Raw genomic sequence first — 121,662 nt, 5'->3', positions numbered from 1 at the left:
ATTATTAGCTCATTACATCCTCACAGCAAATTAAAATCACTTCTATTAGTACCCCCCTTTCACAGATGAAGCGCTGTGACACAGTGAAGTTAAATGGCTTGCCCAAGGTCACACAACTAATGCATACTGAGCCAAGACATACCTTAGATTTCTCTGGGCAATGTCCACATAATTAACCACTGTGCTATACTATATTCATCTAGTAGTGACCTAATCAGATATCAGGCCTACATAGGTCATTAAGACAAATGTGACTAGGGCAGAAGAATTCCCTGGATAGTTTTTCTATCCTTCGTGCCTTTTCTCAAGCCATTTCCTCTATTCAAAATATCTCCCTGCCCTTTAGAGGTCAGAGACACAAGGGACCTTAAAGGTCAGACTTTTCTCTCTGAGGAGTCCCAAGTGAGCAGACTCCACCAAAAAAATTTGGTTAAGGCTATGAATGGAGTACATAAAGGAAAAGATAAATGACCTTGAGATGAGGTGGAGCTCTCCAATTTGCTAGAGTCCCCACACATTCTATTGTACTCCTCAATTCATTTATACTATCTGCTTGGCTCCTGTGGGCTTTTCAGTATGTGCCGTTTCATAGGCCACTGGAGGTGTATTTGTTACTGTTGATGGCCTTGTGGAGTATTTGGAGGAGGGTTGTTTGGTTGTTTATTGGACAGTGTTGGAATTTGTAGTCTCTAGTTGTGTTTCAGGAGAGGTAATTTCTTTGCATACCATCCCAACTGGATAGAAAAGTGCACTCTGATATTTAAACCCCAGGAAGACTCATATGCACCTATGGGACATGTAGACAAACCAGGGCAAGCTCATAGTCTAGCGTCAACTATTTTTCATAGGAGAGCAAAGAAAGATCAAAGTGGTTGGGACACAAGCTTTGACTGTGGCTCCACCCTGTTAACTTCTAGAAGGATGTTTAATTCCCGTGCTGGTATCCCTGAGTAGGACTTTGCTAGGCAGACAAGGGTAAGTAGGACATTTCAGGTAGAGAGAAAGTATGTGCAATAGCACAATGGTCAGAGAACACAGCTTGCTAAAGGACTGCAAGTACTAGTCAGGTATGGCTAAGTTGAGATAGGGTAACAGGTGTGAAATGGGAAAAGGTAGCAAGAGATACAGTTATGGAAGATACAAAGAGGTGCTAGAATAGCATGCTGAGGATCATTTAAGATTTTTGTTTGCTTGTTAAATCTTTATTGTTGAAAGTATTATATATGTTCCCCCCTTCCCCCCCAAGAGTTTTGTTTTTTAAGGCAAGCAGCCTTTCAGTGGTGATCATTTTGTAGTATATACAGATGTTGAATTAAAACGATGCACACCTAAAACTTCTATACCAATTTTACCTCAATTTAAAAAGGCAAGCAGCATGGTCAGATTTTTATTTTATTATTTTAAATATTATTCTAAAGAACAATTATTGAGTTCCTACTACATGCTAGGTCTGTGCTAGACTCCAGGAACACAGAGAAGACTCAGAAATGGCAACAACTTGGGGTGAAACAATCAATTAACATATACAATAAGTGGAATGGAGGATGAATTGGAGGGGAGACAGTCTGAAAGCTTGGCCACCTGGTAGGTAGCAGTTACAGTACTCATGTAAAGAGGGCCTGAAGCAGGAAAGTTGGTAGTAAGGGTGAAACGGTGCCCCCGACCTGAGTGGATCTTCCTCATATTATCCTTCCTTTTTATTGTTTCTTCCTAAACTTACTACATGCTGAGTTGTTAAAGGAGAAATAAGCTATGAACAGCTTTTTTGTCCTTTGAGGGTGGCAGAGGTGATGTAGGTAATTCCCAGTGCTGTTTCACAACCTTATTCATTGGCTCCCTGACCATGTTTACTACTTCAAATTGTTTTTACTCTTCTCAAACACCCAACTTGCGCCCACCTACCTCAGCCAATAAGCTCCCTTCTTGCTTTACTGAGAAGGTGGAAGCTACCTCTGCAAAATTCTTCTCTGCCTCAGAATTCCTTCCACTTTTCTTCCCCTTTCCCCAACAAAGTAAAGTCTTTTTTTTTCTTCCTCACTAAGGTCAATACCTCTACTCATGATCTCACACCATTCTCTTTCTATCTCCTATGAGACCTTCATAAATTTTCCCTCTCTTCCTTTCCTCTTCAATCTTTTCCTTGCTTCTGACATTTTCTTGCTGACTAAAAACATGTAAGGAGCAGAAATGTTGCTGACTCCTGTGAGCTTGGAAGTGGAAAAAATGTTTACCCACTAGAGAAAGCCCCCTCCCACAACCCACCACACACACACAACCAAGTAAAAAATGTGTTACTGACAATTTGGAGAAAGTCTGGAGTAAACTAACATCATCATGGCAAAGAATTCCCAGGTTTTAGGTAAGGCTGGGAAGTAAAAAACATCATTAAGAAAATGCAGAAGATAAGAATCATAAACCTTTGTCAGTTATTTGAAGAGTATTTTTAACACATTATTTTGTATATGTAGCAAAGAGTGCTTCCAATGAATGGGCATTTAATGCAGCAAAACTGAAAAGGTTAAGTGGAGGGACAGACAGAGGTGAAATGTTTCAGGAGAAGTTGGGATGTGAGAATGAGTCAGACAGTATGAGGGAAGGAGTTTCACCAAGTGTGCATGACATAAACAAGGGAGCAGGAAATTGGGAGGTATGTTGGAGGAACATGTTAGGAATGTGGGGGCACAATGCTGAAAAGGCTAGATTTTGTCATTGGAATTGATAAGGAATAATACAAAGCCATGACAGCTTAAAGGTTGAAGATTCAGTGTTGGCGCAGTCCATGTTCTGAGCACCCTCTGCTGTTTTTGTTGAACATCTCAAAAATGTGGAATTTGTCTTACACACTTGGTTACCTCCCACCCTCTTCTGCTGTTCCTCAAGCTTCTGTTAAACCAGACCCAGCAGCTGGGATGTTATGTAACCAAATATTATGTTCTATTTATGTTTTCAGATATATTCCATTTAGACCACAACCATTCAAATTCCAGTTAAAGTGGTACAGTGGACAGAACACTGAATTGGGAATCCTAATTTTGCTACTTAATTGCTATTAACTTTTCTTGAGTCTTGGGTGTTGTTTTTTCTCCACCAGAAAGAGGATAATATCTGCACTGTCACCTGATTAGGTTGAGAATCAAAAAGGATAATGGATGTGGATATATAGTGAATATACTGAAATTATAAAGTACTATTCAAATGTAAGAGATTATTTTTTCTATTGCTTCAAGGTCCTGGTGGTTTTCTATCTGCAGAAGACACCAAGACCAGGAGTAGATTATAACAGTTAAGGAAGCACTTCCAGGAATGTAACAAGCTCCCTGTTTCCATGATAGGTCAGATATTATATGCTCTGAGTAGATATACCAACAAAGCAGTCAGACTCTTATTCACCATCCTTCACATTATCAACCTTCCCATCCTCCTGCCAGCCCAGAATGCTAGACATACACATATGCACTAACAACCTTCACATATGAGATTCCAGGATAGGATACATGACATAGTAAGAACCACTGGTTTTCTAGGCTAAAGAGAACTGTTACTGATTTGTACTTTTATTATGCTCGGGTTGGTGGGAAAAGGTTGGCATTTCTTGCTTGTAACTTGCATTGAGAGAAGGGAACTAACATTTTTTGAGCTCAGACTCTGTGCCAAACACCATGTAAGGCATTTGACATCTGCTACCTCCTGTAATGCTCACAACTTGATGAGGTAAGGATTACTGTTCCCAATTCTACAAACAAGGAAACTGCAGCTCAGAGATGTTAAGTAACTTGTTCAAGTTCATTAAGCTAATAAGAAATGCAAGTTAGGATTTCATCCCAAATTCATATGACTCTAATGCTGATGCTCTTCCCACTTCTCTTCTTCTAGGCAAGGCCTCAATATTAAAAGTAGGGCACCTCCTAGAAATTACCACTTCTTGGTACACTTGAAAGTACATACTGGCATAACATCTGGCTAGTACCTTGGCCACCAACAGGTAGAGGCCCCTTTCAGGGATACCTTTAAATCCTGGCTTTGTTTTTTAATCTAAAGTAAGCCTAGGCCTAAAAGACTTCTAGCAGTGAGCTCTACACAGCTCACAAAAGAAATGCAAGGTATTTGTCTGATAGAGGTAAAGTGATAATTTCAAGGTGAGAATCTTTCAGTAATAAAAGGATGCCTCACACAGTGTTGTCTGGCCAATAACCAAACAAATAGCTACTCCACTGGCCCCTCCTTAGATTCCCTCTTAAATTCATTGTATAAGGGTGGGTACCGTTAGCAGGTACCCACCTGATATGATGTGAGGAGGACTAAAATACTATCTCTAATGGAAATTACTTTCACCACTGGCTCTACCATGAGGCCTGCAATTCCCTATTAATGATTTTTTTCAGGTTAAGGCATCTGTCAAAATATAAGTGCTATCTTTAATCACTATACATTTGTTTAGCACTTTCATTCTAATACCAGACAGCTATGGGACATGGGGCAAATGATTTTGAAGGGGAAGGCCAAGGGAAAGATTCACTGTGATATATGATGGGCAGCTAGAGTACAGTGGGGCCAGATTGAGACATTTAGAAACCACAATCACTGAAGAGATAACGTTATAAGCCCTACATGCCCATATGTAATTCAAGATAAAGGTAATACTAACATGTAAAATAAGCATAAGATGGGCCCTGGCTGGGTGGTTCAGTTGGTTGGAGTGTCATCCCTTACACCAAGGGTTGCATGTTCAATTCCTGGTCAGGGCATGATACATACCTAGGTTGAGGGTTTGATCCCTGGTCTCCCTATCTTCCTTCCCCTTCCCTCCCACCCTCCCTCCTTGCCTTCTTCCTTCCCTTCCTCTCTCTCTAAAATCAATAAACATCTCCTCAGGTGAAAATAAAAAAATAAGCATAAGATGGTTCAACAAAATCTGATCTTTCCCATAATTACTATAGTAATTCTTTTTTATTGCCATACAATTCACTCTTTAAAAGTGTATAATTCAATGGCTTTTAGTATATTCAGAGCTGTACAACTACCTCCAACACAATCAATTTTACATTTTCATCACCCTCCCACCCAAAAAAACCCATTATCAGTCACTCCCAATTTCCCCCACCCCCTTCCCAGTTCTAGGAAACCACTAATCTACTTTCTGTTTCTGTAGATTTTCCTATTCTAGACATCTATAATAATAAAAGTGTAATATGCTAATTAGACTGGACGTCCTTCTGGACAAAGCCAGGGCTGCGAGGGAAGCCAGGGTCCCGGGTGCCAGAGGGAAGCCAGTACCAGCAGCTGGGGAAGGAAGGCCTACTCTTGCACGAATTTTGTGCATTGGGCCTCTAGTTTTACATAAATGATATCATATAATATGTGGTATTCTATGTCTGGCTTCTTTTACTTAGTGTAATGTTATAAAGGTTCTTCTGTATTGTAACATGTATCAATGCTTCATTCCTTTTCATGGATGCATAATATCCCACTGTATGAATATACCACCTTTTATTATTTCTTTCATTATTTTTTATCCTCACCCAAGGATATATTTTGATTGATTTTAGAGAGAAAGGAAAGGGGAGAGAGACAGAGTGACAGAGAGATAGAGAGAAAAAAACACTGATATGAGAGAGAAACATCAATCGTATGTTCCCTGACTAGGGATCAAACTGCCACCCAGGTATGGGCCCCGACCAGGAATGGAACCCGCAGCCTTTTGGGGAATGGGATGACACTCCAACCAACTGAAACACCCGGCCAAGGTGGATATACCATGTTTTATTTATCCATTCATCATTTGATAGACATTTGGGTTATTCCCCTTTGTGGCTATTATAAGAATTGCTGCTGTGAACACTAGTGTACAAATTTTTGTATGAACGTATGTCCTCAGTTCCTTTAAGTATATACCTATGAGTGGAATTACTGGGTTATATGGTCACTCTATGCTTAACTTTTTGAGGAAATATCAGACTGTTTATCAAAGTGGCCGTACCACTTTATATTCCCACCATACCAATACTTATTATTGTCTGACTTTTTTATTATAGCCATCCTAGAGGATATGAAGTGGTATCGCATTGTGTCAATTCTTTTTTGAAATATCAAATATACAATTTTTAAAAAAAATCTTTACTGCCTCTACTTAGCTGGTTTCCTAAGCATATGTTTGATCTACCTATTATTAGGTCATCCAGGACTAGGATCAGCTTGAATGGATCTGGTTCCTGGGGTTGAAGGGCATGTTAGGAAGGGCCTACTGTGTAAAACATTTCCAACACCAAATCAAGATACAAAGATGACTAAGCCACACTGCCTGTCAAATGGGGAGGCAGAGACCTACTCAAACAACTACAAAACAAAGTAGAATGAGAGAAGTGCTATAATAAGGCAATGGAAGTACAAAGGGGTGTTAGAGCAAACTAGATGCAGTTTTCCTAAAGAACAATGCTAATCAGCTTCAAAAGTCATCAAAGCAGCCCAGCCCACCAGCCACAGCATGAAGCCAGAGTCTTCTTAGAAACAGCTATAAGAGCAGGGAACAAAGCTCTTATAGATATACTGTTCTGGGCCTGAGAGGTATATTTGTCATATTTTCCATTTCAATTACTATTCATGCTTACGACCCACTGGCTGACTCTTTCAGACTTGGCCTCATTACTTTTAGTCATGTCAATGTGAAGGACTACACTGAAGAATGGCTGTGAAGTGCTTTGTAATTCTAAAGTGCATTATAAATAACTAGAGGCCCGGTGCATGAAAATTTGTGCACTGGGAGGGGGAGTCCCTCAGCCCGGCCTGTCCCCTCTCACAGTCCAGGAGCCCTCAGGGGATGTCATACTGATGGCTTAAGCTGCAGTCTGGCCTCCTTCTGCAGGAGGCGAACCAGCGATCAGGGGAAGGCGACGCCCCCATCATGCCTCTGCTGCTGGCACTGCTGGCTGTGAGGCTGCCTGAGCCTCGGCCCTTGCAGCCACTGCAGCTTGCCTGAGCCTCAGCCTAGCCCTTGTTGCCTGAGCCTTGGGCCCTCACAGTGGCAGCCACCTTCTGCAGCTTGCCTGAGCATCGGGCTGACCCTGGTCAGTGGCCACTGCCACCAGAGGCTTGTCTGAGCCTCAGGCTGGCCCTGGGTAGCAGCAGCCACCATCCACTCCCCCAATGCACCTCCTGGTCAAGTTCCCACCAGGGACACAGCGTAAAGTCCCCACTCACCTGGGCGCGCCTCGCAGCCCACACAGCCCCACCCACCCACACGTGCCCACTGTGCACACAGCCTTCTGGTGATCGCTTGTTGTGGTGTGAGGGCATCACGGCGTGGGGGCATGATGACCACATAGGCTTTTATTAGTATAGATCAGTGGTCGGCAAACCGCAGCTCGTGAGCCACATGCGGCTCGTGAGCCGCAGTTTGCCCCTCTGTTGACTAATGAGTTTGCCGACCACTAGTATAGATAATCTCCATTGCAACTTTCTTACCATCAACAAGCAAACCCTACTCCAGCAGTTCCTCATTGCCCTCTGTCCAATCTCCTATTTTACCTGAATTGTTCCCAGTATACCTCTTTGTATCTGTACACCCTAACTTCTGGAGATAATGCTTACCATCAGCTAAGCCTTCAGAGTCTTTGCAGTCTTAGAAGCACTTTGATTCAGTATTTTGCTTTGGAAATAGAAAGTCTGAGAGATTGCTCCCATTTCATACTGGAGATGCTGAGATTAAGTGACCCAATGATTTAAAAGAAATCATGTTATCAGACTGAAATTCTGGGTGTCTTCCCTGTCTTACCTCATCTACCATGAGGAAACTGCAGCCCTTATTAAGGTTGTGGGTTTGGTGTACCTACTCCCCAGGTCCCAAGCCTTTCTCCTGAAAATAGCTAAGAGTAATCAGGCTGCCTGAGCACAGCTAACTCCTATTCAACAGACTGAGAAGGTAATTTCACTTTTGAACTGCTCTCTACTTTTCTGAAGTGGGACTCAATTGTGCTTGAAAATGTCAAGCACAACCTAATTGCCCTCAACCATCTATCTAAACCCTGTTCAGAGCAATTGGCCAGGGCGTTAAAAAAACACACACATGACTCTGCCTGAGGGAGGCCTTGAGGGAAGCCCTTTGGAAATTCAAGCTTCCTAATCATTTATTTATTCAAATATTTATTAAGAACTTACTAATTTTAACATGTCAGAGTAGTAATAGCATAATGGTTACCAGCTCAGGTTCTGAAGAGCAGTGGCCTGGGCTCAAATCCTGATTCTAATGCTTGCTTAGTGACTTGAGTTTCCCCTCTTGGTAAAATCCATACTAATAAAAGGGTAATATGCTAATTAGGGCAGATGTCTTCTGGATGACCATCTGGACGTCCTTCCGGACAAAGCCGCAGTGGCTGCCTGAGGCTCAGGCAAGCCGCAGATGGCAGCTGCTGCTGGGAGGGCCAGCCCAAGGCTCAGACAAGCCCCGAATGGCAGCTGCCACTGCCCAGGGCCAGCCCGAGGCTCAGGCAGCCACACGGGGCTGTGAGTTCCAAGGCTCAGGCAGCCATGGTAGCCACCAGTGGCAGGAGCAGCGGGGTGATGGGGGCGGCGCCTTCCACTGATCGGCCAGGTCACCTCTGGCAGAGGGAGGCCACACTGCAGCTTAGGTTGGTGGCCGAGGCAGAGACTGTTAGGTGTGATCAGGCCAGAAGGGGGGCAAGGTAAATCAGGTAGGCAGGGGGGCAAGGTAGGGGTGATCAGGCCGGCAGGGGGTTAAGGTAGGGGCAATAAGGCCAGCAGGCAGGCAAAGGCAGTCAGGGGTGATCAGGCAGGCAGGCAGACAGGTTAGGGGAAATCAGGCAGGCAGGCAGGCAGAGTGGTTAGGGGCGATCAGACAGGCAGGTAGAGGGGTTAGGGGCAACCAGGCAGGCAGGTAGAGGGGTTAGGAATGATCAGGCAGGCAGGCAGGCGAGCGGTTAGGAGCCAGCGGTCCCAGATTGTGAGAGGGATGTCCGATTGCTGGTCATCCGGACATCCCCCAAGGGGTCCCAGATTGGAGAGGGTGCAGGCCGGGCTGAGGGACCGAATTTCATGCACCAGGCCTCTAGTTAAAATAATAAAATTACACCATAGGGTAGATGTGAGGATGAAATGAGATTCATATGTGAAGTGCCCAGCCCATTGCCTGGCACATTGGAAGCATTCAATACATGCTAGCTACTATTGATATTCTTGCAGAATCAGAGCAAACCTGTCAGGGATCAATGAATAGGAGTAAAATTTTACAGCCCTTCAGCCAGTTTCATGGGCCCATTGCTGGGACCATTCTGGGGAAGAAACACTTGCTGAGAAGAGTGGTAGGAAAGATGTCCTGATTGGAGGAGGTAAAGTAAAAATGACATTTGGATGCCAGAGAACTATTTGGTGCACTATTGATGTTTCAGAAGAATGTCAACACCAAAGAGGAAACGATTGCCCATTGATACATTCTGTTCTATGGTAAGTGATTCCTGCTAACACAACGGAGCCCCTACCAGTTCTTTTCCATTGCACCACAAAGAGCACAATGCAGAGTTAGGACAGTGATTCTTAGGTGCAAAGCCTGGAACCTAATCAGTGTTTTCAACTTTCAGCAGCACTTTTTTCGGAATTACTCCTGCAAGTTAGGGAACCTCAATTGATCCCAAGAAAAGGCAATATGTGGCCGAAAGAAAATCCAACTGATGAGCTGAGGAGAGGTTGATTTACAACTGCCTTGAGCAGGTAGATGGTCTTTTGCTGGGACGAGACTCAAAAGGAACTAAGGCAGGTGGGAAGTGAAGATAAAAATACTGCTTTGACCATGCTGATGACTATCAAGCAGGAATCTTTAACCCCAATCATGGTTTGCATGTTTATCGAGTGTCTACTCTGTGCACAGTACAAAGGACACAAAGAAGCAATAAATGAGCTTCCTGATTCCAAACTATGATTAAACTGAAGTGGGGAAAATATTCTGCATTTTCTGCCTGTCACTTAATTCCAGATTAGAGAGTACAATGGTAACAGCTGCACTAATTGTTTTTACTTTATATACAGCACTTAGAGTTAGGGCCTCTTGAACTCAATTCACAAATGACAGAAACCCATGTGTGGGCACTTTTGTCTGTTATAGGATTGCAGCCAGAACTATATAAAATTCTATGTTTGTGTTCCCTGCTGCACTAGTCTCTCATTGAACTGACATTCTATAGTCTTTAAGCAGCAATCAGACCAGTGAATTATTTTTGCTCCTCCCAGAGAAGGGCTAGAAGGCCCAAACAGGCATACACACAGTGGGCTCACATCCTCTGCTAGCTCTGCTGTTTTTTTCTCAAGTCCCTTTGACATTTGGAGGCCCTGTTTTTGTTTTCTACTCCTGATGGGCTGAACCTCAGAAATAGTGGGCTGGTGAGCAACCATTTGGGAACAATCTAATTGTGAGGGAACCAAGGTAAAAGCAGACTGACCAGAATGAACTCTGAGCACTGACGGACCACCAACCCACACACTCCAGATTCCTGTGTCCGAGTGCCTTGCACCTCCCACTTAGGGTAAGAAGGCTCACAATGAGGGGGAGGTACCAGGCAAAGGCAAGCCATTTTCTATGATTATTTTTCTCTTTTTTTAAGACATTATTTAAAAGTTCTCCTTTTAACAAAGGTAGATGACTGACACCTCCAAAAGTCAAAGGGTAAGGGAGCAACAGAGTGAGAATAGAATTGCAAAAATCCATCATCACAATTGAGAATATTGTTTGAAATGTCTGCCTATACTAATAGTGAGTGAATAACATTTGTTTAGTTAATAAAGAAGAGCTGGTTTGTTAGCCTTCATTTATACTCTAGTTTAGCCAGAGCAATGTCCATGGGCTTGCTACGTGATATACAAATTCTATACAATTCTAAGAACCTGTATGTTTCCAAAATGAAATGTTGGCATACCATTAAATGAGGAAGCACCTCTGTTTGTTATGATCAGTAGGAGTACTCATCTGAAATGGATAATAACCAATGGTCAAATAGTCTAATAAAGTTTTATCATTTGCACTAAAAAAATAATAAATAAATAAAAATAAAAGTTCTCCTTTGCTGGTCTGGGGTGGGTTAGCTGTAGTTCTTGTTGACAAGCAAAGAGATGGCCCGTTTCAGCTATGTGAATCTCTGGTTATACTACCTGACTCCCACAGAGATGAGCCAGGTTTAATACCTACACTGTATAGCCTTACTTTTTTCCTACTCAAACCTAGCAAGTGCCAAGATATTCAAACAATCTCTGCTTATTGAAAGCTTGCTGCTACTGCTATTACTACTACTTTACTTTTTTTTATTGAAGTACTAGAGGCCCGGTGCATGAAATTCATACATGGGTAGGGTCCCTAGGCCTGGCCAGCGATCAGGGCCAATCTGTGGGGTGATTGGCGGGGAGATCAGGGGCCCCTGCTTGCACCCACCTTGGCTGGCCTGGTGCCGCCTGCTCACCAGCCCCACACCCCGTCGCTGCTGCTGCGGGTCGCCTCCCTCTGTGGGGCGACCAGCGGGGTGATCGGGGGCTCCTGCTCGCACCTGCCTTGGCTGCTGCAGGTTGGGGGCAGCTCTGAGTTGAGCGTCTGCCCCCTGGTGGTCAGTGCACATCATAGCGACCGGTCATTCTGTCGGTCATTCTGCAGTTCAGTCAATTTGCATATTAGGTTTTTAAATAGATAGTTGGCATATAATGTTATATTAGTTTTGGGTGTATATCATAGTAGTTCAACATTTTAAAAAATATTTTTATTGATTTTAGAGAGAGAGTAAAGGAAAGGGATAGAGATACACATCAATGAGAAACATCGATGGGCTGCCTCCTGCACTCGCCCCAGTGGGGATCGAGCCTGCAACCTGGGCATGTGCACTGACTGGGAATTGAACCAATGACCTCTTGGTTCATGGGTCGATACTCAACCATTGAGCCACACCAGCCAGGCCAGTTCAACATTTATTTTTTAATTTTTAATTTTTATTGATTTCAGACAAGAACAGAGAGGGAGAGATAGAAACATCAATGATGAGAAGAATTACTGATCAGCTGCCTCTGGCATGTCCCACAATGGGGATCGAGCCTGCAACCCAGGCATGTACTCTGACCTGGAATCGAACCCTGACCTCCTAGTTCATGGGTTGATGCTCAACCACTGAGCCACGCCATCCAGGCATAGTTCAACATTTTTTATAGCTTATAGTATGGTCACCTCAATAAATCTAGTAACCATCTGTCACCATGCAAAGTTATTATTATGATATTATTTACTTATTTCCTGTGCTATGGGAATAAGAGGTACTAACTTTCAGTTATAAAATAAGTATTACTACTACTTTTATCACTGTTTCCTCCTCTTGGGTGGCCATAGCAACTGAGAAATTATTCCTGAACTCAAGGGGAAAATCTGTGAGATTTCCAAGAGAGGCTGATATTTAAACTGGTCACCAGGCAGAGAAGGGCATTCCAGACTGAGAGAGCATGAGCAAGGGCTCAGGTTATGCAAGTGAACAGCTGAGTGGCGCTACAGTGAAAGGCATGAGGGCAGTGAGAGTAATTCCCAAGAGACTAGAACAAGATAGAGTGAGACGGATTACGAAGAATGCCATACTAAGGTGGGGGTGAGGTGGGGTGATGGGCTGATTCCTCTAGGCCCGTGGTTGGCAAACTGCGGCTCGTGAGCCACATGCGGCTCTTTGGCCCCTTGAGTGTGGCTCTTCCACAAAATACCACGGCCTGGGCAAGTCTATTTTGAAGAAGTGGCGTTAGAAGAAGTTTACGTTTAAAAAATTTGGCTCTCAAAATAAATTTCAATCGTACTGTTGATATTTGGCTCTGTTGACTAATGAGTTTGCCGACCACTGCTCTAGGCAATGGGGTGTTCTAAGCAGATGAAACACAATCCAATCCATGTTTACAAAGAGAGCTCTCGTAGGAGTATGGAGGCTTGAGAGGCAAAGGTGGTCAGTGCACATCATAGCGACCAGTCATTCTGTCGGTCAGACCATTTAGGAGGCTTTAGCAAAGGGCTAGATAAGAAATGAGAGCCATAGCTAGGGTAGTGGTAGCAGGGACTGAAAGGTGATAGACTCAACAATAAGAAGCGATGGTGTACTGGTAAACAACTGGCTCTCCAGAAAAGAAAGAAAAAAAACCCTTGATTTACAGGTTTTTTTATTTCCATGGTATAAATACTTCCCCATGGCTGATTTCAAGCTACCAACCAGATATCACAGGAGGTGGAGTTTGGAAGAGATTTGTTCAGTTGGCTCTCTCGAGCCAATATGAGCCAGCAAATCACAACAAAGTGACTGATTAGATGTGGGAAAAGAGAGAGAGAGAGCCCTAACCAGTTTGGCTCAGTGGATAGAGCATCGGCCTGTGGACTGGAAGGTGCCAGGTTCGATTCCGGTCAAGGGCATGTACCTTGGTTGCGGGTACATCCCCAGTAGGGAGTGTGCAAGAGGCAGCTGATCGATGTTTCTCTCTCATCGATGTTTCTACCTCTCTATCCCTCTCCCGTCCTCTCTGTAAAAAATCAATAAACTATATTAAAAAAAGAGTGTGAAATTAAAGATGATGGATGTATCTAATTTGTATAACTTCTCAGATATTAAGTTAATAAAGAGAGCAAACACAGGAGGAAAAATAGACTTTGTTTGTTTGTCTCTCTGGGGTGAGGAGGATTAAGAGGTAAGAGGCACACCAGGAGGGAATTATGACTTTGGTTTTGGACATGTTGACTTGAAGTGCTAGCCCTGAAATTCAATGATCAGTGAAGCTCTGCCTTGTAATATAACTCAGATTAATAAAATACTAAGCACAATGCGTATTTTTATGTTCTTTCAGCTTTGCAACAATACTATGAATCTAGATATAGTAGCTGCTCAACACACATCCATTACATAAATGAATGAATTAGGTATTATTGTTTCTTCGTTTTACAAATAAATGAGACACAAATTGGTTAAATAACTTGCACAAGGATACACAGCTGGGACTGAAACTGAAACCTGCATGATTCCAAAACCATTCTGCTACAATAATATGTGTGCTGTGGAGATAAACCATGGCAGGGATCTTTTCTTTTTATCTTTCTAACTCTAGTCTACCACAATGCCTATATATAGTGTCATGGACTGAATGTTTGCCCCACGCCCACCCCCCAACTCATATGCTGAAGCCCTAACCTCTAATGTGACTATTTAGAAATAGGGCCTTTGCAGAGGTGAATAGGATTAGATGAGGTCATAAGGGTAGGGCCCTGACCCAATGGGATTGGTGTCCTTGTAAAAAAAAATTTTCTTTTTTCAATGTCCTGTAGTTTTCTGAGTACAGGTCTTTGACATCCTTATTTAATTTTATTCTTAGGTATCTTAATTTTCTTACAATGTTAAATGTGATTTTTTTTTCCATTTCTCATACTGTGAGTTCATTATCCTATCTAATAAAAGAGTAATATGCAAATTGACCATCACTCCAACACACAAGATGGCTGCCCCCATGTGGTCAAAGATGGCTGCCCCCATGTGGACACAAGATGGCCACCACAAGATGGCCAGCAGGGGAGGGCAGTTGTGGGCAATCAGGCCAGTGAGGGCAGTTGAGAGGGACCAGGCCTGCAAGGGAGGGCAATTGGGGGCGATCAAGCCTGCAGGGGGGGGCAGTTAGGGGTGACCAAGCTGGCAGAGGAGGGAAGTTGGGGGTTACTGGGCCTGCAGGGAAGGGCAGTTGGGGGGGGGGGACCAGGCCTGCACGGGAGGGCAGTTGCAGGGGAGCAGGCCTGCAGGGGAGGGCAGTTAGGGGTGACCAGGCCTTCAGGGGAGGGCATTTAGGGGTGACCATGCCTGCAGGGGAGGGCAGTTAGGGGCAATCAGGCTGGCAGGGGAGCAGTTAGGCATCAATCAGGCTGGCAGGGGAGTGGTTAGGGGGTGATCAGGCTGGCTGGCAGAAATGGTTAGGGGCAATCAGGAAGCAGGCAGGCGAGCAGTTGGGAACCAGCAGTCCTGGATTGTGAGGGATGTCTGACTGCCCGTTTAGGCCCGATCCTACCGGGATCAGGCCTAAATGGTCAGTCGGACATCCCTCGAGGGTCCCAGATTGGAGAGGGTGCAGGCTGGGCTGAGGGACACACACCCCCGTGCACGAATTTCATGCACCTGGCCTCTAGTCGGTGTATAAAAAGGCTATGGGAGAGAGGGAAGATGGCTGTCAATGGGAAGGCAGACTGCAAGATAGTGTGTGTGAGAACGAAAGGAGAGTGTGTGGTCGCACAGGGAGTGTATATTTGGGGGGAGGGACAGCTATACTCCAAGGGACTGTTGGGGATTGCCAGACAGGATTCCCCTGACCAGGCAGCCTCCACTGCTGCTGAAATCTCTCCCGGAGAAACCAGCTCTGACGCGGAGACCACGCCATCTTGAAGGGGAAAGTGGCTGTTGTTGGAAGCCTATACATCCCGGGAATCTACAACAATAACACCCAGGGAACAGCTGGGAACCCAGGAACTCCGGACCTTAAGCAGGGCAAATATGCGGACTCGGATGATCTCTGCACCTTCTCACGGAAAGGTCATATTTCGCCTAGGAAAAGGTGAGGTCTGCGATCCAGGCAGGAGAAACGCGCACAACAGGAGCTAGGGGTTCCAGGGAAGTCGGCACCCCACAAAATCCACAGCCTTTGGGGCTAGCGTGATCCGCGAATGTGGAAGGGGATCTGCAGGGCTGCTAACAGAAGGGAACTCTATTTTGTTTTGATTTGTCTTGCTTTCTCTCTGTCCTATTGTTGTTGTTTGCTTGATTGTTGATTAGATTGGTTATTGGTAAAAAGCAACCCACAGCTGGACTGGGAGCAAAAAGGCAACCTAAAATTCTAACAGTGTGCTGGCTACTTAGTGCCAGGGGTGAGAAAAAAAAAGATGTGCACACAGAGACTTTCAAACAGTTGTACGCAGTGCCAGAGGGTAAAAGTTGCCAGTTTGCACACTTACTCTGACTCTGTTTGTATCTTTAAATCCTTGCTTTTGATTACTAAGCCCAGTACATAGGATCGCCCAATTGGGGACACTCTCAGAGACTGCAGGGGAAAGTTGTTTTTGTGGAACCTGGGGATCAGAGTGGGGAGTTATGATCAGAGAACCAGCTCTGGGGCAGTCCATTCTCCCAAACCAGTATTAAATGCAACAGGGAAAACAAAATCTAAATACTGGATAGAGAGGACTTATAGCCCCAGAGGTCAATCCAGAAACACTGCCACCCAGGGTTGAATCACAAATTGACTCTTGTGTAAACACAAATAAAGGAGTCTAAGAAACAAAGAAATGCTGCCTCCTGGAAAATCAGGACTGTGGTATACAACACAGAGAGGCAATGGAACATAGGGAACTTCAATACTGTCCTGACTACCTACAAGAAACAGGCGTACCAAACAGAACAGTAGAGGAAGTGAATGACCTTCACTATTGTACATTTTTATTTTTTCATCTTTTACTTAAGAAACTAAATTTTTTTATCTTTTCTTACCCTTTTAATTATTATATTTTTACTTTTCTTTTTCTTTTTTTTTAATATATTTTATTGATTTTTTACAGAGAGGAAGAGAGGAAGGGAGAGGGATAGAGAGTTAGAAACATCGATGAGAGAGAAACATCGATCAGCTGCTTCTTGCACGCCACCTACTGGGGATGTGCCCGCAACCAAGGTACATGCCCTTGACCGGAACCGAACCTGGGACCCTTGAGTCCACAGGCCGACGCTCTATCCACTGAGCCAAACCGGTTTTGGCTATATTTTTACTTTTAATCAGTATTATTACTACTACTATTTTACCTTTTTTTTTTTTTAAAGTGTCATTTTATTTTCTCTTTATTTTATTTTGGGATTAGTGTTCTACATTTTAATTTTTCCTTTAGCATCATTTTATTCTATCTCAACTTTACCTTTATGCCAACACTCTCTTGCTCACTTTTCCCCTTTTGTTGTCCTGTTTCTCTTACTCAATTCCTGCTTTAGATTATCCCTATTCCTTCTTTTTACGCCCTGTTAAAAATTCACCCTATTTATCTAATTCCTGATCCCTGCTCTAAGTTCATATACACCTCTCTCTTCTCTTTCTTCACTATCCAAATTTTTTTTCTACCTGCCCTTTTTTTGTTTGTTTTTTGTTGTTATTGTTTTTTTTTCTGTTTTGGTTTTTCTTGTTTTATTTTGTTTTGATTTGTCTTGCTTTCTCTCTGTCCTATTGTTATTGTTTGCTTGATTGTTGATTAGATTGGTTATTGTTGTGCTTATTGGTGATACTATACATAGAAAATCCCAAAGACTCCATCAAAAAACTACTAGACCTAATAAACGAATTTGGCAATGTAGCAGGAAACAAAATTAATGTCCAGAAATCTATGGCCATTTAATACACCAATAGTGAACTCACAGAAAAATAAATGAAAAAAAACAATCACATTTAACACTGCACCAAAAAAATTAAGATATCTAGAAATAAACTTAACCAAGGAGGTAAAAGACATGTACTCGGAAAACTACAGGACATTGGAAAAAGAGATAGAGGAAGACATAAACAAATGGAAGAACATACCATGTTCATGGATTGGTAGAATCAACATCATTAAAACGTCCATACTACCTAAAGCAATCTACAGATTCAATGCCATACCTATTAAAATACCAATGGCATTTTTCAAATATCTAGAACAAACTCTACAAAAATTCATCTGGAACAAAAAAAGACCCCGAATAGCCACAGCTATCCTGAGAAAGAAGAACAAAGTTGGAGGGATCACAATACCAGACATCAAACTATATTACAAAGCCACAGTTCTCAAAACTGCCTGTTACTGGCACAAGAACAGACATATAAACCAATGGAACAGAATAGAGAACCCAGAAATTGACCAAGCCATTATATTCAATTAATATTTGACAAAGGAGGCAAGAGCATATAATGGGGTCAAAACAGTGTCTTTAATAAATGGTGCTGGGAAATTTGGTCAGATACATGCAAAAAAATGAAAGTAGATCACCAACTTACACCATACACAAAAACAAACTCAAAATGGCTAAAGGACTTGAATGTAAGACGGGAAACCATAAAACTCCTACAAGACTCCATAGGCAGCAAAGTTGCAGACATATGTCATAGCAATACCTTTACAGACACAGATCCTAGGGCAAGAGAGATTAAGGAGAAAAACAAATGGGATTACATCAAAATAAAAAGCTTCTGCACAGCAAAAGGAACCATCAACAAAACAACAAGAAAGCCCACTGCATGGGAGACCACATTTGCCAATGATATTTCCGATAAAGGTTTAATCTCCAAAATTTACAGGGAACTCATACAACTTAACAAAAGAAAAATAAACAACCCAATCAAAAAATGGGCAAAGGACCTAAATAGACACTTTTCTAAGAGGACATTCAGAAAGCCAAGAGACATATGAAAACATGCCCAAAGTCACTAATCATCCGAGAGATGCAAATCAAAACAACGAGGTACCACCTCACACCTGTCAGAATGGCTATCATCAACAAATCAATAAATGACAAGTGCTGGTGAGGATGTGGAGAAAAAGGAACCCTTGTGCACTGCTGGTGGGAATGCAGACTGGTGCAGCCATTGTGGAAAACAGTACAGCATTTCCTCAAAAAACTAAAAATGGAACTGCCATTTGACCCAGTAATACCATTTCTAGGAATATATCCCAAGAAACTAGAAACACCAATCAGAAAGGATATATGCACCCCTATGTTTATAGCAGCACAATTTATAATAGCTAAGATTTGGAAAGAGCCTAAATGCCCATCAGCAGATGAGTGGATTAGAAAACTATGGTACATCTACACAATGGAATACTAAGCTTCTATAAAAAAGAAGGAATTCTTACCATTTGCAGCAGCATGGATGGAACTGGAGAGCATTATGCTAAGTGAAGTAAGCCAGTCAGTGAAAGAAAAATAACACATGATCTCACTCATTTATGGATAATAAAGAACATTATAACCTGATGAACAAAAAGAAAGATACAGAGGCAGAGAAGCATCAAACAGACTGTCACATTACAGCGGGAAGCCTGGGGAATGTTGGGGGTGGGGGGTAAGAGATCAACAGAACGTCTTGTATGCATGCATATAAGCATAACCAATGGACACAAGACACTGGTGGGGTGGGGTGAGGGCATGTGCCGGGGGGTAGGGGAGGCCAGGGGAAGGTCAATGGGGAAAAAAAGGAGATATATGTACTACTATTTGTAATACTTTAATAAAAATAAAAAAGAAAAAAGAAAGAAAAAATAAGGGCATAGATTTCTGTTTGTTAATTTTGTATCCTGCTCCATGCCAAATTCATTTATTACGTCCAGTAGTTTTTTGATAGCTACACATTTACACTATACAATTTTCTTTGCATATTCACAATTTCCTAGACTGAATGAAGACAGGGTATGAGATTAAAAAAAGCAAATAATAATTTCATGACTATCTAAATTTATATTTTATACAAAATATAATCATTATTCAGGAAAAAAAATGATGGCCCAATAGGCAGATGGGTCCTGCACCTTGTCTTTTTCTTGCATCTTGTCCCAAAGCAGATAGAAGGAGCAACTAAATCGAATTGGCAAATTAGACACAACTGGTGTGACAATTCACAGCCAGAAAGGGCAGAGGATACCTGCAGAATGGTAGGATCAGAGATCTGGGCTGCAGAGAGATGCGCAACCACTGGGCCAAGAAAGTCAGAAGGAAGCTGCACCGCACTAACTCTGCGTCCTTTGGGTACAGGCATAACATCTGACTGTGGAAAGGAAGTCCACAGGGCTGCTGGGGCTGGGGGATTTGGATCTAAGTCCACAGCCGCGAGAGGCTGCACCCAGAAAGACGGCCTGAAGAGCTGCCAAAGCCATGTGGTGCCAGGGGGAGAGAAACTCGTGATCATGTGGTTGATTTGCTTGTTTTGTCTTTGCTTTTATTCGCTAAACCCAGTTCATAGGACCTTTCAATTACAAACACTCACCCGAGGCTATGGTGCAGGTGGAGGTACAGATTTGTGGAGGCTTAGGAAAGGCTATGGAGGGGAGCAGGACAAGGAGAGGTGATCAGCAATGCGGCACTGACACATTGCAGACCCTCCAACCCTAAGCAGCTATTTTTCTCCTGAAGAGCTAGCCCCTCCCAGTAGCTGCACCCAGACTACACCTTTGCAGAGGAAACAAAGACTCTGAATAGCCCCAGGGAGCCCTTGGGGACTGGCTTGAGGAGGAGCCATTCCTTCTGGAAAGCAATACAGCACCACCCACACCTAAAGCCCTGTCAGAAACAGACACTGAGTGATTAAGAATGACAGCAGGCAGACAGGCAAAGTGGGCAGATTTGTCCCATCTGCTTGCAGCCAAGGCTGTGAAGACAGACACAGAGGAGCGGTGGATCACTTGGAACTTCAACTTAGTACTGACTACCTAACAGGAAACTGAGAAGTGGCAGACAGAAGAGTGGGGTCATAAAACAGGGCCCATGGCGCATTAAAACTCAGCTGAAGTGAACGACACTTCACTTTTTTATGTTTTATCTTTTATTTAAATTTTATCTTTTATTGTTTTGTTTTTTAGCTTTCATTTTTTTGTATTATTGTTTTCTTCATTCTATTTTTATTTTTATTGTTATTTTACCTTATTTTTTTCCACCCTTTTCTTCCTCACTTCTCCTTTTTTCTTTCTGTTCTCTCTTGTCCTATCCCCACTTAAGTTTTTATCTTTCTTTTTACCCCTTAAGAATTGATCTTCTTTATCTGCTTTATTAGTGTGTTATTATTATTGTAGTCTCTGTTGGCTTACTCACATATCTAATTTACTCTCTCCTGCTCCAAGTCCATTCACCCTTCTCTTTTCTCTTTCTTCACTAGTCAATTTTTTAATTTTTTATGCTTTTGTTTTTCCTCTCTTGCTCTCTTCTTCTCCTAATTGTTTAGTTTCACTCACTAAACTCAAGCATATCTGCTCTCTGCTCTATTCTTCATTTCCAAAATACCTGTAGATGAATAAATAAAGAAAAAAAATTTTGTTTTAGCTTTTTATTTACTTATTTTTCTTTTATTCTTAGCCACTCATTCTCTTTCTACCTCCTCTATACTGAGCCATGGTCCTTCCCCTATTCATTCAACTCCTTAACCTTACTTATAGGCTCTGCCTCTACAGATTCTATACTGCCCGTTTTCTGGGTGTTTGTTGTTTGCATTTTACAGTTTATTTATTTGTTTTGTGGTGATTTCTTCCCATATGTATATATATTTTTTCTATTCCTTGTCTCTATTCCCTCTTGTTCTTTTCTCAATATCATTTTTGCTCTCTTTTCTCTCCCCTAATTCTCTTTTCTCTGTGGTCACTTTTATTGGGGTTATCGGTATCATGAGTACATGTGTGTTTTGGTCCCTTTGTGTTGTGTCTTGTCAAGTTCTATTTTGTGTTATTCAGTCAACATGGTAGAGAGCGAGCCACATAACCAGACACCCTGAGACGAGACTCCATCCACAAACAGGACAATAACATTCAAGACCCAATTACAACAAGAAAACCCAAATATCCCAAGAAGGGGGTATCCCCATTATCCCCATCCCAGAAACCTGAGAGATTGCACCAGTGGGTCCCACAAAATATCTACTATATAAGACAAACTCAAAAAATCTGGGTGACATAGAAGTTTGATCTAATACATTGAAACAATCACAAAGGAACAGCAAAAATAGGGAGACAAAGGGAAAATCCCCATATGTAAGAAAAGGAGGAATCACCAGAAAAGGCAAAAAAAGGAATGGAGGCAAGCAATTTGTCAGAGAAAGAATTCAGAGCAATGGTTATAAGGATGCTGAAAAGGATGGAAGACAAATTCAACAACATGTGTAAGAATCAAGAGGAAATAAAGAAGAATCAGGAGGAAATGAAGAATGACATAGCTGTGATAAAGAACAATGAAAAGTTTCAACAGTAGACTAGAAACTGAGGACAGCATCAGTGAGTTAGAAGACAACGTAGAAAAAATACTCAAGCAGAGCAGCAACTAGAAAAAAACTTAAAAAGCAGGAGGAGCACCTAAGGGAGCATTGGGACAACATGAAACAAAACAACATCCACAAGACAGGGGTTCCAGAGCAAGGAATAGAAAACCTGCTTGAAGAAATAATGACAGAAAACTTCCCTGATTTGGGGAAGGAAAAAGTCACACAAGTCCAAGAAGCACACTGAGTCCCAAACAAGATGAACCCAAAAAGACTGACACCAAGACATATCATAATTAAATTGGCAAACATGAATGACAAAGTAAGACTCTTAAAGGCTGCGAGAGAGAGACATAAAGTTACCTATAAGGGATCTCACATTAGACCACCATCTAATTTCTCAACAGAAACACATCAGGCCAGAAGGGAATGAAATCAAATATAAAAAGTGATGCAAAGCAATGGATTGATTCCAAGAATGATAGCAAGGCTATCATTCAAAATTGAAGGTAAAATCAGGAGCTTCAGAGACAGAAAAAGGCTAAGGGAGTTTATTACCACCAAGCCACCAATGCAAGAAATGCTAAAGGGACTGCTGTAAAAAGAAGAAATAGGAAGAGAAGAAGGAACAAAGGCATAAAGAATAAAAATGTCAACAAACAAGTACCTAACAATACTAAACTTAAACATAAATGGATTAAATGATCCAATCAAATGACATAGGGTAGCTGAATGGATAAGAAAACATGACCCATATATTTGCTGTCTGTAAGAGACCCACCTCAGAACAAAGGATGCACACAGACTGATAGTGAAGGGATGGAAAAATATTTTTTTAGGCAAATGGAAATGTAAAACAAAACAAAACGCTGGGATAGCAATCTGTGTATCTGACAAAATAAACCTCAAAGTGAAGGCCATAAGAAGAGATAAGGAGGGCCACTTCATAATATTAAAGGGAGCAATTCAACAAGAGGATATAACTGTGGTAAAAATATACACACCCAATACAAGATCACCCAAATACATAAAAAAACTTCTGGAAGATATCAAGGGAGAGATTGACAGCAATACAATCATAGTAGGGGACTTTAATACCCCATTGACACCACTGAATAAATCCTCTAAACAAAAAAAATCAGCAAAGAAACAGCAATCCTGAATGACTTACTAGATCAGCTGGAATTAACTGGTATCTTCAGAATATTTCACCCCCAAGCTCCAGAATATATTCTTCTCAAGTGCACATGGGACATTTTCAAAGATAGACCACATACTGGAGCCAGGCAAAATCTCTTCAAATTGAAGAAGATAGAAATCATATCAAGCATCTTCTCAGATCACAATGGCATAAAATTATACATCAACTACAATAAAAAATAAAAACCAAACACTTAAAGGCTAAATAGCATGCTATTAAACAGTGATTGGGTTACCAAAGAGTTCAAAGAAGAAATAAAAAGCATCCTGGAAACAAATGACAAAAGAAAAAAAATCAATCCGAAATCTATGGAACACAGTGAAAGCAGTCCTGAGAGGGAAGTTCATAGCTCTACAGGCCTACATCAAAAAACAAGAAAAACTTGTACTAAATTATCTAACCCTACAACATAAAGAATTATAAAGAGAGACACAAGAAAAGCCCATAGTTGGCAGAAGGAAGGAAATAATAAATATCAGAGTAGAAGTAAATGACATAGAGACCAAAAAACAAACAAAAAAAATTACAAAGATCAATAAAATCAAGAGCTGGTTCTTTGAAAGGATAAACAAGTTTGATGAGCCTCTAGCCAGGCTCACCAAGAAACAAAGAGAAAAGACCCAGATAAACAAAATCAGACATGAAAGAGGAGAAGTAACAACAGACACCACAAACATACAAAAAATTGTAAAAAAAAAAATATGAACAATGCTATTCCAACAAAATGGACATCCTAGATGAAATAAACACATTCCTAGAAAAATACAATTTTCCAAAACTCAATCAGGAAGAATAAAAAAACCTGAATAGGCCGATAACTACTGGTAAAATTGAAGCAGTAATAAAAAAAAAACTTCCAGAAAACAAAAGACCTTGTCCAGACGGCTTCACATGGGAATTTTACTAAACATTAAAAGAACTAAAACCTATCCTCCTCAGACTATTCCAAAAAATTCAAGAGGAAGGCACACTTCCTTCCAAGTTCTTTCCATGAAGCCAGCATTACCCCAAACCCAAAACCAGATAAAGACACTACCAAGAATGAGAATTACAGGCCAATATCCCTGATGAACACAGATGCCAAAATCCTCAACAAAATTCTATCAAATTGGATACAGCATTACACTAGAAAGATCATACACCATGACCAAGTGGGATATATTCCAGGGATGCAAGGCTGGTACAATATCCACAAATCAATAAATGTGATACATCACATAAACAAACTGAGAGACAAAAATCACATAATCATATCAATTGGTGCAGAGAAGACATTTGACAAAATCCAACACCGTTTCCTGATAAAAACTCTCAGCAAAGTGGGAATAGAGGGATCATACCTCAACATAATAAAAGCCTTATACAACAAACCTACAGCCAACATCATACTCAATGGGCAAAAACTAAATTCATTTCCCCTAAGCACAGGAACAAGACAGGGATGCCCACTTTCACCATTCCTGTTTGACAAAATACTGGCATTGTTAGCCATAGTGATTAGACAAGAAGAAGAAATAATAGGCATCCAAATTGGAAAAGAAGAAGTAAAACTGTCATTATTCACAGGTGACATGATATTGTACATAGAAAACCCTAAAGACTCCATCAAAAAACTACTAGACTTAATAAAAGAATTTGGCAATATAGTAGGATACAAAATTAATACCCAGAAATCTATGGCTTTTTTCATACACCAATAATCAACTCACAGAAAGAGAAAGTTAAAAAAAATCCCATTTAACATAGCAACAAAAAAATTAAGATACCTAGGAATAAATTTAACTCAGGAGGTAAAAGACCTGTACTCAGAAAACTAAAGGACACTGAAAAAAGAGATAGAGGAAGACATGAACAAATGGAAGAATATACCGTGTTCATGGATTGGTAGAACCAATATCATTAAAATGTCCATACTACCCAAAGCAATCTACAGATTCAATGAAATCCCCATTAAGATACCAGCAGCATATTTCACAGACCTGGAACAAACTCTCCAAAATTTTATATGGAACAAACAAAGACCCTGAATAGCCGCAGCAATCCTGAGAAAGAAGAACAAAGTTGGAGGGATCACAATACCAGATATCAAGCTATACTACAAAGCCACTGTTCCTAAAACTGCCTGGTTCTGGCACAAGAACAGACATATAGACCAATGGAACAGAACAAAGAACCCAGAAATTGACCCTAGCCATTATGCTCAATTAATATTTGACAAAGAAGTCAAGAGCATACAATAGTCAAGACAGTTGCTTCAATAAATGATGTTAGGAAAACTGGACAGATACATGAACAAAAAAATTAAACTATAACATCAACTTACACCATACACCAAAATAAACTTAAAATGGATAAAGGATTTTAACATAAGATGGAAAACCATAAAAATCTTAGATGAATCCATAGGCAGCAAAATACCAGACATATGTCATAACAATATCCTTACCAATACAGCTCCCAGGACAATGAAAACTAAGGAGAAAATAAACAAATGGAACTATGTCAAAATAAAAGGCTTCTGCACAGCAAAAGAAACCATCAACAAAATAAACAGAGAGCCCACTGCATGGGAGAACATATTTGTGATACCTGATAAGGGTTTAATCTCCAAAATTTATAGGGAACTCATACAATTTAACAAAAGGAAGATAAACAATACAATAAAAAAATGGTCAAAGGATCTAAATAGACACTTCTTGAAAGCGGACATACAAAAGGCCAAGAGACATATGAAAACATGCTCTAAGTCACTAATCATCTGAGAGATGCAAATCAAAACAATGATGTACCACCTCACACCTGTCAGAATGACTATCATCAACAAATCAACAAACGACAAGTGCTGGCGAGGATGCAGAGAAAAAGGAACCCTTGTGCAATGCTAGTGGGAATGCAGACTGGTTCAGCCACTGTGGAAAACAGCATGGAGTTTCCTCAAAAAATTAAAAATGGAACTCCCATTTGACCCAGTTATCCCACCTCTAGAAATATATCCCAAGGAGCTAGAAACACCAATCAGAAAGGATATATGCACCCCTATGTTCATAGCAGCACAATTCACCATAGCTAAGATTTAGAAACAGCCTAAATGCCTATCAGCAGATGAGTGGATTAGAAAACTGTGGTACATCTACACAATGGAATACTATGCTGCTGTAAAAAGGAAGGAATTCCTACCATTTGTAACAGCATGGATGGAGCTGGAGAGCATTATGCTAAATGAAGTAAGTCAATCAGAGAAAGATAAATATGACATGATCTCACTCATTTGCGGATTATAATGAACAACATAAACTGATGAACAAAAACAGATCCAGAGACAGAGAAGCATCGATCAGATGCTCAAACCTCAGAGGGAAGGTAGGGGAGGGTGGGGGTAAGGGGGAGAGATCAACCAAAGGACTTGTATGCAAGCATATAAGCATAACCAATGGACACAGACACCAGGGGGGTGAGGGCATGAACGGGAGTGGGGTGGGGGGGGCAGTGGGGGGATAAGGACACATATGTAATAGCTTAATCAATAAAAAATAAAAAATTATAAAAAAAAAACCACAAAAAACTGGTACATTTGCACAATGGAATACTATGCTGCAGTAAAAAATAAGGAATGCTTATCATTTGCAACAGCATGGATGGACCCAGAGAGCATTATTCTAAGCGAAATAAGCCAGTCAGAGAAGTGTAAGTATCACATGATCTCATTCATGTGTGGAATATAATGAACAACATAAACTGATGAACAAAAATGGGAAGAGACCAGAGACCTAGAAACAGCGAACATACTGTCAAACCTCAGACGGAAGGCAGGGGAGGGTGGGAGGGAGTTAAGAGATCAACCAAAGGACTTGTATGCATGCATATGAGTATAATCAATGGACACAGACAGTAGGGGGGTGAGGGCATGTGCTGGGGTTGGGAGTGGCCAGAGAGGTCAATGGGGGAAAAAGGAGACATATGTAATAGTTTCACCAATAATTTAAATGAAAAAACAAAACAACAACAAGAAAAATCTTGCATTTAAAGAAGGGAACCCTTTTTTTGCTAGTCATTATAAAAAATTTATCAATCTATAATGATTGCCATATACATATCCTAGATTTTTTTCAAATATTCTGGAGGCATTTTTAATAAAATATTAACAGTGATTAATATAAAAATAAAAATCTAAAAATTTAATAAAGTGAAAAGTAGTATCAATTGAGAAGAAATCTTAAAAATATAATGCCAATTTTAGAAAATAGTTCATGTTTCTAGTAAACCATTTTGTGATGTAAAAGGTAAAGAGAGAAGTTCTACTAAGTTAATAAAAGTTATGTGAGGCATCACAGACTTATCTACTTTTCTTTCCAGATCACCCCATAGACAAAGAGGAAAAATAAGTGATGATAAGGAAAATAAGATGTTAGAAATCTAGTAACAATTTAGTATTGAACATTAAGTCAATATTTAGAATGTTAACAATTTTACACAAATACTAGGGAAAGTATTCTTTTGTAGTACAATTGAGATAAACAAAATTTTCTATTTTTTTCTAGACATCTTTTCTACCAAAGCAAAATAACTATTCTTATATATAAATCCTGTTTTACTTTGCCATGAAGATTCTTTTAAAAAAGGTGTTTTTAAAAAAATATATTTTGATTTTTTTAGAGAGGGAGAGGGATAGAGGGTTAGAAACATCAATCAGCTGCCTCCTGCATACCCCCTGCTGGGGATGTGCCTGCAACCAAGGTACATGCACTTGACCAGAATGGAACCTGGGACTTTTCAGTCCGCAGACTGATGCTCTATCCACTGAGCCAAACCGGTCAGGGCTGAAAAAAGGTTTTTAAATAACTAGGTTTGGCTTATTTGTATAGCCATATACCTAATCTTTTTAAAAAGATGTTTTTATTGATTTCAGAGAGAGAGGGAGAGACAGAAACATCAATGATGAGAATCATTGATTGGCTGCCTCTTGCACGCCCTCCGCCCCCACCCCCGCCCCCACTGAGAATCGAGGCTGAAACCCTGGCATGTGTCTTGACAGGGAATCGAACCGTGACTTCCTGGTTTATGGTTCAATGCTATCCTACTGAGCCACACCAGCCAGGCTACTTAATCTTTTATTATAATATGTTCTTATTAGAAGATTTGATTTTGGTTGGTGGGCACATGGTAACATAGAAATCCACATCTGAAACCTGTATGTTCATGTTGACCAATATAACCCCAATAAATTTAGTAAAACAAGAAGGCACTGTTTAGCTATGATGGACTGTTAAATGTGGAACAAAATATATGTTTTTATTGATTTTAGAAAGAGGATGAGAGAGGGAGAGAGAAAGGGAGGGAGGGAGATAGAGAGAACATAGATAGGTTGCCTCCTGCACACACCTGGACCAGGTACCAAACCCACAACTTGGGTATGTGCCTAGGCCGGGAATGGAACCAGCGACTTTTCAGTTCATGGGGGACACTCAATCAACTGAGCCACACCAGCCAGGGCCATCTAATATTTTTTTAATTATCTTTATTGTTGAAAGTATTACAGATGTCCCTTTTTTTTCTTCCATTGATCCCCCCTCCACCTCACTCCCATCCCTACCTCAGGCCTTCACCATATATGCATATAAGTTCTTCCTGTCCCCCCATATCTAACCTTAAATGAATTAAAACATTGGTCAAGAAGAAAAATTAAGGCAAAAAGGAGCCCAGGGAATAATAATAATAACTTTTTTTAAATCCTCACCTGAGGATATTTTTTCTATTGATTTTTAGAGAGAGTAGAAGGGAGGGAGATAGGCAGGAGGGGGAGGGAGGGAGGGAGAGGGAGGGGGAGGGGGAGAAGGAGAGAGAGACAGACAGACAGACAGACATTGATATGAGACACATTGATTGGTTGCTTCTCACATATGCCACAGGGATCAAACCTACAACCTAGGTACATGCCCTTGACCGGGAATTGAACCCAGGACCCTTCGGTACACGGGCCAGCGCTCTAACCACTGAACGAGCATACCAGCCAGGGCACCCAGGAGATAATTATTGAACAAATGACAAACCTAAAGAAATTTTTTTTTCCTTCTGGAACATAAAGTTTAGAAAAGCTTCCTTTGATAATCTGAAGATTATTAGGGGTTAAATAATCAAATCCCTTCACATAATTAGAGTTCTATATGATCTTAAAGACCAAAATAGCATGTTCTGAAAAACAATATGGAAAGTTATTTGGAATACAAACTTAAAAACAAAAGAGGCCTCTCTATATGAGGTTACCCATTGGGGAAGCTATCACATTTACTTCGAATCAGCTACAGCTTCTTTTTTTCAGGTATACGGGCAACATTCCACACCATTAAACACTCCTTTGAAACATTTTCTTCACTTGGCTTCCAGCACACCAGTCCCTGACTTTTCTTCTAGCACTGGAGGGTCCTTCTCAGTCTTTTGCTGGTTCCTCCCCTTCTCTGCTTTTTAACACTGGCACATCTCAAAGCTCAGTCCTTTGCCACCTCCTCCCAGCTATATTAAATGATTTCATCCAATGTTGTGGCTATTCTAACAACTCCCAAATTAATTTTGCCAATTCCAACTTGTACCTTGAAATCTAGACTTGGATATTCAGCTGACTACTCAGCTTCTGCAACTTAACATGGCCACAACAGAACTCCTGATTCCACACTCCTCCACACTGGTTCTTCTTCCAGTATGCCTCCTCTCTGCATCCCAGAATTTACCCAGTTGCTCAGTCAAAAACCCAAAAGTCATCCTTTACCCATCTTTTTCCCTCTCCTTATACCCATTATCAGCAGATCCTATCTTCTCTACCTTTACCAGTAAAGCAGAGCCTGAATCCAGTATCTAAACATTTCCTCTTCATCAATCAGGCTAATCTAAGACTCTTGCCTGGAACACTGTAATAACCTAACTAACTGGTCTCTCTTTCACCCCAATTCCTCTTTAGTCTAACTTCACACTACAGTTCCATATAGGAAAGTCGAATTATGTCACTCCTCTGCTCTCAATTCTTCTAATGGCTTCCCATTATATATCCATTCTGGGCTATAAGGACTTTCATGAACTACTCTATGGCTTTCTCTTGTTTCATTTCTTACCATTCCTATCCCTTAATCACTGTTTTTATCTTACTGGCCTCTCTATTATTCTTCAAACAGGCCAAGAAAGTTAACATTTTTAAGCCTTTTCACTTGCCTTTACCTCTGCCCAGAATGCTTTTCCCAAATATTCACATGGCTCATACACTTATTTCATTAGGACCTCTGCATCTGTCACTTCTCAAACAGGTCTTCTCTAACCACCTTATCTAAAATAGCAATCCTCTCAACATTCTGTTTCTATTCCCTGCTTTTTCTTTATAGCAACTGATTTTATATATTTATTTACTGTTTTATTGTCTGTCTTCTCCAATGGGATATACTAAATTCCACAAAAGCCAGTACTTTGTATTGGTCACAGCTGTTATAATCAGCACACAGAATACCTGGCACACAATATGCTCAGTAAACATGTATTGAATCAAAAAAATGAATTGATAAATGAGATTATATTCTGAACATTATCCAGTAATATAGTTTAGAATTTTGCTTTAAAAGAAAAAAGAACCATAAAAATGTGCCCTAAAATAAAAAATTCCACTTGATTTCTCTCAAATGATATGAATTTTATTAAAAAGAAAGTTATTCTGTAGCACTGAAGCAAAATTTAAAGTTAATTTTCAGCAAGATATTCTAGCTGTTACAAAGTTTTTAAAAAGGCTTCAGAATTATTCCTGAAAATAATGTTGCCTAAACACTTAAAAATGGGGTATATACATATATACACACAAACTAGAGCAGTTTCATGAAATCAAACCCGTAATAAGTAGGAATGTCTTGATTATCCCATAATTTTATCTCCTTCCTTCTCTCATCAAGTTGCTACCAGTGAAAACCAAGGAATCAGCCAACTACTTATTAACTTGGTGTTGGTGCTATTGCTCACAGTTAGAAAAATGGCAGTATCCATGGAGATTTCATAGAGACAGCAGAGTATTTTGCATAAGTATGTCTGTGGCTTAACTGCTACTGTATATTACCTCTGTCATCCATCAAGGCAGCTTATACTCCACAAGAATGTGAAAAGCCCCACCACATAATGGATATATCTCTTTATATATAATTTGGTGAAAGGTAGAGCCTGATGATTAAATCATTTTTTGCTAGTGCGTTAGAATCTAGACCCCGAAAAACAAAGCTAGCCACATCAAAGCTCTCCTGAGCCATGATCAAAGGTCAGTCCAAGCACTACCTGAGGATGACAGTGTGTTAGTAAAAAGTATATGGAAACTCAAAGTGAGCCACTTGGCCTCTCTGGCAATGAGGAAGGAATTTAGTCCAGTATGCTTGGTTTGTTTCTGCCAGCATTCATTTCATGTTGATCATGGAGTTTATGCTGTCTGATCAGGGGACAGAAGAATGACGAATACTACTTCTTATGAAAAGTCTCAAGCCTTGTAAGCCCTCTGAAAATAAATAGTCCAAATATTCATTCCATTTCTTTCCCTGTAGGCACAAAAAAGGGGAAGATTATTTATTGAATATTTACTATGCTTATTCTCTACCTTCTCATTCACTAAGTAATAGACAAACCAGAAAGTACCCAAAGTTTAAGAGCTAAACATTCCTTTTATTATATTGGCAAAAATGTTAGCTGTTAACTGAGTAAGAATTGTGAAATAGAAATGGATCATCACTCCCATGCTCTAGGATAGTGGTTGGCAAATGGCTTGCGAGCCACATGCGGCTCGCGAGCCGCGGTTTGCCGCTCTGTTGACTGAGTTTGCCAACCACTGGGATAGGGGCTTAATCACAAGGAACAACAACAGCCTGTAATTATTGGAATTGAGAGTCTAGGTCAGTGGTCGGCAAACTCATTAGTCAACAGAGCGGCAAACCGCGGCTTGCGAGCCGCATGTGGCTCGCGAGCCACAGTTTGCTGACCACTGCTCTAGGAATTTAGCATCTAAACTAGATAACACAGGAATAGACATTATTATATTACTGCCTACATTAAATATGTACACAGCAGAGTTTCTAGAATAATGAGACAACTGTGTTTGGGTTTGTTAAATTAGCCTTATAATCACATTTTGAATATATGCAACTGTACTGTAAAATGAGAAACATGGTCACAACAGCAAGAGTCAAATTACAAATAGTTATATTTTTAGAGAAGACTATAGAGGGTATGTGCCAATAAATTCACATAAATGTCATGGGGATGACTTCAGAAGGTAAACATTTCACTCTGACTTTGTGAAGGAAGTAGGCTTAAGGTTTGGGAAAAAGTGAAAGTATAAATTCTTGTGATAAAATGATGCTGTATGAAATCCCTGAAAATGATAAAATAAATTTATTTACCCGAATGGAGCTCACGTTTACTGTCCTTTCTTCTGGGTATTCCTTAAAAAAACATACACACAAAATAAAGAAGTGGGGCCTTATGGGAATGGAAATATTTAGTTAGCAAAAATTACCAGAACATTAAGATAGTTCTTCACTGATCTATTTGCTACATTCTATTCCTACCATTACTCTTGGATTCCTTTTGAATAAATACCCACTATAACTTCCCATATTTCTTCCTAGAAGCATAAACAGAAGGAAAATAAAACCAGTGGATAAAGTGAGTACTGTTTTGCTAATCTATGGCCTTATTTTTTTTTAAATTCTGTGTTCAGCCACTGGGGTGGAAATGGAAGGGAAGGGGAGAGAAAGAGAGAATCTTGAAGAATGAGGAAGAAGTATGGTGAGGCAATCTGTGCACACAGTAGATTCTATAAAGCTCTGTAATTCTTTTATAAAAACTCGGACCTAAGTGACCCCATTTATTCCCTGGTCTTAACTATCACCTACTGTATTTCACTGAAAAGCCATCAATTCTAACAAACAACATATTTTATACATTACTAAGAAAAAACTCTGCCTATTAAACTATATATAACACAATTTTCTCAACACTTAAAATTTTTTATTTTATAAAGATTGTAAGAGCTTTAGATATAGGCAGATTTTGAACATATATCATCTTTATAAACATGAAATGATAAATATATATAAAATTAAGTGGCGAAAGTATTTCTAAAACTTTACATTCAGAGTCCAACTCTTCTGAATCACTTTATATGCAAGAGTTGTGGATATCTAAGTTTGTTCACACAATAGCACCCTCTGTGCCAGTGCTGATGATGCAACATTTCTTAAAGGAACTAAAAGCTACTGGTACCCAGGGTTCCAGTGACATAAAGCTAACCAACTTTTGGCTCCTGTTTCAAGAAAAGTCTGTAACATGTTTCACTGCTTTCCTCCCCTCTTCCTCCAAGTCATTTGGTTTTTATGACTTAAAACAGTGTTGCCATGGTCTCCAATTTTCCCCTCAAGCTGCCGACTTCCATTTTGCAAGGTCTGATTCTGGCAGTCTGCCTGCACACACTCCAAAACAGCAAATGACAACTATATCATGATTGCTGCCTGGCTGACATCAATCAGAAGCATCCTGATCTCTGAGAAGTTAAAAAGTGAAAAAAGTATGTTTTTGGAACTGATAACATATAGTCCATCCTGATGAATTCCATATTTATTTATCTAGTTCCAACCTCTCTCCTGAGTTCCAAGCCCCTATTTCAAACAGCCTACTTAACACTTCTTCTTAGATATCTCACAGGCATCTTAAACTTAAGTAGGTCAAAACGGATCTTGATTCTCAACTTGCCTTTCCCCCAAACCCAATAACTTCTCCTCTTCTCTAATGAGTATTCCTCTTAACAAATGGAGCCACCATCAACCCAGATGCTCAATTCAAAAAACTCAAAAGTCCTTTTTTCCCCTCATTCCCACTTCTAATCAAGTTATCAAATGCTGTCTATTCAACCTCTACAATATATCTTCAATCAGTCTGCTTCTCTTCATTCCACTATAACTATTAGTATCTCTTGTCTAGACTTCAATAGCCTCCCAGTTGGTGCCTCCACTACACTCAGGCTTCCTTTTATAACTCTGCTCTCCATGAAAAAGCCAAAGTGATCTCTATTAAATATGAACTCAGACCATACTACAACACTGTTTAAAAATCTTTCAACTGCTAATAGACACTACTAACAGACCTGTAAGATAAACAGTCCCTGGATTTCTCCAACCTTATTTCATTCCATTCTCCCTCTTGTTCCTTAATCTCTAAGTCAAACTGGCCTTCCTTTTTTCCTTGAACCCCTTGAGCCATTTTACTGTTCCCACTACCTGGAATGCTCTTCATCCAGATATTCATACTGGCTTAGTCTCATCTTTTAGAAGAAATCTCAGATCAAATGTCACCTCCTCAAAAAGGCCTTCTTGAACACCCATCCCTGACAACATTCAAGTCACTCTCTCACCCCACCCTGCTTATGTCCAACAAAGCCTTTCTCAAAATTTAAAAAAGTATGTCCACTTATTACATTACTTATCGTTTCTTCTCATTAGCATATAAACTCCATTGGGGCAGAGATTTTATTGATTTCAGAGAGGAAGGGAGAGGGAGCGAGAGAGATAGAAACATCAATGATAAAGGAGAATTATCAAGCGTTGCCACCTGCACACCCACACTGGGGATCAAGCCTTCAATCCGGGCATGTGCCCTGACCGGGAACCGAACTGTGACCTAGTTCATAGGTCGATGCTCAACCACTGAACCATGCCAGCCAGGCAGTATCTGTCTTCTTAATCACTGTATCCCTAGTGCCAGAAGCACAGTGGACACTAAATAAATAAATATGTACTAAATGAATAAACAAAGAAACAACTAGCTATTAATTCAAAGGTAATTTATGATTAGAAAGCCTAGAACTTCAGTATTTCCTGAAATGTAGGCTCTAAAAATATGCAAAACGTATTTCAACTCAAAAATTGAGCTGCAGCCCAGCTGGTGTTGCTCAATGGTTGAGCCAACCCATGAACCAAGAGGTCACTGGTTTGATTCCCTGTCAGGGCACATGCCCGGGTTGCAGGCTCAATACCCAGTATGGGGAGTTGAGAAGGCAGCTGATTGATGTTCCTGTCTCTCTCTCCCTTCTTCTCTAAAATCAATATAAACATTAAAAAAATCGAATTTCATTTAAGAAAAAAAGTGAGCTGTGCTCTTTGATACTGAGAACTGATTGGTCAAATTAAATTCACTGAATTACTTATAAAAACTTGGCTAATTTGAAATATTTACAATGTGATAATTCAGTAAAACTGTCAGAATTCAATTATACTAACATGGTCCAGAGATTATTTTTTCCACCTCAAAAGTAAGATACTTAGCTGTTAGCTAGTGATAATCAGGGCTCAAAAAGCACTCTTTTAAAAGCAAGATTGGCATTAAAGCCTAGTATTTTCAGAACCATACAGAAACATCATCAACTACAAAAATGACAGTTTCACCTTCTACTACATGTGCTCTGTGCCTCTAAAATTTCTCCTTTCAGAACCAACATTCCTTAAACATTTAAAAAACCATTTTCTGATTTAAAGGAATGTATCAATTCTTAATCACCCAAAACAATTTTGCTTATCTATGTCCAACTTGATAATATTTACTACTTTAGAGACTGAGTCTTATAAGACACACACACACACACACACACACACACACACACTCGAAAAGAAAAAACAAAGAATTGACTTATGAAAAGCAATTCTGCTCTATCTATGATTCATTACATGCTTTTTCAAATAAGAATTGGATGCAACTGTGTTGAAGGGGTATGAAGAAATTGACACTCATTCATTGTTAGCAATAATGTAAATTGGTATAACTTCTACTGAAAGCAGTTTGACAATACCTAATAAAATTAAGAAGATATACCCTTTAAAAAAATACTCACCCAAGGATATGCTTATTTTTTAAAACATGTTTTTATTAATTTTACAGAGTAGGGGATGGAAAGGGCTAGAGAGACAGAAACATCAATCGGCTGCCTCCTACATGCCACCAAGGGGAATTGAGCCCGCAACTCGGACATGTGCCCTGACTGGAAATTGAACTGGTGACTTCTTGGTTCATAGTTCGATGCTCAACCACTGAGCCTCCCCAGCTAGGCAGGATATTCATATTCATGTTAGAGAGAGAGGAAGGTAGGGGGAGGAGAGAGAGAGAGAGAGAGAGAGAGAGAGAGAGAGAGAGAGAGAGAGAGAGAAAGGAAGGAACAGTGATGTGAGAGAGAATAGAGAACATCGATTGTTTGCCTTCTGTACATGCCCCAACTAGGGATTGAACCCAGAACCGTTCGGTATACAGGATGATGCTCCAACCAACTGAGCCACACTGGCTCGGACAAAAGATATACCCTTTTAAAAGCAATTCCACTTGGAGCAATTTTACCCAACAGACACACCTACATATGTTTGAAATGATGCATATTGTTTAAGAACATTCATTGAAGTATAATAACAAGGTTAAGAAACATCTTAAACACTCAACTTATAAGTTACATGTTTAACTTATGTTAGATCCATACAATGAAATACTACAGAGACATCACAAAGAATGAGGAAGCCCTTTATGTACAAATATGAAACAAAAGCCAAGATATTAAATAAAAAAATCAAGAGGCAGGAGAGAGAAACCAAGATGGTGGCATAGGTAAACACCTGAAATTGCTGCCTCGCACAATCACTTCAAAACTACAACTAAAAGACAAAACAGACATCATCCAGAACCACAGGAAGGCTGGCTGAGTGGAAATTCTACAACTAGAAGGAAAGAGAAAAGCACACTGAGACTCAGAGGAGGTGCGGAAGTAAAGTGCACAGGTACGGAGGCGCGCACGCAAAAAGGGCTGGCAACTGAGGATGCGGTTGTCTTTCTCAATTGGGAGGGAGACACAAGCTCCTGACTGCTCTGAACTCCAGTTCCGGGCGAGACTCTGGGGACCCAGACTCATACGGGGAGAAAATGGACTGTCTGGCAGAGGGCGGAACTCGAGGGCGGCTTTCTCTCAGAGGTGCTTGCAGTGATTACTGCGGGACACTGAGACCCGGGGGGCCTCTTAGGGCAGGGCTGACGGGAAGCCATTGCTGTTTGCTCCGCCCTGAGACTCAGTCCCATCCAAGCTGTGCGCAGAGGCTTTTGTATATGAATGGCCTGATCCTTTGAAATCTAAACTTACCTATCAAACTGCAGCTGAGTCAGGGAGACCCAAAACATCCAAAAGAAGGCCCAAAGCCCCACAGCAGCTTGCACTGCTTCACAGCCTCATCTGGGGACCTCCAAACTCCAAACAAATAAGAGGAATCTGCAGATCTCTCTGTAGCTCCTGCTGAGTGGCCTCAGGCAGAGGCTAAATTAACACCTCCTTGGAGATCCAAGAGCCAGTGTACCCAGGGGTCAGAGTAGGACCATCCAGATTACAACTCCTCAGATCCATAAGGGACACACTCAGGGGGCAGACTCAGTGAGCACCAAAGCCCCACTGAAGCAAGTCTTGCCCCATAAGGGTGTTTCCAGCACAGAAGTTCTCCCATCGTAGACACAGCTGATCCTCACAGCCAATTGGCCTGGAGGTCAATTCCTCCCAGTGATACCAACAACAATCAAGGCTTAGCTACAACAAGACTGAGCACACAGCCCACAAAGGGGTGCACCAAGAGTGTCCACCTCAGGTAACTGGGGAGGCTGAGTCACTGGGCCCTATAGGACACCTAACACACAAAGCCACTCTACCAACTCAGGGAAGCAGCCAAAATGCAGAGACAAAGAAACAGGTCACAAATGAAAGAAATGGAGGAAAGCAAACTACTGGATATAGAGTTCAAAACCACGGTTATAAGGTTTTTCAAGAATTTTCTAGAAAAGGCTGATAAATTTAGCAAGACCCTCAAGGATATGAAAAAGGACCAACTAGAAATTAAGCATACACTGACTGAAATAAAGAATAATATACAGAGATCCAACAGTAGACTAGAGGATCGCAAGAATCAAGTCAAAGATTTGAAATACAAAGAAGCAAAAAACACCCAACCAGAAAAGCAAAAAGAATCCAAAAATATGAAGATAGTGTAAGGAGCCTCTGGCACAACTTCAAGCATACCAACATCCGAATTATGGGGGTGTCAAAAGAAGAGAGAACGAGATATTGAAAACCTATTTAAAGAAATAATGACAGAAAACTTCCCCTACCTGGTGAAAGAAATAGACTTACATTTCCAGGAAGCACAGAGAACCCCAAAGAATAGGAATCCAAAGAGGACCACACCAAGACACATCATAATTAAAATGCCAAGAGCAAAAGACAAAGAGAGAATATTAAAAGCAGCAAGAGAAAAACCGTTACCTACAAGGGAGCACCCATACGATTATCAGCTGATTTCTCAACAGAAACGAGCAGGCCAGACGGGAGTGGCAAGAAATATACAAAGTGATGAATAGCAAGAACCTACAACCAAGATTACTCTACCCAGCAAAGCTATCATTCAGAATTGAAGGTCAGAAAAAGAACTTCACAGATAAGAAAAAGCTAAAGGAGTTCATCACCACCAAACCAGTATTATATGAAATGCTGAAGGGTATTCTTTAAGAAGAGGAAGAAGAAGAAAAAGGTAAAGATAAAAATTATGAACAACAAATACATATCTATCAACAAGTGAATCTAAAAATCAAGTGAATAAAAAATCTGATGAACAGAATAAACTGGTGAATATAATAGGATCAGGGGCATAGAAAGGGAGTGGACTGACAATTCTCAGGGGAAAGAGGTGTGGGGGTGCGGGAAGAGACTGGACAAAAATCATACACCTTGGATGAGGACAGTGGGGGGGAGGTAAGGGCAGAGAGTGGGGTGGGAACCTTTGAGGGGGAAAAAGGAACAACTTTAATAATCTGAACAATAAAGATTTATTTTAAAAAATCAAGAGGCAGAAAAGTATAGTGCATAGCGTTGAAAAATATAATTTACAAAGAAATATATAATACGTTTCTAGAAGGATATCTAAGAAACTGAGGGTGTTTGTTTCTTTATAAAAGTGTCCAGACAAAGACATCACAAGGAAAAATCAATAGCCCTGATCCTGCACAAAGTACTGGGAAACCAAATCTGGCAACATGTAAAGGGATCATTCTCTATCTATAATCAAGTGAGATTTATCCTAGGAATGTAGGGTTGGTTAAACATCTGAACATCAATTAATGTAGTATACCATGTCAACAGAATAGAAGGCAAAAACCCACATAATCATGTTTGTAGAAGTAGAAAAAGCCTTTCACAAAATCCAACACCCCTTTCATGATAAAAACATTCAACAAACTAAAACTGGAAGGGTAACCTCATGAAGGGCATCAATGGAAATCCCTAACATCATATTGGCAAAAAACTGTTTTCCCCATGATCAAGAAAAAAATAAACCTGTCCATTATTGCCACTTTTCTTCAACATTCATTGTACCCGGGGCTGTAAGGAATGCAATTAGGCAAGAAAAAAAAAGGCATCCCAATTTTAAAGGAGGTAATAAAATTATCTGTTTGCAGGAAACCCTGAAGAATCCAATGAAAAGCTATAAAGGCTAATAAATGAGTTCAACAAAGTTTCAGGATATAAGATCAATATTCACAAGTCAACTGCATTTCTATATAGCAGCAATAAGCAATTGAAAATGAAATTAATAAAACAATTCCATTTATAATAACATCAAAAATAAAATACTTAGGAATTCAACAAAATATAAAACATAAATTGAAAACTATAAAGAAAACTAAAGAGGACCTAAATAAATGGAAAGACATAATATGTTCATAGATTAGAAGATATAACATTGTTAAGATGGCAATACTATAACAACTTGATCTACAGAGCTTACTACAATGTCCAAAATTTAGCTGGTATTCAAAAAAAATAATTAAACATGTTTTGCAATTCAGACACAATAAATTTATGGCATTTTCTATTTCTGCCATCATGGTATTCCTCTATAAAAACCTAAAAATCTTTTAACTATCCTTACCTTTAGCAAAAAGGAAATAGCATAACTCAATAGAGCAGGGTGATGGACTAAATTTAAACTGGTTTTATACTTTGCTATTCCAATTATTTTAAAGACTTCGGGATCAAAATATGATCCTTTCTGGAAGGGTTTGGATGTCCACAGGCACCCAACCATGGCTGTCAAATAGTGATTATATTCTTGATACGTCTTGCTGCTGAATATGAACTCTGATTTTTTCTATTGGGAAAGAAAAGAAAAGTGTCATCATCACCTATTCTCCCTTCCCTTCTTATTCCCATCAGATCATATATATCTACACTCAATTTTTAAACAATGGTGACTTAACAGAGGTTTATCATCCATACCTTTAGTACCAACTCATTTTTCTTTGCAGCTGTCAAATTATTACGGTATCTATAAGGATGAACAAATGGAATGAAATGCTTAACATTAAATGCCTTTGAAATTTAAACATACAAGTGTACATTTAAAAAATCTCTTTAAATATATATTTTTATTACTTTCAGAGAGGAAGAGAGTGGGAGAGACATCAATGATGAGAGAGAATCATCAATTGGCTGCCTTAGCACACCCTGCACTGGGAGATGAAGCCCACAACCTGGGAATGTGCCCTGACCGGGAACTGAACCTCCTGGTTCATAGGTCGAAGCTCAACCACTGTGCCATGCCAGTGGGGCAAAAGTATACATTTTAGATATGCAGATGTGCACATACACAAATATCCAGCTGTCTAGTTAAGTTTTAAATCCTTTATGGTACATTCTCCTCAAAGAATAAAAATCATCAGAGGCTCATATATTGAGTTGTACGTTTAAGATATGCACTTTGACTGTATGTAAATTATACTTCAATAAAAAGAAAAAAATAAACAAAATGCTTTTAATGTTTCACTATTAAAAATTAACAGAGACTCAAAAGCAGTCAGTTACTAATACAGAACCTATTTTATTAATGTGGAAAAAAGGTGCAGATAGATAAAGGGTATACTTAAAATGTAATCTTTTCCTTTGAGCCTGAGAACTATTATCTAATTAGTTTTTAAACATTTTAACCTTGGCATAGTCCTGCAAGTTATACCAAGAGTCTACACTTAAGGACTAAAAAGAGCCCTAACTGGTTTGGCTCAGTGGATACAGCGTCAGCCTGTGGACTGAAGGGTCCCAGGTTCGTTCCGGTCAAGGGCATGTACCTTGGTTGCGGGCACATCCCCAGTAGGAGGTGCGCAGGAGGCAGCTGATCGATGTTTCTCTCTCATTGATGTTTCTAACTCTCTATCTCTCTCCCTTACTTTCTGTAAAAAATCAATAAAATAATGTTAAGAAAAAGGACTAAAAAGAGAAATTTCAGTCCATAAGTGAAAGGATTAGAGGGGATCAGAAATAATACTTACAGTTTCATATAACTGGCAACACATCCCCTAATCTCCCAGAAAATGTTCTTTTCACCAGAGAAGCTATGTGGAACTAAACCAGTTGTTAGCAAATAACTACTTTTGCTCTAAGCCACAGCAATAAGAATTAACAATGCTGAGTGCAGCAGTACCATTGCGTAAAATATCTGTTACCATAAATTTTTAAAATCTATACCCCCCAGTAACATTTAAATAAAACACACAATTAAAATAGCCTCATACCACAAGGTCATTTCCGAAAGAAAGCCATGTTTCCTATTTCATGGGCCCTGGCATAAAATGGGATAATAATTTTATTGTTTTCATGTTTTATAAATTATATATAATAAATTTATTATAGTGTATTAATAAATTATAACTTATTGTATAGTTGAAAAATGAAGATAAAATTATAATGTACTAATTCATAAAATGGTAAAAAGGCCTTGTACCTGTGCATAATGTAACAGAGCTGGTTTAGGATACTGGAATCCAGACTGAGGAGTGCAAGATAGAAGATCCCAGGAGGAAACAACACCACTAATGGAAGGTTATAATTTATATATATGTCACACACCTTTTGGAGAGAATATAATATCAGTATATAGATTATTCCCCAGAACCCTTAACAAGTTCATCCAAAGAATCATCAGTAGAGAATAAGCAATAATACTAGTATACCATCAAGTTGGGGCATTCCTGATTCATCAATAGAATAGGTAGTCACAAGCCTGCTTAAAAATGTACCTCACCAAACATTGACCATTATCACAGAGCAGTGGTCGGCAAACTGAGGCTTGCGAGCCACATGCGGCTCACAAGCTGCGGTTTGCCGCTCTGTTGACTAATGAGTTTGCCGACCACTGGGATAGGGGCTTAATCACAAGGAACAACAACAGCCTGTAATTATTGGAATCGAGAGTCTAGGTCAGTGGTCGGCAAACTCATTAGTCAACAGAGTAGCAAACTGCAGCTTGCGAGCTGCAGTTTGCTGACCACTGTTATAGAGGATTATAATCAGAAGATCATTAAAATCTTTCTCTTTTTCTGGGGACAGATCTCAGAGTTGGTGAGAAAGGGAGCATTTCTTTCTCCTTAAGTTCCATGAATACTGACTTATTCTGTTAGCTAGCTATCAACCTAGAAAACAAAGGAATATACTTCTAAGCAAATTTAATACAAGACAACTAGGTATTGGGGAAGGGAAGAAGCCAGGAAAACAGATTAGTGACTACTTCCTGAATAACAGTTCTGTCCAGGCCAAATAAACAATACAAGAGCACCAGAATCATAGGTGCTGGGAGAAATAAAGCTGTTGAAAGATGGGAGCAAAGAGCTGAAGAAATAAGAAGGTACTTTCAATTTTTTGCCAAGGGTTGGGACGTATAAAGGATGAGCAAAAAGTGATGCTAGAGACAGACTTCTAAGGCCAGCATTATTCAGGAGAATGTCTATTAAAGTGGTACCTGGAATTTTCAAAAAAAGCATTTGTTTTTCCATTTTGTTTTATGAAAGTCACTTATTCATGTGAGAATATAATCACTAACTTTAAAATATGTAGCTTATTTAACTATGCTAACAAGGTCATAGTCCAACTTAATGATTATAAGTAAAATTGAAATAACAGATGAGTAAAGCATAAAGCCATCACAAAAATCTAAATAGGGTAAATGGGATGTATACCACCTTCTCATAGAAATCCAAAACAAAGTGCAGCAAGAAATTACTGTTGCTTTCCAAGCGCAATGCATTAACGGACAGCCACCCTACATAGTGAATTAGTTCAAACACAGACTGCATGGATCCACTGAAAGTTGTCTCTCTGCAATAAGAAAACATGAAAATTAGATACATATTAGCAAAATTCCTCATAATTTTCAAGCTAAAGCTGAATAAATATAGCAAAAGTTGTTAGGTATTTCAGAAAATGATCTGTGTTCCAATGTATAATTCACTTTTTTAAACCACAGTGATTAACCATAAAACTACACAGCCCTCTAGGGAACCATTAAGATCAATTCATAGAACAGCCTCAGCAATCACTCTACTAGTAAATTCCAGAGAAATAAAGGATTAAGCTCCAAACAGACTTTAGATAATAACCGAAGTAGTTAATATCTATTGTCCAGGGATCACAGCAGTCAGCAAATTAGTTTCGAAGCACACAAACCAAAACCCAGTTTTGTCTGAATTCCTGAGCTAAATACTGTTAAAAATATTTCACTTTAACTGGAATCCAATTCATTCCTAAAACAGAGTTAGTAAAATTTTTTTGGCATTTTTTATTCTTTTAGTAAAAAACATTTTTGCATATTTTACATTCTTCTCAAATCATTGAACTGTATCTCTTTAAATCATGGGTATAACTGGTTCAATTCATCCATCTACTCACCCCTGTCCTTCAATATACTGTTGAGCAGATTAGGAAAAAACCTAGGAATGTGATTTTATAGCTTTGCCCTCTGATCTAGGTAGCCAACAATGGTTATACACATGGAGAAAGAAATAGTATATAGTCTTTGAACTTGAGAGATGATAATGACTCTACCATTTCCCACCATCATGATAGTTCAAGTGCCAGAGAAAGCAAGGAAAGATTAGGAGACTACCCAAATAAGCAGGAATTCAAGTGTCCATCAGTAGATGAGTGGATAAAAAAAAGCTCTGGTATATTTACATAAAGAAATATTATTCTGTCATAAAAAAGGAAGAAAATTTTACCCTTTGTGACAGCATAGATGGACTGGAAAACATTATGCTAAGTGAAATAAGCCAGTCAGAGCAAGACAAGTACCACATGATTTCACTCATATGTGGAATTTAATGAACAAACTGAGCTACCAAGCAAAATAGAGACAGACTCATATATAGAGAGCAGGCAGACAGGTCTGGTGGGGGAGGGTGGTGTTGCGGGGGTGCAGGGTTTGAGCAAAAAAGGGAAAAAAGAGAGAATTCATGGACATGAGCAACAGTGTGGTGATTGCCAGGGAAGGGGAGGGAGGAAATGGATGGACGTGGAAGAGGATATAGAGGGGACAAATTGTGATGGGGAAAAAAACAACAAATAAGCGGGCATCCATATAGTCAGCCAGCCATTTGGAAAACTATTTTAACTATGATTTTTGGCAGCACTTGGTAAATGCAGGAGAAATAAATTTGAACAATGGAGATTGGTCATATGATGGAGACATGGCATTATACCAGCCATGGGCAAACTACGGCCCGCGGGCTGGATCCGGCTGTTCTATCCGGTTCTCTTGGTCTCCCCTCCGCTCCTTTACTTTGAATTTATATTAGTTCACACAAACACTCCATCCATGCTTTTGTTCCGGCCCTCCGGTCCAGTTTAAGAACCCATTGTGGCCCTCGAGTCAAAAAGTTTGCCCACCCCTGCATTATACCCATACCCCCCAATAGCAGGAATTACTGAGAACTTATAAGAGCTACTAGTGGCCAAGAGCACGAAATTCATGCACGGTGCGGGGGGGGGGGGGGGGTGTCCCTCAGCCTGGTCTGCATCCTCTCCAATCTGGGACCCCTCGGGGGATGTCTGACTGCCGGATCGGACCTAAACCAGCAGTTGGACATCCCTCTCGCAATCCAGGACCGCTGGCTCCTAACCGCTCACCTGCCTGCCTGATCGCCCCTAACCACTCTGCCTGCCGACGTGCTCACCCCCCTATTGCCCCCCCCCCCCGCCAACCTGATCTCTCCCAACTGCCCCCCACTGCTGGCCTACTCGCCCCAACTGCCCCCCCCGCCGGCCTGATTACCCCCAACTGCCCTTCCCTCCTGGCCTGATCGCCCCTAACCACCTCTGCCTCAGCCCTACCACCATGGCTTTGTCAGGAAGGACGTCTGGAAGGTGTCCCGGTCTGATTAGCATATTACCCTTTTATTAGTATAGAAAATAGAGGCCTGGTGCACGGGTGGGGACCGGCAGGTCTGCCCTGAAGGGGCTCCCAGATCAGAGTGGGGGTCCCCTTGCGGGGTGGGGCCGGCCTGGGTGAGGGGCCCAGTGCGAGTGGCAGGCTGGCCACGTCCCCATCGGGGTGGGGGGGTCCCAGCTAAGGGGCGTGGCCGGCCTGGGCGAGGGGCTGAGGGCCATTTGCAGGCCAGCCACGTCCCCATCAGGGTAGGGGTCCCCGCTGGGGGTCATGGCCGGCTTGGGCGAGGGGCTGAGGGCCATTTGGGGGTGGTTTGCAGGCCGGCCATGCCCCCAGCTTTGTCCAGAAGGTCTCCCGGTCTAATTAGCATATTGCTCTTTTATTAGTATCTACACTGATAAAAGAGAAAGATGCAAATTGACTGTACCTCCACGATGCCCACCAGCCAATCAGGAGTGAGTATGCAAATTAACCCAACAAAGATGGAGTGTTAATTTGCATACTCAGGTGCCAAGCGGCCAGGGGCGGGGCGGTGCCAAGCTGCCTGGGTCCCGGGGACGGGCACCAAGCCCGCAGCCTCCCAGGACCATCACCGGCTCCGGGAGGCAAGGGCGGCTGCTCCAAGCCATGCCCACAGGATCCCGGGACCACCGCCGGCCCTAGGAGGCGAGGGCAGCCATGCTAAGCCACGCCCGCAGACTCCCGGGACCATCGCTGGCCCCGGGAGGCGAGGGTGGCCGTGCAGCTTGACAGCAGACAGCAGGACCTGCTTGGCCATAGCCACGGTGACATGCAAGCTGGCAAGCGGGCCTGCAGGCAGCACCCAGCAGGGCCTGCTTAGCCATTGCCATGGTGACCCGCAAGCAGGCAAGCGTGGCCCACAGACAGCACCCAGCAGAGACTGTTTGCCCATCGCCATGGTGTGGAGCAGGCAGGGCCCGCAGAGAGCAGAGAACCATGGGGAGCGGGCCTAAGCCATCAGTAGGACATTCCCTGCTCCCGGATTGGAGAGGATGCAGGTTGGGCTGAGGGACACCGACCCCCGTGCACGAATTTCGTGCAATGAGCCTCTAGTAGATATTATATAATTACAAGTAGTATTACAACAAGTGAAGTTATCTACATTTATTTTTTTAAATATATATTTTTATTTATTTCAAATAGTAAAGGAGAGGTATAGAGGAAGAGAAACATCAATGAGCATCATTGATCAGCTGCCTCAGCATGCCCCCATCTGGGGGTCAAGACCACAACCTGGGCATGTGCCCTGACTGGGAATCAAACCAGTGATCTGGTTCATAGGTTGACACTCAACCACTGAGCCACACTGGTTGGGCATTATCTACATTTACATCCACTTACTTGTTTTAAGAATTTTAGAAAGCAGAGCTCCTTTTTAAATGCCTTCCCAAAACGTACAACACTACTTTAAAAAGGATCCTAGGATTGGGGAAAGAAATATAGAAATTGTAAAGTACCTATATGAGGATGCCTGAGACTTAACCTGCAAGTTGGGCAAAGATTATAGATGTGAACATACTATTCTTAATAGAATTGAGATGTTCAAAAAGGTTAAGCATTTAAATGAAATTTCTTAATGATAGTGGTTCTCAAACATTAGCTTGCACCAAAATTGCAGAAGCATTTGTTAAACACACAGATTACTGGATCCTCCCTCCAGGGTTAATGTTAGCAGGTCTAGGGTAGGGCCTGAGAATTTGAATCTCTAACAAGTTCACAAGTGATGCCGATGGTGTTGGTCCAGGGACCACACTTTTCTTGAGAAGCACAGCTTTACTACCCACAAATGTTCTATTTCCTTCTGAAAGTGACACATGATATATGGAAGCATTACAGTAATAAATATGAAGAATTAAAAACAATTTCCCAAGCTACTGCCAAGAAGCTTCTCTTCTTTATCCTACTATCAGACTGGGAGATCACTATAGGAATAAGGACATACAGAAAAATAGGTGTGGGCCTAACTTTTAACTAAGCTAATCACCAGTTATTTGCAACTGAAGCTGAGGGACCCTTATCTGATAAAGAATGTGACTGATAATATAGGGAATTTGAATACTAATGAGGTACCCTTATCTGATAAAGAATGTGACTGATAATATAGGGAATTTGAACACTGATTAGATATTTAAAAATATTAAGAACCATTGAATTTTAGGTGTTATACTAGTACTACAGGCCCGGCACAAGAAATTCGTGCACGGTATGGTCCCTAGTCCTGGCCTACAATCAGGGCCATCTTCCCTGGTTGCTCGCAGCCAACCCTGCCCCCTGCTGCCACCCACCCCTGGTTCCCCATTTGCCATAGGGTGGGAGGTCGGCTGTTCCCGCCTGCTCGCCGGCCCCACCCCTGCCACGGGTGGCCATCAGACAATCGGAGCCTGCTGAACTGGGAAAGGGACCAAGAGGTGGTCATTGTGCCTCATAGTGACTGATCCAGTGGTTGTTCTGGTCATTCTGCAGGTAGGGTCAATTTGCATATTACCCTTTTATTTTATATGATAGAGACCTGGTGCACGGGTGGGGGTCGGCTGGCCTGCCCTGAAAGGGGCCCTGTAATGGGGTTGGGGTCCCCACTGAGGGGCAGGGGTCCCTGCTGGGGGCACGGATGGCCTGGGCAAGGGGCTACAGAGGGTTTGCAGGCTAGCCACGCCCCCGATCGGAGTGGGGGTCCCAACTGGGGGCAGGGACAGCCTGGGCGAGGGGCCACCAGGGATTTGCAGGCAGGCCACACCCCCGGCTTTGTCAGAAAGGACATCTGGAATGACATCCGGAAGACGTTTGGTCTATCTGGTCTAATTAGCATATTACCTTTTTATTAGTATAGATCAGTGGTCGGCAAACCGCGGCTCGCAAGCCACATGCGGCTTGCGAGCCGTGGTTTGCCACTCTGTTGACTAATGAGTTTGCCGACCACTGGTATAGATCATTTTTTCAACAGTTGAAATGATGTCTGGGCTTTGCTTTAATATGGAGGAGGAGGAAAGAGAGAGGTGTTATAGATGAAAAAGAGTTAACCATGGGCTGATTAACCTGAAGCTGGATGATGTGTACATGGGGTAACATCATGCTAGTTTCTCTACTTTTGTTTATGTTTGTAATTTCCTTTAATACAAAGTTTTCACAACAATGTTAAAAATAATGTGGCTGATAATAGAATATAGGAGAAGTCAAAGGGTGTAGATAGAGTTATAACAATCTAGGCAATTCCTTGAAATTTAGTCTTTTACTTTCACTTGGAGGGTAAATTACACATTGTTAACAATAACCATCATAATGGAAATTCTTATGTATAACCAAAATACATCAGAGAAACAAAAAACAAAACTGTACAGAGTAATTACAGATTTTCCTAGCCAGCATCAAAATTGACTTCATATATATAAGAATACATTTTATAAAGTGAGCTAAACTGAATTGAAGCCAAAGTTGAAAGTTTTAATGTCAGCTCTACAATGTTTTGCTATATAAATTCTTGAAAGTCACTTAGATGCTTAAGATTTGCTTTCTGACTTATATACTAGAACTTGAAGAATTAACTGTCCTCACAGGATTGTGGGGAAGAATGAAGAGCGAAAAGTAAATATATATCCTCCTATTTCATAAAGAGCTAATATGCAAATTGACCATCACACCCTCACACAAGATGGCCTGCAGGGGAAGGCAGTTGTGGGCGACTAGGCCAGCAGGGGAAGCAGTTGGGGGTGACCAGGCCGGCAGGGGAGGGCAGTTGGGGGCAACCGGGTCGGCAGGGGAGGGCAGTTGGGCACAATCGGGCCGGCAGGAGAGGGCAGTTGGGGGTGACCAGGCCGGCAGGGGAGGGCAGTTGGGCACAATCGGGCCGGCAGGAGAGGGCAGTTGGGGGCAATCAGGCCGGCAGGGGAGCAGTTAGGCATTGATCAGGCTGGCAGGGAAGTGGTTAGGGGGTGATCAGGCTGGCAAGCAGAAGTGGTTAGGGGAAATCAGGCAGGCAGGCAGGCAGGCAGGCAGGCAAGCGGTTGAGAACCAGCAGTCCTGGATTGTGAGAGGGATCCCAGATTGGAGAGGGTGCACGCGGAGCTGAGGGACACCCCCCCAGTGCAAGAATTTTGTGCACCAAGCCTCTAGTCCTATCTAATAGAGGAATATGCAAGTTGACCCTCATGCCATCACAAAGATGGCAGTGGCCAGTCCCCTCAGCCCCGCTGGAGTCCCCCAGTCCTTTCAGCTCCGCCGCTGAGAGCGGACAGCGGGGCATGGGGGCTTTGTCACTTACGGTGGCCGCGAAGCCCCCCAGGCCCGGCAGGCAGAGAGCAGACAGCGGGGAGTGGCGGCTTTGTTCATGTGGCGGTGGCGGCAGCGAAGCCCCACGCCCCGCAGACAGAGAGCGGACAGCGGGGTATGGTGGCGAAGTAGCCAGGCCCCGCAGAGAGCAGAGAACCACGGGGAGTGGGCCTATGCTGTCAGTTGGGCTGAGGGACCGCCCCACGTGCACAAATTTCATGCACCGGGCTTCTAGTATATAATAAAAGGATCATATGCAAATAGACCGAACGGCAGAACAATCGAACAACCAATCAAAGCGTAATATGCTAATGATATGCTAAGGCTGCTCAACCACTTGCTATGAAGTTCACTGACCACCAGGGGGCAGACAGTTGACCAGTCGACCAGTTGTTATGACATGCACTGACCACCAGGGGGCAGATGCTCCAACCAGTAGGTTAGCTTGCTGCTGGGGTCTGGCCGATCAGGACTGAGTGAGATGGGCCAGACATGCCCTGGAGCCCTCCCATGGTCCCTCCCCAGGCCAATCATGCACCAGTCGGGTCCCTCAGCCTGGCCTGCGCCCTCTCGCAATCCAGGACCCCTCGGAGGATGACTGAGAGCCGGTTTCAGCCCAACCCCGCAGGTCACTCCCCTTGGGAGGGTACCAGACACAGGGCTCATGGCTGGTGAGCCCTGCTGCAACAGTGCGAGCCTCTCCCAATCAGGACTGATTGGGTGAGAGCCCGAGGCAGGCACTGGGCCTGGGATGAACAGGAGCTGCAGGTAGTGTTGGACTGCGGGTTTTGGCCCGATCCCTGCAGGCCACCCAGAGGGACCCCACCCATGTACGAATTCGTGCACCGGACCTCTAGTATATATATAAAAGGCTAATATGCAAAGTGTCCCCTCAGGAATTCAACCCAGAGATTAGGAGTTTGATAGCTTGCTATGACATGTGCTAACCACCAGGGGGCGGTGCAGAGCGAAGGATGGCCTCGGCCAGCAGCTGGCAGCCAGGGAAGGAAGGCCCTAGCTGGCAGCCAGAAGGCCCCAATCGGCCCTGATGGCTGGCCAGGCGTAGGGACCCTACCTGTGCACGAATTTCATGCACCAGGCCTCTAGCACACACACACGCGCGCGCGCACACACACACACACACACACACACACACACTGAATGGCCAGATTATTATGATCTCTGAACGCATATTGTGTGTGTGTGTATCTATCTATCTATATATATGTATATATTAGAGGCCCGGTGCTTGAATCCGTGCATGGGTGGGGTCCTGTCAGCCTGGCCAGGGGGAGGGGACATGGGCGGTTGGCCAGCCTGCCTGCTGGTTGAACTCCTGGTCGAGGGGACAATTTGCATATTAGCCTTTTATTATATAGGATATACACTGAGTGGCCAGATTATTATGCGTTCAGAGATCATAATAATCTGGCCACTCTGTGTGTGTGTGTGTGTGTGTGTGTGTGTGTGTGTATACACATCTATACATATATACATATGTATATGTATGTATATGTATAGATGTATATATATATATTTCAGAAAAAGTATGACAAAATATTTACATAAAACAATTCAGTCTCATGCCACACTATTAAACTCCATATATAAATATTTTTATACAGATCCATCTCTTGTCAAGGATTGTAAGATAACTCACAGATAACTGTCCGTCACAGTTTTCATGTGGATGTCCATAGAAAGCCACAACAGCCAATTCTGCAGTAGCTCTTTCAGGTTCTCAAGAACACTACACTAAGGGAGCAAAACAAAAAGTCATTTGTAAAAACATTCATAGTGTTGAGAACTAACCATCTAAACCATAGACTTAGAAGTGAAAGGGACCATGAAGATGACTGCATTCAATTCAGAACCCAATAGTTGCCACTCCAACCTGATTAGTCTCAGCAGACAGATGGATGTAACTACAAGTTTATTTTGCCGTCTTCTCTACTGGACTGATTCCAGCTTATCAGCCCAGGAACAAACCCTTGTTTCTCTAAATTACACTCATATATAACAGATAGTACATCATCAAATACAACATCACCCACCACTATGGTCTCTCCTCAGTTCCTCTGAGGTTGCTATAGTTTCCCACCCTTTTCAGTCTAGACCAGTGGTGGGCAAACTCATTAGTGAACAGAGCCAAATATCAACAGTACAACGATTGAAATTTCTTTTGAGAGCCAAATTTTTTAAACTTAAACTTCTTCTAACGCCACTTCTTCAAAATAGACTCGCCCAGGCTGTGGTATTTTGTGGAAGAGCCACACTCAAGGGGCCAAAGAGCCGCATGTGGCTCGCGAGCCACAGTTTGCCGACCACAGGACTAGACCTACAATTTACTCCTTGTTGATGGTAATGAAATTTATCTTGTCTTCTGTGACTATGGAAAAAAAAACAATTCTAGTTTTTCTTTTCTCAGGCCTTTCCTTGATTTTTCCAGGGCCTCACTGACATACAAAAATAAATTTGACAGAATTATACTTAGGGCATCTATGAGAATAATTCATATTATCTATAAATTTGAAAGCAATCCATATCACCACAAAACTAAATACAGGAAAGCTTTTTCTTTTTTGTTAATCCTTACCTGAGGATATTTTTCCCACTGATATTTAGAGAGAGTGGAAGGCAGGGAGTGGGGGGGAGAGAGAGAGAGAGAGAGAGAGAGAGAGAGAGAGAGAGGGAGGGAGGGAAAGAGAAACACCAATGTGAGAGAGATACATCCATTGGTGCCTCCAGCATGTCCCACGACTGGGGCTGAGGTTGAACCTGCAACCCAGGTATGTGCCCTTGACCCGGAATCGAACCTATAACCATTTGATGTGAGGGCAGATGCTCTAACCATTGAGCACACCAGCCAGGGCCAGTAAAGCTTTCTTAAACATTCTTAATAAACAATGGACTAGATACTATCTGAACAACTCCAGTGACTGGGTGCTCACTGTTGCTTCATAGAAACAGTTCAATTAATATCTTTTAGAATGTAAATGAAAAAGGGGGTATGTGTAAGTTCAGTGACTGAAGTAACCTCACATGGTGATCTGATCATAAATTCCTAACTGGGAAGGTCATGATGGACAGTTACACCCCAGGCCTATAACTTCATTAGTAAGAGGTTTTAACCAGGCCTGGCTGGTGTGGCTCAGTTGGTTGGGTGTGTTTTTCCATGCACTAAAAGTTGCTGGTTGAATTCCAGGTCAAGGTACAAGCCTGGGTTGTGGGCTCAATCCCCAGTAGGGGGCATGTAGGAGGTAGCAGAACAATGTTTCTTTCAGGTTGATGTCTCTCTCTCTCTCTCTCTCTCTGCTTCTCTAAATATCAATTAAAAATATTTTTTAAAAAAAGGTTTCTCAGCAAGTACTGTCCATTATTCTTTTTTTAAATTTTATTTTATTGTTTAAAGTATTACGTATAGTAGTACATATATTTCCTTTATGTCCATTATTCTTGTGCATCTAGAACTCAGGGGTGGGCAAACTTTTTGACTCGAGGGCCACAATTGGTTCTTAAACTGGACCGGAGGGCCAGAACAAAAGCATGGATGGAGTGTTTGTGTGAACTAATATAAATTCAAAGTAAAGGAGTGGAGGGGAGACCAAGAGAACCGGATAGAACAGCCGGATCCGGCCCGCAGGCCATAGTTTGCCCACAGCTGACTAGGTTAACATCCCTTTGAAATGCCAGAAGTAATCTTTTCCAGACCACCTTCAAGGGAGCTCATAATCTTGTTAACTATCATGAGGTACAATCCTGTCTTGCTTTCTCCCATCCTATATAATAAAGAGGTAATATGCAAATTGACCCTCATGCCTTCACACAAGATGGCTGCCCCCATGTGGTCAAAGATGGCCGGCAGGGGAGGGTAGTTGTGGGCAATCAGGCCAGCAAGGGAGGGCAGTTAGGGGTGACAGGACTGCAGGGGAGGGCAGTTGGGGGCAACCGGGCCGGCAGGGGAGGGCAGTTGGGGGTTACTGGGCCAGCAGGGGAGGGCAGTTGGGGGCAATTGGGCCAGCAGGGGAGCAGTTAGGCGTCGATCAGGCTGGCAGGGGAGTGTTAGGGGGTGAGCAGTCTGGCAGGCAGGCGAGCGGTTGGGAGCCAGCAGTGCCAGATTGTGAGATCGGGCCTAAACCGGCAGTTGGACATCCCCTGAGGGGTCCCAGATTGGAAAGGGTGCAGGCTGGGCTGAGGGACACCCCCCTCCCCAGTGTACAAATTTCGTGCACTGGGCCTCTAGTTTTCATATAACCTCCCTTAAGTTTCCTCCATAATTCCAATGCAGAAAAGAAACAGCAAAACTGTTATTCTCTGCAGCATTAACACCTTAAAAAAAAAATTGACACCTTACTTTTAGGTATGAATGAAAGCCCCTTTTAGTAGTCACCTATCCTTTCTTGTACTCTATACTACACTGTGCTTCTTTGGTCCTTTCATTGACCCCTTCCTTCCCAGATCTTTCAAATGCAGTTTCCAGAACCTCTATTCCATGGTAATCTAAACCTACACCCTCAAAATATGCTTCCTCTGTCTTCTTACTCTCATCAGATCTTGGCTTTCCCTCTCCTCCCAGCCAGGGTACTGTTTCCTCTAAATACATTTCCCTATTCCACTTCAACACTTGGAAGTAACACTGCCCCAGCTCCTCACCGCTAATACAGGAGCAGAATGTAAACCCCTTCTTTTAGAAGGTAAATATAAAATCAGAAATAAATCTTCCTTTTTAAAAAGGGAGCTTTAAAAAGATATAAAGAAAACAAATGAGCCCCTGGTAATGGGCAAGGAGACACCTGATTGGTGGTGTTGCTCTTATATCAATCAGAGACAAAGCAGATGTACAGTCCTTAGTTCATCCTAGCTTGATGCCTGTGTCAGTGGCCAGAGCTGATTCATGCCTGAGGCACATTAAAAAAAAAAAAAAAGAAAACAAATGGACGTTCTATTTAATCAGGTACCACAGGGAAAAAAGAACTACCTAGCTTTAGAATATTTATAAATGTTTGCTGAGCTACCAAACCTCGTTAGCAGTAACATTAGTTGAATTTGTTAGGCTAAGATCAAAGATCCTATTTCAGATTGCACTTTGCTGTAGTCAGTTTTTCTCATGAATTTGACTACTCTTTGGTTTTTGGAACACAAACCAAAAGCTATCTTCAACACTATTTCCAAACTATTACTCCACCTTTCTTATATAAAAAAAAAAACCTTTCTCTTTTGTTGTACACTACCTTTACTTTTTATTTTTCTGTATCTCTCCTACCTACCTCCTGGAAACTCATCTACATTCATTGAGAACCTTAGCACCCTCTGCCTCAAGTCCTGCCATCAATACCTCAGTTTTGTCAGTGTCCATGAAGATGGTCAACCTAATACTTCAGCTTCACAGTTCCTTGACCTCAAACCAAATAATTTTCACCTTCACTCTACCTTAGTTACCTACTCAGAGCCACACATTAAGCTGTACCATAACCTGAATTGAACCACCACCAAAATCTGTTATTCTTTCTTTGTTATGACCTCCTATTCTTCTAGCTTTCTCACACCCTCAACTCTCAACTTGTTGCTCTTTAACTTCAGAGACATTCAATCCCTTGATTCTTCCGTTTTAATGTTACTTTTCAGTCTTTTTAGCCTTCTCTTAGCCTCACCTATCTAGAGTAGACCACACTGTCAGTAATTCACAATTCTCTTTCACTCCATTCCACCAGCAAAATCCTAATTGATTCAACCCCATTACTTACTTTACTCCTACATCTAAGCTAAAGAAAAACACACAACTATATAGAATGACACCACTCCAAATTTATGGTCTCCAATCTCATCTGGGCCCCAAATGAAGCTCAATAATCCTTTTATTTATCTCCAATCAGCTCTGTCTCCTATTTTTATCAGTGGCTGCTATAGGCACATAATATCCTTCTGAACCCCCCTATTCATTTCTATCCTCTACCACGCACATCTTATTTTGAGAAATTTAACATTTTTAGTCACAAAGTATTTCAATTTCCTGTCCTTTCTTCCAGCTGTGTGTGTATGTACACACACACACACACACACACACACACACACACACACACACACATACACAAACACTAGAGGCCCGGTGCACAAAATTCATGCACCCGGGGGGGGGGGTGTCCCTCAGCCCAGCCTGCACCCTCTCAAATCTGGGACATCCCTCTCACAATCCAGGACTGCTGGCTCCCAACAGCTCGCCTGCCTGCCTGCCTGATTGCCCCTAACCATTTCTTCCTGCCAGCCTGATCACCCCCTAACCACTACCCTGCCAGCCTGATTGATACCTAACTGTTCCCCTGCCGGCCCAATTGCCCCTAACTGCCCTCCCCTGCCAATCTGGTCTCCCCCAACTGCCCTCCCCTGCTGGCCTGGTCACCCCTAACTGCTCTCCCCTGCTGGCCTTGTCCCCCCCAACTGCCCTACCCTGAAGGCCTGGTCCACCCCAACTGCCCTCCCCTGCAGGCCTGGTTGCCCCCAACTGCCCTCCCCTGCAGGCCTGGTTGCCCCCAACTGCCCTCCCCTGCATGCCTGGGTCCCCCACAGCTGCCCTCCCCTGCATGCCTCATAGCCCCCAACTGCCCTCCCTTTCAGGCCTGGTCCCTCCCAACTGCCCTCCCCTGCAGGCCTGGTCACCCCCAACTGCCCTCCCCTGCAGGCCTGGTCACCCCTAACTACTCTCCCCTGCTGGCCTTGTCCCCCCCAACTGCCCTACCCTGAAGGCCTGGTCCCCCCCAACTGCCCTCCCCTGCAGGCCTGGTTGCCCCCAACTGCCCTTCCCTGCATGCCTGGGTCCCCCACAACTGCCCTCCCCTGCAAGCCTCATAGCCCCCAACTGCCCTCCCTTTCAGGCCTGGTCCCTCCCAACTGCCCTCACCTGCAGGCCTGGGTCCCTCCCAACTGCCCTCACCTGCAGGCCTGGGTCCCTCCCAACTGCCCTCCCTTGCTGGCCTGATCACCCACAACTGCCCTTCCCTGCCGGCCAGCTTTTGGCAGCCATCTTGTGTCCACATGGGGGCGCCCATCTTGTGTGTTGGAGTGATGGTCAATTTGCGTATTACCTCTTTATTATATAGAATATATATATATATATGTATATATATATATATATATATATGTGTGTGTGTATATATATATATATATGTATATATGTATATATATATATATATATATATACCTATCTATATGTCCTTGTCCCAGCCTTAGAGAATAAGTGGTAATGCTAATTCTCAACATCCATTCAAGCAAATCCCTTTATATAGTCTTAAACCAGTATCTTCATGTTTCTTCTGAAACCCTGCATCATCAATTATGTCCCAGCCTTCCTCCATTTCCCACCTCTCCCTTTTCTTAACTGGCTCCTTCTATTCTAACTATAAACATGCTCAGGTTTGTCTCATTCTGGAGACAAAAAAAAAAGCAAAAAATCCACAATCTTCCCTTGATTCAAAGTCCTACTATAGCTACCTTTCTATCTCTTCTTTTCAGCTAAACTTTTGGAAACATAGTCTACACTTATTGTCTTATCTTCACTTCTCATTGACTCCTCAATTTCTACAATCTGGCTTCTACCACACTCCAATGAAACTATTCACAAAGATAGCTAAAATCTCTGAATTATCACCCCCCCCCCCAATTTTTGGCCCTTATCTTTCTGGACCTTCCTGGGATAATGGCAATATTATTACTTCATTCCTGATATCCTGTATTGTTCATTTACTTGGCACTATTGTTTTCCGGATTCTTTTCATACTTTTCACAAATTAAATTTACTTGAGTAACATTGGTTAATAACATTATATTTTAATACTTCTTGAAAAGGTTCCCTCATAGACTTGCCTTTTTAGTTGAGAATTAAATAAGTATTCCTGAATTCTCTTTTTTTTAAAAAATATATTTTATTGATTTTTTTACAGAGAGGAAGGGAGAGGAACAGAGAGTTAGAAACATCGATGAGAGAGAAACATCGATCAGCTGCCTCCTGCACACTCCCTACTGGGTATGTGCCCACAACCAAGGTACATGCCCTTGACTGGAATCGAACCTGGGACCCTTGAGTCCGCAGGCCGATGCTCTATCCACTGAGCCAAACCAGTTAGGGCAGTATTCCTGAATTCTGTCCTTAGCCCACTGTCTATTTCCCTTTCTCAATCCCTTCCTCTCCTCATCTCCCACTCTCAAATACAAATATATCCCTCATCTAAAAAAAATGGTTCAACCTAGTATTTATAAATAAATAGTTCTCTAGACTGGTGAAATAAGAGAAGAAATAAAGAATAACCAAATTAGAAAATCAGAAGAGAATCACAAAAAGCTGTAAAATGAAGTTCCTAAAAATACATTAGCTGGAAGTGGTATGTATTGGTCTAGTAGTAAATTATAAATAATACAAATAAATTTCAAATCCAAGTTAATGTGATAGGTAATTAATAAAATGCCATTTGATTATAACAAACTCTAGGATAAAATATTTTTCCTGTAAATGTGGCTAACAGTAGGTGAATTAAGTTGAAGAAAGGTTATAAAAGAAATATTATTTATGTTGTCACTCTTCTGGAATAGGAATAACCATTCTATAAGAAAGTGGCTCTCAAACTCAGGTAGAACTCCTGGAAGCCACAGTAGTCTTTTTGGAGACCCCAAAATAGTAACACAAGTTATAATATATGTTTGGAACAATTATTAGCAGAAAACAACTATATTATAAATATATAGTATGAGTGTCACAGGGAGTTTTGTTTTCTTTGGTCATTACTGTTTTCCCAGTGTCAAAAAGCGTGTCTAGCACATAGTGGATGCTCAATAAGTAATAGTAAAATGAATAAGTATATCTACAAAAATACTGACCACAACAATCAAATTAAATATACTCAAGTATTTCCCAGTTTGTTTTTATTAATACTTATTTGCAACCTGTTCATTCACTTTGTTATCTGCTACAAGAGGAAATAGTTTAAGAAAACTGTATGCAACCAAAATCTTAAAACCAGAAAATTATGCATTAACTTTTATTTCAGTAATGTAGAATCTCAGGTCCATGTCCAATAGAATCCTGTTAGAAAACCATTACCATAATGTGGGTTTGGAATCGTACCACTAGCCATAGGATAATATTCTCTACTCAATCTAGTCAAGATAGTGGTTAGTGTTTTTTTTACCTTGAAATAAATGGTTGATGTAAAGAAGAGCTGTGCCAGACGGTCAAAAATAAATGGCTTCACCTCTAGGAATTAAAAAAAAAGTATTCAGAATCCTTTTTATTAATATTACATTGAATTGCATATTATTCTAAGTTTTTATAATACATACCAGAGAAGCTGCTAAAAGGAAACCAGCTCACAAGTTGAAGGAACTGTGATCGACAACAGAAGCCATCCCAGAGAGGAAGGCTCTTATACAGGAATGCTTCACAGGAATAAAAACCCTCCTGTAACACAAGTTGATAATAACTCTTATGGAACTCTTCAGTCTTAAGTGCTCTCTAAGCAATCAGTTTATTCTGTGATATACTTATTTTACCCTTAGATTAATTTTGTCATCAATATAATTAAAAGCCAAACTTCCCCATAAAAAGGATCAGATGATGAATATTTGGATATATTGCCATCTTTATTAACATAGTTTTCAAATGCCATAAACTTCATCAATTGGAAAGAAGGTAAAAAGTTACAGAATATCTTAAAAAATAAATGAAATTGTTTTGAAGTGCATGCAGCCACTTAAACAGTCAAAACGTATACAAGACTGGAATTTCATTAGAGATCACAGAGCAAATCGAAACTCTAGGCAGCTCCACCTAGGCTGCTTACATTTCCACCAAGATGAGTAGCCAAGGCTTTCCTTTTTTCCTTTGTCACCTTGAGCCTTAAATAGTGGTATACAACAGCCCTGCCAGTGTGGCTCAGTGGCTGAGCATCAAACCATGAACCAGGAGGTCACGGTTCAATTCCCAGTCAGGGCACATGACCAGGTTTCGAGCTCAATCCTCAATAGGTGGTGTGCAGGAGCAGCCAATCAATGATTCTCTCTCATTGATGTTTTTTTCTCTCCCTTCCTCTCTCTGAAGTCAATAAAAACATATTTTAAAAAAAAACATAGCAGTGTGCACCAGAACTCCATTCTCGACCTTCTTTTGATAACATGAATTCTCTGGACAATCTCATCCATAACATAGCTAAAACTACCACCTATGCCATGAGGAGTCCTAATCTGTACCTCTATCCCAAGTCTCATTCCTGAGCTCTCGAATTCTTATTTAACTGTCTACTATTTATGACCTCTTACATGTCTCACATGCATCTTTTAAATCAAATTTATCTTTCCTTCAAAGCCCGCTCCTCCTATACTCCCTTTCTCCCTGAATGCCATCATCATCCTTTCAAGCAGGAAACCTAAAAAGTCAACCTAAATTTATCCCTTTATCTTCACCAGTATTCACATCCAATTTCCAATTCTATTGTTTCACACCAAATCCTTAAGATGTATTCAACGTTTATTGAGCTTCTCTTTTGTACCAGGTACCAAGCTGAACACCTGTATGAAAAAAATTTAGACATGGTTCCAACTCACCGGGTGCTCATAATGTGTAGAAAAATACTAGTAGATGCTGAAAGTGCCATGATACAAGTAAACACAAGAGAGCTAAGGGAGCACATAGAGCAAACATTTAAACCAGTGTTAGGTAAAGGTTTCCCAATGATACCTGAGTTGCAGCTTAAAGTACAATTCAGGGCTATCCAGGCCAAAGAATTGGCTGGAACATACTCGATATTTTAAAAACGTTTGTTGATTATAAAAACACAAGTAGTGACCTCAAGATATTTATCTTACCAGCTAACTCAATTAATTGAACACATCCAATTGCATCTTCAGTTTGTTCTCTTAAATTATAGGCCATTCTCTCTTATTTGCGTAATTTAACAAATAATTTTCTTCAAATCCAACAGTACAAAAACAAATGTCAATTCAACTCGGCCCCATTTATAATGAGTTTTGAATTGAGCAAATATTGTTTGCAAAAGATGTTGAGCACTAAGAAAAGGTGTTCAATAGATAACCAAATATATTTTAGTAAGAAGCGATGGAGTGTGTACAAGTGGAATCTTACTTGTAAGAAGCACTCTGTTTTGATGATAGTGTCCAGGAAGTTGGTAAATTCTTTTTCACATTCATAATTATTCACCTTGTACCAAATACATTCTGGAGCAGAAATATTAAACGTAAACATCAGGCTGCACAGCAATAAAAACTACATAAAACATAATTACCATAACTCTAAAATAACAAATAAATGACAAATATACACAAGCAATCAGTCTCATACACCTCAACATAACTGTAGATTGCAACAGTTATGTAGAGGTGATAGTGAGATGTTCTTCACTATCACAGGGGGAAAGCCTATAGTGAAAAAATTCACATATAATATGAATGTGATTAGCTTTTATGTCACATAATGATCTAAGATACTATAAATGTATGAATTTAAATTTATGAATGCCCTCATTTTTCAATTGTTTGAATTTTTAAAACCATGACTGGTTATTAATTATTTAAACCCTTTCAAAATTTAAAAATTATTTTTGTTCTGCTTTTACTTTATTAGTATTTATTTCATGCTGAATTTACTCCTGAGCCGTAAGTTTTTGTTTCTTCAGTTTTGTCTGGGATATCTTTTCCTTCTGTGCAACCTCTTCTTCTGGTTTAGGAACAATCTGCTCTTCTTCAGTAAGGAGCATCTCCATGTGGCAGGGAGAGCTCATGTATGAATTAATCCGCCCATGAGCTCTGTAAGTTCTGTGTAGCATCTTTGGAGCTTTGTTCACCTGGATGCTCTTAATGACTAGAGAATCTACATCTAAACCCTTAAGTTCAGCATTACTCTCTGCATTTGTAAGCATGTGCAGCAAAAATTCAGCACACCTTTTGGGCCACCGACCCTGTGTCCAACCCCACTGTTTGGCCTGGACACACCTACAAACACCCCCATTATAACAATGGAATGGCACACATTGCTTCTGTAAACTGGCACCCTTCACGTACTTGGTGGCTTTTCAAATATGCATACCCTTGATGGCCTGGGCAGTTTCATGAGTGTTCCAAAGTGAACACGAAGATTTGAACCTCTCAATTTGCATGATTTTGTGGGGTTTTCTGGGTCAAGTGAATAGAGAACCATTTTCAGAGGTCACCCCTGGCCACTTTCAGGAAGAGTACAATTTTAAAATTCTTAATATTATTTTTATATGAAAACTTCCATTTATTAAGCAACCACAGTTCCAAGTATTACATAAAATATTAAAACACTTGTTCAAATAAATAACTAAATAAGTAAATTTATGAATGCCCTAAACTTCAATTAGGGTGAGCTGGATTTTACTACATATAAATCTAATAACTGTATCATATTCTACCTAAAGAAAAATTCCAAGTAGAGCAAGGAGTGTTAACTTGGAACCAACTAAAATCGACCTTTAAACACTTGAAGAGTCAGGAGTTGCTTATTCAGGAAAGAAATGATCTAGTAAACAAAATATTATCTCTAAAGAAATCGACTCACTTGGAGGAATCAAATTATCAGGATTTACTATCGCCCATATGAAAAACTCCCTCACTGCCCTTTCGTTCAATTCTATAATTAAGAGATCTAATGACTAATTTGGCTCCAATGTATACTCATAACAGAGAAGAGATACTCTAGTTGGCAAAAATGAACATTTTGGTCACCAGAATCACTTCTAGTATGAAACAATAAGGCAATAGTCTGCTTTATACAACAGTCTCCTCTGGATTTGGTTAGCACTGATCTGTAGGTTCTGGGGGCTTAAAGGCAAGTTTCTGGACATACAAAGATGCAGAGGCCTTGCACTATGATGGTCATCAAAGTGGAGCCACCCAATGGGTTTTGGTGGCCACCAAGAAGTATTTCCTTAACAGCACACCTCCTTTCTTACTGCCCTTAACATTACAAAAATGGAGGCATTCAGACTGTGAATATGATTGATATCCAAGAAATAATGATAGCATATGAAGGCTCCTCCTGTCTAGAATCTGGCACCCTTATAAAAGAAACCCATTTGTAAACTATCGTGTTCCTTCCTTAATCATCCAACTTTTAAGCATCAATTTTTACCTTCTTGTAATGTTTGACTCAACCAATGATAGAGCCTCAGTAAAAGTGATTCATCTCTGACACAGTTAATATAGTGAAGTAGCAGAGAGTTGTTTAGCACTGCGCCCATCTGAGAAGGCAGCTGCAAAGACAGAGCAATCAGTCAACTTAAGTATGTAAAAAGTAGGTCAGAGCAACAAGTAAATCATCAGATAGGAAATATATAAACAAAAGATCAGCACATGGTCCAGTCACATACCTCTAAGCAATGAATGTTCTGTAAGAGTTGAGGAAAGCTTTTAAGCTGTTCTCCTGAAAATGCTCTATTCCTACTGAGATAATCAGAAAGACTCATCCCTTTTTTTCCATATTCTTTACTGTGGCTACTGGAATTTAGCACTGGTATAAGTGAATGAGAATTCCATTTCTAAAGAAGAAATACAATAAAATAATATATCAATAAACTAAACAGACTACAAACTATAAATGTAAAAGCAGTTAAGGTGGTTCAATGAAATGGAGTCTGAATGTGATTTGCATAGAATCCTGGGTAATGAAAACATATTTAAATATCTATAATCTCTTCTAACATCTGAACGGTTATTGTTTGGATTTAATAAAAGATGGCCTCAAAAAATCATTTGAGGTTTTAGATACTTACTCTTTTTCTAGGACGGACAGTAACTGGACCTAACATCAGCTTCAGAGGTTCTGGAGAAGGTTCCTGATTCCTTTGCCTCACAGCAACTAGAGCTGTCTTCCACAGATTCTCTGGATTCTTAAAATAGATCTATAAATTTGGATGTAAAGTAAATAAGAGTAAGTACCCATAAGCTGAAGCAACATAAAATCTAAAACTCTTCATTAATTGAAAGTATGTTGATTATAAAATATTTTGCACCCATGTAAATCCACTTAAAAGATTTTTTACTTATCAAGAACATCAAATACATCAAATGGAATCAAAGTGCCAATCCCTAAAAATACTTCCCAGAAACAGTATAATACTAGATCTTAAACAGTATGCTGCCCTGGCCAGTGTGATTCAATTGGTTGGGCATCATCCTGTTCACCAAAAGGTCACCGGTTCCATTCCTGGTCAGGGCACAAGCCCAGGTTGCAGGCTCAATCACAAGTAGGGGGTGTACAGAAAGTAGATGATCTATGTTTCTCTCTCTCCCTCTTCCCATCTCTCAAATCAATAAAAACATATTTAAAAATATTTTTAAAATAAATTTAAAAAACAGTATGCTGTAAACATTTCAGTCCAAATCTGTAGATTAATAAAAAAATAACATATTTCAATCTCAATATGATTTATCACTCCTTAATCCCTTACCTTCTTCACAGGCAATGATACAGAAATCAAAGTGGGAACAAAGAACTTATACAGCGACAACAAAGCATGGAGATAAGGCTGCCTTCCCTGAAATAAAATAAAAGTTTTCAATTTTCAATTCTGTGGTCAATAAGAAAAAAGAGTAACAATAAAATAAACAGATTGTGCATATATTCAGATCCTAATTTTACTATGCATTACCGCTATATGAAGATGCTATAGAAAATCAAGAAATGAATAACCAGGCATTTAAATCAACTATCATAAAACAACCCTCGCCAACCTGTTGTCTTCTCTTTTATGAGTTATCCTTCTATTTTAGTTTTTCCTTATATTTTCTCTCTTCTTCTCTGCCCACACCTTAAGCTTACCAGTGATACCTGCTAGCATAGCTTACTCTCAGAGGTAGCATATACATGACTCAAAGTTTATTCACTCTTGATTTGAACAGGAAGACGGAAGATAAGAAGGGAAGCCAAGAAAAGAGAGCAAAGGAAATATTAATACATTATCATAATGCCTGAAAAAACTGATTAGGAAATCTAACAATTAGTATGCAGCAGCCAAGCTGCTTCCTATAACTGAAATAAGTCTTAACAAAAATATTAATTTTACAATGATAGTAGTCATTACTTCTGGATACACGTGTTTGACATATCTGACTACCCAGACCTAGCATACCACTAAAATGAATTCCAAGGAAATAAACAAAATGCTTTATCATAGTACAATTTTATTGAATCAAATACTGTATAAAATAAGGGAGGCAGAAAATGGGGCTTAGAAATACAGTATCCCTACTTTATAACAGTTTCTTGAAATTAAATTTATTTTAATAAAACCAAAATGGCCCAGTTTATCTATGCTGAATTATCTTCTGACCTCTGAGCATGTACTCATGTCAATTAGTATCAGAGTGTTTGCTTCCAGTTTAAATGTTTTTGATAGAGCAAATATTTAGTAGTAGAGAGAATTTTAGAATTTATTGCCAACTAAACTAAACCTATCTTTGTTGTTAAAAAGTTAACATTCTTTTCCAAAAAAAGGAAACTTTCAGTTAAACATGGCATATTGAACATATGTGTTTAACTATGGGTCCTCCCAAAACCCCATTTACAAAAAAGTAAAGGAATGAAAAAGGCTTAAAGCAAAAGTTCAAAGAGAACAAGAGAGGAGACAACAGGAAATCAGAGATCTCAACAAGATTTTAAAACCTAGAATGAAGATGTACAAATAGTAGCCAACTTAACAAAACAGAGAAAATGAAGCCGAAAGCAACAACAGAAAAATGCCTCAAAAGATTCATGCTTGAGAACCCCCAGAAAGACTCAGGAATTTGTGAAACCAGATTACCTCTGAAAAGTGGAGCTGCAAGAGGGGTAAGAAACAGGATTGGCTCAAAGTCTACATGAGAAGCAGTTAGACCCCAAATTCCTTCACTACACTTTTAGGCAAACATCAGGGTTTTACTCTCTGAAGATGAAGCTAGACTCAGATATCAGGCACAACGGAGGAAAAGTGTAACCAGGACCTCTCTCCACCCCTTTCCATGGCTTATGGCCCAGAATCCTAGTAGCCAAGTTCCTATCCCTATGATTGTTGATTTTGTGTCAACTTGGCTTGGCCATGGGGTGCCCAGGTATTTGGTGAAACATTATTCTGGGTGTTTCTGTGAATGTATTTTGGATGATCTACTTTTAAATCAATGAGCTTTGAGTAAAGCAGATAGTCCTCCATAATGTAGGTGGGCTCAATTCAATCAGAAACTTATCCTATCTGTCTATATATATAAAAGCTTAAGAGACTGTTATGACTGGTTGACTGGTACTGTGATGCACACTGACCACCACGAGGCAGATGCTCAATGCAGGAGCTGCCCCCTAGTGGTCAGTGCAGTCCCACAGCCAACTTCCCACGGCTGGCCAACTTCTCGCGGTCCATCCCCCCTCCCCCCCGCCAGCTGGGTAGTCAGTATGCTCCCACAGCCAACCTCCTGCAACCAGCCAACCTCCTGTGGTCCCTCCCCACAGCTGGCCGGTCATGATCGGCCCTAATTGGGACTGGGCAAGATGGCCCTGATCAGCCCCAATCACTGGCCAGACCGAGGGACCCCACCCGTGCACGAATTTGTGTACTGCGCCTCTAGTCTATATATATATATATATATATATATATATATATATATATATATATATATATGAGGCAATATGCAAATTAGCCAGGACTCCGTAAAAGTCACAACCGGTCAGGAGGAGGCTGCGCACGCAGATGAGGCTCGGAGCGGAGAAGGATACAGAGACGGGGGGCCTGCCCAAGCCGCCACAGCCAAGGGCAGGCCCAAAGAGGAGAGGGCAGGCCCGCCCGCAGCCTCCGTGGCCAAGCCCAGGACCAGAAGGGAGAGGGGAGAGGGAAGAGTGGAGAGGGGAGAGGACACGCTCGCAGCTGCCACGGCTGAGGGCAAGCCCTCGCTGGCAGCCCTGCCTCTGCGCGTGAGCTGCAGAGGAAACCCCTTTTCTGACCACTCATTGGCTAAGCACCCAGTACGTCACTCGCAGTGTTCTTGGTAACTTGGGTAATAAGAATCCAAGAAGGTGATCTAGGGTTTTTCCACCTCACTCCTGGAGGAAAAAATGAAGGTCTACTGCCGGAGGGTCTAAGAAATGTCAAATCCTGCCCTAGCTGGTTTGGCTCAGTGGATAGAGCCTCGGCCTGCTGACCGCAAGGTCCAGTTTGATTCTGGTCAAGGGCATGTACCTAGGTTGCAGGCTCCTCCCTGGCTGGGGCCCAGGTCAGGGCTCATGCAGGAGGCAACCAATCCAAGTGTCCCTCTCACATTGATGTTTCTCTCTGTCTTTCCCTCTCTCTTCCACACTCTCTAAAAAATCAATGAAAAAAATATCCTCAGGTGAGGAAATGAAGGGAAAGGAAAGAGAGAGGAAAGGAAAAGGAAAGGAAGGTCATATCCTAAGCTGTCAGTAGGACATCCCCTGAGGGCTCCCAGACTGCGAGAGGGGGTAGGCTGGGCTGAGGGACCCCCCACTCCAGTGCAAGAATTTCATGCACCAGGCCTCTAGTATATAATAAAAGGCTAATATGCAAATAGGCCAAACTGTGGAACAACCAAACAGCCGCTCACTATGACGTGCGCTGACCACCAGGGGGCACACGCGGAACATGGCAGCTATCAGCAGCAGGCGGCAGAGCACAGAACATGGTGGACATTGGCCATGGCAGGATGGTGAAGCAGGTGAGTGGGGGCACCAGACCAAGGCAGGGTGCCAGTCACTGTCATCGGGGTGAGCCTCTGGCGGTTACTGAAAATTCTTTGCTCCCGTGCACCGTGGTCCTGCCCGGCACTCGCACCTGCTGCTGGTACCGGCCCCGCTCGCACCCACTGCAGGCGCTGGCCCCAATCAGTCCGCGCAGTCAGCGCGTGGGAGCGGTGGTGGCGGGAGTGGGGCTGCCGGCACACAGGGGACCGGGGGCTGCGGCGGGAGGGGCCAGGTGGGGGCATGGAGGATGGGCCAAGACCCGCCCCTGTGCCCACTGCAGCTTTGTGGCCCACAGTTCCTTTCAAGATGCACAAATTCATGCACTGGGCCCCTAGTATAGAATAAAAGGACCAACCTCCCTGAAGCAAGAGAGAGAATTCTCCAGCAGTCTGCCTTTGGACTCAAACTAGAACATCAGTCTTCAGCCTTCTGGCCTACTCTGCAGATTTTGAACTTGCGAGCCTCCATAATCATGTGAGTCAATTCCTTATAAGAAATCTCTTTATATATATACTAGTGGCCCGGTGCATGAAATTCATGCACGGGGGGGGGGGGGGGGTAGGTGTCCCTCAGCCCGGCCTGTACCCTCTCCAATCTGGGACCCCCTCGAAGGATGTCCTACTGCCGGTTTACAGGGATCGGGCCTAAACCGGCAGTCGGACATCCCTCTCGCAATCCAGGACTGCTGGCTCCTAACCACTCACCTGCCTGCCTGATTGCCCCTAACCACTCTGCCTGCCGGCCTACTCGCCCCCAACTGCCCCCCGTGCCAGTGTGTTCACCCCCAACTGCCCCTTCTGCCAGCCTGCTCGCCCCCAACTGGTCCCCTGCTGGCCTGCTCACCCCCAACTGCCTCCCTGCTGGCCTGCTCACCCCAAACTGTCCCCCCACTGTCCTGATCACTCCCAACTGACCCCCAATGACGGCCTGCTTGCCCCCAACTGGCCCCCCCACCAGCCTGATCACCCCCAATGGCCCCCCCCCACTGACCCAATCACCCACAACTGCTGTCCCATCCTGGCCTAATCACCCACAACTGCCCTCCCCTCTTGGCCTCTAACCACCTCTACCTCAGCCCCGCCACCATGGCTTTGTCCAGAAGAATGTCCAGAAGGTCTCCTGGAAGATCTCCCAGTCTAATTAGCATATTACCCTTTTATTAGTATAGATAGAGGCTTGGTGCACGGGTGGGGGCCGGCTGGTTTGCCTTGAAGGGTGTCCTGAATCAGGGTGGGAGTTCCCTTGGCGCGTGGGGCAGCCTGGGTGAGGGGCTGATGGCTGTTTGCAGGCTGGCCACACCCCCCAGTGGGGACTCTTACTCCATGGGGGCATCGCCAGCCTGGGTAAGGGGCTGAGGGCCGTTTTCAGGCTGGCCACACCCCCTTCAGGGTGGGGGTCCCCACTGGGGTGCCTGGCCAGCCTGGGTGAGGGGCTAATGGCTGTTTGCAGGCTGGCCAAGGCCCCCAGCAGGGGCCCTCACCCCATGGGGGTGTGGCTAGCCTGGGTGAGGGACTGAGGGCTTTTTTCAAGCTGGCCATGCCCCCTGGTGACCCAGGCCCCCAGCCACTCCTTCAGCGACAGCCAGGGCAGGCAGGAAGCTTGGCTTCCTCCGTCACCGGGGGCAACCCAAGCCTCCTGCTCGCTCCAGCTCCATGGCCGCTGCCATCTTTGTTGGGTTAATTTGCATACTCACTCCTGATTGGCTGGTGGGCGTAGTGGAGGGATGGTCAATTTGTATGTTTCTCTTTCATTAGTGTAGATACACACATATGCAGGGTGGGGCTAAATTAGTTTTATAGTTGTGAGTATATGACACAGTTTATTCTTGCATTATTTATTAATTATTGCATTGTTTTCCTACTTCTATGGGTACAATATCTTCTCTTAGCTCTGCGAGGATATTAATGACAATGTTTTTGTCCAAATCACATTTCACTTCACATTAACTGTAAACTGTAAACCTACTTTTGCCCCACCCTGTATGCATATCCTATTGGTTCTGTTTCTCTGGAGAGGCCTAATACAACCCATAGGCAGGAGAGATAGAATTCCCCTCTTGTAAAAATGACACAGTTATCTAGGGGGTTCCCCAATGAGAGAAACATCAAGATCTGACAATGAACAAGTCCTGCTCACACACACAAGTCTCCAATTAACATTTTAGTGTTTTATTACAAATGAACAAACAAGGTTTACCAAGCAATAGAGAAAAGCCTCTACCATGAAAAAAAACTAAAGAAAGGAATGCTAAGGAAACAAATCTGAGATTAAAAATAAAAATCACAGCCTTAGTCACACAAGCTCATGCCTGATAGAAGGAGAATCCCAGAAACCATCCTCACCAGCCTTTAAAATGAGACTTAACTCCCCCTTTCTGTTCCAAAGATGGTTCTCAACAGGCACTGGTGCTTTTTTAAAAAGTATATATATATATTTTTAATTGATTTCAGAGAGGAAAAGAGATAGAGAAACATCATCATTGATCGGCTCCTCCTACACACCCCACACTGGGGATTAAGCCTACAATCTGGGCATGTGCCTTGACTGGAAATTGAACCATGACCTCCTGGTTTATAGGTCGACACTCAACCACTGAGTCACATTGGCTGGGTGGTCCTTGTACTTTTAAAATAACAACATGCCTGCTCCAGATCCCATCATTCATGGTTGCCACCAGAAAGACTATTTCTGCATTGTGTTTCCTCTGTGGATCAGGAGTTATGGGGCATGGGTGGGTAAAGAAGGTATACAGGCCTTTATATGGAGTAGATACCAGAAACTCAAGAAATTTACATATCCAATATATTTGTGCTCATGTGCTGATTATGGCTATTACCATTCTATATGTTCAGTTACATGTGAGCATGGCTATGTCTTCTAGGCTTCATATTATTGGACTTAAACAAATTTAACAAAATCCAGCTAATCAAAACAATTTTATGAATGCATCCTTATAAATGGGCATTGATAATGAAATAATTTAGTAATATACTGTATAGAATGCTAATAATGAAGCCATACAATTAATGTTTGTGTTTAAAAATTTTAGACAATCATGTACTAAATCATACACTTGAACATACACTGTTTCAGTTCATTCAAATCAGCAAGATATTATTTATGGTAAGAATCTTCTTATTCTGTTGAAATGTTTTGCTGTTAAGATGGAAGAAGTACATCTTCACAATTTTTATTAATGTGAAGTGAAATGCGATTTGGACAAAAACTTTGTCATTAATATCCTCGCAGAGCGAAGAGAAGATATTGTACCCATAGAAGCAAAACTAAAACTGGAAGCTATAAAACAAGAACAATCACTTAATTGTACTAATAGGAAACCTCACACTAGAGAAGCACGAATGTGCACATGTGTTTGTGTTTTTCATTAAATTTGAATGCCTTCAGGTAGGTCATGCAGGTTGCAGCAGTTAGGCATAGGCACTACAACTTCCTATTGTGTTATACCCAAAGCTTCACAGATTTCTGTTACCTGGCAGGTATAGTGGAAATAACAATGCAAGAGAGCTGTAAGGACAAGAGATAATGGTCAGGAAATATACTGAAGTTTAAGAATCCAGAAAAGAATGCTTTTTCCTATATCACATCCACACAAAAAGTAAACTGGTCACTTTAATAAAATAAAGTAGTTGTTTCTTACTACTCCCTGACACTTATTTTCTAGCCATACCAACCCAGTTCCCTAAACAGTTTCTGCTATTTTACATCTTTGCTCATGCTATTCCTTTTGTCAGGAGTGTCCTGCTCTTCCTTCTTAGCCTCGTTAAATCCTATTAATCCGTTAAAATTTCTCTCAAGCATCACCGCCCTCCTTGACCCTAGTTTTATTTTGTTGATTGAGTTGCCTAGGCAAAAAGCTCCTTGAATGTAATAACTCATTCCATTTAAATCCCCAAAGCCTAGCCCAATACCTATCACAGAGTACACTGGCTAGTTTGGGGTCTTTTTGGTACTTACCATTTTTGCCTGAAGATCAAGCAGTTTTCTCACACGAAATGGTTTGACTAGTAAAGGTTAAAAAAAAAAAAGAAGTACTATGTATGTGGTTCAGAACAAAGAACCCATGTGGCTCATATATATAGCTTCTTCTTACAACACATCAAGAATATAAACACCCTGTTCAGTTAAGCCAGTAAGTAGAGACTCTTAGATAAAAGTACTAAAAAGTAATTCCCACAAAATCTTGTCATAGAACTAATGCTAACAGTTAACTTTATAAAGGCCAATACAAATAATAATTCCACAGAGTGAATGTAATATAACTGTAATAAAAATACTTACCATTCTCTTTTTTGGTAAGTAAATATAAGAAATGGCAGACATAAGGGCACTGTTAAAAGAAAAAAACTTTTAAAAACAGAGAAATGACAATGCATCTTGAACAGACAGCAATACATTCTCCTTAAACATAGATCTTATACTAATTAAGTAAAAAGGACATCACTGAACAATAAAGCTTCACTTTATCATACTACACAGTAGCGATTAAAAACAAGTTTTAACTCGTATCCCATGATGGCATTTAAAAAATTATTTTTGGTATATAAAAAAACTGCAGGCAGTCTGAAAAACAGAAAAACGCCTTCTACCTAACAAAAATTCATATATTCCTTCTAAAAGCCAATATTTATTAAGATACAAACAAAAGTTTTACCCTGAATTCTCATGTTATTTGGTATTCAAAATGATCATTTTCAATTATCTTAATATTTGGTGGATATAATACCATAATTTAATTTACCATTTAGCCCTGGGTTTGTCAAATAGCACACACTCAATAAATTTATTACTTAAATTACTGAATGACTGGTTCCCTCATACCATTTCCCTTTGAGTGTCCACTTTTTGAGGTTTTATTCTAGATGAAGGATCAGCAAACTCCAGTGCACCTGTTTTTGTAAATCAACTTTATTGGAATGGAGCCACACTCCATTAGGAAATTGAAAAATAAATTATTAAATGGGACTGAAGAAGGTAACAAAAACAAACTTTTTAAAAACAAACTTGTATTTTTGTAGTCATGACTCTAAAGTGTAAAGTCTAAAGTACAGCATACATATTGCCTCTTAGCAATGGATTCAGAAAGACTCTAGACCAGCCGTGGGCAAACTACGGCCCGCGGTTCTCTTGCTCTCCCCTCCGCTCCTTTACTTTGAATTTATATTAGTTCACACAAACACTCCATCCATGCTTTTGTTCTGGCCCTCCGGTCCAGTTTAAGAACCCACTGTGGCCCTCGAGTCAAAAAGTTTGCCCACCCCTGCTCTAGACATACTTGTAAGAAGAAGGAATTTCTATATAGGATCCTCTTTTTAAGGGAAGAATACATAATTATGACGTCTGCCATATTCAACACAAAATATAACTTCCAGTAAAAAAAAAAACAACCTCATTATCTCACACCCCTAAAATATGAACCATTAGTAACATATTGGGTATGAAACAGAAGCAAGTATCACACAATCACTTGCCCTAGGCACAAACAGCATAGGAAATCTGACACCGGACATTCTCCTTTAATCCCACCTAGAAAGGAAAAACTTAGATGTACCTAAGACTTTACAACTTCCTTTCTGGCAAATACCTAACCACCATATCTGAGTCACTCCAGAGTCAGGCTCCCACCAAATTACATGAAAATGACTTTTCTGAAGTAATGCTTTTAAAAGTTAGGCTCCTGATTTCTTAATCAGGGTGATATTTGCACAAATGCATTTGGTTTATGAAAATTTATTGAGCTGATCACTTGTGATACAGGCAATTTTCAATATGTGTATTGTACTCTAATAAATATTTTTTTCTTTTTTAAAGTTTCTTTATTTTTCTTTCTTTCTTTCTTTTTTAATCCTCACCCAAAGGATATTTTTCCATTGATTCTTAGAGAGAGTGGAAGGGATGGGGAGAGACATAGAGAAACACCGATGTGAAAGAGACACATCAATCGGTTACCTCCTGCACGTGCCCCATGGCTAGTGATCAAGCCTGCAACCGAGGTATGTGCCCTTGACCAGAATCGAACCCATGACCCTTCAGTCCACGGGCCAATGCTCTATCCACTGAGTCAAACTGGCTAAGACAATTTTTTTTAATATAGAAGACAAAGATAAAAAGTAGGCCACCTTCCCTCCCTCCAGCTGAGCAACAAACTCTCTAGTCAGCATCATGAAAACTACTCAAGTATATCACAAATGATTTGACAAACATTTATGAGTAGTTCCTCCTATTCAATAATTCACTCATGGAACAAATATTTATTGAGCAGTGAATAAAATAGACAAAAAGGTCTGCTCTTATAAAGTTCACAATCTGTGTGCCATGTTGTGTTACCGAATACTTGGGTTATAAAAGGCTCAGTTCCTGCCTGGAAGAACTCAAGTCCATTGAATTATTATAAGAAAGGGGAAAGCATGCTTTATTATTTCCCCTTTTTTGAAAAGTATGTATAAACAGAATTCATTCATATTGCAATTAGTTTAGTTTATGAACAAAACCAGTATGATGTCAAAAGTAAAGGAGAGTCAACCATACTAATCATCATTCATCCACTCTTATATACCACAGGACAAGCCTCTCCCAATAATTTATAACCACGAGCTGGGCCCTATGTAGGTCTGTAGTTTGAATTTACACTTGTGATATGACCAAGGAAACCTCAAGCAAAGAATTTAAAGTGATTCTAGCTTAATTATACCCCCCCAGACAAATCAGATATCTAATAAGGGACTTCTATCTAAAATATAGAAAGAACACTTATGACCCAGTAATAAAAAGATAAGCAACTCAATTTAAAAATAGGCAAAAGATCTGAATAGACGTTTCTCCAAAGAAGATATATAAATAGCCAAGAAGGACATGAAAAGATGCTCAATATCACTAATCGTTAGAGAAATGTAAATAAAAGCCACAACGAGATACCACTGTATACCCACTAGAATGGATATAATCAGAAAGTCAGATAAATAACTATTGGTGAAGATGTGATGAAATTGGAACCCTCGTACACTTGGTGGGAAGGTACAATGGGGTAGCCAATGTGGAAAACAGTATGGTGGTTTATCAAAATTATAAACATAAGAGATACAGTAATTCCATTCCTAGGTATGTATCCAAAAGAATTGAAAGCAGGGACTTGAACATATACTTGTATGCCAATGTTCATTGCAGCATTGTTCATGTTGGCTGAAAAGTGGAAACAACTCAAGAATCAATCAACAGATGAGAGGATAAACAAAATGTTGCAGATAGATACAATGGAACATTATTCAGCCATAAAGTTCTGACACATGCTAAAACATGGATGAACCTTGAAGACATTATGATAAGTGAAAGAAGCCAAACATGAAAGAACAAATATTGTATGGTATCATTTATAAGAGATAACTAGAATAGGCAAATTCATAGAGACAGAAAGTAGATTAGAGGTTATCAGGGGTTGGGGGGAGGATAAATAGGGAGTTACTGCTTAGGGCAGTGGTCGGCAAACTGCGGCTCATGAGCCACATGCAGCTCGCGAGCCGCGGTTTGCCGCTCTATTGACTAATGAGTTTGCCGCCACTGGGATAGGGGCTTAATCACAAGGAACAACAACAGCCTGTAATTATTGGAATCGAGAGTCTAGGTCAGTGGTCGGCAAACTCATTAGTCAACAGAGCCGCAGTTTGCCGACCACTGGCTTAGGGTAATGAAATAGTTCTGGAAATAGTAGTGATATTATACAACACTGTGAATGTAACTAAAACCAATGAATTATATACTTAAGAATACTCAAAACTATCAAGGGCCCGGCTGGCATGGCTCAGTGGTTGAGCATCGACCTATGAACCAGGAAGTCATGGTTCGATTCCAGGTCAGGGCACATGCCTGGGTGTGGACTTGATCCCCAGTGGGAGGCATGCAATGATTCTTTCCCATCATTGATGTTTCTATCTCTCTCTCCCTCTCCCTTCCTCTCTGAAATCAATAAAAATATATTTTAAAAAACCAAAACTATCAATGTTATGTTATCCTATATAATAAAAGGCTAATATGCAAATTGACCAAATGGCAGAATGACCGATTGCTATGACATGCACTGACCACCAGGGGGCAGACATTCAATGCAGGAGCTGCCCCCTGGTGGTCAGTGTGTTTCCACAGGGGGAGCGCTGCTCAGCCAGAAGCCAAGCTCATGGCCGGAGACACTCTCACCTCCACAGAAGTGCTAAGCTGTCAGTTGAACATCCCCTGAGGGCTCCCAGACTGCAAGAGGGCACAGGCCGGGCTGAGGAATGCCCCCCATCCCCGAGTGCAGGAATTTCATACACCAGGCCTCTAGTCTATAATAATAATAGTGTAATATGCAAATTGACCAAATGACCAAAAAGCAGAATGACTGTCCAGACAACCTTCTGGACAACCACACTATGACACCCACTGGCTCCAGGCCAGCCAAGATGGGTGCGATGCAATTGGTTGGGGGCCCGGCCATTGCCCCATGATTGCCCTGCAGAGGGAAGCCCAGGCCATCGGCCAGCGGGGCAATCAATCGGGGGGGCTCCACAATCGCCCCAAAGAGGGAGGCCCAGGCCACCAACCAGTGGGCTGCAGCGGATGGGCGGGGACTCCCTCTTTGGAGGCAATCAATTGCAGGGCTCCTGGACTGTGAGAGGGCACAGGCCGGGATGAGGGACACCCCCGCCCCAGTGCACGATTTTGTGCACCGGGTCTCTAGTAGAATATAACAGGTTAAAAAATGAAGTGTTGATACATGCTACAACATGGATAAACCTTGAAAACATTATGCGAAGTAAAATAAGTTAGTCATAAAAGATTACAAATGATTCCATTTATATGAAATTTCCAGAATAGGTAAATCTCTAACGACAAAAAATAGACTAGGAGTTGCTTAGGAACACCTAAATAGGGAGGTGGGGGTGATAGCTAAAGGTAATAGGTTTTTTTGAGGTGATGAAAATGTTTTAAAATTTCCTATACTCATGGTTGCACATATCTGTGAACATACTAAGAAGTAGTGAACTGTATACTTTAAGAGGATGGATTGTGTTATATGTGAATTATACCTCAATAAAGATGTTTGTTTTAAGTATCGTGAGAGAAAAGAAACAACAGATTACAATTAGACTTATTCAACAACAATGGAAAGGAGTCCATGGAATACTACTGTCAATGTTCTGAAAGAATTTAACGCTAGAGTTCTACACACACCAAAACCAATTTTCAAGAACAAGGGCATACATAGTAAAAGACATTTTCTAACAAAGACTGAAAGTTTAGCATCAAAATATTCTCACTGAAAGAATATTCTAAAAGATATACTTTTTAGAAAAAAATAAAATGATCTAGATTGAACATCTGTGATGCTAAAATATTGGTAAATATGTAGACAAATCTAAACAAATATCAACTATGAAGATAAGAATAATGTCTACTTTATGTGTACAATATGGAAGAGGATGGAGAAAAATGAACTAGAACTAAAACCAGGCAGTAACATATAATCTGAGAGGGGTATAATCAGAGTTAAAGCATTCTAAGGTCCTGGTAGCACTCAAGATGAAGGTTAAGATAATGGTTACCTTTAGACTTTAAGGAAAAATAAAAAACACGCACTAGCTAGTTTGGCTCAGTGGACAGAGTGTCAGCCAGTGGACTAAGGGTCCCAGGTTCGATTCCGGTCAAGGGCACATGCCTGGGTTGCGGGCTTGATCCCCAGTAGGGGATCTCTCTCATCATTGATGTTTCTCTCTCTCTTTCCCTCTCCCTTCCTCTCAGAAATCAATAAAGATATATATTTTTAAAAGAATTAAAAATTAAAGTTGAGAAACATTTAAAATGTTTAATTCATTAAAAAATAATAAACCCACCTGACCGGTGTGGCTCAGTGGTTGAGTCAACCTAGGAACCAAGAGGTCATGGTTTGATTCCAGGTCAGGGCACATGCCCGAGTGCAGGCTCAATCCCCAGAAGGGGGTATGCAGGAGGCAGCCAATCGATGATGTTTCTCTTTCATTACTGTTTCTCTCTATCCCTCTCCCTTCCTCAATCTCTAAAATCAATAAAAACATTTAAAAATAGTAACCAATCTATTATATGCTAACTGATATACTTGAAGAAATATAACTATATATTCCAAAAACAGAAAAAATAGTAACAGATTGAGACTGTTTTATATTTTACATTATATATGCATGTTAACATAGGTACAATAACACCTAGAAAACACACACAGAATGTATTAATGTCCAAACAAGAACAGGAACACCATAATCAATCCAAAATAAGAGAGTCAGAGGGAAATAATCAGAAACTCATAGGTAATTTTGAAAGTTCAAAATAAGATATTTGAACTTATTTCTATTATATCAGTAATCACTACAAAGGTAAATAAACTAATTACCCAGGTAAAAGCAAAAAATCATAAAAAAGGACTTAAAAATAAATCCTAGTTAGTTATTTTTTAAAATAAATCCTAGTTAGTTATATGCTATTTAAAAGAGGCAGCTAAGGTTGAGCCTGTGTGGTTCAGAGGTTGAGTGTCAACCTATGAACCAGGAGATTGAAGTTCAATTCCTGGTCAGGGCACATGCCTGGCTTGTGAATTCGATCCCCAGTGGAAAGCATGCAGGAGACAGCCGATCAATGATACTCTCTCATTATTGATATTTCTATCTCTCTCTCCCTCTCCCTTCCTCTCTCTGAAATCAATAAAAAAACATATAAAAATATTAAAAGAGGCATCTAAGGCATGTGAGGGAAAAAATATTTTTTTTAAAAACCAAGATAGAAATAAACCAAGCAACTACTAGCCAAAATAAAGTCAGAGTAGCAGTGTCAATATCAGACAAAATAAACTAAAACAAAAAGCATTTCTAACAACAAAGGGTTACTTCATGATAAAAGGTTTGATTCAACAGGACGATATGAAAACTATAATTGTGCATACACCTAATAATAGACTAAAATATATAGCAAAAATTGGCATAACTTTAAGGAAAAACTGACAATTTTGCCTTCATAGTGGGAGATTTTCACCATAACCTTATTCAGTAATTGATAGATGGGCAAAGACAACAAATTCCAATTCAAAAAACTCTATTCCCTCACTCTACTTCAGCAACTCATATCATAACTCTGAGTCTGGTCAACACACTGAACCATCCCCTCCTAAAATCTTTTTTTAAAATATATTTTTATTGATTTCAGAAAGGAAGGGAGAGGGAGAGAGAGAGAAACATAAATGATGAGAGAGAATCACTCCCTCACACTGGGGATTGAGCCAGCAACCCGGGCGTATGCCCTGGCCAGGAATCGAACCGTGACCTCCTGGGTCATAGGTCGACGCTCAACCACTGAGACATACCGGCCGGGCTGAAATCTTCAACTCCAATGCTACTTTCTATGATTCCAGCTTTTAATCCCAATACATGTCTTGAATGTCACCAAGGTATCATGAACCTTAACTGTGTGGGCTTCCTATCTGCAGTATTCTGTTTTCACCTTCTTCCCCTTTTCTCTCTAGACGCCCTGGTCCATCAGCTCAATCACTCTCTTGCCTCCTTGTCTGACCCTGGACAAATTACCGTGCTTCCCGAAAATAAGACATCCTCCAAAAATAAGACCTACTTACATGTTTCCTTGAGTGAAATATAAGGCATCCCCCGAAAATAAGGCCCCAGGCTCTGTCTCAGAATGAAAATTAATTTACCATAAACTGGTCACTAGGGCCGCCCCGACTGGCATCTAGCAACCAGTGACGTTATGCGGAGTCCTGACGTCACTGCTGTGTGGAGGTCGGAGTGAGCGGTGAGCGCGGGGCGGGAGAGAGGAGGAGACTTTCGCAGATGCGTGTAGAAAAACAGGATTAGATAGAGCGGACGGGACGCGGCGAAGGTGGTGAGTGCTGGTCTGTCTCTGGTGACACTACCTGATGCTCGCGGCCGCCTTCATGATGACTGAAGGTTCTCAGTCAGTGGCAGACCCTGCTCCAGCCCAGATCCAGGCCCCAGCAAGCCCAGTGACAGTCCCCAGGCAGGCCCCAGGGGGTAAATGTCTGATAAAGGGGTAGGGGGGATGTCTGGTGAAGGTGTTCAGTGGCACAGGGGTGGGGGGAAGGGGATCACTTAAAATGACACAGGAGGATCAGAGGGGGCAATCAAAATGACACAGGAGGATCAAAAGGGGTTACTAAAATGGTAATCCCCCCTCTGATTCTCCTGTGCCATTTTGATTCCCCGCTCTGATCCCCCCTGTGTCATTTTGAGTGATCCCCCTCCCCCCACCTTGATACCCCAATTCCTTTTTTTTACCCCTAGAAATGAGCGCAAAAAGAAAAAGCTACTCTGTGGAGTACAAGAAAGGAATCGTGGAAGACTCTTAGGGCCAAAATCTTACTGCTTTCTGCAAAGAGAAGATGTTGAGTATCTGATTGGTCCGAAAATGGCGAGCAGAGTATGGTAACCTCATTGAACAAGTGGACAAGGGAAATGCTAAAAAGCGCAAGTGTGGATCAGGTCAGCAACCATTATTTTCCGAGCTGGAAGACCTGATCTGTGAATGGGTTGTTGACAGGAGAGCAAAGGCTTTGGTTGTGAATAGGGCTCAGATTCAAGAATTTGCCCTTGCAATGACACCACAGTTTGACATAGCCCCCGAAGACTTCAAAGCATCACAACACTGGCTGGATAATTTCCTTCAGCGAAGTGAACTGTCTTTAAGATCTACAACATTGTTTAGGTTGGAAGATACTCAAGTTATTAAGCGAGCACTTGCATTCAAGTCCTTTATTGATGATGCTGACTTCTCTAAATACAGTCTTTCCAACATGATTGCTATGGATGAAACTGCAGTGTTTATGGGCCAATCATCTCAAACAACAATTGAACAGCAGGGTGCCTCCTTAGCGTACATTCCCTCCACTGCTTACGAAAGTGCACTGTGTTTCCTGTATTTTGGCAATTCGTCTGGATGGCACTAAAATCCCACCTTTAATCATTTCTAAGGGCAAGAAGGAAAAGATTGAACGTGTTTTGAGCGTTTTTATTCTTGAAACTGAAAAAGCCTGGGCCACACAAGCAGTTAGAAGGAAGTGGGTCGATTTAATGCTGCCGCTTGTTATGTGAGGGAGCCAAAGAGGTTTGCTAGTCTGGGATGCAGCCAGCACTCACCGCGCTAAAGACATGAAGACATTTCTTCATGAAAGAAAAATAGATCAGATAATGATTCCCACAGGAATGACGGCCTATCTCCAGACTCTTGATATTGCAATAAACAAGCCATTCAAAGACAATTTGCGCATGGAAATTAATGACTACATTGAAAATAGAATGGAGAGAAATCAGCGTGGAAACTTTGTGAAACCTAAACTGCAAGAAGTTGTGACTTGGGTGAAGAATTCATGGGAGAAAATCACTGACAGTTGCATTGCAAATGCACTGCGAGCAGGCTACCTTGACAAGAAGTACTCATTTAAAGACAGTGCTATTGCTAAACATGAGAGATTTGGTCCACTGATTCTGAAAGAAATGGAGTCACAAGAAATTCACCAGGAAATTCAGGAATTGGATTGTTATGATGATGTTCCAGAAGATGATGACATGATTGTCATTGAATAAATGAGTAAATTCTTGATACTGTAGGATTCACAGTTTGTCTGGTTTGTGTTGACAACTACCGTACTACCGTACCGTATACAGGTAATAAATTTCCTTTATTTTCATTTAACAATAAATGTGTACCGTATTCTTCTTCATGGAAAAATAAGACATCCCCTGAAAATAAGACCTAGCGTGTCTTTGGGGTCAAAAATTAATATAAGACACTGTCTTATTTTCGGGGAAACACGGTACCTACCCTTGCATATTAGTAACATTACAAATTTGTTCTCTGTAACATCATCTGGTCCTTCAAAACTTCTGCATCTCTAATCATCTACTATGCCCATTTCCATCAGGAGCTATTTCAAAATTTACACTCTCTCCTTAAACATGATATTCTATTTTCCCCTCTTCACACTCAACAGAAGACTTTGCCTCTTGACTGAAAAATCACCAAGATCACCAGTCAGGAATTCCTTCAATTGTGTCACTTACTAACCAACAAATTTGTTAGCAGCAACACTCATCCTTTTTACTTATTGTCAGGAGAGGTACCTCTCTCCCTGTTGAAAACAAATTTCTGTAATTCTAACCCTGATCCCTAGTCTTATTCTGATACCTCTCCTCTATACCCCCATAGAACCCTATGGATACTATCACAGGATTCATCATACTGTACTTATATTTTCCCTTACTACATGTAAAGATCTTAGAGGCTCAGCCTCTTACTAGTGGCTTTCCTTAGCAAAGCTACCTAACTTTCCAGGCCTCAGTTGTCTCATCTCTAAAATGGAAATGATATAATTTTCTATAAATCCTTGCTCTAGTCATGTGACCCTACGTAATTATTTGATTTCTCTGTGCCTCAGATTCCTCATCTCTAAAATGGAAATAAAAGTGGTATGTATTTCACACTTACAGCACATTTCAGTTTGGCCTAGCCACATTTCCAGTGCTCACTAGTCATATGATATCAGTGGCTATCGTATTGCACAGCACAAGTACAAAAAATAGCAGGTGCTCAATAAATGTTCTGCTCCCAAGAATATTGAAGTAAGCCCAGCCTGTGTGGCTCAGTGGTTGAGCATTGACCTATGAACCAGGAGGTCACAGTTCAATTCCTGGTGAGGGCACATGCCTGGGTAGTGGACTCCATCTCTATTGGAAAGCATGCAGGAGGCAGCTGATCTCTCTCATCATTGACATTTCTATCTCTCTCTCCCTCTCCTTTTCTCTATGAAATTAATAAAAATATATCTTAAAACAAAAAGAATATTGAAGTAAGGCCCTGACCAGGTAGCTTAGTTGGTTAGAGCAGTGGTCGGCAAACTCATTAGTCAACAGAGCCAAATATCAATAGTACAACGATTGAAATTTCTTTTGAGAGCCGAAAACTGACTTCTGCGCATGGGCCATGAAGTTTCAATCACACTATACGTGCACGCCCACACGTGGTATTTTGTGGAAGAGCCACACTCAAGGGGCCAAAGAGCCGCATGTGGCTCGCGAGCCGCAGTTTGCCGACCACTGGGTTAGAGCATTGTTCCAATATGCCAAGGAAACATACAAGAATCAACCAATGAATGCATAAGTAAGTGGAACAACAAATTGATGTCTCTCTGTTTCAAAATCAAGTAAAATAAGAATATATAAGTAAGAAGAAAAGAAGTTTCAAACTCTCAGAACCAGAAAAAAATACTTTACATAGTCTTCTAACATGTCTTTCTTTTACATTCTAACATATCTGAAAATAGGACTAATCCTGTCATCAATGTTATGTGACAGTATTAATAGCAGAATTCTTTCATAGTGGCTCATAAGATAATGATGCATCTTACAACTGAAGGTATCTTGGAGTTCATGAAATACTGTATCTATATATAAATCACCTAGTGCCTGGTATATAATCTTCACATGAGTTAACTATTATGTCTTATTCATATTTGTATTTCCAATACTACTGGTAGTTCAATACCTGGCATAGTATGTATTTAATATATTCCTTCCAAACTATCTCCTTCTCACAAATTTCCTTTCAGTGTCAAAGCTACCATCATTGAGTTATGCTGACTTATAAACACAGATCTTTATTTCTTGACCCTTCCCTTAATCCAATTTAAGTACCTGCTCATGTCAATTCTTCCTTTATAATTTCCCCTAAGACACATACTTTCAATTTTTTATTCTCACTGCCACCACCTTGGTCTACGATAGTGAGTCTCAAACTTTTTAGTCTCATATTTACATTCTTAAAAAATTAGAGACCCCCCAAAAAGCTTTCATTTATATGGATTATATCTACTAGTATCAATATTCATATTAGAAACTTTAAATATTTATTACTCATTAAAAATAATAAACACAATACATGCTAATATAAATGATATATTTTGTGAAAAATAACTATATTTTCCCAACAAAAAATTGACTAGAGTGGCAAAGACTTACATTTCTACAAATTTCTTCAATGTTTCTGACTTAATAGAATACAGTTAGATTCTCTGCTTCTTCCTTGAACATGTTACGATATGCTGTTCTATTTTGACTATTGCCAGATGAGAGGGGGGTCAGGGAGATGGGTGAACAAGGTGAAGGAATTAAGAAGTACAAATAGGTAGTTACAGAACAGTCATGGGGATGTGAAGTACAGCATAGGGAACATAGTCAATAATATTGTAATAACTATGTATGGTGTCAGATATGTACTAGATTTATTGGGATGATCATTTAGTAACATATAAAATATTGTATTTCATCTGTAATTGAAAAATAAAAAATTATTAAAGTTAAAAAAAGCTATGTTGTTCTTATTGAAGTACATGAAGAAAACCTAGCCTCACACAGATATGTAGGAGTATTTTAATAGCCTTTTCAGAAAATCGTGAGTAGTAGTCTTTGGCACTACACAAAAACTTGATTTTTAGCAGCAATGCGGATTCTGAAACCTTATCAATGAACATTTACTCTGTTCCACTAAAATTCATTGATATATCTTGCATTTTGAATGAATTTTTTATTCATGCATGATTTTATATCCTCTAGAATATATTGGTTCACTGAGTTCCAAATATTGACACATTTAATTACACAATATCTAAAAGTCACATTCATAACAAACTGACATACCTTGATGTGGGGTTGGGGGGACGAGAAGAGAATGTATTTACTTATATGCATAGCCCATGGACACAGGCAATAGGGTAGTGAAGACGTGGGGCGGAGTGAGGGCTGGAGAAGGGGGGAAATGAGGGGAGAAATGGGAGATATCTGTAATACTATCAACAATAAAAAATATATTTAAAGTTTAAAAAGTAAAAATAAAAATTATATTCATGTCCTGGCTGGTGTTGCTAAGTGGTTAAAGCATTGATGAACACACCAAAGGGTTGCAGATTTGATCCCCAGCCAGGTGGCACAAGAGGCAACTAATCGATCTGTCTCTCTCACATCAATGTTTCTCTCTCTCTCTCTCTCTCCCCTCCCCCTTCCTCTCTTCCACTCTCTCTAAAAAAAAAATCAATGAAAAAAATATCCTTGGGTGAGGATTAACAACAACAAAAATGCTTAAAAAATAAATATCACATTCATTAATACTGCTACTACCAATCTCATCAGAATAGTCTTTTAAGTCTTTTTTTAATATATTTTTATTGATTTCAGAGAGGAAAGGAGACAGTGAGATAGAAACATCAATGATGAGAATCATTGATTAGCTGCCTCTTGCATGCCCCCTATGGGGGTCCAGCCCACAACATGGGCATGTGCCCTTAACTGGAATCGAACCCATGACCCTTCAGTCTGCAGGCTGACACTCTATCCACTGAGCCAAACCAGCTAGGGCTCTTTAAGTCTTTATGTAAGTTGTAAAGTTTACAATGGCAGATACAAATTTTCTAAACTTTTAATATTTATTTGAAAGCTCAAACTTTATCATTGGCAACAAATATTGCCATTTGTTTTCTTTGAAATGACAGGCTCACTGTCTGCCAAATGCCCATGTCTGAATAAACATAGTTTATATGTCAGTCATTCTTCCAATTTAAAATGGTATTTCATGAAAAAAGGCTAATAGTTTAGCTCACAACTCAATCATACAAGTGCTTCTCCTCAAAATACCTATTGTACTTTGGTATGCAGAAGAGATTTATTTGTACTTCCAATTTCATCACACAGAATATTAAAGACATATTTTAAAGGTTGAAATTTAATAAAACTAATGAGTTAATTTTTACTACTTCATTTGGGACATGCTTAAGTGAAACTAGCATTCTTGTTTTTTACTGCAGTGAAGAATACAATGACCACTAGTACAGTTTGGGTCCACTGTCCTGATTTGGGCTAAGGCACCAGCAGTTTTAACCACCATTGCTTTAGCACCATCAGTGCAAATGCAAACACAGTGAAAATAGCACATAACATCTTGATATTGCTATGAAAATAATTTTGACCTTTCAGACCTCCTGAAAGGTCTCAGGGAGCCTTAAAGGGACCACAAACCATTTGAGAATCACCAGTCTACAACTTCATGTTGTACCTAGATTACCATATTAGTCCCCTAACTAGTTTTCCTGACTCTGGCCTCCCTCCTAGTTCATACCCTCTGGCATAACTAGATACAGCTTCCTACAATGTTCCTTTCAACATGTTCTGCCCAAACTTTTTCAATGATTTCCCCACTGGATAGAGGATAAAGTTCAATTCCTTAGCATCACATTCAGAGACCTCTACAATCTCTTCTCACCCAACTTTTCAAGCCTTACCACCCACCACCGCCTGACACCAACTGTAAGTCAGTCAATTAGACACAATGTACACATCTCAGAACTTTGCTTGAAATATTCCTGTCAAACATCATTTCTTTTTATCAAATCTCAAATCCTGTTCAATCTTCAAGGCACAGCTCAATACCCAAACACTTTATAATGCTTTTTCTAATCACTTTGGTTTACAGTTTTCTCTGCCTTCTAGGAAATATCACAGCAATTATTCTCCTCACACTATTATATACTGTCTTTGGTAATTTAATTATTGAGTTATTTAACTTAATGTGCTTTCCTTAATCCCCCAAATGGAGTATAAATCCCTGGAATACAGAAACCATCTGCTAAACTTTTAATCTTCTGCATTGCCTAGTGCAGTGGTCGGCATGTGGCTCGTGAGCCGCGGTTTGCCGCTTTGTTGACTAATGAGTTTGCCGACCACTGACCTAGACTCTCAATTCCAATAATTACAGGCTGTTCTTGTTCCTTGTGATTAAGCCCCTATCCCAGTGGTCGGCAAACTCATTAGTCAACAGAGTTTGCCGACCACTGGCCTAGTGCAATGCAATGAACACAGTGGAAATGTCAATTGCCGCAGTTTGCCTACCACTGGCCTAGTGCAATGCAATGAACACAGTGGAAATGTCAATTTTTAAAAATTAGAGGAATTTGGTTAGATAAATGGTTCACATGGTCTGCGAAGATGGTCTTTGAAGTCTTCCAGGTGGACAGTAGATTGTTTTCTTAGAATTATTCATGTTTTCAATGGGAGTAATTTATGCTATTTAATCAAAATCAGTCTACTGGCATCTCATGAAAAGCAACCCTCTCCTTCTCATTAATTCTGATGAGGATTTTGCAGTGTTAATCAAGAAAATGTAGAATAAATGACCCAAAGGACATCATGTAAGTGGTTTAAAAGGGAAAAGATGGCAATCACTGCTCTCAGTCAGCAAAGAGACTCCAATGCAGAGTTAACTATATTTGTAACACTGTATTTCCTTGAAAGAATATATAAAGCAAAAATGGTAAAAAAATTATATTTGTTAATCTGAGACAGGTGCAAGGGTATAATGTTATTTTTTATACTTTTCTATGTTTGCTATCTTTTCAAATAAGGAAAAACACATTGTATGGCACTTTGAAGCACATGTGGTGCATCAATATACAAGCACATACCATTTGATTGATACATGATGCTCTTCAATTTTTACTTACCAGTGCATCATCTTGCAATGAAGCAAAAAAGAAGCCATAGAGCAAGTTAATTTTCTCCTTGTGATCAATGAAGTCAAACATTGCAACCAGCCAACGATAAAAAAGTACCTATTGAGAGACAAATGCTTATCTTTAGAGAAATACAAGTGGCACAGAAGAAATTAACCCCAACCCCCTCAGGGCTGTTTTAGAAGCCTCTAGCACAAAGCCGGTTGGTAGATTTTCTCTCTCAGTAAAAATTTCTGTTTGAACAGAGTCCTTGCATCAAGCTATATTGTTCCAAAACCATAGGCTTTGCACAAAAGGCCAGTGCCATTACTCCATAAGTAGCTCGTCCTTGCCAGCCCTTAAGTGGTTCTGAAGGACTTATCATCAAAGTGTTTAAAAAGATTACCTTAGTGCTACTACAACACTTGCCAACACAAAGCCAGGAAACCGCCTTAACCACAGAATCTTCTGATATTAGAGTTGCTGGAATCATGCATCTCAATATCCGAGAGTTTACAGCACTCCCTGAAAAGCAGACAAACTCTAAATTAAACTGCATTTTAGTATCTTGAACCCTTACTTACTCACCCTTGGTCCTAAAAATCTCACTTAATATTGAATGCAATAAAAAAACATGAACAAGCCCTAATGGGTTTGGCTCGGTGGATAGAGTGCTGGCCTGCGGACTGAAGGGTCCCAGGTTCAATTCTGGTCAAAGGCATGTACCTTGGTTGGAGGCACATCCCCAGTAGGGGGTGTGCAGGAGGCAGCTGATCGGTGTTTCTCTCTCATCGATGTTTCTAACTCTCTATCCTCTCCCTTCCTCTCTGTAAAAAATCAATAAAATATATTAAAAAAACCATGAACAATATTTGACATCTTTTATCATCATTACAAAACACAGTTTGAAAAAAAATGTACCTTTACCTTCTAATATAAATTATAAAGCAAATTCTTTGGCTCTAATGTTTCTATTTGAAAAGGGAGGATGAGTTCAAGGTTTCTTTTTGGGGTGATGATATGTTTGGCAATTAGAGAGTGGTGATGGTTGCACAAATCTGTGAATGTGTGTGTGTGTTTTTAAAAAACAACAACAACCAGGAATTGGATGCTTCAAAAGTGTGAATTTTATGGTATGTGAATTATATCTCAAAAAAACACTCACCAGAAAATTTCAAGGATTATTCTTTTGTTATTATTTTTAATGCACAATAGACTCTGATTTATTTAAAGCTACTGACAGACATCTTACATGGACTGCTACATTTAAGAATAAATAAATATATTTGTATACTCCACCCCCCCCCCAAAAAAAAGTGGAGAGGATAACAGAATAAACAGCTATCCTTGGAATTAGATGGCAGTAATATTCTAAACTGATCCAATTTTTCAATAATACTCTCTGGCTTCCACGATATCCTCCCATCTGGCAAGAGAAGTGATTTTACAAAGAGCTTTGTATACACCCTATATTAAATTCTGCTTATTAAGGCTTTAAGAATTAAATAGGTATCTCATTAATTTCTTCTTTTGTATTTAAACATTGTTTTATTCACATTCTTGTGTGGTGAGCATAACCATTCAGTGAAGAAACACTAGTCTTAACTTCTCATGCAAGTAGAATTCTCAAAAACATCTTGGATGCATGTGTCTTTAACCACTGTTTTAAATGCCTTAAAGTGTGGCAATTACCTTCATTCACTATAATAACACTGTTCTCATCTTCTCCCACAAGTAGCATTCTTAGAAACATCTTATATGTCTTTAAACAATTTTATATGCATTATAGCATGGTGATCACATCCATTCACTGAAATAAGGCTGTTCTTTACTTCACTTGCAAGTAGCATTCTCAGAAACATCTTATACATGTGTCTTTTTTTCCCTGAGGGTGAAGACCTCTATTTATTTTTTAAATAAAAATTGTATATATTTAATACTATGTATGACATGATGGTATGATATACATATACATAGTGAAATAACTACTACTCAGGCTAATTAACATATTATCTCCTCACATAGCTACCACTTTTTTGTGTGTGGTAAGAGCACCTGAAATCTACTCTTAGCAAATTTCAAGTATTCAATGCAGTATTAACTATAATCATCATGTAATACATGAGATTTCTAGATTTATTCATCCTAACTGCAATAATATATCTCTATCAATTTCTACCACATCATTCTGTGGAGAAGAAAGGAAGCAGTGATGGCAGATAATGAATCACAAGAATAAAAACCTCTGCTTTCCACTCTGTAGTTCCTTGTTTTTATTTCTCTTTTTACCCCCACTCCCATCCCCTAACCCAGTGGTCGGCAAACTCATTAATCAACAGAGCGGCAAACCGCGGTTTGCCGACCACTGCCCTAACCCTTCTAAAATTTAAAACAGTCTGACCACTAACACTTTACACATGTACCAAATTCAAAGGGGGTTATTCAATACAGTCTATTCTTACGTCCCAGTGACTTGGAAATTAACTTCTAGAATCTAAAATTAAAGTCTCTTTACACCTAATTATGACATTTGTATCACACCTGTCCCTGAATACACATTACAACTGAGCAAAAAGAGTTACATGTAAAGATCTAATAGTGATGGGGAATATCATAGATATAACTAAAAGGGGGAAAAGCAGTTAAGGAAGGCACATTTAACATCACCAAATTCCAGGTTAACAAAAAATTAAAAGATAGACTAAAAAGCTAGAGACTGTTTTTTCCAATCATATATAGCCCAGCTGGCGTGGCTCAGTGGTTGAATGTCAACCTATGAACTAGGAGGTCATGGTTCAATTCCTGGTCAGGGCACATGCCCAGGTTGCAGGCTCGATCCCTAGTGTGGAAGAGGCAGCCGATCAAATGATTCTCTCTCATCATTGATATTTCTATCTCCCTCTCCCTCTCCCTCTGAAATCAATAAAAATATATTTTAAAAAATAAATAAATCATATATACAAGTTTCTAAGTCTGCGGCCTGCATTTTGAAAGTGGCATGCATTTGCCATAAGGCCTGGCAAATGTCATAAAAACCTTCTAACCATTAATTCCTGATATATCAAAAAAGAAAAGAGAAATTTCAAAATAGAAAATATCTGTACATTCTATATATGTTTTAAGGGCAGAAGGTATAGAGAGAATTGTTCTTGATAGACACTAATCAGTTAAACAGATTCCTGGAAAGATATTAGAACCAAACAATCTGAAACCACTTACAAGAAAAAGAGCCAATTTTTTTTCAAAATCTTTTTTTAAAGAGATATTTTTAATATGTATTTTTGTTGATTTCAGAGAGGAAGGGAGAGGGAGAGAGAGATAGAAACATCAATGATGATAGAGAATCATCAACTGGCTGCCTCCTGCAAGCTCCCCACCGGGGACCAAGCCCACGATCCGGGCATGTACCCTAACCGGGAATTAAACCATGACCTCCTGGTTAATAGGTTGACGCTCAACCACTGAGCCACGCCGGCCAGGCTAAGAGACAATTTTATTAGGTTAAATTTAACTTTATAGGAAAACACAGAGAACTAATCAAGTAAAAGCAAAGAACTGAAATACCTGGGAGTCATATATTGAATTCAGCTAGTAATATGTTGTTGCTTTACAATACACACATACACACACCCCTATAAGCATGATGCTAGTGTATACACAAAAAAACACAATATGCAAGGACCAGGAAATAGTATACAAAATATCCAGTTTTGATAATTGTCTTAATTCTCAAAAACAAAACAAAACAAAAAAACAGGTAGAAAAACTGATAACAATAACCCTAGAAGGTAAGTTAGGAGGTCTGAATTCTCCAGTGATAGCTCTGACATTTAAGCAAGTCTCTTTAACGACTCTGGGCCTCAATTTCCTCACCTTTAAAATGAAGATGTACAGGGTCTAAAATACCTTTCAAGTCTAAATGTAAATGAGAGTAGGTTAAAACATTTTTCTCAAATAAAAAGAATACTGACCAGATGTTATTTCTTTCTAAGAACCCCACCCCCACGTCCATTCCAAATGAACTTAGAACAGGAAAGGAAGCATTTACATTAAAAAAAGCATCTTGACTGTTAAGGTCATAGATGGTGGAATGGAGATAGCATCAACAGGGACATGTCATAGATAAGTGAACCTAAAGGCAATGAAGTAGACCATATTATCTTTTAAGGTGCCTTCCAGCAACATTATTTAAATTATATGTATTCTTCTTAAGAGAAATACTGAAAATGTCTCGCATGTATTTCGTAAGAAGCGTCTATACAGTTTACTTGTAAAGATATGTGATAACTAGACATTTCAACATTCGTACACAGAAACTTTTGGTTCATAAGGTTATTTGAATGTAAGAAATTACAATTTTTATTTTATGAAGAGAATAGTAAAAATAAGAACTGCAGCTGATTCCAATGAACAACCTAATTCAAAGTCTGGGAGGCAAAACTAATAGCAAACTCATTTATCCTCTTGACATACCAAATTTGCCACTGAGTGCCACATTTAATAGGATGTCAATTTCTTCTGGAGCTAAACCATTCTTCCAAGCCACACTTTCCACAGTTTTCAAGTGTTTTTCCAAGGTTTTATCTTTACTCCGTGAAGTTTTAAAGGGACCTGGAAAAAGGAACCATATTAAATAGTGGGGCCTTTAAAATTCTTTCAGTCTCTAGCCTCAACAATTACAATTTGGGATACTTTAAAGGAATAGCTTTATGCATAAAATATCTTCCTAAAAGTCCTTCAAAGCTTTTTAAACTCTAGAATATTTTTTTGCAAGGCAAATATCTTTACTCTTGCAGGAGGGTGTGCACACACATGGTATGGGAGCACACGCACGGTATGGGAGCACACGCACATTGAGCAGGCATCTGCTAGGGCTTTTGTTCCTGTCCCTCACTCTTGATTGGAAGAGCTTAGGCACCCAGTCTTGCATGATCAGCTAATTTAAAGGAAGGGGTTGACCTTTGCCGTTTCAAAATGGCAGCCTCCAGAAGAGCTGCAAGCCACGGAGCCAAAATGGTGGCTGCCTAAACTCCCTTCTTTGACAGAAAAGATTACTTGTTTATTCTCACAATTCTCCCTTTTCTTATCTCTTTTCTTCAAACTCAGCTAACATGCATTGACTTTCATGCTCTGCAGTGTCTAGGAGAAGATTATTTTTCTATTTGGTCAATGAGGTTTCAATTAACCTTTAGATAAGACCGCTCATACACGAGAGATGATATAATATCCCACCACTGTCATTCCCTTCCATTCTGTGAACCATTGCTAAATTGGAGAAAGGATCCTCAATTTAAGAATTCTCAGCTAACTCATTAGCTAAAGCTGTCAGTCCCTGTGGGGCCTCAATGATGGTTCTGTCTGGCTGTGCTGTCAGGGATGAATGTATAACACTGACCCCCACATTACACATATTAAGGCCAACCTATTCTCCCAGGTCATCCTGCTGGTGGCATCTAGTTGTTCAGCTATCCCTTTAACTGCATCTCGAGTATAGTTAACAAGCCTTTGCTGGTTATAGTAAATATAATTTATCCAATCCACATTCTTGTTTACAGTGGACCACCAGAACAGGACAGATTCTAACCCTGCAGCAATCTGATTTCTAGCCTTAAACTCATTTGGCACTCCTCTTGGAATCCCAATGGAATCTGTGTATAAATGGAGAGCCCCTTGGACTCTCTCTTCTTCCTAATCTGTCAGTCCATTGAGAAAGGTTTACGATATGCCAAAGTGAAAGGGATAGCCAATTGTATCAGAGTGCAAAGTCCACTCCATTTGCTGGGCAAGGCCACAAGTCAGGGTCCCCCATAACACCACCAGACATCAGCATGGGGTAGCGACAGTGCAGCATGATTGGCTTCTGAGGATACTAGGCCATTTATGCATCCGGATAAATTTCCCATAAAGTCCAAGTACTATTCCCCCCACACCTTGAGAGGCAGAGGTATAGTTTATATTGGAGAATGGGCGCCAGATCGTTTTGGGGGACCCTTGCTCTTTACCTAAACAAGGAGAGAGTCTTACAGGAAGCGTTTCCCCAGGCGGTTTCCTCCTGACACAGGGCAAGCACACATTCCATCCGGTTACTGTCTGAGGTCCATCTGAATGAAAATGGGACCACTTGGCCTCTAGCCTGCCGCAAGCGTAACAGTCGCTTTTATTTAGGGCGAATATTTAATCCATTCCACCCAGGCATTCGCTCCCTTATATCCTACTTCTATTTGCATGGTGGTGGCAGTGGCCTAGGGGCTTAATCACAAGGAACAACAACAGCCTGTAATTATTGGAATCAAGAGTCTAGGGCAGGGGTGGGCAAACTTTTTGACTCGAGGGCCACAATGGGTTCTTAAACTGGACCAGAGGGCCGGAACAAAAGCATGGATGGAGTGTTTGTGTGAACTAATATAAATTCAAAGTAAAGGAGCGGAGGGGAGAGCAAGAGAACCGGATAGAACAGCCGGATCCGGCCCGCGGGCCGTAGTTTGCCCAAGGCTGGTCTAGGGGGATCAAACTCTAGGATATTTAACAGCAATAGCACCTTCAGTGAGGAAAACTAAATCATGCCTTGGCATCTCTGCTCTAAACTAAGTAAAAACACTGATTTTAGACTATAAGTTGTTCCAGCACTAGGGTATGATTCCCAAACTTTGAAATTATCTTAGGAGCCTTTACAAAATCCCAATGCCCAGGTTGCATCCCATACCAATAAAATCAAATTGTCTAAGAGTGGATGCCAGGCATCAGTGTGTTTTAAAGATTTTCAGGTGATTCCAATGTGCAGCAGTTTGGAAACCGCTCTGCCAGGAACGTGCTTTGCTGTTGTATACCTAGTATCTAGCATACCCATATGTAGTCAGAGCTCAAGAAATGTCTATTAAGCAGAGAAAAGCATTAATGAGCAAAAATATGCTCTCCTTTAAAATTCCTCAGCAAAGAAGTCTAGAATATTTGATAGAAATAGGACTTTCATAAGGAAAACCATCTGGCTTACCTTTCTCAAAGTATCTTACTGCTATTTGCAGAGCATCTTCTGCTTGCTCATCAGCATCAGCTTGTTCAGAATCTTCCACTGGACTGTTTTGTCCATGTTTCAAGATGCTCTTTGAGTTGCTTAGGTCCTCTTTCAGTTTCCAAGCCAAGAGATTAGTCTGATTACTATGTTGCGAAGTTCTTGGTGTCTGAGAGTTCTTAACTCTCGTATGAGTTGACATTACTGCACATGTTCTATACAGAGACAAGTGTCATTACCATTAACCAACCAAATTGTCCCTTTCTACTCCACAAAGACAAGGACCACATCTGAATGTATTCTAAACATTTAGTACATAGTACCTAACATACAACAAGTACACCATAAAAAACCTGACAAAATTCTGGACAACAAAATTTATAGGTTAGCTTTCTCAGAAAGCCTTTGACCTAAGTAGGAATAGAGAGAAACAACTCTCCAAGTTAACACTGACCAGCTGAACTGGCCTTCCTGGAGGAAAATAAAACAGTAGGAGTATGGGTAACATAGCAATTCTCTTAAAATGGCTATATCTAATAAGCGTGTCCAAAATTAAGCCATCTCATGAACTCAATCTTACTTTCTCCAATCACTCCTATTTTTCTCCACCTCTCTTTAATGTTACTTTTCATCTTTTATGTTCCCTACTTTATCAGTGCTAAGTTAAAATTGCATAGTTCAAAAGTCAAACTGGTGTGCAAACTAAGAATTATCAGAACAGAAAAATTCCCCATTAATTAACTCACTTATTCAACATCATCTATATTCCAAGCACAGTTCTAGCTACCAGGGATAAGCTAATATAATAGTCAAGGTCTCTGCTCTCATGAAACTTATGGGGATAGGGAGGAGTGTGAGAGTCGATAAATAAGTATATAGCTAATAGTGAACATAATACACAGTGATGTGATAGAAATGAGGTGGCAGTGAGAAGCTACTTTGGAATAAGTGTTCACAGAAAGCCTCCCTGATTGACCTTTAAACTGACTTTTGTATGCCAAAAAGGAACCAGCTATGTGAAGATGTGCTGGAAGAGTATTTCATGGAAAAGCAAGACTAAGACTTGCTAAGACCTTGAAGCAAGAGCTTTGTTAGGAAAACAGTAGCAACACCAGTGGGGGAGGGAGAGGTAGTGAGATCAAAGAGGCAGAGGGTAGTGGGAGATGAGGTCAGAAAGGCAGCCAGGGACTACCATACTGGGACTTGTATGCTAGAGTAAGGAGTTTGGATTTTAAGTGGCAGCTATCCGGGTAGGGAGGAGTGTTAGAGAGGGAAGTGATACCATCTGATTTATGTTTTAAGGCCACATTAGCTGCAGTGTGAAGAATAGAATGCTAGAGGTCAAGGAATGGAAACAGGGCAATTAAAAGGGTCTTGCAGCATAGTATCCCACTGTGTAGATGTACCAGTTTTTTAATCCACTCATCTGCTGATGGGCACTTAGGCTGTTTCCAAATCTTAGCTATGGTAAATTGTACCGCTATGAACATAGGGGTGCATATATCCTTTCTGATTGGTGTTTCTGATTTCTTGGGATATAGTCCTAGAAGTGGGATCACTGGGTCAAATGGGCGTTCCATTTTTAACTTTTTGAGGAAACTCCATACTGTTTTCCACAGTGGCTGCACCAGTCTGCATTCCTACCAGCAGTGCAGCTATAAAAAAGAAGGAACTTTTACCATTTGCAACAGCATGGATGGAACTGGAGAGCATTATGCTAAGCGAAATAAGCCAGTCGGAGAAAGATAAATATACCATGCTCTCACTCATATGTGGGATATAATGATCAACATAATTTGATGAACAAGAACTGATCCAGAGACAAATGGTGGTGGAGGGGTTAGAGAACAACTAAAGGACTTGTATGCATGCATATTAGCATAACCAATGGACACAGACACTGGGGCGGTGGGGGCTTGCCCGGGGTGGGAATGGCTGGGGGGGGGGTCCACTGGGGGAAAAGGAGACATTTAGACAATAAAAAAGGGTCTTGCAAAAGTTCTGAAGAGATATAACTGTAGCCTGAACTAGGTCTAATGTACAGCGGTGGAAAAGGTAGAAAATGATTGTGTTCGTGATATATGTTGGAGGTAGGCTGGGCAAGGCCTTGATAAAGTACTGAATGTAGGGAGAAGGAAAGAGAGGAACCCGGAAGACTTCTAAATTTTTGGCTTCAAGTGACAAAAACTAAGGGAATGGTCAGAATTACACTCAATCCCACCTCCCTAAAACAGATGAGGCCAGAGCAGGAGAGCAATATGTGTGTCTAAACCTGTGGGAGATTCCAAGTTCCGAGTTGTTTCCTATATTCCTACCAAAGAAAGGCAAGCGAACAGCTTCAGACCCCACCCGGTTGACTGGTACCTTAGCTTCCCAAGGAGCCCCCCACCCCCTCCGCTTCCCGGGCTCCGGGAAAACCCTACCCCAGCCACACCTTGCAGGATAGTCCTGCTCAGAAGTCAAGGAGCTTCTCTTCGATCTCGGAGTCCCCCTTTCACGCGGCATTTAAAAGTACCTTACCTAATACATTCCTCTGTCCCCGAACCTCCGAGTTCAAACAACCCCTCCAGGATTCAAACTAGCGGGCCCCGCCCTGCGCACACTCTTCCGCGCAGACGCAGGAGGCGACCCAGCAGAGCGGCTGCGTTCTGCTGAAGTCTGATTGGTTGGGTTACAGCTCAACTGCGTAAAGCGGCGCGCGCGCTGGCGCTGATGCTGACGCAGATGCTGACGCAGACCCAATTTGGTTGTGTCGCTTGCCCCACCCGCCAGGTCCCGGGAGCTTGTGGTGAGTGGGCCGTTGAGGCTGGAGCAAACTGATTGGCTGGCGTTTCAGCTGTCCTAATAATGTTCACATTCTTTATTTTGCATAAAACAGATCAGCGTCTGAATTCTTGAACTTAACAAGATTAATTATAGCGATGGTTTTGCCCAGATTGACCCCAAATGTCCGGACTTGGCGGGAAAATATGAAACTGCAAACTTTGCAGTAAAGACTGCCTCTCCTATGCTGGGCAAGAGACTTAGGTTAAAGGGTCTGTGACCTCTAAAGCTATCACTTTCCCCATGTGAAACTAGGAGGTGGGAAGGGGGTAAAAAAAAAAAAAAAGCTGAATCTTCCCTCCTTTTACCGAGGATGGGTACCCATACCTTCCAGGGTTTGCTAAAAACGTGTCCTGGGCCAGATGTGGCACCTTGCACATAACCAGCCAAGTCTACACATAAAAATTCCTAACTTTGAGGAGTGATGGACCTTAAAGAAATTGGCTAAAATAGCAACAAGGGCTTAGTGTGAGACCTGAGCCTTAGTCCCTAGTTTAATCTCTTACTAGAGTAGGAATCAGAGAGGAAAGATATAAATTTAACAGCTCTCGCTGATTTTTTGAAGCCAAAACGTATCTATAAACTGTAGGTAAAACTGTAGGAGGAAACTTGGCTATTTTAGGGAGAGATGAATCAAAAGTTAAGTTGATGTATTTGGGAGATTACAACAGAAATGACTGTTTACCACATTTTATATTTGTATGGTTTTTCAGAGCACTTTCATTAACTCTTTAATAATGCTTGAGAAATGAGTGTTCATTATTTTCATGGTAGCTGTTCTTCCTTTTCTACAGTCATTTTAATCATTTCATAGACTCAGTTGAAAATTGGAAGGAATTTTGTGCTCGCTTCGGCAGCACATATACTAAAATTGGAACGATACAGAGAAGATTAGCATGGCCCCTGCGCAAGGATGACACGCAAATTCGTGAAGCGTTCCATATTTAAAAAAAAAAAAAAGAAAATTGGAAGGAATTTTAAGCCTTCAATCCCCTTTCTTTTTTATAGATGATGAAACTGGGGCCTTGAGTGAGGAAATAACTTGGCTAATGTGACAGGTCTGTGGCACTTGAACTTGTGCCACATTGTGGACACATATAGTGAGAGAAACTGGTTCACCTTTATTTAATATACCTGCAATTTTCTCTGAAATCATTCTTCCACCTTCCCCTGGCATCACCTAATGAAGCTGAATTCCCCAAACCTGGAAATTGCATTGAGTTCCTAATTCTATAGCTTTCTATCACAGAGGTGTGGAGGAACCTAAATGAGATTGGAAAGTTGGTAATCTCATTAATATATTAAGTGACTATACATTCCCTTCTCTTTCTTATCCCTTATCCAGACAAAAAAAGAGCCCGAATCTCTTGATATGACCCTTACTTTCCAGACTTCCATTATTTGTCCCAACAGTTTCCTCCAAATTTCAATTTTTTTATTTTGAAAGAATGAGAGAAATAAGACAGAGAGGTATCAATTAATAAGAACAATGACATTGAAGAAATACAATAATTTACTCCACACACACAAAACACCCCCACCCCTTTTCCCATCCCTGGCACAATATCAAAACCATCAAAGCACATCTAACAAGAAGAAACATCAGTATGTAATGAAGAAAGCAAATTTTCATACTGCTGGATCCAACTAACCCGTATCAAATGTCCTTCCCTCAGCTAAACTCCACCCACTGGAATAATGAAGAACTGTAGAGGTGACAACATTGGGGGTAACTTAGATCTCTGCTTACACTAGCAAAGTTCAGTGAAAATTCAACAGGAGTAGTGAATCTATTTGTCAGGGAAACACTGGGTACAACTCTTCGGTCAAATTTCACATGATTTAAGAGAACAGTTTGAGATTCACAGACTTCTAACAGGACTAATCCCTGCTCCCTCAGCCACAACAGTGGAGAAGCTGCCAAATCCTGGTTAGCTGCTGAGAATAATGGAAGTGAGGCAGCTTTGGGCTTAAGAAAATGAACAAAAACACATGTTTACTGCTTCAGTTTCAAACTGTGAGCTTAGTAGGTTGGGCTTGGACAAAAGCAAGGTGAAACTGCCAATTTCATCACTTGAAGAACTAGATTATCTATTGACTGCATATATTCCTTATTTTAATTAAACTCAATATAAAGTATTTAAAATTTAAACAACTGTTAAAAGTAGAGGCTAATTAATTTACATATAACTCAGTGCCTTAAATTGAAGGACCTTTTTCTTAAAGTGGTAGGTTTAAGTTTTCAGTTAAATCTATCAAGGGATTCCTCCATCCCATGGGAATACATCATTTGTTTTATACCAAAAGTAGATTCTCTTTATAGGAGGTTTATTTTATTCTGTCTTCATTAGACTGGGTTTGTAAAGGGAAGGATACCTATGCAGGATTAGTTCAAGATCAGAGCCTTCTCCTCCACACATGCATGCACACACACAGTAAATATATTTTCCCACACATACAGTCTCACAGTCACATGCTTGCTAGAGTCCATCTCACAAAAACACTTCAGTAGTTAGCCATATACATGTACATGCAGCAAGATGTGAGAGTTGCCCCAGAGTGATTAAAGATGGTGCACATAATGTCTGTCTATGTGGGGAGGTCATTTTAGGGTATAGGTGTACACAAACCAACAGGGCCATTAACTTGTAGATTATATTTTCCCTTCCCCCCAAGATAAATAAAGCAAATGAAAAACACACACTGACATCTTCCTGGGTGTCATGGAGGCAACTGCCTGGAAGGTCCACTTTTTGCACTTTCACTTTCCTATGACAACTTCATTTTGCCCTGAGGGGCCTTCTCATATAAGGAGGGCTGCTCCTCTGCTTTCCCCGCATTTCCTGCGTTTCCTTGGGGCGAGAACTTCTTCTCAGAAGACCGATCTTCAGGCTTTCGGGCAATCAGCAGGCGGCAGGTGAGTAGGATTCCAAACACCAGGGCATGGGCATAGCGTTTGAGAGGATCACCGACTAGCTGATGGAAGAAGAGCACAACCAACACCAGCAAAAGCAGGAAGAAGTTGGCCACATCTTTGGGACGTCCAGGCACAAGGGTCATGACAATGCCACAGGCCACCTCAAGAGCACCAATGCTTTTACGGAGGAGAATGGAATTGATCCCCATTTTCTTCAGCAGAGGAAGTGCTCGGACATAGGTCTTGTAAGCACGTTTCTAAAGTGGAATACCATAAGGAAATCACCTCATTAACTATGAAGTTAACACAAGCAAGGTCCTCCTTCCCCACCATTCCCTTTCCACACCAGCCAAGGGTATCCCATTTTTCTTACTGTTCCCCGAAACAAAAGCCTTGTAATTAAGATAAGAAGAAAAGCAAGCAATCTGCTGAGATCCCTGTAATTTAAATGATTTAAACTGTAGCAACAGCATGGAAGGTAAGAGAATTTGGCTTTATAGTTTAATTTTTTCCTAATTATAAATAATAAACAACATTAAGAATTTAAAAGAAAATTTATCAGGCCCATAAAAACTGGTACAGATTAGCCACATCCACAAGTGCCCGCCTTGTCCAAACCCAGATGCATATGAATATCAACAAAAATGAAACAAGGCAAGGCACAGTATGGTAAAGCTTCACTAATTTGGACTTCCCTGATTTGAAATCCATGATAATCAGAAACTTCAGCTGAGCTGGAGTTTATATTTGTGACCTTGGTTAAAAAAAAGAGTGTGTGTGCTAAAGCAAGTAGAAAATTTAAATGTATGTAAATGTCAGCCCCTTGTGTATCTTTAAAATATAATAAGACAAAAATTATTCTCATGGTCATTGAGATAAATCCCCAGGCCTTTACAAGACACTCCTTTGATTAACTTGGTTCAACTTCATTAATTTTAATTCAACAAATATTTATTGAACACCTACTATGGATTATTCGATGGAGATATACAGATGAATAAGACAGGGTCAAGAAGCTCTTGGTCTAGTGGGGGGAAAGAGATACATAAAGAGCATTATAAAGCAGCATGGTTAGTGGTATATAACAGGTCTGCACAATGTCTAATTGTAGCCCAAAAGGAGACATCATAGGACAGAGGAGGTAGTCACTGGATATATTACAAAGTAATAGAATTATATTGACCTTAGCCTAATAGATAATCATATTTTTCACTATTCATAGTGGCCTGATCCACAGAGTAAATTGATGAGATTTTATTGTGTCTTATTGGGTTGGCCCACTGCTTTGTTTTCATTAAGTATCCATTAGTTCATTCAATATTGATTGTCTCCTTATGCTAGGCACTGGACTAGGTACTCTGGATAGAGATATCAATTATTCAAAGGCCCTGCCTTCCTGAAGCTTGAGTTTATAAGACGAAGAATAGTTATGCAAATACATAAGTGCAATAAAGTATTATGGGTGAGTCCAGCTGATGTGGCTCAGTGGTTGAGCATCGACCCATGAACCCAAAGGTCATTGGTTTGATTCCCACTCAGGGAACATGCCCAGGTTGCAGGCTCGATCCCCAGTAGGGGGAATGCACGAGGCAGACGATCTCATCAATGTTTCTATCTCTCCGCCTTCCTCTCCCTTCCTCTCTCTAAAAATCAATGAAAATATTTTTTAAAAGTATGGGTGCTGAATAAAATTATGTAAGTGGGTACAGTAGAGGTACACCTAAGAGAATGGTCAAGTCTCCCTAGATGAGGACTGAGAAAAGCTAGAGTAGAAACTTAAAAAAAGAACAATCATTTGCAAGATCAATAAAGAAAGTGTATTGCAGGCAGGGGAAGCTGGATGAGCAAAGGCCCTGAAGAACAAACTAGACTGGTGTATTGTGCATACTGCCCCAGTTCAGCATAGGTTGGGGGCGGGAGGGGAGACATGAAATTGGGGAGTTAGATATGAATCAGATCACATATGTTGTGTTATGGAGCTAGACTTTATCCTATAATCCAAGGGGAGCAATATAATTTGCTTGTAAGGAAACCAGGTAGAGACCTGGACTAGAGTAATGACAGTAAGGACAGAGGGAAGGGAACAGAGTCAAGGATACTTTGGACACAAAATTAACAGAATTTGATGTCTTATTGGATGTGGACACTTTTTTTTCTTTCCTTTTTTCTCTTTTTTTTTCCTCTTTTTAGTACCTCAGTTTCCCATTTTGTAAATTAAAGAAAAAATAATTTGGCTGATATACTGCATTATCACATTTATATAATGGTCAAAAGCAGGTAAAACTAATTTATATTGTTAGAAGTCAGTATACCAACTGCCCTTGGGGAGGTAATAACGAGAAGGGGCATTGAGGGGCGGTTTCTGAGGTACTGGTTATGTTCTGTCTCTTGATGTGGGTGCTGGTTACACAGGAGTAAAAAATTCCTTGCACTTAATGTGCACATTTTAGTATGTATGTTATACTTCGATAAAATATACAGGGAAGAAACTATATGAAAGCAGAAGAGGATACTGACAAAAATACTTGTCATAGCCCATACTATGTACAACACAAAGAGTGAACCTAGCCAGCCGTGGGCAAACTACGGCCCACGGGCCGGATCCGGCCCGTTCGGCTGTTCTATCTGGCCTGCGGAGCCGAAAGAGCGGAGGGTTCTCTTGCTCTCCCCTCCGCTCCTTTACTTTGAATTTATTTTAGTTCACACAAACACTCCATCCATGCTTTTGTTCCGGCCCTCCGGTCCAGTTTAAGAACCCATTGTGGCCCTCAAGTCAAAAAGTTTGCCCACCCCTGCAAGACATTAGTTAATCATTATGTATGCAGGCAGTCCTCAGGTTACGTCGGACTCGACGTATGTCGTTTCATGGTTACGTTGCCATCTCCCATTTACAGTATTTATAAAAAAATAAAGTTTCGTCATCTCAACATATGTACATATGTGCTTTATGTTTCTTGTTATTTATTTACCACAAGTAAAGGTCAGGACTTGTTATCTTTCTTTTAAATTTTTTTACTGTTTGACTTCATTACTGCTGTGTATGTACTCCATGTGCTTATGTAGGTGGGTTCCGACTTACAGCGAAAATCGTGTTACGTCGTGCCATAGGAACAGATCTCCGATGTAACCCGAGGACCTATTGTAGATATTGGCTCATCAATTGTAACAAATGTAGCACACTAATACAAGATGCTAATAATAGGGAAAATAGTGGGGAGGGGATATATGGGAACTCTGTACTTTCTGCTCAATTTTTCTGTTACCTACAACTGCCCTCCCCAAAATAAAGTTCATTAATTTAAAACAAAATCTCAGTCTAGTTGCTATCTTACACCATAATGCCTATATAAATGCTGCAAAATTTACTGACTCAAGTATGATTTACCTAAATCCCTGTAGGAGAAAATGCCACATGTGGATCACAGATCATTTCTTAAATGCAATAAAAAGCCATCATATGTTTAATTGCCAAATATCCACATGAAGGATAAACATATTTTAAGCACTACATATAAAGTATATATAATAAATATACTGTAATATATAACCACTTCATAGAATGCTCACCTAAAGAGGAAGCTGGTAACTCTAGTCCTACTAACAAAGGTGGATCCCTCCCTGATTGCATTTTAGGGCAAAAGAGTCTGGTTTCTACTCTCAATCAAAAGTCACCCTGAAACAAGCACAATTGTTGGCCACTGAGAGGTTACAAGTTCCCTGGCATAAGCTCCAATATAGTTTAGCTTGGGATGGCTAGCTGTGGAACTAAGCAAAGTCATTTTGCAGCTCAGGGTCACCTTCTTCTTTGAGGGAATAAACGAACTGTGCCACTTCAGAGAGCAGTCACATCAGTTAATTACTGTCTTATTGCTTAGTTGGAAAGCAATTAATGGCAGTGATTGGAAGCATAAAAGATTACCTATGGACATTAAGTAAACTGCCCAAACATATCTGGAGTGTTTCCCCAGGGTTACACAAACAGGAGGGCACTTAACTATAGATAAGCATATAACTCAAATAACAAACCTTCTCTATGAGTGGATGCAAAGAAGCAGAGACTTGCCCTGTCTTCCTGAAGGCCAAAATCCCTTGGCTTCACTGTGACAGGAATTTTGGTTTTTCTTTTACTATTTCTTACGGCCCCTTGTGCTTACAGGATGGAACCTCTGCTATAAGGAGCTGAATGTACAGCAAGTCAACCATTCATATTTTCCTCATCCCTACACAGGTAGCTGCTTAGCATTTGTGAGTGCTCTCTCCAATTTCAAGTGAATTAATAAAGGCATTTAGTCAAAGGAGTGGTTGGTCATGTTAAATTCACATGGGATTTAGAATATAATGACAACTTCCTAAATCTGGAGGAGGTATAGGACAACACACACAACATGGGCTATTCAAGAAAGGCACCTGGAAATTCTGCATGGGATCCACTGTGCATTACCCATCAGCAAGTGTGGAGTTTTCAATATTAGCTAATTGCTTAAAGCCTATTCACCAGGGCAAATGAAAATAACATCTTGCTCTTCTAAATGCCTGATTTTAATCCCTCAATTTAGAAATCCCTCAATTGAGGCATTCACTGCATAAAATAGAATCAATTATCAATATCACCTCACTCAGAACATTTTTGGAACACCTATCATATACAAACACTGTACCAGATGCTTCCATATGTAATCTCAGTTAATATTTACAACAACCTTCTGATGTAGGTATTATTATCCTCATTTTATAGATCAGGAAATTGAGACACTAACTCAGGATTCAAAGTATATGACTCAAAGCCTATACTCTTTCCACTAATTTCTCCTGGCTTCCCTAGTAGAGACAGGAAAGAAGTTCATAGTCATTTGTCTATTTGGTTTTTAGCAGTGATTCTTCAGAGAGGTGATGACACCTAAGCATTGTACTAATGGCTTTAGAACAATAAAAAGAAGATGGCAGAAAAAATTGAATTTGAAAAATTGATTTCAAAGTAAAATGAAACCCCAAGGTATGAATTGGAACAGTTGAATTTATACAGAAAAAGGAGAGAGAATGTGCCAGATTATTTCAAGAATCTGTTGTAAATTCTGACATCCAAAATAGCAGTTATAACCATTTAGTGACTCCTCTATTGAAAGTATTGAATCACGGAATCTGCTCCAACAATAGCTTACCCTATGATCTTGGATCAGTTATCCATCAGTAAAATAAGAATAAATAATAATAATGAAAATAATAATAAATAATAAAACACTTCACAGAGTTGTTTTAAAGAACAAATAATATTAAAACAACAACAGCAACAATATTTTGAGATCGTATCCATAAAGGCCACCACTGTCAATATAAGACTAATTCCATTGATGCAGAGGAATCATTTCTAAATTGAAAACAGAAAATCCCAGATAATCATCTCAGCTGATCTAGGGTTGGGGTCCTGAGGGGCTGTAGCTTCCTTCTAAGAACCAGGAAATAGCTCTTAAACTATATAATTGAGAATCAAAGAGAGAAATCTGAAGGGTGGTGACCAGCCAAGACAGTGCTACAGTGATTCATTCATTCATCCATCCATTCAACAAATATAAATTAAGCACCTTCTTTGTACTATAACTGAATTTTCCCCATTTCCTATGGGTTCAAGAGTAAAGCTAGGTCAGTCCAGGCTCTATTCAGTGGGCCCTACCTCAGATAGCCATCTCCATCTTGGGGCCCAGTGCTCAATACAAGAGGGGACTCTGGAAAAGGACAATCTAAGAATCCCCCTCAAGCTTAATACTACTGTGAAGTCTATCTCCCAGCTAGATATAGTTCTTCCATTAGCTCCAGATGCCCCTGAGCACAGAAGCACAGAATTATGTGTAAACACGTACACACACACACACACACACACACACACACTGGTTCTCTACTGCTGTTTTAGATTATATTTATTTGAATATGTTCCTTTGTAAGATATGAAATCTTCACATTTGTTTCTTCTGCCTTTCATTAGATCGCAATAGACAGCTCCACTCCATAGGAAGAAACCTACTGTAAACCCATTTGTGGCTGCTCCTCCTCATGAGCTCCTGCTAAACTGGTAGTCCCGGTGACTCCATTTTAGTTGGATTGCCTGCAGAGCCTAACACTGTATGTAGAGTGCAACTTAGGGGGTGGGGGCTGGAAAGCAGCTAAGCAAGGTCTGGGGGACAGAGAATATACTGAAGAAGGGTACTGTGTCCCCAAGGAAAGGAAAGCTTAAAATACCTAAGGTGCCACAAAAACATATAAATATATGCAAAGTAAAGAAAAACAAGAGCATATTCATTTATTTGTACTCTAACACTACACTACTACTGCCAAGACAAAAATGTAGTGGCATTTCCCCTCCACCCAGTCCCTCTGCCTTTAGTGGCTTCTGATACCTCATCTCTCCTCTGCAGGCTGCCTTGGATATTCTTTTTGACCTGATTTTAATTCAATCTGGTCAAACATGTTGGAGGAGGGGAAGGAAGAGGGAGAAACTTATTAGAATTTGCCACTGGAGCTAGACCTAGGCCCTTGAGTACCAGCTACCCTCCCCCATCCCAGTGTGATCCTGTGCTGTGGTGAGGGAGACATGGAAAGCACCAGCTCTAACCCTGAGACAGAAGCCAGAGCTACCTGCAAACATTTGCTGAACATCTATAATTTATTTGCCAGTCTCCATCCACATGCAGCTCGCATTGAGGGGCCCTGGAAGGTTCCACAGTGGGCTCCAGGATTGCTATGTATTCCTATCAAGCTGTGGGGCTATTCCTCCTTGCCACAGCCCTAAAGAGGAGTCCCTCTTATCTCTCTTCTCTCTCTCCTTATTCCTTCTCTAAGCTCCTTTCCTTCTTGACCTTGAGAACCCAGTAATGGGCTCCCTCTTATTACTGGCAGTCTGGCAAAAAGAGAAAGTGAGAATCAGATTCTTTTCAGCTGAGGCTGGGAAACAAAGAGTCAAAGTGACAGGGGTGAGTCCAGAAACTGAAAGTGCTGGAAACATCCCCTGCCATCTCCTCATTCTCTAAGGCAGAAGAACAAGTCCTCTTCACACCAACTGGGGAGCCCAGCCCCCAGGTTGCAGAGGAGATGTTTTGGCCAGTCACCTTCTGTGATTCCAACTCTGCAGAGGGGAAAACCTTCAGAGGGCCTGGCTCTGGTCATCCATGGGAAGTAAGGTGGGGATTAAGGACTATTGCAGGATAGAAAAGGCAGACTTCACAGATTGTGCAGATTAGCCCACAAACATAACAAAATAAAACAAAACATCCAGCTCTCCCCTGAGAGAAGGTGAAGAAGCAAGCTCTTGGTGACCTTTATTTGGGCCAAGACTGCTTTGTCTCAAGGATACAGACACACGCCCAGGCTGCTAGGGAAATACTATCAGCTCTCTGCCAGCGATAAGGAATACCTTTCCCGCCCCTAAAATGTTGTTTTAGTAGCCCATTCTCTCCCAGCACTTTCCCTTCTTCCCCTTTGTTCTTCCCGAAGATAAACTCTCCAGCTTGCTAAACTCTTAGCTCCAAGGGAAGGAATCAGATTTGCAGACTGGTTGCCTGACTTTGGGTGTGCTGGAAGAAGGGAAAGGTTCCTGCTGGTGACGGGTGTTAGGCAGGTCTCAACCTTCTGGATTGCTTGGGGGTTGAGGGGTACTCGCTGGGTAACCCCTCCCCCAACAGGCATTCAGTGGCTGGAGAGCAGTTGCTCTCGGCATAGCCCACAAATGAAATCGCTGCTGTCCAGCTGCTTCTTCCGAGCTGCAAAGTTGTTGGGAAGATGGGAGGGTTCGGGTGGGGTGGGGGTTAAGGGGATGGGACTGTGGACTAGGAAGAAAAGAACGGGAGAGGAATTCACTATCCCTTGGGGGTGCGTTCCTCATCACCCATTTGCTTCACTTACCATCTCGTTGTAGGCATCCTTGCTGAGCCTGGGTGTCAACTTGATAGTCCCCATAAAAACAAAGAAGAGTCCCAGGGCTACTGAGAGGGCCACGACAGTTACGGTTCTGGGGGATGCCATGGAGTCACCAAGACAGGTCCCAACTGATCCTCTGCTTTGCGCACCCTGTGTGTCTAAAGCGCTGGCAGTTAACACAGAGAAAACAAGAGGGTTGCTGCAGAGGCAGCAGGCAGCTAGAATGACAAAGGAAGAGGAGGGAGCTGGAGAGAAAAACTGAGATCCAGATTCTACCTCTCACTACAACAATTGCTGGGTCCTAATGCCCTACGTCAGCTCCTCACTGGCCAAAAGCACAGTCTCAAAGTTAAAAGAAGCCCTAAACTGAGATGGAAATTTCAAGTCTTAAATGGGGAAAAAGTAGGTTAGGCTTCAAGCTCAGTTTCTGAGCTGCCTCTATCTAGAATGAGGATTAGGAATGACCTCATTCCTACCACTTCCCACCAGGTGCACGTTTCATCTCTGTAGTCCTGTTATTCTTTTTTCCAACCTCTCTCATTTTCTCCCCTTTCCTTTCTCTCAATCAAATCATCAGTCCTCAGAGTTGCTGTTTTCTGCAGTTGGTAACACTCAATGATAAAACTGCAAAGTTGTCAGATTTGATTGCTGCCAAAGACTTTCTCTTTATCTTCCTCTAAGACCTTTCATGGCTCCCATTGCCCATTGGTTTAACTCCAGAGTTTTAAGCTTTTCATTCAAGACCCTTGGCTTATCTTCCAATAGCTCCCACTGCCAGGTGCCACCCCTCATCTCCTCTCTACTCATGGCCCCATACAACCTGAACTTTCCAAACTCCATTACATTCCCTTTCACTACTTCCCCACTCTTCACTAACATTCAATCTTTTCTTCAATGTCACCTCATCCATAAAGACTTTCTTGATCCATTCTCAACAGGATTTTATTTCTTTCTCCTCTGATTTCCTATAATAACCAATATTTATTGGCTGTTTACTGTATATTTATTGAAAGTGCTAGACACTACCATTTAATTGTATTAACTAAGTTATCTTTACAGCAATACCATGAGCTAGGTATGAGCTCCCATTTTATGTATGAAATATTGAAGGATAAGGAAGTTAAGTAAGCAACTTGCCCAAGAGTATATGCTAGTAAATGGAGAGCCAGAATTCCAACCTAGGCAGTCATTTCCAGAGCCTGGGTTCTTAACCATTGCTCTACTGCCTCTTCATATAATAATTTACATAATCAGTATGGCACTTACCTGATATTGCTTAGCACTGTAATTACACACACACACACACACACACACACACACACACACACACACACCCCTATTTGATAGGCAGTGTTCATTAAGGGAGAGAGAACAGTCCAGAGTCAGACTCAGAAGGTCCAGGGATTAAATCCCAGGTCTGCCACTAACTCTGTGGCAGATAAGTTGCATAACTTATCTGAGCCTCCATTTCAAAAAAAAATATTTTTATTGATTTCAGAGAGAAAGAGAGAGGGAGAGAGAGAGAGAGAAACATCAGTGATGAGAGACAATCATTGATTGGCTGCCTCCTGCACACCCCACACTGGGGATTGAGCCTGAAACCCAGTCATGTGCCCTGATCGGGAATTGAATCATGATCTCCTAATTCATAGGTCAACACTCAACCAGTGAGCCATGCCAGCTGGGCCATTTCCACATTTATAAAATACTAGAGGCCCAGTGCATGGATTTGTGCACTGGTGGGGTCCCTCGACCTGGCCTGAACCCTCTCACAATCTGGGACCCCTGAGGGGATGTTAGAGAGCCAGTTTCAGCCAGATCCCCACAGGCCAGGCCAACGGGCCCCACCAGTGCATGAATCCGTGCACCAAGCCTTTAGTATGCATATAAGATCTTTGGTTAATATCTCCCTCCCTCCTTCCTTCCCTCTGAGATTCATCAGTCTGTTCCATGTTTCCATGCCTGTGGTTTCCACTCCTTCATTGAGCATCTGCCCCTCCCCTCAGTGATCATTTGATCATTGCGCATCATAGCTACGTGCTGGTTGGCCGGTCGACTGATTGGCCGGTTGCTTAGGCTTTTATATATATAGACTAGAGGCCCGGTACACGAAATTCATGCCCAGGGAGGGTGTGACCCTCAGCCCAGCCTGCACCCTCTCCTATCTGGGACCCCTTGAAGGATGTCCTACTGGGATCGGGCCTAAACAGCAGTCGGATATTACTCTCACAATCCAGGACTGCTGGCTCCCAACTGCTTGCCTGCCTACCTTCCTGATTGCCCCTAACTGCTTCTGCCTGCCAGCCTGATCACCCCCTAACCACTCCCTGCCAGCCTGATCACCCCCTAACCACTCCCCTGCCAGCCTGATTGATGCCTAACTACTCCCCTGTCAGTCTGATTGCCCCTAACTGCCCTCCCCTGCAGGCCTGGTCACCCCTAACTGTCCTCCCCTTCCAGCCTGGTCACCCCTAAATGCCCTCCCTTGCCAGCCTGGTCACCCCTAACTTCCCTCCCCGGCAGGCCTGGTCACCCCCAACTTCCCTCTCCTGCAGGGCTGGTTCCCCCCAACTGCCCTCCCCTGTAAGCCTGGTCCCCACCAACTGCTCTCCCCTCCAGGCCTGGGTCCCCCCAACTGCCCTTCCCTGCAGGCCCGGTCTCCCCCAACTTCACTCCTCTGCCGGCCTGGTCACCCCTAACTTCACTCCCCTGCAGGCTTGATTGCCTCCAACTGCCCTCCCTTGCAGGCCTGGTCCCTCACAACTGCCCTCCTCTGCTGGCCTCATTGTCCACAAATGCCCTCCCTTGCAGGCCTGGTCCCTCCCAACTGCCCTCCCCTGGTGGCCATCTTGTGGTGGCCATCTTGTGTCCACATGGGGGCAGCCATCTTTGACCACATGGGAGCAGCCATCTTGTGTGTTGGAGTGACAGTCAATTGGCATATTACTCTTTTATTAGATAGGATGGAAGAAAATTCTGCCTCAAAGGCTTTTTGTAAGAATTTCATACATGTAAGTCAATTGCCTAGCAAGTGTCTAACATGTGATTCCTTGATGGATGTAGTTCTCCTCTTGCTTCTTCTGCCTTTCAAATCCACTCCACAATTAGTTTAGATTACAAGCATTTAATAGGTAGGAATAACTTCTATATATCCCCCTAGTACCTAGAGCAACACCTTTTGTGTGCCACATCTTAATAAAACTTTGTTGGAAAAATTGATGAATTTAAATGCAAATATCCCTGCAAGTGGTTAACACTTTAATATTTTTTATGGATTTCAGAGAGAGGAAGGGAGAGAGAGAGAGGGATAGAAACATCAATGATGAGAGAGAATCATTGATGGGTTGCCTCCTGCATGCCCCTTACCAGGAGATTGAGCCCAAAACCCAGGCATGTGCCCTGACCTGGAATCTAACCATGACCTCCTAGTTCATGAGTCAATGCTCAACCACTGAGCTGCATCATCTGGGCAACACTTTAATCTTTAGCAATCATTTATATCTTATGGTGGAAGAATTTCAGACTTTTTCTTATTAAAATTCAACCTATAAATTACTGAGTGCCTACAATGTGCATACTGTAGGAATACACAGATAAATGAGTTATAAACCTTATTTTCAATGGGCTTGTTGTATAGTAGAGAATAGGGTTTATTAAAGAGGAGAGAATTTCTTTGTACATACAAGAAAGACTGGAAAGAATAAACCAAAATGAAATGTTTGTCTTCATAATTTGTCTTCAAAATATCCTACATTGAATATGGCAGTAAAATGGGCACTTAATGCCCTGGCTGGTTTGGCTCAGTGGATAGAGCATTGGCCTGCAGACTGAAGGGTCCCAGGTTCGATTCTGGCCAAGGGCACATGCCTGTGTTGTGGGTTCAATCCCCAGTAGGGGACCTGCTGGAGGCAGCCGATCAATGATTCTTATCATTGATGTTTCTCTCTCTCTCTTCCTCTCCCTTTCTCTCTGAAATCAATAAAGAAATAAAAAAAATGGGCACTTAAGGAAGCCCATTCATATAGTTAAGCAACTGATTAAAAAATATATATACTATTTTCCCTTTCAAATTATATGATAATGGGAATAATACTATTCATTATAAAAATGAAAAATGTATAAAACACTGAATTATAAGTAATATAAGGAAAAATAATTCATGACCCCAACATGGAGAGATAAACATTGTTAATATTTGGTCAATATTTTAATGGACCTTTTTCTTAAGTACCTCTCTATGTACAAAATATATATAAATTAGTTTTTCAAAATTTGATCCTACTATAGAGTCAGTTTTATACCTTTTTTTTAACTTGTTAGCATTTTTGCATATCTAAGACTGTCTTCAAAATCACAATCTTTTTTAAAAAATGATTTCATAATACTTCAGCATCATTTAAATGTACTATAATTCATTTAACTATTCTCTTATTGCTAGATATTGATGTTGTTTCAATGACTGTTGCTTGTGCATATGTGATGCATATCCTTGTATATAAAAATTTTTCTGAATTCCTGAATTTTCCTTAGGATTAATTTCTAGAAGTTGAGTGGGTCCAAATTACAAACTTTTTTATTACATGTAATTTATGTATATAAAGAGCTAACATTTACTTATTACTTAGAGAATGCCAGACACTATGCTCAGTGACTTGCATATATTGTGAGATTAGTACTGTCAATTCTCTCCATTTTATGAATGAGGAAATGGATCAAGGAGTGAAGCAGTTCCCTGAGTTCAAATAAGGGTTGCCACCTTTGGGGTATTCAACTTAAACCTGTGTTGTTTCTCAGTGTGCTGCTGCTGTTCCTTTAGTTAATTTAAGAGGTATGAATGTTTAAAAGACTCTTGATACATATTACTAATGTGCTTTCCAGAAAAGAAATTTACCCTCCCATCAGCAGTACAGAAGTGTGTACACTTCACCACATCAGATCTGCATTGAGAATTTCAGTTTTTCATCTACACCAATTTCATTCATTTAAAAATGTGTATTTCATAAGATATTAGTGCGTTAGAATATTTTTCAGATACGTATTAGTTATATGTATCTCTTCTGTTTATGTCCTTTTCCATTTTTGTATTGGTGGTTTTGATTGATTCATAAGAGCTCTTTATAGCATACTGACATCAATCATGTTTTTAATATTTTTCCATTTGTGTTTGCCAATAAATTTGATGGAGTCAACTCTAGCAATGCTTTTAGGATTTTTCCATTGTTTTTATGCTTAGAAAGGTTTTCCCAGCCTCAGGATTAAACATTTGCCTATATTTCCTTAAAGCTGTCTTACGTGGGTTTTTTTGTTTGTTTTGTTTTTTACATTTAATACTGATAACTAATTCAGTCCTTCCTCATTGGTTTGTGATGCTTCGGTTATTGTATATCAGGTTCTTGTCTTTTTACTAGATCAGTCCCAAGGCTTTCTTTTCTGTCCAACTGATTTCTTTTTTGATCCTTGTTACAGCACTAATATGTTTTAGACATTGTAACTTATGTATACATTTTACTATCATGTCTAGTATACATTTTACTAGCCAAGTCTCCCATCATTATTATTCTTTTTCAAAAATTATTTGCCATTCTCTCCTATTTATTCTTTTAGATGAATTTTAGATCACTTTATCAAGGTAAAATAACTTTGAATTTTGACTAGCTTGATTTAAACATGTAATTTTTAAAAGTTGCTCACTTACAAAATACAGCTTTCCCATCCAGAAATATGGTATCAATGTCCATTTATTCAAATCTTGGATGCTGAGAGACATACAAATATCCTTGTTTTTTCTTTGTATAGTCTATTCATTTTTTAAAAGTTATACCTAGGGATTTTATGCGATTTTCTTTTAATCATGGATGGATTTTTTTTTTATCTATTATATCTCTAACTGGTTGCTGCTGTCTTACAGGAAAATTATTGACTGGTATTCAGCCACTTTGCTGAACTCTTTTCTGAAACTCTCTTGTTAAATCTATGAGTGTTTCAATTGATTCCCTTGGGTGTTCTCTGTATAGACAACTGAATCAGCTGCAAATAATGATGATTTTGTCTCCCTTCCAATAGTTATACCACATTTCTTTTCTCACATCTTACTGTGCTAGCTACAGGCCAGCTTCTAACATGTGCTTGGCCTGGGGCAAGAGTACAAAATGGAGGCCCACTTACGATACTGTCAAGGAACCATGAATTGGAACACAAAGAGAAGCAAGAAAGCCAATGCTTGTTACTACTGGGAAACAATATTATGGAAGAATTTATCACTACTGAGAGAGAAAGAACTTGACAAATTAATTTTCTCTTACTAAGCACTTCTCAAATTCTCCCTGCACATCAAAGCAGTGTCTGACCTCAGCAGCAGCATAACTCACAAACCTTCATGGCCTTTTGTTTCAAGTACATAGGACAAGAGATATAAAGTATTCCCTTACGATTGAATGATGTTAATCATGAGAACTGAGGTTTAGGATTTTGTGTTGTGTTGTGGATCCATGTCTTTTTTAATAACTTTTTTTTTGCTTATGGGTCCAAGAGCAGAAGCCCCTCTTGCCTGGGGGTTAAGAATGATTCTGGAGCCCTAGCCAGTTTTGCTCAGTGGATAGAGCGTCAGACTGCAGACCAAAGGGTCCCGGGTTCGATTGCAGTCAAGAACACATACCTTGGTTGCAGGCTCCTCCTGGCCTGGGCCCTGGTCAGGGTGCATGCAGGAGGCAACCAATCAATGTGTTTCTCTCACATCGATATTTCTCTCTGTCTTTCCCTCTCTCCCACTTTCTCTAAAAATCAATGGGAAAATAGCCTCAGGTGAGGATTTAAAAAATGATACTGGTTACTCAGGACACTACTAAGCACTTTTAAATGGCAGCAGCCTAGCTTTGTCTTTGACTCTAGTAAAAGAGCAATTTCACCCAATAAAGTTCCCTACATCAAGTGAGTGACAGAAGAGGTCAGTCAGTTGCCCACCCCCTCCCTCGCCTATCTTTTTTCTACCTGTCCCTGTTGGGATTCCTTCATCCAGTCCTGTTTTTCCTCCTCCTAATCTCAAGACCTCAAGATTCTACCTGGGTAAATTCCACATATGAGTGAAATCATATGGTACAAGTCATTTCCAAACTGAACTGACAAGCAAAATAGAGACAGACTCATAGATAGAAAGAAGGCAGACAATTCTGGTGGTGGTGGTGTTGGGGGCTGTGGAGGGATTGAGCAAAAAGGGAAAAAAAGAGAAAGAACTCATGGACAGAGACAACAGTGTGGTGATTGCAGGGGGTGGAGAGGCGTAGGTGGAGGTGGAAGAGGGTATAGGGGGTATAAATGGTAATGAAAATAAATATCAAATAAATTTTTTAAAAAATATTTTACCTGGGTAAAGGTGATCCCTTGTGCTTTGGGATCTTCAGGGTTCAACCCTGGATCCTGCAGCTCCTTGCATCCAACCTATCGCTGAGTGGTGTGCGCATGTGTGAGGGGGGTGAGGGGTGGTGTGGCCCCTGGTGCTATTGATGCTTTTGTTTGTAGCCACCAGGCTCAGACCACATGCTGGGACCATCCCAAGATGACCGAGTTATACCAAACCCTGGGTAAGAATTCAGGGATCCTGTATAGGGTGGATATTCAGCTGTCTTTGCTCTATAAGAACAGAAGGGAATCCCATTCAACAAGCAGGTGGGGATGGAAGTGAGTGCCTTGTCCTTTCTCTAGCAGCCTCCTTTCATTTCCCCTATGCACCTCCCTCAACTGGAGGCTCTACATTCACCCTGGACCATTTTATTATCACATTAAAGAATTATGCTTATAGATGTAAACCAGATTTCCTTTGAAAGATACTGCCCAGGATGTAATGAATGTGACTCTCATGTGCCTTATCTTTGGCTACTAACAGAGACTCACCATGAGGTTGCAATTTTATCTTTATTTGGCTCTGGAGGTAAGATAGAATACTAGATTTTTTTCTTTTTTTTAAATATATTTTTATTGATTTCAGAGAGGAAGGGAGAGGGAGAGAGAGGTAGAAACATCAATGATGAGAGGGAATCATTGATTGGCTGCCTCCTGCACACCCCCTACTGGGGACCGAGCCCACAAACGGTGCATGTGCCCTTGACCAGAATCGAACCCGGGACCCCTGAGTCCACAGGCCAACGGTCTATCCACTGAGCCAAAACAGCTAGGGCAGAATACTAGATTTTTAAACTTGACTTGAAACTATACTGAGATCTAATACCTGGTCCCTATGAAGAGATAGCCCTCTTTGATGTCTCTTAGGGCCTGATAAATTCTGTTCTTTGTTTTTCTTTTTTTAAAATTTTTATTGATATTTAGAGAGAGAGAGAGAGAGAGAGAGAGAGAGAGAGAGAGAGAGAGAGATTTGTTGTTTCACTTATTTGTGCATTCGTTGGAGATTGAACCTGCAACCTTGGTGTATCATGATGATGCTCTAACCAATTGAGTTACCGGGCCAGGACAGAAATTCTGTTCTTGATACATCTCTCTTCTCAAATCCTTTCTACCACTTAGATATTTGTAGGCTTTTGCTTCAACTGTAAAGGTCTCTGAGTGGTTTCTGCACCAGGCGTCACAAACTCACATGCCACCAGAGGGTAAAGAGTTAATATAAATTTGTAAATCCTGTAAGGTAATAGGCAACAGATATTAAGGGCTTTTTTGTTTGTTTTTGTTTGTTTGTTTGTTTTGTATTGTGACCCCTGAATACTCTAGAAATTCTTGGTAACAGCTAATAAGGCCACCAGTTACAGTGCAGACCATCTTGCATTCTTCAGTGGTTGTCAAAATGTGGTCTGAGAATCCCAAGTGGTCTATTATTTCCTTGAGGTACTTAGTGGGTTGGTCTCTTAGAGTAATAGGGTTACTTTGTTTTTGGTTTGCTTTTACTTGTTGTCTTATCCAAAGAAGCATCATTTTCCACATTTGTTATGGGAGAGGTTTGCAAGTTAGATGTTCTGCAGTCATTTACCTTATCATAGTGATCCTAACTGAAAGATTGTGAGATCTATGTAGGCTCAAGTGGGATGCCTTAATTTTATCACTAGCTACCATCTAGTGAGTGATCATTTGGTGCTAGGCATTGTACAATTATAATGCAGTACATACACCAGCCCATTCAATCCTCAAAGATAGCACTATGAAACAAGCCCAATGGGTTCTATTGTTATGCCTATTTTCACCCATGGGAAAATTGAGGCTCTGAGAGGGTAGGCCATTTACCAAAGGGTAGGTCATCTCATTAGTGGCAGAGTTAGAAATAGAGTCTGCACAACAGCAGAGCCTATTTTTTGTACCATTATTGATTCTTAACCTTGCCTGACAGAATCACCTGCAAATTTGTTTTTAATGCGTATAAGTAGGGCCCATCTACAGAGATTCTGATTTAATTGGTCTGGGGTAGGGTGCCCAGCACTTGTATTTTTAAAAAGCTTTCCAAGTGATTCTAATGTGCAGCCACACTAATGAACACTGCAATCTGCTTTGTTGCCTCAAAACTCAGCGACCTCAGGGAAATACAAGGCACCTGGTGGGAAATGAGTGAAAAGTGAGAGAAACAAGTTTATAGTGGGGTGAGTGTTATGCTCTACTTATGCCTCTCTCTGTCTGCTGAAGGCAACATATGTTCTTTTTTTTTTCTTTTTTTTAATTTAATAAATCTTTATTGTTCAGATTATTACAATTGTTCCTCTTTTTCCCCCCATAGCTCCCCTCCACCCGGTTCCCACCCCATCCTCTGCCCTTACCCCCACACTGTCCTCATCCATAGGTGTACGATTTTTGTCCAGTCTCTTCCCGCACCCCCCACACCCCTTTCCCCCCGAGAATTGTCAGTCCACTCCCTTTTTATGCCCCTGATTCTATTATATTCACCAGTTTATTCATCAGATTTTTTTATTCACTTGATTTTTAGATTCACTTGTTGATAGATATGTATTTGTTGTTCATAAGTTTTATCTTTACCTTTTTCTTCTTCCTCCTCTTCTTAAAGAATACCCTTCAGCATTTCATATAATACTGGTTTGGTGGTGATGAACTCCTTTAGCTTTTTCATATCTGTGAAGCTCTTTATCTGACCTTCAATTGTGAATGATAGCTTTGCTGGGTAGAGTAATCTTGGTTGTAGGTTCTTGCTATTCATCACTTTGAATATTTCTTGCCACTCCCGTCTGGCCTACATAGTTTCTGTTGAGAAGTCAGCTGAAAGTCATATGGGTGCTCCCTTGTAGGTAACTAACTGTTTTTCTCTTGCTGCTTTTAATATTCTCTCTTTGTCTTTTGCTCTTGGCATTTTAATCATGATGTATCTTGGTGTGGTCCTCTTTGGATTCCTTTTGTTTGGGGTTCTCTGCACTTCCTGGACTTCTAAGTCTATTTCTTTCACCAGGTGGGGGAAGTTTTCGGTCATTATTTCTTCAAATAGGTTTTCAGTATCTTGCTCTCTCTCTTCTTCTGGCACTCCCATAATTCTGATGTTGGTACGCTTGAAGTTGTCCCAGAGGCTCCTTACACTATCTTCATATTTTGGGATTCTTTTTTCTTTTTGCTTTTCCGGTTGAGTGTTTTTTGCTTCTTTGTATTTCAAATCTTTGACTTGATTCTTGCAATCCTCTAGTCTGCTGTTAGATCTCTGTATAATATTTTTTATTTCAGTCAGTGTATGCTTAATTTCTAGTTGGTCCTTTTTCATATCCTTGAGGGTCTTGCTAAATTTATTGGCCTTTTCTAGAAAATTCTTGAAAAACCTTATAACTGTGGTTTTGAACTCTATATCCAGTTGTTTGCTTTCCTCCATTTCTTTCATTTGTGATCTGTTTCTTTGTCTCCACATTTTGGCTGCTTCCCTGAGTTGATAGAGTGGCTTAGTGTGCTAGGTGTCCTATAGGGCCCAGTGGCTCAGCCTCCCCAGTTACCTGAGGTGGACACTCTTAGTGCGCCCCTCTGTGGGCTGTGTGCACAGTCTTGTTGTAGTTAAGCCTTGACTGTTGTTGGTATCACTGGGAGGAATTGACCTCCAGGTCAACTGGCTGTAAGGATCAGCTGTGTCTATGCTGGGAGAACTTCTGTGTTGGAGACACGCTTATGAGACAAGACTTGCAAAAGCCTCTGTGCTCAGCTTGGATGGGGCAGAGTCTCAGGGCGGAGCAGACAGCATTGGTTTCCCGTCAGCCCTGCCCTAATAGGCCCCTGTGTCTCAGTGTCCCATGGCAATTGCTGCAAGCACCTCTAAGAGAAAGCCACCCTCGAGTTCCGCCTGCTGCCAGACAGTCCAGTTTCTCCCCGAATGAGTCTGGGTCCCCAGAGTCTCACCCGGAACTGGAGTTCAGTGCAGTCAGGAGCTTTTGTCTCCCTCCAGCTTGAGAAAGCCAGCCACGCACTCAGTTGCCAGTCCTCTCCACGCGCGTCTCAGTACATCTGTCTCCTACAGCTCCTCTGAGTCTCAGTGTGCTTTTCTCTTTCCTTCTAGTTGTAGAATTTCCACTCAGCCAGCCTTCCTGTGGTTCTGGATGATGTCCGTTTTGTCTTTTAGTTGTAGTTTTGAAATTGTTGTGCGAGGCAGCAGTTTAGGTGTTTACCTATGCCGCCATCTTGGTTTCCAACATATGTTCTTTATAAGGTAAGTGTGAACAACAAGCTCTGAGGCGAGTTTGCCCCACAATGGCTCTTTCGTCAGCTTCACAGGTAGTGCTAATTGAGACCCTACGCGGCATCAGACTGAATGTGTCAGTTATATCATAATTCCAACTGATAAGCAGCTATACTTGGCAAATACTGTTCTTCTACTTTAACTCTTTGAGTTGCTTCTAAAAGAAAACCAGCATCATATTATATATGCATCAGCTTTTTGTAGCTGTCAGGACTATGTTGGAATCTGAGCCTAACCCAGATACATCTAGCCCTTTCTAGACATATTATGTTCTGTGAGCACTGCCTATGTGCTGTGTTCTCTCCCACAGTGGAGTTTCTAGTCAGTTGTCTGGTCTTCCTGGAGAAACAGAGGCAGCGACTGAAACCCAAACATCAGAACTTTGCCAGGATCCCTTAACACTGAGCCATGAGGAGAGAGCAAGCCTGCTTCATTTCATTGTACCTATAGTCTTTTTTGCCCTTGACTGGAGGCCATGGAGTACAGAGTGAAGGTCCTCTACTCCAGAAACATCAGCATCATCTAGAAACTTGTTAGAAATGCCAATTCTCAGGCCCTGCCCCAGACCCACTAAATCAGAAACTCTGGAAATAGGACCCAGCAGTCTGTTTTAACAAGCTCTCCAGGGAATTTTTATGCACACTGGAATTTGAGAACTGCTGGTTAAAAATAAAAAGGTTAAAAGTGGAGACACAGGCACCAGACAGCCAAATTCAAGTTCTGATTCCACTACCTACTATGTGACTTTGGGCAAACTACTGAACCCTCTCTAAGTCTCAGTTACCTCATCTGTAAAATACAGCTACCAATTTTCTTATCTATAAAATAGGTACTGACATGGGATAATGCACATAGATCATTGAGCACAGCACAAAGTACAGAGTAAGAATTCAATAAATGTTGAATCTGTATTATTATCATAAGGACAGTTCTGGATAATCACTTTCATTTCCAATGTGATTGAATTCCTTTGGAAAATATCCTAATTACTATAAGATCAAAAACCAAAATGCATCTTAAAACTCAATCTACCAGTTTCTTCACAGAATTGTTGAACATAAAGGGGGGCACTTTAAAAGCAATCTAGTCATACCATTCCATTCAATCTAACAATTGCTTTTAAAAGAAATAACAGGTGCATAGCATCAGGAAAGAAAGATAAGCGGCTGAGGATGGTGATTTGGAGAGTAGTGAAATTATAGCCCCTCTGTTGTTATAGAATTTGGGCCCTTGATGCTGACTCAAGGCTTGAAGTTGAAGTCCATATACTGATAGCATTCCTGTGTGCAGCAGGACATGGGATAGATGTCTCCGTGTTATTTATCTATATCTAGCTCTGAGGGATGAGCGGCCATAGTCAGAATGCTATTGACATTGAATTACCAATTTCAGCACTATAAAAAGCAAAGGGTTGGGATCTTATTAAGTGAGAAATTGAACATCAGCACCAGCCATGTACATCTGAGGTCGTAAAGATCTTGTTACCCTAGAAACCAGAATATAAAGGTAGCTAGGTAGTTTGGTGATGGTTTCCAGGGTAATTCATCCCACATACAACATAAGAGTTTTTCTATTATGTTAACTCATTATTTACATGCCCACTGGACCTTCACTCAATGTTTCACTATCATCTCCCTCTCCCGAAAGATTCCCTTTATGACTTTCCTATTTTTTTAGGTGCCAGTGCCATTTTCCTAAGTACTATTGTCAAAACCTTAGCTAAAAACGAACAAAAAACAAACAACAACAAAAAAACCCTTGATGTTTATCATGAACTGAAAGGCCCCCAAAAGTAATATGCATCTCCACACCTAAGAGATACATTTCCTGATTTAGACACATAAATCAGGAAACGATAGACACTTTAATTGAAAAAATATTTTTAAAGCTCACAGTGGATGAAACTAGCCATCTTTAACTCTTCCTCCAAGCAACTTCTTGTAAATACAATTTGTAGATATTCTGCCAATGAAATTAAGATGCTTCCCAATATCTCACCTGGGAGCTTCCAACTTAGAATGTAATTCATGTAAAATGAGCTGTTACCTTGGCAACTGTAGCATGTAATGAGGATAGGAGGCAGGTAATATTGTAATGACAGAAGATTCTGGTAACTTGTTAGAGACAGTGGAAAAAAGAAAATGGGAGAGTCAGTGTTTGTCCAGCGCTGTTCAAGTAACTGGAACACTGGTCTGGTAGATGTGTCACAAATAACCCTGTCAAAGAGCCCTCAAAACCATTCAGCTCCATGTGTTCAAATTGCAAGTGACCTTCTGATTGCTAGTTTGGTTTC

The 121,662-nt window shown here is 40.9% G+C and overlaps 2 protein-coding genes and 1 pseudogene across 3 annotated transcripts; all 3 read right to left on the bottom strand.

Moving 5' to 3' along the window:
* Window positions 1-30,836: 30,836 nt before the first annotated feature.
* On the bottom strand, window positions 30,837-96,691 carry CENPI (centromere protein I). Its single transcript, XM_080651910.1, has 21 exons — window positions 96,598-96,691; window positions 94,060-94,292; window positions 91,542-91,679; window positions 87,475-87,593; window positions 87,081-87,188; window positions 71,792-71,840; window positions 71,468-71,514; window positions 64,221-64,307; window positions 63,543-63,671; window positions 63,141-63,308; window positions 62,903-63,023; window positions 60,878-60,969; window positions 59,080-59,197; window positions 58,929-58,993; window positions 51,413-51,507; window positions 43,268-43,403; window positions 42,034-42,158; window positions 40,536-40,584; window positions 40,189-40,407; window positions 32,596-32,637; window positions 30,837-31,737 (listed from the first exon to the last, which is right to left on the bottom strand). The coding sequence occupies exons 2-21, from the start codon at window positions 94,277-94,279 to the stop codon at window positions 31,636-31,638; spliced, it is 2,229 nt and encodes a 742-aa protein (XP_080508036.1). The 5' UTR covers window positions 94,280-94,292; window positions 96,598-96,691; the 3' UTR covers window positions 30,837-31,635.
* On the bottom strand, window positions 61,395-61,948 carry LOC308239219 (large ribosomal subunit protein uL22-like; annotated as a pseudogene). The gene has a single exon. The product of its transcript is annotated as a large ribosomal subunit protein uL22-like (transcript).
* A 1,625-nt stretch (window positions 96,692-98,316) lies between the features above and the next one.
* Window positions 98,317-107,955, bottom strand: TMEM35A (transmembrane protein 35A). The gene is made up of 2 exons (XM_080652698.1): window positions 107,708-107,955; window positions 98,317-100,074 (listed from the first exon to the last, which is right to left on the bottom strand). The coding sequence occupies exons 1-2, from the start codon at window positions 107,825-107,827 to the stop codon at window positions 99,670-99,672; spliced, it is 525 nt and encodes a 174-aa protein (XP_080508824.1). The 5' UTR covers window positions 107,828-107,955; the 3' UTR covers window positions 98,317-99,669.
* Window positions 107,956-121,662: the final 13,707 nt, after the last annotated feature.

This window comes from Plecotus auritus (genome assembly GCF_963455305.1).
Source record: "Plecotus auritus genome assembly, chromosome: X".
Taxonomy (NCBI): Eukaryota; Metazoa; Chordata; class Mammalia; order Chiroptera; family Vespertilionidae; genus Plecotus; species Plecotus auritus.
This window is presented reverse-complemented; position numbering and strand designations above follow the sequence as displayed.

What these genes read in the sequence shown, in the direction of transcription:
- CENPI (XM_080651910.1), bottom strand. Translation starts at nt 94,279, where the DNA reads ATGTCAACTCATACGAGAGTTAAGAACTCTCAGACACCAAGAACTTCG. An exon ending in CATCAACCATTTATTTCAAG is followed by an intron (nt 51,508 to 58,928) that starts GTAAAAAAAACA and finishes TTGCTCCCTTAG; the next exon opens with TGTAGTGTTCTTGAGAACCT. An exon ending in AAAATGAGTTGGTACTAAAG is followed by an intron (nt 40,408 to 40,535) that starts GTATGGATGATA and finishes CTTTCCCAATAG; the next exon opens with AAAAAATCAGAGTTCATATT.
- TMEM35A (XM_080652698.1), bottom strand. Translation starts at nt 107,827, where the DNA reads ATGGCATCCCCCAGAACCGTAACTGTCGTGGCCCTCTCAGTAGCCCTG. An exon ending in AGGATGCCTACAACGAGATG is followed by an intron (nt 100,075 to 107,707) that starts GTAAGTGAAGCA and finishes ATTCCACTTTAG; the next exon opens with AAACGTGCTTACAAGACCTA.